This window comes from Mastigoproctus giganteus, chromosome 11 (genome assembly GCF_048544385.1).
Source record: "Mastigoproctus giganteus isolate SK-2022 chromosome 11, ASM4854438v1, whole genome shotgun sequence".
In the NCBI taxonomy this organism is placed as follows: Eukaryota; Metazoa; Arthropoda; class Arachnida; order Uropygi; family Thelyphonidae; genus Mastigoproctus; species Mastigoproctus giganteus.
In genome coordinates, this window is record NC_143585.1 from 87,132,520 (window position 1) to 87,266,651 (window position 134,132).

Genomic DNA, 134,132 nt, shown 5'->3' on the forward strand with positions numbered 1-134,132 from the left:
AGGCACTTCGTTCATAATGTGAGCAGACAAAAAAAAAAAAAAAAAAAATAATAATGCACAAAAATAATTATAATGATAATAATCAAAATGCAATGAAAAATGAACTCGCTACGAATAATAACACAGAAATAATTAAACTGCCGTAACAGTAACCAAAATGCAATGAAAAATGAACTCTCTATGCTATAATAATACACAAATAATTATAATAGTAACTGAATGCAATGAAAAATTAACTTGCTACACCAATAATATTATGATACACCAATAATAATACACAAATAATTAAAATAATAGTAACCAAAATGCAAAGGAAAATGAACCCGCAACGCTCAACCAATTAATCTTTTCAAACTAGTACCAATTTTATTAGCAATGGGCATGCGCGTTAGCACTCTGTGAATTTTGATGGCCACGTTAGTTTATAGGTCCGAAACTTGTGGCGCTGGGAGTAATTTAGCGAGTTGATACTCTGGTATCTATTACTCTGACATGCGTTAGGTGTCATGAAAAGCTGAAGCGTCACGTGTTATGTATTTGATTGGCTGTGTTTTTTCTTGAACAAAAAACTGCTAAAGAATTCATGCACTTAATTCAGAAACAATCGAATACGTTGATAGTTTCATTTGATGTCCTCCTCCCCCACGTACGTGAGCAGCCGATACCGAAAACAATGGAAGATTGTAATGTTGAGCGGGCTCTGCAATTAGTTCAAGAAAAAATCCGTGAATCGTTTTTAAAAAGACCATTAGTATGTATTTCATGTTAAAAATGAAACCTTTTTCCCGAATATTTTGATATTTTAAAGGCCAGCTTTTTTTTTTTTTTTTTTAATGACTACGAGTTCTTGAAGCCTATCTACAAAGCAGGGATGTGCATGATAATTTCATGATGTTTTGGCAGTACCCAGAGTGCTGTAGGCTGGTGAATCTTAGTTGTAACTAGGAAAATTAATTTGCTTAGTTTAATTAAGTTAAATTTTAAACAAACTTCTAGTCTGTTTAGAACTAGACGGCTGCGGGACACAACTCACCTGTTGAAAGATACGAAAGTAGCATTAATTTGAATCTTCATATTGCTGAAATATATCCTCATGTTGCCTTTTTTTTTTTTTTTTTTAAACTGTTTCCATCTATGAGTAATTTGTCGAGTTTTGGCAACCCAGTCACCTTGCTGCTTGGTGTACTGTGCATAGCATTCAGTGATGTTTATTCGTTTGCATCGCCGACCGGGCTAGCCAGGTGGGTAAAGTTCCTGCCTAGCAAAGCAAAGGTCGCGGACTTGGATCAAAGTATTGCAAAAACCTTGGGAGGTGCACTATGGCCACAGAAGCCTATGCGCCAACAACTACCAAAAAAAAAAAAAAAAAAAAATCGTTTGCATCATATTGTGGACTTCAGAATGAGACAACAAAATCACATCAATTGATATGAGAGGAGTGGGTTTATTTTCACATTTTTCAAAAATTGGAGTGCCTTGTGAAAATTTAAAATAGATAATGACATACATATATTGCTGATCGGGAATTAATGCTAACCCCAGGGGCTCACATCTGGTGAGTATGGGCTTGGCACACCCAGGGACCTGAGCTGGATATCATAATTTTTCTCTTGTCTTGGTGACTCCTTTCTACTTCTGACACACTCTCTCTCTCTCTCTCTCTCTCTCTCTCTCTCTCTCTCTCTCTCAGGGTAACTCGGAAATTTTTTTTTGTTGGTGCAGCGTAAGCTTCACGCTTTCTTGCACCATAACTCGGTGGGACCTGCGGCCTTTTTTTTTTTTTTTTTTAACCCCAGGGGCTCACATCTGATGAGTATGGGCTTGGCACACCTAGGGTCCTGAGCTGGATATCATCATTCTTCTCTTTCTTGGTGATTCCCTTCTACTTCTGACTCTCTCTCGGGGTAATTCAGAAATTTTTTTTTTTGGCTGGTGCAGCATAAGCATCAGACTTCCTTGCATATGGATAATAATAATAATAATTGAATGCATTTTTTCTGTGATGAATAAAGTGTGGACTACTGAAATGATGTAGTTAAAGTGGAAATAGTAAAATACTATAATTTTCCACTTTTTCAGACGCCCTGATTTTATATTTACAAAAGTGACTGGGGACCTGGTTATAACACGATTGCGTTATAACTAGTGCTCCTCTTTGCTGATCAGGAGATCTGGTCAGCATATTTGTATTAGTGTTATCCATATGGTGCAAGAACACCCAGGGCTTTTTCTGCACCAGCAAAAAAAAGTTACCTACAAATTAACAACACTAAAAGGTAAGGTAAGCAGCAGCTGTTATCAATCCACTGCAGGATGGAAGCCTCTTCAACAATTCATGCTGAGGGAAATGGACCATAATCTGCCACACTGGTCCAGTGTGGGTTGGCAGATCGACTGTATTTAGCATATTTTCAGTAATACTAGTATGAATCAGACTACAGGGAGTGAGAGTTCCCCTGGGCACATTCCTATTGTACCTATAAGATAATTTAGCACAGCCCAAAAAAACACAGTTTTGCATACGACTAAAGTAAAGATCAATGTATCATTGGAGGGTCAGGAGTTTCATTTTGAAAATTAATGTTGCAAAAAACTTTAAATTTTTGTTACTTAATGTATAATTAAAACTATCATGTGATATTTATTGTTATTAGCCTGAGGCTTAAGCTACACCAGCCAAAAAAAAATTTCTGAATTACCCTGAGAGAGAGGAAAAAAAAAACAAGAGTCAGAAAGGAATCACCAAGAAGAGAAGAATGATGATATCCAGCTCAGGCCCTGGGTGTGCAAGCCCATACTCACCAGATGTGAGCCCCTGGGTTGTTGTTGTTGTTTGGTTTTTAGCAACTAAGGCCATATTGCTTCAAGGATGTGCAGTGGTCATTCTCTAACCTTTTCGCATCCTCCGTATTTGGTGGTCGCAGGCTCAAACCCTGGTTTAATCTAGAAGCGTGTGCTACACACTGCTGCTCCTGCCCACCTGGCTACGGAAGCGCCGTGAACCCCTGGGGTTAAATGAGTTTGTGTCATTGAATTTAATGAATTTTAATCTTCCTTCACTTGCACCCTCAATTTAAAAGAGACACACATGTGGCATCTGTGTGATACCCCTTTTTGTTTTAATTATAAAAAAATAATTTTTAGTTTTTTGTAATGAATTTAAAATGGACCACAGCCAGCCCCAATTTCTTCTGTGAAAGTAGAATGGTTTTACCAGTTGTCACTTATTTAGTGAGGTCTGAGTTTGAGTCCTGTTGATGAATAAAGGAAGAAGTTTCTAAAGGCTTCTTCAATTGGGGGCTGTGATTAACTGATCACAGAAAGGGCCTCCCCATTTTAGTTATTCTGAGGTTTTCAGCATGGCACACCCTAGGGTGTGCCATGCTGAACAAACAGATTGGCCGTGAACATACACTTGTACAGATATGATATGCAATGGTTCAATAGCAGTGGCAAATGATGCAAGAAAGCAAGCTTATAAAGCATCAGTCAAAAAACAAAAAAAAAACCTTTACATCACTCTCCATCCCTTTCAGTAGTTCTAGTTCTTTGTTGAGTTTATTCTGAATATTCACTTCAAAAACAACAAATGGAAGCTTGTTCCAACAATTAACCACGGCCTGAAGGCAAATTTCTGCACATCTATCCTGCGACCATCCTTATTCCAATTTGAATTTATGTCCCTCATGTAGACTGAGCAAGAGGAAGAATGCTCAATCCATTCAAAGCCTTACACAAATCAATAAGATTGCCTCACAGGTGCCTGGGCTCCAGATGTAATTAGCAGAACTGGAGTCTTTCTTGGTAAGAATACTTTTGTTTCCCTCACTCATTTCTTTGCTCTTCTCTGCAACCAATCCAACAATCAACACCCTTACCACTTACAGGGGGGGCTTGAACTGAAAACCCATGTTTAGTCTCCAGAATAAAGCTCTGACAACACCCATCTTTTCCATCATGCAGTACAAGTAACCTTCTTTGAGGTTATGATGGACAGCCTGGTGAGATCCAATATTCTTTACATTTCCAGGATACAGCTCTAAAACAGTTTTTTGCAGGCTGGTTGCTAGATAGTTCACCAGACTGAGTATTTTAGTCTTTTTGAAACTATCTAGGTGGCATCTGAATAAGCTGTGGTATAATCTTGCTGTCTTTACTTTGCCAGCTAGTTACTGGAGGAAGTCTGAGTAATGTGTGTGTGTGTGTGTGTGTGCATGGTAGGCGTTATTGAGGCCAGGCCATGTTATGTTATGGAGCTGAGTATATTTTGCTCTTTTTATGTCATATCCAAAAATTTCATTAATGCATATAACATGTTCCTCCTCTCTACTTTTACTTCATCTACTGAATACATCATGAATAGTCAAACTAATGGAATTAACTTATCTGCAAAAAAATCTAAACCTCCCAAAACCTTTTTCATTCATTTCAAAAATATATGTAGTATCATTTCCAGTCTGAGTGATGTCCATTTCAACATACAATCTGCCAAGTTCCATTTACACTTGTGATAGAATCACAGTTACTGGTTGCTTTAACCACTACTCATCTCAGTTGCCTGAATTGTTCACTTTATTATTCCTTTTGCTTCAAATGTGGTACTTTTGTGTAAGTACACTCTATTATTTTTCAGAGACTTCCTAATTTGGAATCTCTGCTTTATGAAATCTCTTTATCACATTCTATCAAATTCTTCTGTTGCTTCTGTTATTCAACTAATTCCACTAATCGCTCAAAGCTCTTTGACTTTCTTTTTTTGAACTTGACTTTCTCAAGTCCGACTTTTCTAATAGTAATGTAATTTTCCTTGTGATATTATGTTCATAACCACAGCTGACTTCAGTTTTCTAGTTGCCCGTATTGTCAAGATTCCACGGATTTTGAACACTAGAGAATCCTAATTAACCTCTAGTTACTTCAGATTACAAGTTGGTGGTTTCTTCTTCAGTGGAGTGTCTCTCTCTCTCTCTCTCTCTCTCTCTCTCTCTCTCTCTCTCTCTCTCTCTCTCTCCCCCCCCCCTCAGGGTCCTATTATTTGGCATTACAGAAATTCAAGGCGCCTCGGTAGCCAGGTGGGCAGGAGCAGCGGTGGGTAGCACACGCTTCTTGATTAGACCTGGGTTTGAGCCTGTGACCACCAAATATGGAGGATATGGAAAGGTCAGGGAATGACCACCGCATAACCCCGGAGCAATATGGCCTTAGTTGCTAATGCTCCTAAAAACCAAATAACAAACAATCAACAAAAAACAACAGAAATTCAAAATGGGATGGTGAGAGTGATTTCTGTTCTTTTCCATGGCTTGATTACTGTTTTAAATCTTCTGATCTTTAAATTTTTCCAATCACAATGCTTTCTCAAATTGTGTTAGTGAAATCAATCTTTTAAGAATTAAATTCTTTCTGCATTCCATCCTAAATCTCCTCCCTTATCTAAAACCTTGGTTTTCCAGTAAATGTGCTGACTGTTTAAGATAAGGATGCAACATATCGCAGTTGATTCTTCTCTTCTTTATATCTTCCACTTCTGTTTTCTGGAACAGCTATCTTTCATATGTGTTTCTCAAAAATTACAATCTTTAGAAATTCAAGTCTTTTGTCTTCTCAGCCTTTAATTCATACACAGTACTAAATACTATAGCTTCTAATATTGTTCATGTTTAGGGTTTTCATGAGAAATTAAAAAAAAATCTTTCCTAAGTGGAAATGATGTTACTGTGGCATACCTTCTCTGTCAACCAAAGGCGAAATCTCTGAATTAAAATGTCTGCCGAACATGAGGTAACTTATTCAAGTTGGCTCCAGTTCCATGAATTTTTTAAAAATTGTTCTTTGTTTATAAATAAATACAATTCTGTTTACGTTACAGGACAGTCACATAGGGAAGTTTACAGCAAGAGTGATGTAAAGCTGAATTTACTCAATTCCACCCCCCCCTTCCAACCTATGGGCAGATATAGGCTGAGGTTTTTGCAAATTGGGAAATGGTTTGCTATGCTAAGTGGTTGAGTTATTGCTTATCAAAATTGTATACTACTCCATATCACAAATTAAAATCCCGGGGGCTTGCATCTGGTGAGTATGGGCTTGGCACACCCAGGGTCCTGAGCTGGATATCATCATTCTTCTCCTCTTTCTTGGTAATTCCCTTATACTTCTCTCTCTCTCAGGATAACACAGAAATTTTTTTTTTGGCTGGTGCAGCATAAGCCCCGGGCTTCCTTGCACGATATGGCTAATAATAATAATAAAAAGGGAATTTTGCTGAAATATTATTATCTTTATCTTATTTGTATATTTTTCATTTTAATTTTTTTTTAAACTTGGTTTTTATTTCAAATTTAGCCAACTGCCTATGGATGTCTGATTTGTCTGTATGGATGGTGCCGAGGTTGACTAATATTGACTGTAGTAGTACCTAGGCTCCCCAGGTACTACTACATGCAAAGTATCTGTTCATTTCATTGGCAATATCAGATGGGTTATCTGTGACTTCTCAAATCCATTAAGTAATTGTCTGATCTGATTCATTCTTTTCTTCTTTTTATGCTCACTCTTTGCTTTCTTCGCCAGTGATTTCTCATAATCAGTCTTCTCCAATTTAACTTTTCTATGGTACTATTACAGATCTGCTTGTATCTGTTCTAGATATCAGGGCTATCCATTGCTCTGCTTGTCCATGCTGTCTTTTTCTGTTATATCAAATTGGCTAGTGCAGTGCCATCTTTTCTACTAGGCAGTTTAGGCACCGTGCTTGGGGCCAACAAAAAAAGAAAAAAAAAAAAAAAAGTGACCCAAAAATATATAATTCAGATAGAATTCAATGATTTTTACTCCAACATTCCAAGTAAAATTCTACAAAGTAATTTTTAAGATAAATTCTTTCTTCTGCTTTTACTGTAATTATTGAGTTTTAAAGTTATTTAAAATAACTTTAAAACCAAATTTATTGGAACTTTTAGATTTCTTTAAAAACAAAAATTAGGTCTAATCTGTTTGATATAATGTAGTGTGGCCTCAAAGTGAATAATACCTTGAGCCTACAAACACCAGATGGCCCCCAAGTGTCAAGCAATTTTCCTATTGTGATTTATTTTACTAGTGCCTTTCTAGTAAACCACAATAGGAAATCTTGCAAATACTAGCCTTCCATAACCTTTTCTCTACAACCCCCCCCCCCACCCTGCTAGTAATATAACACCCTTTTACTCTTCTGATCTCTTGGTCACTGGTTATCACTGCTTCTGCCTCCATGTGGCAGAGTTGAAAATCTTGGTAGAAGAGCTACTTCTCTCCAGAGCTAATAGGAGCAAAGCATGGAATACAACTACCTTCCAATTGAGCCTCGATACTCATGCTCTAAATTAAATGAAAGGAATGCCCTTCATTCCTTACCTTCCACTCTGTTTCAAACAAACGTATGAGTATGTTGTCCTACTTCTTATACAGAATTGTTTAGAAAACAAGCAGGTTCACGAAAAATGGTGAAAAGACTTAGATCAGGTGATTTATTAATTGAAACTGCGAATCATAAGCATTCTCAGTCTCTGCTGAAATGCTTAGCCTTTGGTGGTATACCTGTACAAGTTACTTCACATGCAGTATTAAATGCCTCCAAATTGGTAATTGCAGAGTGGGACATGAATGTTACAGAGGATGAACTGGTCCAAGAGTTTAAAGATGAAAAAGTCACTCCAGCTAAGTGAATTAAAAGAAGGTGATCTTCTTCCTACAGGGAATATCATCCTTATGCTTGGTATGCCAAATTTACCTTCCAACGTTAAAGCTGGTTATATCAACTGTTGTGCAAGGTTCTTAACAATATCAGATGTTATAAGTGCTGAAAATTGATCACTCTCAAATGGTTTGTTGAGTGGATTCAGTGTGCCATAAATATGGGTCCAAATCCCATACACAAATGAATTGAGAGCGAAAAGTAACCCATCTGAAGTCAGAAAGTAAACAATGCTCACTATACTCAGTGGTGTGCTAGAGCCGGCTCACACAAGCTGATTGTTGAATTTTGTGGTCTGGTTGTTAAACCGACAATGGCTATAAACTGTAGAGTGGCACGCACTTCAATCCACAATGACTAGCAGCATTTGGGTGATAGGCTTCTATATGGTGGCACAGAAAATCCAGCCGGGGCGTGCTTATTTCAGCAGCCTTTGTGCTTCCTTTCCCTCATCCCCTTCCGTAAGCAGCAGCCTGTGTAGGGATTATCTCCACTAGCAATTTTACAGGAATAGTATTTCCAACAAACATCCACTTAATTTTGCCTGGGCTGCTTCTTCTTAAGGTCATCATCATCAGCCATTTTCAATCCACTGCAGGATGAAGGCCTCTCCAGCAACTTTCCAGTTCCTTCTGTTTTGAGCACTGGCCATCCATTTACTACTCGAAAACTCATGAATTTCATCTATCCATCTCCGCCTTTGTCTTCCAGGTTTTCTTCTAGCTCCTCTTGGGTACCATTCTGTTATTTTCTTAGTCCATCTGTCATCATGTCTTCGAGCTATGTATCCTGCCCAAGACCATTTTAGTTCTTTAGTTTTGATAAGAATGTCCTTTACTTGAGTTTGCTGCCTAATCCATGTGTTTCTCTTCTTATCTAACAGTCTGATTCCCAATATGATTCGTTCCATTCTTCGCTGTGTAGTTCTCAGCTTCTCTTCCATTCTTTTGGTGAGTGCCCAAGTTTCACTTCCATAAGTCATGGTGGGGAGTATACATTGATTCATTATTTTACGTTTCAGACAAACTGGGATATTGCTCTTCAGTATGTGACTATATTTCCTGAATGCTATCCATCCAAAATTTATTCTTCTCTTGACTTCCAGCCATTTATCATTATTACAGCTAATAACTTGTCCCAGATAAGTATATGACTCCACCTTTTCAATTACTGCTCCTTCAATCATTATTTCCCTTTCCGTGGCATACTTGTTCATCATTACTTTTGTTTTAGCCATATTCATCTTTAGTCCAAAATCCTTACTAACTGTGCATAACTGATTAAGATTTTCCTCTAATTCTTTGGGATCGTGGCTTATGACCACAATGTCATCTGCAAATTGTAAATGGTTTAGGTACTCTCCGTTCACATTGACTCCTTTCTGCGACCAGTCTAATCTTCTGAAAGCTTCCTCAAGGGCAGCAGTAAACAGCTTCGGAGATATTGTGTCTCCTTGTCGAACTCCTTTCTCGATTTTAAATTTGCTACTGTCTTTGTCTAGTCTAATAAGGATGTAGCACTCTCATATATTTTCTTCAAAATCATAATATATGGAGTATCTATGCCTTGTCTTTCCAGTGCCCGAAACATTGCCTTATGCTGTATGGAGTCAAATGCCTTTTCATAATCCACAAATGCCAGGCATAATGGTGTTTTATATTCATTGGCTTTCTCCATTAGCTGTGATATTACGTGAAGGTGATCCATAGTTGAGAATCCTGTCCTAAAGCCAGCTTGCTCTTTCGGTTGATTCTCATCAAGTATTCTTTCTAATCTGTTAGTAATGACCCTTGTGAACAACTTGTAGATATGGGATAACAAGCTAATTGGTCTATAATTTCCAATTTCTGATTTATCTCCTTTCTTATGCAGCAAAACTATGATTGCATTATTCCACTGCTTAGGCATCACACCTTTTCTAATGCACTTTGTGAAGAGCCTTGCCAGTTTTTGTGTTATGTCTCTTCCTCCCAATTTTAACAACTCTACAGTAACTTCATCTTCCCCCGGGGCTTTCCGATTCTTCATTTTCTTCAATGCATGTTCTACCTCATCAGGAAGAATATCGGGTATGTCGTATGTGTTGCTGCTTTGCAATCCATCTTCCCCACTGCTGGTATCATTCCCTCGCTCCTTGTATAATTCTCTATAGTAAGTAGTCTTCTGCTATTTGAATTATGCCTTCTCTGCTGTTTATAAGTACACCATCGGTATTCTTCAGTTTCAGTATCATTTGTCTTTCTGTATTACTGCTCATGGCTGCTGATTTAAATCCTTTGTTTTCCCTTAATGCTTGTTCTACTTTTCTTGTGTTAAATCTTCTTATGTCCTCTCTGAGTCTCTTTCTAATGGCTTTGCATAACTCAGTATACTCAATTTTCTCCCTGTCAGTATTTTTCTTGCTCTTCATTTGTCGTCTTTGGTTCATCATGACAAGTGTTTCTTGACGAATTTTTTCTTCTTTGGATTTCTGTTTCCCTATAGGTTTCTTGGGCTTTATCACTTTCAGAAAGTTGTAATATTCCTCCTCGATATCTTGATCCTGAGCAGTCTGCAGAAGCTCAAACTTGTTCTTAAGTTCCAGTACATACTGCTTTTTCTCCTCCTCTGTTATTTCAAAGACCTTTGTATTATTTACTCGAGTCAGTTTTTTCCTTTCCTTTCCTACATCTATATCAAGTGTACATCTTACCATTCTGTGATCACTTCCAACATTTACCTTATTCAGGACGGTAACATCATTCACAATATATCTTCTGTTAGTGAGGATGAAGTCGATTTCATTAGTTGTTAATCCATTTGGACTCTTCCATGTCCACTTTCTGTTCACCCTTTTCTTGAAAAAAGTGTTCATTACTGACATTCCTTGAGATTCTGCAAATTCCACAAGTCTTTCACCTCTTTTATTTCTTTCACCAATTCCAAAATTTCCTATAGTTCCTCTTTCTGCGCTGTTTTGCCTTTTTCCAACCTTAGCATTGAAATCCCCCATGATAATAGTGTAGTGGGTTTTCTGCTCATCTACAAGACTCTCAATTTCAGTGTACATTTCTTCAACCTCTTCATCATCATGGCTCGATGTTGGTGCATAAATCATTATAATCTTTAGCTTGTACCTCTTAGAAATCTTGAGTATTAGTCTTGACACCCTTGGTGATGTACTTTTGAATTCCAAAATGTTGTTTTTAAAATCTTTATGGACCAGAAACCCAACTCCACCTTCACTCCTTTCACTGTTTCCATTGGTGTACAGCAGATTTCCATTTGATAAACTTATAAGTGATTCATTTCTTCTTCTTGTTTCAGCCAAACCGATGATATTCCAATTCACATTTTCTAATTCCTTTTCCAGTTCTAATATCCTTTTCCAGGAATTTCTAAGGAATTTCTAATTCCTTTTCCAGTTCTAATTCTTAAGGTAAAAAGGTACAAATACACATTTCTGCATTTTTTCATGATTTCATCAAATGACATTCCTATGCTCGACATCTGTTAAAAAAGATTTCACATTTCAAGAATTGTTGTGAACCTGATATTGCAATCAGTAGTGCTGAAGCTGAAAGAGGTTTCAGTTTAATAAACATAATTTGTACAAGGGTGAGAAATAGTTTAACAATAGATCACATCGGATTTAATGAAGGTAAAATTATTGGGAAAAAAGTTAGTGGATTGGGATGCAACTCCATTTGTCAAATCATGGTTGAATCGCAATCATGGATTTGAATTTTGTGAGAATCAATTGACTACCTGGAAATTACAATAAAAAAAATAAATTTTATTATTGTTTGAAATTTTTGTATTCCAAATTGTTGTAAATCAGTAAAACTTACAATAAATATATACACAAATATTCTTGGTCTTGTTTTTTTTTTTTTTTAGCGAGCTAGTTGTTAAACATTTACTGGCACACCACTGACTGCACCAAAACATAGACATGCATCAGCAATAAAGAATTGCCAGTCAGTAGCTGAACAATCTGGCATTTCAGTTCCACCAATCATTCAATTACAGATTGGGCTCAGAAAATACTCTCATCCTCGCAGCAGTCTCCCGAAGAACAGTAGCACACCAGTTATGGTTCTACCAACTGCATCCCAGACTCCAACAGAAGCTGTAAAAATTACATCAGTTCCAACAGAGAAGATATCTAGGTAGATGTAATGAACATGGATGTAAATAACAGTATAAGCCAGGATGAACCAAACTTAGACCTACATGCTGAAGATCTAGGTCTGGACACTGGACATACTATCATACTGAAAAAGGAAAAAATGAAATTGGACAGACAAAAAAAGACTGACAGAAAAAAAAAACAGACTGAATCAAACCGAACTGTTTAAAACAATAGATTATACAAAACATCATACAGAGGCATTATAGAGGCCTACATAGCAATATTGATGATATCAAAGACCTATCCAGTTATATTAAAGGAGGCAGCAAAGGAAGTAAGCAAACCCTTAGCCATAATTGAGAGCTTCTTTGGACTCGGGGAGGTACCCACAGACTGAAGATGTGCAAATGTAACCCCAATTCACAAAGGAGGATCAAAAGCTGACACAAGTAATTATAGACCTGTGAGTTTAACTTCTGTTACAAGAAAATTAATGGAAGCACTGGTTAAAGAAGCACTGCAGGATCATCTTGACAAGAATTCAGTTATAGCTCAGACACAGCATGGTTTTGTTAAGGGAGGGTCTTGCCTGACCAATTTGATTGGATACTATGATGTAGTCACAAAAGAATTGGATGCAGGGAATAACTTTGATATTATACATTTGGATCTTAGAAAGGCTTTTGATACTGTAGCACATGGAAGACTGCAGGACAAATTGGAGCAGTGTGGCATTGGTGGCAAATTGTTGCCGGAGGTGTGTAAATGTATCACCAATTCACAAAGGGGATTCAAAAGGTGACAAAAGTAACTATAGACCTGTTAGTTTAACTTGTGTTCTGGGGAAAATAATGGAATCACTGGTTAAAGAAGCACTGCAGGATCATCTAGACAAGACTGCAGTAATTGTTAAGACACAGCATGGGTTTGTTAAGGGGAAGTCTTGTCTGACCAGTTTGATTGGATAATATGATGTTGTCACAAAGGAACTGGATTTCAGGAAAGCTTTTGATATTGTTGCACATGAAAGACTGCTGTACACATTGGAGAGGTATGGCATTGAGGGTAAATTGCTACAATGGATAAAGGTGTGGGAGAGTTGAGTGGGAGATGACGGAGAGTGGTAATCAATGGACACTGCGCTTCGTGGACAAATGTTATTAGTTGAGTTCCCCAGGGTTCGGAGCCCATTGTTGTTTTGCGTATATTTATCAATGATATTGATGAAGGTATATCAGGCTTAATGTCCAAGTTTGCAGATGATACAAAGGTTGGCAGGGTTGTTAATGACAGTAAAGACAGTATGCTACTCCAAACTGGATCTAGATAAGTTGGGAAAATGAGCTGAGAAGTGGCAAGTGAAGTTTAACATTGATAAATGCAAAGTACTGTATATGGGTAGCAATAACCAAAGAGAAATGTACCAACTACTTCACTTCCCTGAGTGTAGTACCTGAGTGTGGTACTACACTCAGGGAAGTGAAAAAGAAAAGACCTGGGGGTAATTGTGCAGTCAAATATGAAGTTTGCAGAGCAGTGCAGAGGGGCTTCCAGGGCAGGACATGGAGTCTTGTCAATGATATATAGGAATTTTGCTAGCAGGGACAGGGAGGTGATTATCCTCTTATACAAGACAATGGTCAGGTCACATCTAGAGTACTGTGTACAGGTCTAGAGGCCTCATTTTAGGAAGGATGTAGAGTTGCTAGGACAACTAAAAAAAGGGCAACAAGATTGATGAAGGGAACAATGGGATGCTCTTACCAGGAAAGGCTTAAGTTCTGCAAATTGCAGTGCCTGGAGAGTAGGCCCTGCGAGGGGATCCGATTGAGGTGAATGGGTTGAGCAAGCTGAATGCTGATGGGATTCTTCCTCTTGCTCAGATTAAGAATCTGAGGGGGCACAGTTTAAAATTGAGGGAAGACAGTTGTAGAATAGATGTGCGGAAATTTGCCTTTAGCCAGTGGGTAGTTGATTGGTGGAACAGACTTCCATCTTTTGTTGAAGTTAATAGCCTAAATAAATTTAAGGCTGAGCTGGACATGCTTTTGTAACGAATGGAGCGGTGAAATGGGAGGGTTTTTTTTTTTTTTTGGCTGATGCTGCATAAGCTTGCTTCCTTGCATCGTATGCCTCTACTAATGCTAATGCTAACTTATCTCCACAGGTAACTCCAACAGTATAGAAATAACATAACTGCTGGTCACAGAGGTGTAGCCATTCCTGTGGACTCCAGAAACCCACCAAATACATTCCTCTGCAGACCTCATTAGAAACCTTAGCAATACATGTCTTGGGATTTATATTAACAATAGTTTCGGTCTACCTATCACCAAACGAAGAATGAAATTATAATTACCTAGAAGAACCCATGCAAATTTTTCCCCCTGCCTTTGTTTATTAGGGGATTTTAATGCGCACTCTCTGCCCTAGGGTTCTTTACATACAGATAGGTGGGGAAAACTTAATTAGCTTTAGTAGAGGCATATGATGCAAGAAAGCAAGCTTATACAGCTTCAGCCAAAAAAAAAAAAAAAAAACACCTTCCCATTTCACCCATCCATTCATTCCAAATGTTTGTCTTGTTCTGCCTTGAATTTATTTTAGCTGTGAACTTCCACAACGACAGATGGAAGTTTGTTCCAGCAATCAACCACCTGCTGGCTAAAGGCAAATTTCCGTACATCTAGTCACAACTGTCTTTCCTCAGTTTGAATTTTTGTGCGCTCAGGTGATTAATCTGGGCAACAGGAATAATCCCATCGACATTGAGCTTGCTCAATCCATTCAAGGCCTTATACACCTCAATCAGATCCTCTTGCAGGTGCCTAGTCTCCAGATACTGCAATTTGTGGAGCTTAAGCCTTTCTTCATAACAGCAACTCTTTGTTCCATTCACCAATCTTGTTTCCCTTCTCTGCACTTGTTCTAGCAGCTCTACATCTGTCCTAAAATGAGGCCTCCAGATCTGTATACGGTATTCAAGGTGGGGCCTGACCATTGCCTTATACAAGGGTATAATCACCTCCTTATCCCTGCTAGAAAAATTCCTGTATATCATTGACAAGACACCATGAGCTACTCTTGCATACTGTCTGCACTGCCCAGAAAACTTCATATCTGATTGCACAAATATCCCCAGGTAATTTTCATTGTCTACTACCCTGAGTGTAGTACCACACAGTTGGTATGTTACTTTGGCGTTACTGCTACCCATATGCAGCACTTTGCATTTGTCAATGCTAAGCTTCAGTTGCCACCTCTCAGTCCATCTGCTCAATTTTTCTAGATCCTGTTGCAGTAATGTACTGTACTGTCATTAGTGTCATTAATAACCCTGCCAACCTTCATATTGTTTGCAAACTTGGACATTAAGCCTGATATACCTTCATCAATATCATTAATAAATACAGAAAACAACAATGGGCCCAACATTGAACCTTGGGGGACTCCACAAATAACATTAGTCCACGAAGAGCAGTGTCCACTGATTACCACTCTATCTTCTCCCACTCAGCCATCCCTTTATCCATAGCAGCAATTTTCCCTTAATGCCATACTGCTCCAATTTGTACAGTAGTCTTCCATGTGCAACAGTATCAAAAGCTTTCTTAAAATCCAAGTACAGTCAGACCTCCATATAATGAAATCTATCGTTCCCTTTAAAAAATTCGTTAAACAGAAATTTTGTTATAAAGAAATATTACCTTTTCATCAATGAAATATCCTGTAAATTCAGAACTATAGTAAAAGATGGAAAATAAATCATAAATAAGTGGGAATGAATAAATTTCCTAACATTTTAAAACCATTAATTTATTTATACATACATATTAAGAAATGACTACTTACATGATGAGCACAATTGTTTCTACTGTGCACTATCCATAAAAATGTTCGCCTCTGCTTTTTAACACTCAAATATATTTTCCATTGCATTTTCTTCCCACTGATGGCCTCAACGCAAAGTTTCGAATGGTGCCAACATTTCTTGTTTGGAAGGTTTAATATTGCTATTACCCTCTTTTCCTTTGTTACCCTCATTTTCATCCAATTCATTGTTGATATTGTCACTAGTTCTTTAAATACGCTCCAAAATGTTGGAGTCACTTGGATATTCAGCTACTGTGACATTGTTATCAACTTGTAAAAATTGGTCAAGAACAATTTCTCCTCTGATCAAACCTCTCACTTGGAGTTCTTCCCAAGATTGCTCAATGTCTTGTAGTAGTTCATCCCTCCCATGGCTGTTAACTGGTGTTTTAGCAAAACCTGCTTTTGCAAAAAGTTGTTTCCGTCACATCTTGACTCCAAACTTTTACCAACTTTGATATGCACATCTGCAAATCTATAACAGAATCTATAGGTTGGTTGGTTTCTATTCTCAGTATAAATTTTGTTCAGTATGTGCCTTCGGCGGTGCATTTTCAAATTCTTGATAATGTCTTGGTCCATTGGTTGCAGTTCAGAAGAAGTATTCAGAGGGAAGAAACAAGCTTCACACTTGTAAGTTTTGAAATTACAGAGTGAAGGTGGGTAGGGTAGTTGTCGACAATCGATGCGATTTTTCTGTTCTTTCGTTATCTTTCTATCGAAATTTGAAATCCACTAATCAAATTTTTTTTTTTTTCCCCAAAACTGTTTTTTCCGATGGGTATAGTCTTCTACAATTACGACTCCACTTTCATCAGAAATAACTTTTTCGAGTAAGCCATGCCACTCTTTAAATTTTCCCAGCCAACCAGAACTGGCTTGGAATGTTTTATGCCCCAGAAAAGATGCGTACCCCATAGCTTTTCCTTTTATTAATGGCCCTGGTATTGGCATGTTTTGGGCTTGAGTTCAACTTCACCCGTTAAAAATCAGCTTCATCTACATTTTCATGCAGGCATAATTTCGTATGCTTCCGACTGTGTCCTGTTTCCTCAAACAGTTTGAAAATTGAAACACAGTTTTTCGGAATGGGTAACACGCTACTGACAGGAATACCAAATTTTAAAGTAATTTCTTTTCTTTTTTTTTTAATGCCCCGATCTACACTATTAAGCACTTCCACTTTTTCAAACTACACTCAAGGATTTCTTTAGACACTGTAAGGTTACTTTCACAGCAGCTAAAACAAAACTGATTTAGGGACCACTTGTACCTAAACAGAGACAGGTGTTTACACTTGTGTAAACAGAGACAGGTGAAATTTATTGAAGCGTGGATGACTCATTTCTTCGAAACAACAGATGAATTCCTGGGATAAAGGAAAATCACTCTCTCCTAATTCTCTAATAGGATGTTTACACTAGAAAACTGATTGATCAGACCCAATGTCTGCGTCGGAAATATGCCTTAATCTTTGCCAATAGCTGTGGACGCATAGATAACAGTTGACCAGCACGACACTTCTCTGTACATAGTGTATAGGTTTAACTTCTTTTTTGCCATTGCTAACCCGCTGCTGGTCAAAGGCCTCTCCCAAAACTTTCCATCTTTTCTATCTCTCCCCGTGGTTGGCCAGTTTCTTCCTGCAGGGTTTTACGGACACCATTAAATTATAAAATGTTTTAGCTCTTAATTCGTGGAATTAATCCCTTTAGCTCTCAAAAGCTAAAGGGATTAATTCTTAATCCTTGTAGTTTGTAATTTGTGCTTTCAACAGCATGAGCTGTATTGCCTGAAGGCCAGAGGTGTGAACAATGCATACGCTGGTCTTTCAAAATCAGTTTGTTATATGGAAATTTTCTTTGTTATATGTAAACTATTTTCAGTGTAATGACTAAGGGGAAATCAAAAAAGTTCGCTACATAGAAAAATTCGCTATATGGAAGTTTGTTAAAAAGAGAGGTCTGACTGTATATGATATCAAAATTATTTTTTGCATCCAGTTCCTTTGTGGCTGCATCATAGTATCCAATCAAATTGGTCAGACAAGACTTTCTCTTAACAAACCCCATGCTGTCTGAACTATAACTGCTGTCTTGTCTAGATGGTCCTGCATTACTTCTTTATCCAGAGACTCCATTAATTTCGCTGGAACAGAAGTTAAACTAACCGGTCTGTAATTACTTGTATCACCCTTCGATCTCCCTTTGTGAACTGGGGACACATTTACACATTAATTGAATCCATGCTTGACAAACATAATTATATTGCTGAATACTGGTGCTGATACTTAATATTCACTTCTCCACTGGAACATCTACAGTTATAAACCTGACAGTCTACTCTCCAACGTTGTTTCTGTGCGTCCAGTAGTCAATCTTGTGGGCTTAAACAATTATTTGTGAAATTCAAACAACTATAGAAATTTTGCTTAAACTGAAAATTTTCAAAAGCTAATTGGAATTTATTCTCTTTGAGTATCTCCTTTGATAAAATCATCAAATACCAATCCATTGACGACCCCTACAGAGCAGTTCATGATATAGATTCTAACTGCTGCAACCAGTGACATACCCAGAGTCTATACTAGTCTTTGTAGAGTTGCTAATCAGTGGTGAAATAATGTATGCTGGCTTGCCCCAAAAAGAGAAAAACAGAGCACATAAAATTTGTTTCATTTGTGTCCAACAACAGAAAACTTTATAAATTTCAAAAAACTTAAATGAGGGCCATGATTTATAAGAAAAAAGGCTAAAAAATATTTATCGATTCAGTTTGCCTCTCTGCTAAATACAGACATCAGAATAACCTGAGGGGGAAAAAAAACAGTTGTTTCCACCTCCAATTTTGAAATGTAATGGGCAAGATTTAGCATCTCCAGTAGAAATAGCCAATGTTCTGGCAGAAACACTTCTGCAAATCTTAGGTATATTTGCATATGAATCATTTTTCCGGTAAGATAAAATAAAGGTTCAGCAACCAAAATAAATTTCAACACAAGACTATCCCTTCCATATAATCGGTGTTTTACAATGTTAAGAGCTATAGGATGCTCTAAACCAGCCAACAAATCATGCACCAGGTCCTAATAGGATTTACCTAGGCAACAAGGCCCTAAATCTGATTCTAAAAAAGCAACTTGCTTTTGCTTTTATGAATTGGATATTTCACAGTGACTTAACTCATTCAGCAGTGCTAGCTTTCCCTAAACCAGGGAAAGACCAAACAGATTTGCACAACTATAGATGATATCTCTTACCAGCTGCTTGGACAAGACATTAGAAAATATGATCCACAATAGACTGGTGTAGTAGCTGAAATCACAATCAATCATCATTTGAAAATGAGTATGGTTTCTACAAAAATCGATCCATATTAGACCTTATGGTGAAAGCAAAGTGTAACATAGGGAATGCTTTTATTCAAAAAGAATTGTTATGGTATGCCTGGAGAAAGCATACCATTTCCCCCCAGGGGCTCACATCTGGTGAGTATGGGCTTGGCACACCCAGGGTCCTGAGCTGGATATCATCATTCTTCTCTTTCTTGGTGATTTCCTTCTACATCTCTCTCTCTCTCTCTCTCTCTCTCTCTCTCTCTCTCTGGGTCCTAGGGTAAATTAATTTTTTTTTGGCTGGTGCAGTATAAGCCTCAGGCTTCCTTGCACCATATGGCTAATAATAATAACAAGACATTCTTTGACGAAGAAGAAGGTGGTGTCAAAGATTGAAGAAGCCTTTGACACCACCTGGTGTTACGACATTCTCCAACATCTATATGCCATAGGACTACGAGGTCAACTACCAATGCTCATACAGAGTTTTTAAGAAACTCTATGAGAGAGCATCAACAGAACTTTTTCAAACCCCAGGGGCTCACATCTGGTGAGTATGGGCTTGGCACACCCAGGGTCCTTAGCTGGATATCATCTTGGTGATTCCCTTCTACTTTTCTCTCTCTCTCTCTCTTAGGGTAACTTGGGAATTTTTTTTTGGCTGGTGCAGCATAAGCCTCAGGCTTCCTTGCACCATATAGTTAATAATAATAATAATAATAATAAGTGCATTATCACAGTTCTTTTTCATAATCTGCTGTTGTTCAACGAGAAGATGTATCATAGAGATCAGTACTCAGCACTACACCCTTTGCAAATTAGCTATTAGAATAAACAGTATAGCACAGAATATTCCAGCTAAGGTGGACGTCTACCTTTATGCTGATAAATGCATATCTGTGAATGGAAATATCTTGCCATTCTCAGAATATGCATTCCATTGAATGACAACTGCAGCTTACAATAAACAAAATAATGTTATGGACTTCACATAATAATTACTGTCTATCAGTGTCAAAAACTACAGTGATTTACTTTTGAAAAAATAGTGTCAACTACATCCAGAACCTGAATTACTGCTGGGAGCTCAGCCAGCCAATACCACTAACCAACAATACCCAGTCCTTAGGTCTAATGTTTGACAGTAAACTTATATTTCAGAAACATATACTGCAAACACAAACTCTTTGTATGAAAAAGCTAAACATACTTACAGGCATCTTGTCTATGACGTGGGAGGACTGATCACTATATGCTCCTCTTATATTGAGCCTTGATTAGGTCTCAATTAGATTACAGATCCTCGGATTATAACTCTGCATGAAAGGCATTATCACCATGTCTCAACCCGGTCAAGCATGGTGCTCTCAGGATTGCTCTTGACATTGCAGACATTGCCAGTTCAAAGCCTATATATAGATGCTAACAAGTCTCCATTTCACCTTTGGAGAGAGCTGCTATTCCTTAAATATGCAGTTAGAATCAGTAGTCTCCTTTCCTGTCCCATTTGAATACACCGCTATGATCCTCAATAGGTAAACCTTTTCAGAAATAAACTTCATGAAAATAAACCTGCAGAAATCCATCTACAAGAGTTAATTCAGCAGTGGAATAAACATCTGGTCATTACCTAGCAAGACAAACATTGCAACCTCCTTGGACAGTATATGTACCCTCATGTGATAACTACTGTCCTTGGAGAAATATTCCCTGGACAGTCAAACTTTTTGAAAGCTACATGCAGCTCACACCTTGGCCAATGCAGAAGTTCTGCAAATTTATGCTAATGGGTTAAACACGGACACAGCTGTGGGAGCTGCAGTGGTCCTTCCAACTCAACTTTTTGTCTCACTGCCACGTGAATGCAGTGTGTTCACTCTGGAATTTTATGCCAATTAACGTAGCACTGACCCATTAAGCTGATCTTATCAGTCCAAAGATCATAATCTATATGCGCTTTGTGAATGTAATAACATCCCTTCTAGGTAATCTCCACCCTTTGCATCCATTTATAAAGCAAATAAGATCTCAAATATTTTTAACTCAATAACAATAAACAGAGTGTCATGTTCTTCTGGATTCCTAGCACATTGGAATACCAGAAACTGAGCATGCAAATAAAGCAGGAGGAAACCTCGCTGACAATGATTCCATTCAGATTCCGTTCACAGATTATGTCAGACATATGCTGAATATGCAATGAAACGTGGATTGAAATTTAGCATAACCAGATATATAACAAGTTACAAAACATAAAGCAAGAATACACAGCTATGGAAATCCACCCTCCGTTTAAATTGACATAAATAAGTTGTACTGGACTGAAATTCAGCATAACCAGATATATAACAAAATATAAAGCAGAATACACAGCTTTAGAAATCCAGCTTCCGATCAAATAGACAGGAAGAAGTTGTACTGGCCAGAACATGTGTTGGTCACACTCACCTCGTGCATCTCTTTTTACTGCTAGGAGATGATCCCCTGCATTTCTTGCATTTGGTTCATCATTTGGAATACCACACACGTTCTTATTGAATTAAACATTCTTATTCTTACTATTATTTTTATTGAATTTTATTATTCTTTATTTATTATTCTTATTGAATTTTATTATTCTTTATTTATTATTCTTATTGAATTACATATTCTTATTCTTACTATTATTCTTATTGAATGCAATTATCAGTCTGCCAGACCTGCATTCTTCCAGTCTCTCTAACCTGCAGGAGTCTCTTCTGCTCATGTCATGTTATTAGAGATAACTCCAATCTGAGTTTCTGAACTATCTGAAAATGATTAAATTATATACTGTATACACTTTAAGCTCATTTTAATAACATGATCTTCACTCCACAGGAATGGCACAATTTGGCCATAGTAGCCTTGTGCTAAAAAATACACTTCAACAACACAACACAACAAACAAAGAGTACCTAAGGCCTACAAACATCAAAAGACAGCTCTGTGCCAGCATGATATTCAACTCTGCTATGTTTCTTATGCTATATTTTCTTAGAAGTGCCATGGCATTCTATACTTCTTTAAAGGTGTTTTCTATAGTTTATCTGTATTTTCATTCCCTGTATCCCCATCCAGTTAATAGAGCCCATGTAGCATCTTAGACTGCTATATGGAAGTAGGACCTCTTTTCTGAAATTAAAACCCATACGTTTACCATTAACAGCTAGTCTCTTTTCTCATCATTCAACTTAAAACTACATGATCACTTTCTGCTAAGAGTTCCTTTACATTCCACTGTCATCGATTTTATCTGGATTGCAGGTGATGATCAGGTCTAGAATATCTTTTTTCTTCTAGTACTTTCTCTAATATACTGTTATAAATAATGATTGTCTAGTTGATTTAGAAATTTTAATCCCCTTGGTGAATTTCTCCCCCATTTGTTCCAGTCAGTAAGGGGAATATTAAAATTGCCCATAAGAAGGCATTCACACTTTCTCATTGATTCCATCTACATGGAGAGGTCCTGCTTTACAATATTTTGGTCTATAGCATACTCCCCCCTCTCATATTCCCTTAACTTCCAGCTATGTCACACCACAAAGATTCTATGCTGACATGCAGAAGTTCTCAATCTCAGAATGCTGTAGTTGCATTCAGTCTCCTTTTGATAATGAGAATGCTTCTCCACCTGGCTTTCCTATTTTGCCTTTACTTCCTAAACACATTATAAAACACATTATATCACCAAGTTTCTGTTGGTCCTATTATATAAGACTGCTTCTACATGGATGGGTACATTTAAATAGAATGGGTGCAAGAATATTTGCTGATGCTATCGAGGCAGTGTTAGGTGGGTTGGAAAACTGCTAGCTTGGGGGGATTTTTGAGCAGCAGCTGGAAAAGTGCAGGGGATTTTCAGGACTGCTGGGAGACATCACAGAACAAGTAAATACATGGGCTGTGTTAGGGTAACTAAGAGTAGGAACAGGGCATGTTTACAAACTGATTCAACAGTGCACTGTTGAATCAGTTTGTAAATCAGTTTGGTGTGACATAAGCACTGCAAAAGCAAAAATAAGAGTAGGAGTGTGTTATAGGCCTAATGACTCGAATGAGTACAATGAACAGTTGTACAGAGAAATAGAGTGGGCTAGTAAATCGGAATGTCTTATAATGGGGGATTTTAACTTCCCAGATATTGACTGAAACTTGTGGGTTGGTCAGACTTTTGTGGATTTATTGGATGATTGTTTTCTGCAGCAGCATGTTCGAGAGGCAACCAGAATAATACTCTTGATCTGATTATCAGCAGTGATCATTTGTGTATTAAGAATTTACAGATAAAGAAACCACTAGGTGGAAGTGATCACAGTGTATTGACGTGGGATTTACTTAAAGATTTAATTACCATCAGGGGTAAAGGAAAGGGTTTTTGCTTCCGTAAAGGTGAGTACAGTGGTCTCAGAAAGTTTTTAAATTCTGTACAGTGGGATAAACTGACGATGTTACCAACAGTAAATTCCAAGTGGGAAGCATTCAAGGAATTAATCGTGGAAGCTACTGCAAGTTTCATACCTATTAAGAAATATTGTTCAAGGTTTAGGCCTAAATGGTTATCTGATGAACTAATGAGACTCGTAACAGAGAAGAAAAATGCATGGGATGCATATAAATTATCAAGCGACTCAGAAGCCTATGGCAGATATAAGCTAGTCTGTAATCAGGTCACAAAGGAGGTTAGGCAGGCGAAGGCAGATCACGAGAAATCCTTGGCAACAGATGCTAATAAAAACAGCAAGGATTTCTTTACTTTATAAACTCTTAAAGGAAGGGGATGAATTTGATTGGTCCACTTGACATCGATGGTTCGACTGTTGATGATCCTGCTCAGATAGCAAACAAACTGAATGAGTATTTTGTATCTACATTCACACATGAGGAATTATTAAGGTTTGAAAATGGCAGAAAGTTATCAAATTGTAGCAGGATATTTAATGATTCTGTAATAACTGAAAGCAAAGTGGAGGAGAAATTGTTGAAGTTAAACAAAGGAAAAGCACCTGGGGTGGATGGGATCTATCCAGTTATATTAAAGGAGGCAGCAAAGCAACTAAGCAAACCCTTGGCCATAATTATGAGAGCATCCTTGGACTCGGAGGTTCCCACGGACTGGAGATGTGCAAATGTATCCCCAATTCACAAAGGGGGATCGAAGGGTGACACGAGTAATTACAGAACAGTTAGTTTAACTTCTGTTCCGGGTAAAATAATGGAGTCACTGGTTAAAGATGCATTGCAGGATCTAGACAAGACTGCAGCAATAATTCAGACACAGCATGGGTTAAGGGAAAGTCTTGTCTGACAAATTTGATAGGATATTATGATGTGGTTACAAAGGATGCAAAAAATAATTTTGATATCATATATTTGGATTTCAGGAAAGCTTTTGACACTGTTGCGCATGGAAGACTATTATACAAATTGGAGCAGAATGGTATTAAGGGTAAGTTGCTACAATGGATAAAAGGATGGTTAAGTGGGAGAAGACAGAGGGTGGTAATCAATGGGTGCTGCTCTTCATGGACTAATGTTATTAGTGGAGTCCCACAGGGTTCGGTGTTAGGTCCACTGTTGTTTTGTATATTTATCAATGATTTCGATGAAGGTATATCAGGTTTAATGTCTAAGTTTGCAGATGATACAAAGGTTGGCAGGGTTGTTAATGACAGTAATGGCAGTGCGCTACTGCAACAGGATCTAGATAATTTGGGAAAATGGGCTAAGAAGTGGCAACTGAAGTTTAACCTTGACAAATGCAAAGTACTGCATATGGGTAGAAGTAACCCCAGAGAAACGTACCAACTGTGTGGTACTACACTTAAGGTGGTAGAAAATGAAAAAGACCTGGGAGTAATTGTGCAGTCAGATTTGAAGTTTTCTGAGCAATGCAGACAGGCTGCCAGGGCAGGTCATGGTGTTTTGTCAATTATGTATAGGAATTTTGCTAGCAGGGAGAAGGAGGTGATTGTCCTTCTGTATAAGGCAATGATCAGGTCACGCCTTGAGTACTGCATATAGGTCTGGAGGCCTCATTTTAGGAAGGATGTAGATTTACTTGAGCGTGTACAGAGAAGGGCAACAAGATTGGTGAGGGGAATGAAGGGATCCTCTTACCAAGAGAGGCTTAAGTTCTGCAAATTGCAGTAGTTGGAGACTAGGCACCTGCGCGGTGATCTGATTGAGGTGTATAAGGCCTTGAATGGGTTGAGCACGCTGAATTCTGATGGGATCCTTCCACTTGTTCAGATTACGAACCTAAGGGGGCATAAATTCAAATTAAGAAAAGACAGATGTAGAATAGATGTGCGGAAATTTGCCTTTAGCCAGTGGGTGGTTAATTGCTGGAACAAACTTCCATCTGTCGTTGTGGAAGTTGATAGGTTGAATAAATTTAAGGAGGAACTGAACAGGCATTTGGAGGGAATGGTGTGATTTTTTTTTTTTTTTTTTTGGCTGATGCTGCATAAGCTCATACACTTGCTTTCTTGCATCACATGCCACTACTACTACTACTTGCATGTACACCAGTGCTAGAAGTATAGTTAATAAATATGATAAATTTGAAGTGCTGGTCAAGACATCAAAGGTGGATATTGTTGGTATATCAGAGATGTGGTGTCACACATATAAGCAGTGCAGAATTCGAATTTGGAGAGTATGATGTGTACAGAAAGGATAGACGGGGTACAAAGGGTTATGCTGTTAGAAACACATAAAATCTATGGAAGTGCATCCAGTTGACATCAGTGGACAGTGCAATGCTGAGTCTGTTTGGTGTGACATAAACACTGGGAAAGGGAAAATGAGAGTAGGAATGTGTTATAGGCCTAATGACTCTGATGAGTATAATGAACAATTGTGCAGAGAAATAGAGTGGACCAGTAAATCAGAATGTCTTATAATGGGGGATTTTAACTTCCCAGATACTGACTGGAACCTATGGGTTAGTCACTCACACACTAGCAAGGCTTTTGTGGATTTATTGGATGACTGTTTTCTACAGCAACATGTTCGAGAGGCAACCAGAGGGAGTAATACCCCTGATCTGATTATCAGTAGTGATTATCCATGCATTAAGAATTTGCAGATAAAGTAACTGGGTGACAGTGATCACAGTGTCCTGATGTTGGATTTACTCAAAGATGTAACTACCATCAAGGAGAGAGAAGGGTTTTTGCTTTTGTAAAGGCAACTGCAATGGTCTCAGACGGGTTTTAAATTCTATACAGTGGAATAAACTGATGATGTTAGCAATGGTGAATTCTAAATGGGAAGCCTTTCAGGGACTTAATCTTGGAGGCTACTAGGCTTTTCATACCAACTAAGAAATACTATTTGAGGTTTAGGCATAAATGGATGTCAGATGAATTAATGAGGCTCATGCAGAGAAGAAAAATGCATGGGATGCATATAAATTATCAGGTGACACAGAAGCCTATGGCAGATATAAGCTAGTCTGTAATCAAGTCACAAAGGAGATTAGACATGCAAAGGCAGACTATGAGAAATCTTTGGCGAAGGATACAAAGACTTCTTTATTTATGGAAACTCTAGAAAGAAAGGGATGAATTAGATTGGTCCACTTGAAATAGATAGTTCGACTATTGATGATTCTGCTCAGGTAGCTGTCAAATCAAATGAGTAATTTTAATTTACAATCACACAAGAGGAGTTATTTAAGGAGGGTAATGCCAGATGCTTATCCAACTCTAACAGGGAGCTAAGTGATTTTGTAATAACTGAGAGCAAAGTGGAGGAGAAATTGTTGAAGTTAAACATAAGGAAGGCACTTGGGGTTGATGGAATCTATCCAGTTATATTAAGGGAGGTAGCATATGAAGTGAGCAAACCCTTAACCATAATTATTGAAAGCTTCCTCTGACTCAGAGGAGGTCCCCATGGACTGGAGGTGTGCAAATGTATCCCCAGTTCACAAAGGGGGGGGGGGGGTTCAAAGAGTGACACAAGTAATGTATAGACCAGTTAGTTTAATTTGTATTCCGGGGAAAATAATGGAGTCACTGGTTAAAGAAGCATTGCAGGATCATCTAGACAAGACTGCAGTAATAGTTAAGATGCAGCATGGGTTTGTTAAAGCAAGGTCTTGTCTGACCACTTTGATTGGATACTGTGATGTGGTCACAAAGGAATTGGATGCAAAAAATAATTTTGATATCATATACTTGGATTTCATGAAAGCTTTTGATACTGTTGCACATGGAAGACTGCTGTACAAATTGGAGTGGTATGGCAATAAGGGCAAGTTGCTACAATGGATAAAGGGATGGTTGGATGAGAGACAACAGAGAGTGGTAATCAATGGATACTGCTCTTTGTGGACTAACGTTATTAGTGGAATTCCCCAGGGTTCAGTGCTGGGCCCATTGTTGTTTTGTGTATTCATCAATGATATTGATGAAGGTATATCACGCTTAATGTCCAAGTTTGCAGATATGCAAACTTGGAGATTAACCATAACAGTAATGACAGTATGTTACTGCAAAAATATCTAGATAAGTTGGGCAAATGGGCTGAGAAGTGGTAACTAAAGTTTAACATTGACAAATGCAAAGTATTGCATATGGGTAGCAGTAACCTGAGAGAAACGTACCAACTGTGCGGTACTATACTCAGTGAAGTGGAGAGCGAAAAACACCTGGGGGTAATTGTGCAGTCTGATATGAAGTTCGCTGAGCAGTGCAGATGGGCTGAAGAGCAGGTCATGGAGTCTTGTCAACGATATATAGGAGTTTTGCTAGCAGGGACAAGGAGGTGATTATCCCATTGTACAAGGCAATGGTCAGGCTACACCTTGAGTACTGTGTACAGGTCTGGAGGCGTAATTTTAGGAATGATGTGGAGTTGCTAGAATGAGTGAAAGAAGGGTAACAAGATTGGTGAGGGGAACAAAGGGGTGCCTTACAAAGAAAGGCTTAAATTCTGCAAATCGCAGCATCTCTAGAATAGGCACCTGCGAAATGATCTGATTGAGGTGTATAAGGTTTTGAATGGGTTGAGCAAGCTCAGTGCTGATGGGATTCTTCCTGTTGCTCAGATTATGAACCTGAGGGGGGCATAGATTCAAATAGAGCCAGCGGGTAGTTGATTGGTTGAACTGACTTCCATCCCTTGTTACAGAAGTTGATGGCTTAAATAAAGTTAAGGCTGAGCTAGACAGGCATATGGATTGAATGGATGAGTGAATTGGGTGGTTTTTTTTTTTGCTGATGCTGCATAAGCTTGCTTTCTTGCATCGTATGCCTCAACTAATGCTAATATCAGTGTTAGTTGTCCTAACCAGGAGTTCAGATTGTTAATTTTATTGAAAACATTCTGAAAGTTAATGTATACACAGTTTAGACTAAATGTTCTTTACTACTCTAATACATTCTTTGAAGTTATGAAAGTTTTTTGCCTTAGCATTAACTTCCTCTTCATGTAAAATATTGCTGCTCTCAGCACATCTTCAGAACGTTCTCTGAATTTTTGAGGCCACATGCAAGAACTCTTGAGATGCATGGAAGTGTTACTTTGATTCGAATCATCAGATAAATGCTTATACGTATTAGGGGGCCTCATACTTTTTAATATAAAGTTCCTGTGCCTGAGCAGAAGTTAAGTGCTGTTGTCTGCAACTATTTTATTTCTTTAAGCTAGGTTGAATTAGGATGGTAAAATCAAGAGTCTAAAGATAATTGTCTGATAGTGATTTAAGGCTGATCTCACTTACAAAATTTATAAATTACCACAAAAAGTAACTTCAAAAATTATAAAAATTAAATTTATAATATTATAAAATTTAAATTGACAATATATTAAAGAAATTAAGTAGAAGCAAAAAAAAAAAAAATAGTAAACTGAATTCTTTATCCAATCTCTGTCCACCAATCTGTATAGCAAGGAGAGAAATGTCTGCTCTTGGTGACTATCTCCCAACTGCTCATTAAAAAAAATTTCTTTCTTTCAAAATGGTCCTTTTATGATAATCATGACACGTGTTACTTACTTGTAATTTGATATGATATCTATCATTTTAAATGAAAAGAATAACATTGGAATAATCAGGTTTTAAAAATAATGATATTATCTTAAAAATGTTATTTTATTTGACAACCAGTTATTCTGGAATATATTTTGTTTACTGTATAGCTTACCTATATATATATATATATATATATTATTATTATTATTAGCTATATGGTGCAAGGAAGCCTGAGGCTTATGCTGCACCAGCCAAAAAATAAAAAAATTCCCGAGTTACCCTAAGAGAGAGAGAGAGAGAAGGGAATCACCAAGAAAGAGAAGAATGATGATATCCAGCTCTATATATATATATTAACATAATGGAGTAGTTAAAAAATAATAATGGTACAAAATATATGAAAATTAAGAAAATAAAGAAAGTAAATATAAAGCTATCATTTTGCCATGCTACTGGCATTAATTTTGAATTATATTTAATATCAGTTATACACACACACACACATACACTATTACCAAAGGTATTTTGACATCTGTGTGTTTCAAAGAATCTTTTATTGATAAAATAAAAGATTCTCACTAATGGGTGGTCTGACACAATATTTAGAGCCAATGTGGTGTCAGACCATCTTGGCCCTTATTGCACACTATATAATCATCAGTAGATTCCAAACCAATTATTGATAACAGGAAGATAGTATTTTGGCCTATTCCTCTTTCAACATATTTGTTAATTCAGATAGTGATTGCAGATGTGTTGGCATGGCTTGAAGTCAGTGTTCCAGTTCATCCCAAAGGTGTTCAGTGGGGTTAAGGTCAAGAATCTTGGCAGGTCAACAAAGCTTTGGTCCACTCTTGTCTTCAAACCAAGTCACTACAGGCTGTACAATGTGATATGGAATAATATCATGCTGAAACTTGAAAGGAGCCTATGCTATACTATTGCCACAGTGTAGGTAGACTGGAATTTTCCACTCTACCTACACTGTGCAATCTAATGCATAGTTTTCACTGTTTCAGGAAGTCAGCTAATGGTCTTATCCCACACCACAAGAAACAACCCCTGCCATTGATAGCACTTTCACCAGTCTTCACAATTGAGATGGGATTAATAGGATTCAGTGGGTATCTGCCAGACACCTGTCATTTCAGGAAACCATGTGCAATTAATGCTTCAATTAACATGTCTGTCCCAGGGGCCAGTTATGATGAATTGTACAGGCAAGTTGATGCTATGTGGTTTGTGTGTTTCAGCTTTTCCATGAAATTCAGCAGTATACAGCACCCTACTTCTCATCTTTGTGCTAATATAAGTTCCTAGCTTGCCTGAACTCCTGGTTTACAGTATTCATCTAGGACTGACAAGATCTACATACCGCTCTTCTGAACAGTTTCTCTAGTCTACCAGAACATTTCACTGCTATAGTAGCTCCTTGACATTTCCATTTGGCATGCACATCAGCCACTATTAATCTAGAGTACTGCAGTAGCACAGATTGATTGCTAATATGTCATCCTATAATGACTCTTCTTTGAAATTACTAACTGAAATTGCTCCAACTACTGTATTTCATTGATCTGTTTGCTTCTAGAATTTGACACATAGATGGCAAATATAGTTCATTAACAGATTATTATTATTATTACTACTAGACATATAGCGCAAGGAAGCCTGAGGCTTATGCTGCACCAGCCAAAAAAAATTTTTGAGTTACCCTGAGAGAGAGAGAGAAGGGGAATTGCCAAGAAAGAAAAGAATGATGATATCCAGCTCAGGACCCTGGGTGTGCCAAGCCCATACTCACCAGATGTGAGCCCCCATCCCAGAGATGTTCAGATACTTTTAGTGATATAGTGCATAGGCTGTTGTTATCCAAGTCATGATTTTATAAGAAAGAGTGTTTTAGTTTTCAATTAAATCTGAAGTAAAACATCTTCACTTTTTTTAAAGTGAAACTGTTTTGAGGAATTTCCTTAATGGCACTTATTAGCCCTTTCAGGAGCAAGCTTATAAGCATTGTATGCGTGCTGAGGAGTGAGTCTTTTTAATGAAATTTTGTAAATATGAAAATTTTGTACATGAATTATTTTAAATATTAATTTGTCCTTATTTGGCCTGGTTGTCCAATATTATTTTAAATTAATTCAAAAGTGAAGTTATTTCAAAAATGAAATCAGAATTAAAAAAAAAAAAACTGCAAAAGATGACAAAAGAATTTGAAAAAATTACTAAAAAATTGTATGTACTGGAACTTAAGAACAAGTTTGAGCTTCTGCAGACTGCTCAGGACCAAGATATCGACAAGGAATATTACAACTTTCTGAAAGTGATAAAGCCCAAGAAACCTATAGGAAAAAAGAAATCCAAAGAAGAAAAATTTAGTCAAGAAACACTTATGATGAACCGAAGGTGACAAATGAAGAGCAAGAAAAACACTGAGAGGGAGAAAATTGAATATACTGAGTTATGCAAAGCCATTAGAAAGAGACTCAGAGAGGACATAAGAAGATTTAACACAAGAAAAGTAGAACAAGCATTAAAGGAAAACAAAGAATTTAAATCAGCAGCCATGGCATAATTCAAGGCATAATTCAAATAGCAGAAGACTACTATAGAGAATTATACAAGGAGCAGGGAAATGATGCCAGCAGTGGGGAAGATGGATTGCAAAGTAGCAACACATACGACATACCCGATATTCTTCCTGATGAGGTAGAACATGCATTGAAGAAAATGAAGAATCGGAAAGCCCCGGGGGAAGATGAAGTTACTGTAGAGTTGTTAAAATTGGGAGGAAGAGACATAACACAAAAACTGGCAAGGCTCTTCACAAAGTGCATTAGAAAAGGTGTGATGCCTAAGCAGTGGAATAATGCAATCATAGTTTTGCTGCATAAGAAAGGAGATAAATCAGAAATTGGAAATTATAGACCAATTAGCTTGTTATCCCACATCTACAAGTTGTTCACAAGGGTCATTACTAACAGATTAGAAAGAATACTTGATGAGAATCAACCGAAAGAGCAAGCTGGCTTTAGGACAGGATTCTCAACTATGGATCACCTTCACGTAATATCACAGCTAATGGAGAAAGCAAATGAATATAAAACACCATTATGCCTGGCATTTGTGGATTATGAAAAGGCATTTGACTCCATACAGCATAAGGCAATGTTTTGGGCACTGCAAAGACAAGGCATAGATACCCCATATATTATGATTTTGAAGAAAATATATGAGAGTGCTACATCCTTATTAGACTAGACAAAGACAGTAGCAAATTTAAAATCGAGAAAGGAGTTCGACAAGGAGACACAATATCTCCGAAGCTGTTTACTGCTGCCCTTGAGGAAGCTTTCAGAAGATTAGACTGGTCGCAGAAAGGAGTCAATGTGAACGGAGAGTACCTAAACCATTTACAATTTGCAGATGACATTGTGGTCATAAGCCACGATCCCAAAGAATTAGAGGAAAATCTTAATCAGTTATGCACAGTTAGTAAGGATTTTGTACTAAAGATGAATATGGCTAAAACAAAAGTAATGATGAACAAGTATGCCACAGAAAGGAAAATAATGATTGAGGGAGCAGTAATTGAAAAGGTGGAGTCATATACTTATCTGGGACAAGTTATTAGCTGTAATAATGATAAATGGCTGGAAGTCAAGAGAAGAAAAACTTTGGATGGATAGCATTCAGGAAATACATAGTCACATACTGAAGAGCAATATCCCAGTTTGTCTGAAACGTAAAATAACCATGACTTATGGAAGTGAAACTTGAGCACTCGCCAAAAGAATGGAAGAGAAGCTGAAAACTACACAGCGAAGAATGGAACGAATTATATTGGGAATCAGACTGTTAGATAAGAAGAGAAACACATGGATTAGGCAGCAAACTCAAGTAAAGGGCATTCTTATCAAAACTAAAGAACTAAAATGGTCTTCGGCAGGACACATAGCTCGAAAACATGATGACAGATGGACTTAGAAAATAACAGAATGGTATCCAAGAGGAGCTAGAAGAAAACCTGGAAGACAAAGGCGGAGATGGATAGATGAAATTCATGAGTTTGCGGGTAGTAAATGGATGGCCAGTGCTCAAAACAGAAGGAACTGGAAAGTTGCTGGAGAGGCCTTCATCCTGCAGTGGATTGAAAATGGCTGATGATGACTCTTTATTTTTTGATGTAATATTATCTTCTCTGATATTTTATATATCTCTTTTGTTCACTTCTGGATCTGAATTCCAAAGAATTTCAGCTTTTGTAAGTCAAAATCAGACAACAGTGGTGCAATCTCCTCCTCCAATTTTAAAATCTGTTTTGGTGCTTCACTGCATTACAAACTGTGTTTACAATTATTTAGAAGCACAGATTTCTGCCAGGTGACACAAGATCAAGACCATTATTTTGGGTGACACAAGATCAACAGTGATTTCATCCACTGTTAATCCACTGATTGAAGTGTTTAAGGTTTTGAATGGATTGAGTAAGCTCAATACTAATGAAATCCTTCCTCTTGCTCAGACTATACACACATGAGGGGACATGAATTCAAACAGAGGAAAGGTGGTTGCAGGATAGATGTGCAGAAATTTGTCTTCAGCCAGTGGGTGGTTGATTGTTGGCACAAACTCCCAGCTGGTGTTGTAGAGGTAGAGATGGGTAGTTTGAATAAATTCAAGGAAGAATTAGACGAACTGTTAGAAGGAATGGACAGGTGATATGGGAAGTTTTTTTTTTTTTTCTGATGCTGTATATACAAGCTAGCTTTCTTGCATCATTTCCTATATTAATACTGAAATACTAAATTGCAACAGCTACAGGCATTTATTTTGGCTCCATGCGTACCATTCTTCATGAAGATCTCAGGACGAGCAAAGTGTCAGCCAGTAGGTTTCATAATAACCTTCTTAGTAACAAAAAGACATATTCATGTCAAATCACATGAAGCATTTGCTCACTTGAAATGTTTTAATGACTGGTTGTTTCTTCTGCTTGATAGTAAGGATGAAGCTGTTCAATCCTGAAACCAAGCATTAGTCTGCCCACTGGAAGCACACTGAGTCACTGCTCTCCAAAAGTTCCAAAAAGTTCCATTTGCAAAAATGTTTTTGCAAATGGAAAAAATTGATAGTTGCTATTTTCTGGGATATTGATGGAATAATCCTTAAACACTGTGTATGTGTCAATCGAACACTAGGATTACAAGAACTGAATCATATTTGATTTTATCAGGACAGTGCTCCACCTCTCTATACTGCTAATGTGCAAAATTTTTTACAGAAAACAAAATTGAGGTTATTCCACATTCTCCATACTTATGTAAAAAATGTTTGTACCTAGTGACATTTGGTTGTTTCCATTGATGAAGAATGCTATTTCTGGCAGAACATTTTTTAGCTGACATGCAACTGCTTTGGCTATTGACCAGTGGGCTAAACACACCTCCAACTAAACTTCACTGTGGCCTTCATGACTTGAAAGAAAAGGTATGAAAAATGTGTTCCTTATAGGAGATTGTTGAAAAATAACTTGTTTCATTTCTATACTTTGTCTGTTTTAAGAGAAATAAATTTGGAGACCCTGTGACTTGAATTCATCTTGTACTATGGAACAGGTTAAATTAATTAACCAGATTTAATTTACATATAGTGCATATTAAGTAGTGAGAAGAGGTTTTCTTTAAAGTAATTGATTTTATTTCTGTCTTTATAATAGGAATTAAGAAATCAAGAACCGAGGCTTGTAGCTGTAAGCAAGACAAAACCAAAAGAAGCAGTAATAAATGCTTATAAACATGGACAAAGGCACTTTGGGGAAAATTATGTAATTTAATTTTATCAGTGATTTAATATTTAATTGGAGTAGTTTATATTCTACACATCTTATTGAATTGAAATATATGCATTGTACTGCAAATGTAAATTACAATAGTTTGCTATTACTATATTAGCAAGATTTATTTAAGAAATTGAGTTTTCTCTTATTACTGTATGAAAATTGCATGAGTGGAAAACTGGACTGTATTGTGATTGCATGCTATTTTTTAACACTAATTTTGTAAAAAGAATTTAATAACAAAAATGGAAAGTGAAATTTCCAGTTTGTTTGTTTGTTATCTGGTTTTTAGGAGCATTAGCAACTAAGGTCATATTGCTCCGGGGATATGCAAGATAGTGTATAATCTTGCTACCTCTACTCTGCCAGATAGTGACTGGAGGGAGTCCGAGTAGTGTGTATGTGGGGAGCATTGTCGAGGCCACGTTATGTCAGGGATCTGGGTATATTCTTACCACATGTACGCCATATCCAAAAATTTCATTACTTCATACAGCATGTCCCACCCACTTTTTCTTACTATTGAATACACCATGAGTTGTCAAACTAATAGAGCAAGCTTATCTGTGAAAAGATCTAAACCTCCCAAGGACTTCCTAATTCATTTCACAAATATACGTGGTCTCAATTCTAATCTCAACGATGTCCATTTCCACTTGCAGTCTGCCAAATCCCATGTACTTTTTCCTGACAGAATCTCAGTTATCGGTTGATTCAACTACTGCTCATCTTAGATGCCCCAATTATTCGCTGTATGATTCCTTTCGCCTCAAAGGTGGTACTTGTGCATATGTCCGTTCTGATATTCCCTGTCAGAGACTTGGCAATTTGGAATCTCCTCTCTTTGATCTTCTCTGGCTTAAAATCTCTCTACCTCATTGTGTCAAATTCATCTTTTGTCTCTACCGTTCTTCCAACTCCACTAATCACTTGGAGCTCTTTGACTTTCTCTCTTTGCAACTTGACTTTCTACAGTCCAACTTTCCTAACAGTGAGGTAATTTTCCTTGGTGATTTTAATGTTCACAACTCCAGCTGGCTTCCGTTTTCTAGTCACACCGACCCTGCAGGTCGAGATGCTGAAGCTTTTGCAATTACTAATGACCTAGCACAGATTGTTCATTTACCTACAAGAATACTGGACAATCCTAATCATACAGCCAATACGTTTGATCTTTTTCTCACAAAACCCTTCTAAGTACACGGTCGAAGTGAGAGGTCCTTTAGGCACTTCAGATCACAACTTGGTGATTGTCTCTTCTCCAATGGAACCTTTATCTCATGGCTATTCCCAACCACGTGTTTTTTGGCATTACAAGAATGCAAAATGGGATGACCTGCGAGACTTCTTTTCTTCTTTTCCTTGGTCAGATTACTGTTTCAAAACTTCTGATGTCAACGTTTGCTCACATCATGTCAGTGAAATTATTCTTGCAGGAATGGAATCCTTTATCCCACACTCCACTTTAAAATCTCGTCCTTTATCTAAACCTTGGTTTTCCAATAAATGTGCTAAGGCTCTCCAAGAGAAGAATGTTGCATATCGTAATTGGCTTGTTTCTAATTCTTCAGTTTCATTTTCTGCTTACACCAAAGCTCGCAACAATTGTAAAGCACTTATTAATCAGTCCAAACTAGAGTTTGAACAGGCTAAGAGTTGAAAACTTGCTTCTTGCTCTAATGGTAGCCGAGCATTCTGGTCTCTTGTCAAAGCTATTGGCCGCAACTTTTGCCCATCTCTGCTCCCACCTCTGTCCAAACCAGATGGTTCTGTTGTCACTTCAGCCAAGAATTAAGCTGACCTGCTAGCATCCCATTTTTTCTTCCAGCTCATGTATTAATGATCTTGGTAAAACACCTCCCACCATTCCCAACACACTCCATTCAATGCCTCCTGTGGTCTTCCGTCAAAAGGATGTCAGAAGGATTTTGATGAATCTTGATGCTAAGAAAGCTCCAGGTTCTGATGGTATTTCTCTGCTTGTTCTCAAAACCTGTGCTCCTGAACTTACTCCTATTCTTTGCCGCCTTTTTTCACTTTCTTATTCCAAAGGTGTTTTTCCTTCTGCTTGGAAATTTGCTCATATCCAGCCAGTTCCTAAAAAGGGTGACAAATCCCTCCCATCCAATTATCGTCCCATTGCAATTACTTCTACTCTTTTTAAAGCAATGGAGAAATCAATTAACTGCCAACTCTTAAACTACCTAGAAACCTTCCGTCTGATCAACGATCGCCAGTATGGATTCTGTCAGTGTCGATCCACTGGTGATATTCTGGCTTATGTTACCCATTTATGGACTAATTCAATGGAAAGATTCGGTGAAACACAAGTAGTTGCTCTTGACATCTCAAAGGCTTTTGATCGTGTTTGGCATAAAGGTCTTCTAAACAAGCTTCCATCTTATGGTTTGCCAACTGTTTTTAGTAATTGGTTATCCAGTTTTCTCTGTGATCGCTCACTGAGGGTTATGGTAGATGGCTCTCTGTCTTCTAACTTCTCCACTAATGCCGGTGTACCCCAAGGTTCAGTTCTTTCCTCCACTCTTTTCTCTTGTATATCAATGACCTTCTTCCATTGACTGGAAATCCTATCCATAGTTTTACCGATGATAGCACATTGCATTCAACTTTCCATTTTGAGAAACCTTGTCCTGCTCAGTCATCTTCAACTTCTCGAAAATCTGCTACCAATTCCTTAAATGCCGATCTTCAGGTAATTCTCCAGTGGGGCAAAGACAACTTAGTTGATTTCAACCCTCCTAAAACTCAGTCTTGTCTTATATCTCACAAAAAGGATTCTTCTGTTCCTATGCTTATCTTTAGTGACGCTCCGATTTCTAGGCAAAATGATATATCTCTTTTGGGGATTACCCTGACTTTTAATCTCTCTTGGCACAAGCACATTACAAATATTGCTTCCTCTGCATCTAAAAAACTTGGTTGTCTCTTTCGCTCTCGGCGTTACTTTTCTTCCAAACAGCTGCTCACTCTGTATAAATCGCAAATCCGCCCTGCCATGGAATATTGTTCCCACATCTGGGGTGGTGCCCCCAAAACCTCTCTCAGGCTTCTTGATTCCATTCAGAAGAGGGCAGTTAGGTTAATTAATGATTCATCTCTAACAGAGTCTCTCCACTCGCTTTCTCATAGACGCACTGTTTCTGCTGCATGCCTCTTCTACAGATACTTCCATGGGCACTGTTCTTCTTAATTGGCTTCTATAATTCCCGCTCTCTCTTTCAAAACAGTCCGCCGCCACCAGTCAACATCCATTTACTGTCCAACTTCAAACCCACAGAACAAACTTTTCATCTTCCTCATTTATTCATTCAACTGCTGTTTTCTGGAACAGCCTTCCTTCATACATATTTCCTGAAAATTACAATCTACAGAAGTTCAAGTCCAATGTCAACAAATATCTTCTTTTGTCTTCTCAACCTCCAACCCAAGCATGGTACTAAGTACTATAGGTTCTAATACCTCTCGTGTTTGGGGTTCACTTAAAAAAAATATATATATATATATGCGGTGGTCATTCTCTGACCTTTCCGCATCCTCCGTATTTGGTGGGCACGGGCTCGAACGCTGGTCTAATCAAGAAGCGTGTGCTACGCACTGCTGCTCCTGCCCACCTGGCTACGGAGGCGCCATTGAAATTTCCAGTAAAATTACTAATTAGTAAAGGGAAAACAGGTAGGTCTAAAGTTATTTGTGTTACCTTTTGAAACCCCTTTGCGAATTGGGGATACATTTGCACATTTCCAACCCCCTGATTCTAAGAAAGCGCTTATAATTATGGCTAAGGATTTGCTTACTTCCTTTGCTGCCTCCTTTAATATAACTGAATAGATCTTATCCACCCCAGGTGCCTTCCTTATATTTTAGTTCAACAATTGCTCATCCACTTTTCTCTCAGTTATTACAAAATCACTTAGCTACCTGTTAAAGCTTCTGTCATTCCTCTCCTTGAATAACTGCTTGTGTCTGAATGTAGATGCAAAATACTCATTATTTATCAGCTGCCCGAGCATGATTATCAATAGTCAAACCATCTATGTTAATTGGACAAATCTGATTCATATCTTCCTTTCTAAAGTTTACTTAAGTAAATAACTCTTTATTGTTTTTCTTTGCATCCTTTGCCAAAGATTTCTTGTAATCTGGCTTCGCTTGGCTAATCTTCTTTGTGATTTGATTACAGACTAGCTTATATATGCTATAGGCTTCTATGTCGCCTGATAATTTATGTGCATGCCATGCATTTTTCTTTTCTGCCACGAGCCTCATTAGTTCATCTGACATCCATTTAGGCCTAAACCTTGAACAGTATTTCTTAGTTGGCATGAAAAGCCTAGTAGCTTCCAAGATTAATTCCTTCAATGCTTCCCATTTAGAATTTGCTGTTAGTAACGTCATCAATTGGTACCACTTTATAGAATTTAAAGACTGTCTGGAGACCACTGTAATCGCCTTTACAAAAATAAAAACAATTACCCTTACCCCTGATAGTAGTTACATCTTTAAGTAAATTCCACAACAGTATGCTGTGATCAATGTCACCCAGTGGTTCCTTTATCTGCAAATTCCTAATGCATGAATAGTCTGTGCTGATAATCAGATCAAGAGTATTACTCCCTCTGGTTGCCGCTCGAGCATGCTGTAGAAAACAGTCATCCAATAAACCCACAAGTTCCAGTCAATATCTGGAAAGTTAAAATCAACCATTATAAGACATTCTGATTTTCTGGCCCACTCTATTTCTCTGCACAATTGCTTATTGTACTCATCAGATTTATTAGACCTATAACACACCTATTCTCATTTTCCTGTTCCCAGTGCTTATGTCACACCACAGTGACTGAACATTGCACTATCCACTAATGTCAATTGGATGCACTTCCTTAGATTTTGTTTCTTAACTAACAGCATATACCTTCTAGTCCTGTCTATCCTTTCTATACACATTGTACTCCCAAATTATAATTCTGCACTGCTTATATCTGTGTGACACCACATCTCTGACATCCCCTCGTCCTGTTTCACCTATCCTTTTTGTATAATATATTTCCTGTCTCCCTGACATTAGAGTCACCAACAATAACTAGTTCCTGTGGGACCAGCACATTCTGCCTTGGCAATTGCCGCTGCATTGCCTGATGCAAAGGAGTGAGCTCTGGCATTGAGTTGGGCAGCTGAGAGCTTGATGGGCCCTAATATTAATTTCTTCTAGGACCTCTACCGTACACTTCAAACTCTCATAGATGCCCATCAGAACGCTGAGTTGGTGCCCAATTTCTTGTCATTTTTGGCACCTATCTCACACACACACACACACACACACACACACACACACACACACACACACACACACACACACACACACACACACACACACACACACACACACACACACACACAAAGACATCCTTCTTGGCTTGATCATGTCCTGTTCCTGAAATGACTGCAGATATTTCACATTTTTTGAGACTGATGAGTTGGAGAATCGCCCTCTTCATTTTTCCTCTGAGCCACAGCACTCCTGCTACTCTGTGATCTTTGCTTTGCAGCTCTACTCTGGGTCATGATTTCCATTTAAATAAAGTTTAATTAATAATGAAATTTCATAAGATTAATAAATTTTATTGATTAATTGATAATACTATACTAAGGTAACAGATTCCTAATACAGTGCTAGCGTATTTTGCTATATAGTTTTATGTTATACCTTACGCTATCAGTTTGAGTTATAATAAAGGAGGCAGCTATACCCAGTTATAATAAAGGAGCCAACAAAGCTCCTAATATTAATTTCTTTTAGGACCTCTACCGTACACTTCAAACTCTCATAGATGCCCATCAGAACGCTGAGTTGGTGCCATAATTGTTGGAACCCTTAGCCATAATTATGAGAGCATCCTTGGATTCAGGAGAGGTCCCTTTGGACTGGAGATGTGCAAATATATCCCCAGTTCACAAAGTCGTATCAAAGAGTGAAACGAGTAATTACAGATCTGTTAGTTTAATTTCTGTTCCAGGGAAAATAATGGAGTCACTGGTGAAAGAAGCATTGCAGGATTATCTAGACAAGACTATAGTTATAGTTCAGCCACACCATGGGGTTGTCAAGGAGAAGTCTTGTCTGACCAGATTGATCAGATGCTACGATGTAGTCACAAAGGAACTGAATGCAAAAATTAATATACAGGCATACCTCGAATAACGAATAGGATGCGTTCCACGAAATTACTTCGTTAAGCGAAACTTCGTTTTCAGAGGTAAAAATACTATGGGCAGAATAGGGATAACAACGCAAAGAAAATGAAAAGCTTTTTTTTCGAACAAAGAAAAGTTTTATTAAATAAACAGTCAACTTACATGCAAAGTGAAATCACATTTTAAAATATGAGTCTAAAGTTGATTGCTTATGCTTTTTTTTTTTTTCATTTAACAATTGCCTATACGGAGTTATTGCATTTAACACTGATCGCTTAACAATAAAACTTCTTCCTAAATCAGGATCATTTTCACTAAAAAAATTTAAAATGTTTTCAATGTCATTTAAGCACCTTTTTAAATCTTTGGTTGTTAACACTTTTTCAGCAGGAACTTCTTTAACTTCGTCTTCATTATCTTTGTCTTCGTTGCTAACAAGGTTTTCTAAATCTTCCACTGAAAAACCATCATCTTCTGCATTCAATAAATTTCTAACATCCTCTTCATCGACATTTTCGAAACCTATTGATTGAGCCATCTGGATAACTTCATTTCTAATTTCTTGGATGTTATTTTCTTCTTCTAGTACAACTTCTGGCCATATTTTGCGCCAAACTCCATGTAAGCATTTCTTAGTGACTTCTTTCCAAGAACTATCAATGTTTTCAATTGCGTTTTTAATGGTGTAATTTTTCCAAAAAGTTTTAATTGTCATTTCCTCTTTATCCTCTAGTTCAGTTAAACTGCTTAATGTTCGACTCAGATAATAAGCTTTAAATTATGCTATTACTCCCTGATCCAATGGTTGAATCAGGGAAGTTGTGTTTGCTGGAAGAAACACAACTTTGACAGGAATGCATGTGTCCAACGTGTTAAGATCAGCAGGATGTCCCGGAGCATTGTCTAACAACAAAAGAGCTTTTTCTTCAAAGTTGTTTTTTTGACAATACCGTTTTACTTCAGGACAAAAGTGGTTAACAAACCAATCAGTAAATAACTCCTTGGTAACCCACGCTTTTCTATTTGCTTTCCATATTACAGGTAAATTCATTTTTATGTTACCTTTTAACGCCCTCGGATTTTCTGAATGGTAAACTAATAACAATTTTAATTTATAATCGCCAGAGGCATTTGATCCAAAGAGTAACGTTAAACGGTCTTTGGCTGCTTTGAACCCAGCAGCTGATTTTTCTTCAATAGAAATGAAGCTTTTTGTTGGTAGCCGTTTCCAGAACAAACCGCTTTCGTCAACATTGAACAAATTTGGTGGAAAATTTTCACGTTCAATTATTTCCTTTAGTTTTTCTGGAAACTTCTCCTGTTAATTTTACACTATGAATCCTGGCCCGTTTTTAAATTTCTCGAACCAACCACGAGAAGCCCCAAAGGTTTCCGTAATTTCATCAGTTTGTTTAGATTTCAGGTGATTAAACTGGAATATTTTTTATGTTAAATGGGGCTTGAAATTGCGGACTTCGTTATATCGAAGCTTCGTTATCAGAGGTAACGTTAACCGAGGTATGCCTGTATATATATATCACATACTTGCATTTCAGGAAAGCTTTTGATACTGTTGCACAGTATCAAAAGCTTGCAGCAGTATGGCATTAAGGACAAGTTCCTGCTATGGATAACGGTATGGTTAAGTGGGAGAAGACAGAGAGTGGTAATCAATACACTGTTATTAGTGGAGTACCCCAGATCTGTGTTCTGCCCCTGGTTGTTTTCTGCATTTATCAGTGATATCGAAGAAGGTATATTAGGCTTAATGTCCAAGTTTGCAGACAATACAAAGATTGGTAGGGTTGTTAATGACAATAAGGATGGTACACTAGTGCAATAGGATCTAGAAAAGTTGAGCAGATGGGCTGAGAAGTGGCAACTGAAGTTTAACATTGACAAATGCAAAGTACTGCATATGGGTAGCAGCAACTCCAGAGTAATGTACCAACTGTGTGGTACTACACTCAGGGTAGTGGAGAATGAAAAAGACCTGAGGTAATTGTGCAATCAGGTATGAAGTTTTCTGAGCAGTGCAGACAGTCTGCCAGAGCAGCTCGTGGGGTGTTGTTATTGATATACAAGAATTTTTCTAGCAGTGATAGGGAGGTGATTATCCCCTTCGTATAAGGCAGTGGTCAGCTCACTCCTTGAGTACTGGAGGTCTGGAGGTATCATTTTAGGAAGCATATAGCAAATGGATGGGTGAAATGGGAAGTTTTTTTTTTTTTTTTTTTTTTGCTGATGCTATATATGCTTGCTTTCTTGCATCATGTGCCTCTACTAATGGTAATGGTAATTCTAATTAATTCTGAATCTAATATAGTTTTAGTTGCATAAGGTGGTTTTAATTAGAAGCATAACTCTATCCACCTCTTGTATCTTGCCTGTTCTTCTTAAATATGTTATAAGTACCACATCTAATTGTGGGTGACACTATGTTTTCATTACTCCTGTTATGTCAGCATTAGTTGTTTAACCAATATCTTCTTTCGTCTTCTTAACCTCAAACCCAAGCACGGTACTAAGTACTATAGGTTCTAATACCTCTCGTGTTTGGGGTTCACATAAAAAAAAAAAAAAAAAAAACCCAGGATTATTCCCTTTACTTGGGACCTTAGATGCCAATGCGCCGTAAAACAAAAAACCCTTTACTCGGAATAATCCTGGCTTCCAACCTTTCTTGTAATAAACACATGACAAATATTTATTCCTCAGTATTAAAATACCAGGCTTTTTGTTTTACTCTCAATGTTACATTTCTTTTAAACATCCTCTAACTCTGTGTAGATCATAAATTTGCTCTATCCTTGAATACTGTTCTCACATTTGGAGGTGGATGGGGGGGGGGGTGATGCCCCTGAACTTCTCTTAAATTCCTAGATTCTCTTTAAAATAGAACTGTCAGGTTAGTTAATGACTCTTCTCTTACAAACTCACTTCAGTCCCTATCACACAAGCATCCAGTTATCGACGCCTCCATAGCCGGGTGGGCAGGGCAGCAGTCTGTTTCACACGCTTCTTGATTAGACTGGGGTTCGAGTCCGTGACCACCAAATACGGAGGATGCGAAAAGGTCAGGGAATGACCACTGCATATTCCCGGAGCAATATGGCCTTAGTTGCTAATGCTCCTAAAAACCAAATAACAACAACAGCATTCAGTTTCTCCTGCATACCTTTCCTATCAGCATTGCCATGGGCACTGTTCTTTATTAGCAACTGTAATTCCAATTCTTTTTTTCCAAACCAAATCAAACATATGCAATAGCTAATCAACAGCTATTCACATTTTAGCTACAGATTCATTGCTGTAGCTTTTCTTCTTCTTTTTTTTTTTTCTCCTTCATTTTCTGTTCTTTGGAACAACCTTTTGGATTTCCTAAAAATTATAATCTACAGGAATTCAAGTCCATTGTCAGCTACTTTGTCTGTCTTCTCAACCCATGCACAGTGGTAATGAATTGTAGGTCAAAGGAGGTGAGTTTTTTCTTATGAAATATTTTCACATATATCTGCCCATGCAGATTGGGTGGTTAACATTCCTTACAAAACATGAAAAAGACCATGTGAATTGACATATTTTGACCAGAGTAGTGAGTGCACCACAAAATAGCAAAAGGATAAATCATCTGTTATTTTCATAATATTATAAGAAAAGTGTAGTCAGATTAAATTGGAATTTCGTTTTCTGTTGAAAATCAACTATAAAGCATTTAGGGCTGAAGCCTCAAGCTATGGAAAAGTCTAGACTATGTATAAGTATAGTGCAAAGGCATCAATAATACATAGCCAAATCTGAATTAACAGAATGTTAGCAAAACAGCATCGTTTTAAGTTATATCTCATATTGTGAATACCTTCACAACAAGTTGCCATGATATTGCAGAAGAAGGGCCAGATACCCCTGAAACAGTGCCGTCTGGGTGGTGGTATCCATCTGAGAATTAGTAACATTAGTTTTCTCCTTAGGTGAAGCATTACTTATTTGAAGTAGTGCAATATCATGGCAACTCGTGAAGGTATTCACAATATGAGATATAACTTAAAACGCTGCTGTTTTTCTAACATTCTGTTAATTCAGATTTGGCTAAGTATTATTGATGCCTTTGCACTATACTTATATATAGTCTAGACTTTTCCATAGCTTGAGGCTTCAGCCCTAAACGCTTTATAGTCTAAACACATCATACACCATCAGGCATCTCTCATATTGTGGAGTTATACTTCATAACTGTTTTGCCATCATTGCATCACTTGGGTATCTACCCACCCACTGAAGAAGGGCCAAGTAGCCCTGAAACGGTGCCTGATGGTGTATGATGATGTCCATCACTTGGGTACCTACCCACCCACTGAAGAAGGGCCAAATAGCCCTGAAACGGTGCCGCCAGGGGAGCCTGATGATGTCCGGAGTTTCCAAGAATAGGTAACAACAGCCTTCTCCACTGGGGAAGCGTTGCCTATTCGAGGAGTTTGAGTTTTTGAGTGGTGTGAGTTGAAGGAGTTATTGTCCCTTTCATTCTTCTACACCGTTTCTTTTCCTCTTCCACTCCTACTATAACTTTCCCTCTACTTTTTGCTTTTCTAAGTCTAATAGGGACAAGTGGATATTCGAGTAAATATTCATATACATACATAAATAGCCCTGAAACGGCACCTGCCCACCCACTGATGATAGGCTAATAGCCTTGAAACATGTCTGGGGAGCCTGATATTCACTGAGTTTCCGAGAATGGGTAACAACAGTCTTCTCTACTGGAGAAGCATTACCTATTGGAGGAATTTGAGTTTTTGAGTGGTGTGAGTTGAAGAGTTACTGTCCCTTTCATTCTTCGACATGTTTCTTTTCCTCTTCCACTACTGCTATTACTTTCCCTCTACCTTTTTGCTTTTCTAAGTCTAATAGGGACAAATGGTTTGAATTTTATAATTCATTTGTTTGATTTAATAGATCTGATCCAATGGGTTTTTTTTTCACATTAAATTCACAATAGCCCTGAAACGGCACCAGGGGGATCCTGATGATGTCTGGAGTTAGCATTAGCATTAGCATTAGTAGAGGCATATGATGCAAGAAAGCAAGCTTATTCAGCATCAGCAAAAAAAAAAAAAAAAAACCCCACTCCCATTTCACCCCTCCGTTCGTTCGAAATACCTGTCCAGTTGAGCTTTAAATTTGTTTAGGCTATCAACTTCAACAACAAGTGATGGAAGTCGGTTCCACCAACCAACCACCCGCTGGCCAAAGGCAAATTTCCGCACATCTATCCGACATCCGTCCTTCCTCAATTTGAATTTATGCCCTCTGAGGTGATTATTCTGAGCAAGATGAAGATTACTACTGTCTTTGTCTAGTCTAATAAAGGAGGTAGCATTTTCATATATTTTCTTCAAAATCATAATATATGGGGTATCTATGCCTTGTCTTTCCATTGCCCGAAATATTGCCTTATGCTGTATGGAGTCAAATGCCTTTTCATAATCCACAAATGCCAGGCATAATGGTGTTTTATATTCATTTGCTTTCTCCATTAGCTGTGACATTACGTGAAGGTGTTCCATAGTTGAGAATCCTGTCCTAAAGCCAGCTTGCTCTTTCGGTTGATTCTCATCAAGTATTCTTTCTAATCTGTTAGTAATGGCCCTTGTCAACAACTTGTAGGTGTGGGATAACAAGCTAATTGGTCTATCATTTCCAATTTCTGATTTATCTCCTTTCTTATGCAGAAAAACTATGATTTCATTATTCCACTGCTTAGGCATCACACCTTTTCTAATGCATTTTGTGAAGAGCCTTGCCAGTTTTTGTGTCATGTCTCTTCCTCCCAATTTTAACAACTCTACAGTAACTTAATCTTCCCCCGGGGCTTTCTGATTCTTCATTTTCTTCAACAAATGTTCTACCTCATCAGGAAGGATATCAGATATGTTGTATGTCTTACTAATTTGCGATCCATCTTCCCCACTGCTGGCATCATTCCCTCACTTCTTGTATAACTCTTTATAGTAGTAGTCTTCTGCTATTTGAATTATGCCTTCTCTGCTTTTTATAAGTACACCATCGCTATTCTTCAGTTTCAGTATCATTTGTCTTTCTGTATTACTGCTCATGGCTGCTGATTTAAATCCTTTGTTTTCCCTTAATGCTTGTTCTACTTTTCTTGTGTTAAATTTTCTTATGTCCTCTCTGAGGTCTCTTTCTAATGGCTTTGCATAACTCAGTATACTCAATTTTCTCCTTGTTAGTGTTTTTCTTGTTCTTCATTTGTCATCGTCGGTTCATCATGACAAGTGTTTCTTGACTAATTTTTTCTTCTTTGGATTTTTTTTACCTATAGGTTTCTTGGGCTTTATCACTTTCAGAAAGTTGTAATATTCTTTGTCGATATCTTGGTCCTGAGCAGTCTGCAGAAGCTCAAACTTGTTCTTAAGTTCCAGTACTGCTTTTTCTCCTCTTCTGTTATTTCAAAGACCTTTGTATTATTTACTCGAGTCAGTTTTTTCCTTTCTTTTCTTACATGTATATCAACCCCAGGGGTTCACATCTGGTGAGTATGGGCTTGGCACACCCAGGGTCCTGAGTTGGATATCATCATTTTTCTCTTTCTTAGTGATTCCTTTCTGCTTCTCTCTGTCTTTCTCTCTCTCTCAGGGTAACTCGGGGAATTTTTTTTTTTTTTTTGGCTGGTGCAGCATAAGCCTCAGGCTTCCTTGCACCACATGGCTAATAATAATAATAAGTGTGCATCTTACCATTCTGTGAGTTTCCAAGAATAGGTAACAACAGCCTTCTCCACTGGGGAAGCGTTGCCTATTCGAGGAGTTTTTGAGTGGTGTGAGTTGAAGGAATTACTGTCCCTTTCATTCTTCTACACCGTTTATTTTCCTCTTCCACTCCTACTATTACTTTCCCTCTACCGTTTTGCTTTTCTAAGTCTAATAGGGACAAGTGGATAGTCGAGTTATTATCCCACACATATACAAAATAGCACTTGGATACCTAACCACCAACCGAAGAAGGGCCAAATAGACCTGAAACGGCACCAGGGGGAGCCTGATGATGTCCAGAGTTTCCAAGAATAGGTAACAATAGCCTTCTCCACTGGGGAAGCGTTGCCTATTCGAGGAGTTTTTGAGTGGTGTGAGTTGATGGAGTTACTGTCCCTTTCATTCTTCTACACTTTCCTTTCATTCTTCCACTCCTGCTATTACTTTCCCTCTACCTTTTTTTGCTTTTCTAAGTCTAATAGGGACAAGTGGATAGTCGAGTATACATATACAAAATAGCCTTGAAACAGTGCCATCTGGGTTGTGGTATCCATCTGAGAATAAGTAACATTAGTCTTCTCCTCAGGTGAAGCGTTACTTATTCGAAGTAGTGCAATATCATGGCAACTCATTATGAAGGTATTCACAATATGAGATATAACTTAAAATTATGCCGTTTTGCTAACATTCTGTTAATTCAGATTTGGCTATGTATTATTGATGCCTTTGCACTATACTCATACATAGTTGAAAATCAACTTATTTTTTATAAAGAATTTTAGAATCAATATTTGCAGAAAATGGGTAAAAGAAATAACATGTTTTAAATTAACCTATCAAGAAATAATAAAATATAATTCAAAAATATTTTACAGGTTCAAGAACTTGTTGAAAAAGCATCAGATCCTGAGGTAAAATTCTTCATAAAAAGATTTCTCTGTATCTAAACTTTACATTTGTTAAATGAAGATATGAAATATCTTTTTTGTTTGTTCCACCTGTGATAATTACCTGTAGAGCTACTTAACACGTTCACTGCCTTCGTGCATATAAGCATAAAACGGCACTAAAAGTGATGTGCTGCAATGCATATCTGAGTTCAATTGAACTCAGATATGCATTGCAGCACATCACCCAAGCAATGTACCATAATGCACAGGAGTAATCATTCTTAAGTAGTCATCATAAAGTGCCATAAACATAAATTAACAACTGCTCAATATTGGCACACTATGTCAAATGATATACAGAAACTTTTCTAGCAGGGATACCTAGATCTGACCTGGTATATAAACTCCCAGGGTACTTTTCTGTACCCTAGTGTTGTAATAGTGAAATATTTTTACTTCATAACTGGGTTATGAAGTATAAGTTATTCACCAAGTTTATCTAGATGCTGTTAAAGTGCCATACACTGTTTAATGTCATAACCACCTTGTCCACCTTAGTATCATAAGCAGATGTCGATATCTTAATAAATATTAAAAACAGTAAGGCAGACCCAACATTGAATTCTGCAGAATCTCCCTCACAACCTTAGTCTGTGAAGTGTACAGAAGAAACGTAAACTACGCGGAGATGGGGGGAACCCCTAGTGCCACTTGACCCTAAAAACACTTACACTTACTTACTTACTTCCCCATGCGTGCATGTCGATGATACGTTCACCATTATTCGGAGGGGAAGAGAGGATGAGGTACTTAGTTTTCTTAATGGCTTCTCCCCGTTTATTCAGTTCACCTCGGAGGTGGAGGTAGAGGGTACCCTCCCTTTCCTTGATGTGTTGGTTCATAGGGAAGGCCCTAGGTCGTTTATAACTACTGCATTGCTCAGAGAATTGTGTTAACTTAACCAACCCTTTGTCTATAGCAGAGACTTGTTTATTCCTATTACCACATTGCTTCAATTTAGAGAGGGATAGTACTTTAAGCAATAGGACCCAGTTAAGTGTAGATATTTGTAGTGGGGTGGAGCTATGTCTCTCAAGCACCACCATGGTGTTACAAAATATTATGTACAAACAGGTTCATGGTGCAGCAATGGGTTCCTCCATTAGTGCTATTAGAGCAAATTTAGCTATGGAGGAGCTTGAAGCCAGAATTTTTGATGAATTGGCTCTTCCCATGCGGATCACACTGTCTCTGCGGCGAACTAGAAACATGGCATCACGTTATGTATCAGTGTGAAATAGACGAAGACATCAGATGTCAAATGATCACGAGAATTAAATACATCCCTAACACCCAGGAACACCATCTCCTGGACACACCAGAAGAATTTGCGGCCTTTAGTCGCTTTGCCCAGGACGTCTTCTCCAGAAGAAAACTACAAATAGCCATTCACCAAGGCCAACAGGAGTAATGAAACCAAATATGAACACCAAGGAATACGTGAAACTAAGGATGGGGATATCAACCAATGATTGATGATCATTGGAATATGCCACCCAAAGTTGAGAATGGAACGCCACCCGTTTAAGATAACAGAACCCACCTGATAGGGAAGTAAAAAAAAAAAAAAAAAAAGCTATCACACAATCGGAGAAGGATGCTGAACCAAAGAAAGAGGAACACAAGTATGCAGCTTGCCCCATGAGTGACAATGAAGAGAAACAGACGTGAGACAAAGGCCATATTGGAGACCTGAAGAGGGCACTCTAGCCCTCTTCGCCTATAATTCCTAACTCCCCGGGAGGAGGGGGCGGCCACACGGTCCCCCCTTCTCGCCATCCCCTATTTCCTGTCTGGTGGGGCATGGGCATGCCCCACTGAAACTGGGGCCGCCTTCTCTATTGGCTCCATACTTCTGCCTTTTTCCCCCAGTCTTCTACCTTCTACCTCCCTCCCCTCTATCTTCACGCTAGCGAAGTCCCACACATCAAAATTAATACATCAAAACTGCCATAACGCCCAGCATTCGGCCTAAGAAATTAAAGCGATAATATCCCCAAGTCAACGCAAATAATAAAAATCACTTTATTTTATTTTCTTGATGACCATTGGAATATGCCACCCAAAGTGTTTTTTTTTTTTTTTTTTTGGTCCTAGCCACTGAAATCTCAGGAAACTAAGTGGCAGAGTGGCAGGACCTGCCAGAGTAAACTAAGTCTACGGAGTTCCTGGCCTGCCTCCACGGGGCGTAAGTGGGGCAACGTTGGATCCCAACAGGGGTCCAGCGGCTAAATGGCCAGAAGAACAACGGTACACGACATTACACGATCCAAGATCCATACACTTTTAAATCTCTGGCATTTACAGTGTACTGTAATACACCACAACGTAAACTACGCGGAGATGGGGGGAACCCCTAGTGCCACTTGACCCTAAAAACACTTACACTTACTTACTTACTTCCCCATGCGTGCATGTCGATGATACGTTCACCATTATTCGGAGGGGAAGAGAGGATGAGGTACTTAGTTTTCTTAATGGCTTCTCCCCGTTTATTCAGTTCACCTCGGAGGTGGAGGTAGAGGGTACCTTCCCTTTCCTTGATGTGTTGGTTCATAGGGAAGGCCCTAGGTTAAAGACCAGCGTATATAGAAAACCCATGTGCCGGGGTCAATATACGCATTATAATATGGCACAAACCAACCATCACAAAAATAGTGTGGTTAGGGCATTGTTGGATAGGGCTGGGTCTCACTGCTGCACCCCCGAGGATAGAAATGAAGAAGTTAAACGGTTCACAGCAGATCTTAGGAAATGCGGCTATCCCCAGAGGATCATAAACAAACATATCCAAGGAATGGAACAGGGACGAAGTGAACCATTCACACCAGTTGCCACTGCATACATTCCCTAATGTCCGTGCCTAACAGAGCGCATAGCTCGCATATTACGAGAATGTCAGTTGTTAATCCATTTGGACTCATTCATGTCCACTTTCTGTTCACCCTTTTCTTGAAAAAAGTGTTCATTACTGACAATCCTTGAGATTCTGCAAATTCCACAAGTTTTTCACCTCTTTCATTTCTTTCACCAATTCCAAAATTTCCTATAGTTCCCCTTAATGCGCTGTTTTGTCTTTTTCCAACCTTAGCATTGAAGTCCCCCATAATAATAGTGTAGTGGGTTTTCTGCTCATCTAGAAGACTCTCAATTTCGGTGTACATTTCTTCAACCTCTTCATCGTCATGGCTCGATGTTGGTGTATAAATCATTTTTAATCTTAGCTTGCACCTCTTGGAAATCTTGAGTATTAGTCTTGACACCCTTGGTGACATACTTTTGAATTCCAAAATGTTGTTTTTTATATCTTTATGGACCAGAAACCCAACTCCACTTTTGCTCCTTTCACTGTTTCCATTGGTGTACAGCAAATTTCCACTCGATAAACTTATAAGTGATTCATTTCTTCTTCTTGTTTCAGCCAAACCGATGATATTCCAATTCACATTTTCTAGTTCTTTTTCCAGCTCTAATATCCTGTCTTCACCGATGAATGATCTTACCTTGTAACAGGCCAAGTTCGGTTTCCGTGCATGGCAGCCTGGTTGTACCCAGAGATTCTTAGCACCCTCTGCTTCCACTCTTGTCCTCTTGTTGTCGTAAGAGGGAGGAGTGAAAGCCGCTGGGGACTGAGGGCCATTTGTTTCATTGTGCTGTCATGTGCTGGAGGGTTTGGTCTATTCCTCCTGACACTGACCAGGCGTCTTGAAGAGAACCACTCTACATGTTCGTTGCCACCTTAGTGATGTAACAGAGCTTACAATCAAGAAGGTGTGCATGACTGGATTTTAGGGAGGCAGGCCAACTGGACTTCTCCTAAATATTCTGTTCTACAATTGTCTTTCCTCAATTTGAATTTATACCCCCTTAGGTTCGTAATCTGAGCAAACGGAAGAATCCGATCAGAATTCAGCGTGCTCAACCCATTCAAGGCCTTATACACCTCAATCATATCACCTCGCAGGTGCCGAGCCTCCAGCTGCTGCAATTTGCAGAACTTAAGCCTCTCTTGATAAGAGGATCCCTTCATTCCCCTCACCAATCTTGTTGCCCTTCTCTGTACATGCTCAAGCAAATCTACATCCTTCCTAAAATGTGGCCTCCAGACCTGCATGCAGTACTCAAGGTGTGGTATGACCATTGCCTTATACAGAGGGACAATCACCTTTTCCCTGCAAACAAAATTCCTGTATATCATTGACAACACCCCCATGACCTGCCCTGGCAGCCTGTCTGCATTGCTCAGAAAACTTCATATCTGATTGCACAATTACTCCCAGGTCTTTTTCATTTTTTACCTCCTTAAATGTGTAATGTTGAACATTTCTAATAAGCCAGGATTCTGCCCTGTCTCGATTCTGCCCTGTCAACCTTTGTATCATCTGCAAACTTCGACACTAAGCCCGACATATATTCATCAATATCATTGTTAAATATACAAAACAACAGTGAGCCCAACACCGAAAATTGTGGAAATCCACTAATAACATTAGTCCACGAAGAGCAGTTTCCATTGATTAATACTCTGTCTTCTCCCACTCAACCGCCCTTTTATCCATTGTAGCAACTTATCCATAATACCATTCTGCTCCAATTTGTACAGTAGGCTTCCATGCACAACAGTTTCAAAAGCTTTCCTGAAATCCAAGTAAATGATATCAAAATTACTTTTTGCATCCATTTCCTTTGTAACCATATCATAGTATCTAATTAAATTTGCCAGATAAGACTTACCCTTAACAAACCCATGCTGTTTTGGAATTATTGCTTGTCTAGATGATCCTGCAGTGCATCTTTAACCAGTGACTCCATTATTTTACCTGGAACAGAAGTTAAACTAACTGGTCTGTAATTGCTTGTGACACCCTTCAATCCCCCCTTTGTGAATTGGGGATACACATGCACATCTCCAGTCCGTGGGGACTTCCTCTGAGTCCAAGGATGCTCTCATAATTATGACTAAGGGTTTGCTTAGTTCCTTTGCTGTCTCCTTTAATATAACTGGATAGATCCCATTCACCCCATGTGCCTTTCTTATGTTTAACTTCAACAATTTCTCCTCCACTTTGCTTTCAGTCATTACAAAATCATTAAGCACCCTTTTACAATTTGATAAACTTCTGGCATTTTCTTTCTTAATAACTCCTCATGTGTGAATGTAGATGCAAAATACTCATTCAGTTTGTTTGCTATCTGAGAAGGATCATCAACAGTCTAACCATCGAAATCAAGTGGACCAATATGATTCATCCCCTTCATTTTAGAGTTTATATAAGTAAAGAAATCCTTGCTGTTTTTCTTAGTATCCTTTGCCAAAGATTTCTCGTGATCTGCCTTCACTTGCCTAATCTCCTTTGTAACTTGATTGACTAGCTTATATCTGTGTCACCTGATAATTTATATGCATCCAATGCATTTTTCTTCTCTGCTATGAGTCTCATTAGTTAATTTTACAACCATTTAGGCCTAAACCTTAAACAGTATTTCTTAATCGGTATGAAAAGTCTAGTAGCTTCCATGATTAATTCCTTGAATGCTTCCCACTTAGAATTTGCTGTTGGTAACATCATCAGTTGGTCCCACTGTACAGAATTTAAAAACTGTCTGAGACCACTGTAATCACCTTTATGGAAGCAAAAACCCTTTCCTTTACCCCTGATGGCAATTATATCGTTAAGTAAATCCCACATCAGTACACTGTGATCACTGCCACTGAGTGGCAGTGATCACAGTGCCACTGCCACTGAGTGGTTCCTTTATCTGCAAATTCTTAATACAAGGGTCCTTGTATTAAGAATTTACAGAAAATTCTACTTAAAACAGGGACCAATTTTCATAATGTTTATTATTTAAATAAAACTAAATGCAACTAGGCATATTTTAAGAGTTTAAGATTCTATATCTATATAATATTGGTGTAGATACACCATAGACAACTCTTAAAGAAAAACTATGATAGCAGTGTGAAAAGCATTATTTCATCTGTATCTCATATTATGCTCATACTTCACAATGCGTTGCCCATGTATTGCACTACCGCGAAGAAGTAACATTTCACTAATAGAGAAGACCATTTTTACGTATACTCAGTGGGCGTCACCATCCAGATGGCACCGTTTCAAAGCTAGTTGGCTTTTCATTGGTTGTTGGGCAGGTACCCTGGTATTGCAAGTGAAGTGTTGCTTATTCGAAGTAGTGCAATACATGGGCAACTTGTTGTGAAGGATGAGTAGATATTATTATTAGCCATATGGTGCAAGGAAGACTGAGGGTCGCCTCCGTAGCCAGATGGGCAGGAGTAGCAGTGCATAGAACTCGCTTCTTGATTAGACCGGGGTTCGAGCCCATGACCACCAGATACGGAAAGGTCAGGGAATGACCACCGCATATCCCTCGAGCAATATGGCCTTAGTTGCTAATGCCCCTAAAAACCAAAAACAACTGATATTATATAGTAATGTTTACTTGTACGTAGGAAAAGATGAAGGAACTGAAAAATGAGAAAATTATTTTATTAGACATTTTTCATTGTAATATGCTACAACAATGTAAAGTAAAGTTTATTGAAGTTACACTATTTTTCAGTTGTACGAATAAAGAATGAATCCAGAGCTGTTCATGTTTTGTTTTAGATAAAATTGTGTTGTAACATTTAGTTATGTCTTTAACTCGCACATAACTTTTGTTGCACGATCATGAGGAAGATTGTTCTCACAAAAAAAAAAAAAATTGCTTGGTCATTTTTCTCAAGCAAAAAAGCTTTAATTCTTTAATTTTCAAATCCTTGTAACTGCGGGGCATGGATAATGCATAAATACTCTGATACCAGGAACCCCCTGTACATGAATGATCACTGCTGATAACCAGATCAAGAGTATTACCCTCTCTGGTTGCCTCTCAAACATGCTGCTGCAGAAAACAATCATCCAATAAATCCACAAAATTCTTGCTAGTGTGCGAGTGACCAACCCACAAGTTCCAGTCAATATCTGGGAATTTAAAATCCCCCAAGTTCACGAAGAGTCTTTGGTTTCTTTCTGGTAATTGCAGATTCCACACGATGCCAACAGTTCTCTATAGGATTCAGGTCCAGACTATTTCCTGGCCAGGTAAAACTTGTAACGGACCGTTCTTCCAACCATTTTTTCACCTGTAAACACAAATGTAAACCTGAAAATCACAAATATAAACACATTACTGTCAAACCTGCAATGCAGAAATGAAGCTAAAGTAACTACAGAAGCCTACTTACACTTTTTGCCCAATGACAAGGAGCAGAGTCATCCTGAAAGCAGTAGCGTTGCGTTCTTATGTGCCACCAGTAAGCAAAATAAAATTTGGCCCCCTAAATGTTGGATACTAATAAGCATTAACCAATCAGAAAAAATATCGAAAAAATTTGTGTCCTCTTGAACTGCCACCCGTAAGTGATGCCTATCTCGCCTACCCACTTGCAGCGGCCCTGACTGACAGGTGCAGTTACTTAGCAGGTTGAAATGGTCTCTAATGGTTGGCAGCAATTTGCCTTCCAATATAGCCAAGTATCCATTGGTATTTATGGAACCTTTTATAAGCTGCAGGTGACCTACTCGCCGATACGTGTATGCAACCCCATATCATTTGACTGGTAGGGAATTTCACAGTCTGAATGGTATTCTTCACTGCATCTACGGCGAATCATTTAGCATTAGTAGAGGCATACAATGCAAGAAAGCAAGCTTATGCAGCATCAGATCAGCCAAAAAAAAAAAACCCGCTCCCATTTCATCCCTCCGTTCGTTTCAAATACCTGTCCAGCTCAGCCTTAAATTTTTTTAGGCTATCAACTTCCACAACAAAAAATTGAAGTCTGTTCCACCAATCAACTACCCACTGGCTAAAGGCAAACTTCCACACTTCTATCCTACAATTGTCTTTCCTCAATTTGAATTTATGCCCTCCCAGGTGATTATTCTGAGCAAGAGGAAGAATCCCATCAGCATTGAGCATGCTCAAACCATTCAAGGCTTTATACACCTCAGTCAGATCACCTTGCAGGTGCCTAGTCTCTAGACACTGTAATCTGCAAAACTTAAGCCTTTCTTCGTAAGAGCAACCCTTCATCCCATTCACTAATCTTGTTGCCCTTCTCTGTACTCATTCCAACAGCTCTACATCCTTAAAATGAGGCCTTCAGATCTGTATACTGTACTCAAGGTGTGGCCTAACCATTGCCTTATACAAGGGGATAATCACCTCCTTATCCCTGCTAGAAAAATTCCTGTATATCATTGAAAAGACACCATGAGCTACTCTTGCAGACTATCTACACTGCTCAGAAAACTTTATATCTGCCTGCACAATTACCCCCAGGTCCTTTTCATTCTCTACCACTGTCAGTGTAGTGCCACAAAGTTGATACGTTACTCAGGGAAACGGGGAACATGCTTTGTAAAAAGGATAGGTGGAACAGGACCAGGGCATGTCTGCCAGGGGCAAAGGTTGATGACGTTGTAGAGCAGATATCATCTTTTAAGGGCACAAAAGGTGATATAGTTGTACATGTTGGCAATAATGATATCAAGAGTAGAAGACCGGCAGAATTGCTTAACAAGTACAGGTCACTGTTGAAAAAAAGTCGTGAAATAGGGTTGAATTTGAAAGTGTCTGCAATTCTGCCCAGACACGATAGGAGGGAGTATATGACGAGAGCCTTGTCGATCAGTTCGGCCCTGGAAAGATTTTGCAAGGCTCAAGGGATAGAATTTTTTTCAGCCTGGACTGTACTTGTTAACAGGAGAGACTGCTTCTACAGGGATGGGATACACTTAAATAGAAAGGGTGCAAGAATATTTGCTGATGCTATCAAGGCAGTGTTAGGTGGGTTGGAAAACTGATAGCTTGGGGGGATACAAGGACTAATAGTTTAACAGTAGCCGTAGGCAGAGGTGAAGGTGATTCTTGCACAACTTCTATTAGAATACATAGCGACCTGGAGCGTGGGGTGTTGGGGGTTTCAGGGATGGGTGGCGGTCATCGTGGAACGGGTGGGTATATGGGATGTGTTAGGGTAACAAAGAATAGGAGTAGGAGCATGTATGCTTGCATGTATACTAATGCTAGAAGTATAGTAAATAAATTTGATGAATTTGAAGTGTTGGTCAAGACATCAAAGGCGGATATTGTTGGGATATCAGAGATGTGGTGTCACACTGATATAAGGAATGCCGAACTGGAATTTGGGGAATACAATGTGTACAGAAAGGATAGACAGGATAGGAAGGGAGGAGGTGTTATGCTGTTAATAAAGAAAAACATAAAATCAAAAGAAGTGCATCCAGTTGATATAGATGAACAGTGCACTGTTGAGTCAGTTTGGTGTGACATAAGCACTGCGAAAGCAAAAATAAGAGTAGGAGTGTGTTATAAGCCTAATGACTCGAATGAGTACAGTGAACAGTTGTACAGAGAAATAGAGTGGGCTAGTAAATTGGAATGTCTTATAATGGGGGATTTCAACTTCCCAGATATTGACTGGAACTTGTGGGTTGGGCACTCACACACTAGTCAGACATTTGTGGATTTATTGGATGATTGTTTTCTACAGCAGCATGTTCGAGAGGCAACCAGAGAAAGTAATACTCTTGATCTGGTTATCAGCAGTGATCATTCGTGTATTAAGAATTTGCAGATAAAGGAACCACTAGATGGCAGTGATCACAGTGTACTGATGTGGGATTTACTTAAAGATTTAATTACCATCAGGGGTAAAGGAAAGAGTTTTTGCTTCCGTAAAGACGAGTACAGTGGTCTCCGACAGTTTTTAAATTCTGTACAGTGGGATAAACTGACGATGTTACCAACAGTAAATTCTAAGTGGGAAGCATTCAAGGAATTAATCGTGGATGCTACTAAAAGTTTCATACCTATTAAGAAACATTGTTCAAGGTTTAGGCCTAAATGGTTGTCAAATGAACTAATGAGACTCGTAACAGAGAAGAAAAATGCATGGGATGCATACAGATTAACACGTGACACAGAAGCCTATGATAGCTACAAGTTGATCTGTAACCAAGTTACAAAGGAGGTTAGGCAGGCGAAGGCAGATTACGAGAAATCCTTGGCAAAAGATGCTAAGAAAAACAGCAAGGATTTCTTTACTTATATAAACTCTAAAAGGAAGGGGATGAATCTGATTGGTCCCCTTGACATCGATGGTTCGACTGTTGATGATCCTGCTCAGATAGCAAACAAACTGAATGATTATTTTGCATCTACATTCACACGTGAGGAATTATTAAGGTTTGAAAATGGCAGAAGGTTATCAAATTGTAGCAGGATACTTAATAATTTTGTAATAACTGAGAGCAAAGTGGAAGAGAAATTGTTGAAGTTAAACGTAAGAAAAGCACCTGAGGTGGATGGGATCTATCCAGTTATATTAAAGGAGGCTGCAAAGCAACTAAGCAAACCGTTAGCCATAATTATGAGAATATTCCTTGGACTCAGGGGAGGTTCCCATGGACTGGAGATGTGCAAATGTATCCCCAATTCACAAAGGGGGATCGAAGGGTGACACGGGTAATTACAGACCAGTTAGTTTAACTTCTGTTCCGGGTAAAATAATGGAGTCGTTGGTTAAAGATGCATTGCAGGATCTTCTAGACAAGACTGCAGCAATAATTCAGACACAGCATGGGTTTGTTAAGGGAAAGTCTTGTCTGACAAATTTGATAGGATATTATGATGTTGTTACAAAGGAACTGGATGCAAAAAATAATTTTGATATCATATATTTGGATTTCAGGAAAGCTTTTGACACTGTTACGCATGGAAGACTATTGTACACATTGGAGCAGAATGGTATTAAGGGTAAGTTGCTACAATAGATAAAAGGATGGTTAAGTGGGAGAAGACAGAGGGTGGTAATCAATGGGTGCTGCCCTTCGTGGACTGATGTTATTAATGGAGTCCCACAGGTGTTGGGTACACTGTTGTTCGTTGTTGGGTCCACTGTTCTTTTGTATATTTATCAATGATATTGATGAAGGAATATCAGGCTTAGTGTCGAAGTTTGCAGATGATACAAAGGTTGGCAGGGTTGTTAATGACAGTAATGGCAGTGTGCTACTGCAACAGGATCTAGATAATTTGGGCAGATGAGCTAAGAAGTGGCAACTGAAGTTTAACCTTGACAAATGCAAAGTACTGCATATGGGTAGAAGTAACCCCAGAGAAACGTACCAACTGTGTGGTACTACACTTAAGGTGGTAGAATGAAAAAGACCTGGGAGTAATTGTGCAGGCAGATATGAAGTTTTCTGAGCAATGCAGACAGGCTGCCAGGCCAGGTCATGGGGTTTTGTCAATGATATATAGGAATTTTGCTAGCAGGGAAAAGGAGGTGATTATCCCCCTGTATAAGGCAATGGTCAGGCCACGCCTTGAGTACTGCGTACAGGTCTGGAGGCCTTATTTTAGGAAGGATGTAGATTTACTTGAGCATGTACAGAGAAGGGCAACAAGATTAGTGAGGGGAATGAAGGGATCCTCTTATCAAGAGAGGCTTAAGTTCTGCAAATTGCAGTGGCTGGAGACTAGGCACCTGCACGGTGATCTCATTGAGGTGTATAAGGCCTTGAATGGGTTCAGCATGCTGAATTCTGATGGGATCCTTCCACTTGTTCAGATTACGAACCTAAGGGGACATAAATTCAAATTAAGAAAAGACAGATGTAGATTGGATGTGCGGAAATTTGCCTTTAGCCAGCGGGTGGTTAATTGCTGGAACAAACTTCCGTCTGTCGTTGTGGAAGTTGATAGGTTGAATAAATTTAAGGAGGAACTGGACAGGCATTTGGAGGGAATGGTGTGATTTTTTTTTTTTTTTTTTTGCTGATGCTGCATAAGCTCATACATTTGCTTTCTTGCATCACATGCCACTACTACTACTACTCTGTGGTTACTGCTTCCCATATGTACTACTTTAGGTTTGTCAATGTTAAACTTTATTTTCCACCTCTCAGCCCATCTGCTGAACTTTTCTACATCCTGTTGTAGCAGCGTACTGTCATTAGTGCCCTTTATAATCCTGCCAACCAAACGTATTGTCTGAAAACTTGGACATCAATATCATTTATAAATACAGAAAACAACAATGGACCCAACACTGAACCCTGAAGGACTCCACGAATAACATTAGTCCACAAAGAGCAGAGTCCATTTATTACCACTCTCTGTCTTCTCGCACTCAACCATCCCTTAATCCATAGCAGCAACTTGCCTCCAGTGCCACACTGCTCCAATTTGTGCAGCAGTCTTCCATGTGCAACAGCATCAAAAGCCTTTCTAAGATCCAAATATATGATATCAAAGTTATTCCCTGCATCCAGTTCTTTTGTGACTGCATCATAGTATCCAATCAAATTGGTCAGACAAGGCTTCCCCTTAACAAAACCGTGCTGTGTCCAAGCTATAACTGAAGTCTTGTCAGGATGATCCTGCAGTGCTTCTTTAACCAGTGCTTCCTTTAATTTCCTTGGAACAGTAGTTAAAGTGACAGATCTATAATTACTTGTGTTGCCCTTTGATCCTCCTTTATGAATTCGGGTCACATTTGTACATCTCCAGTCCATGGGTACCTCCCCTAACTCCAAGGAAGCTCTCATAATTATGTCTAAGGGTTTGCTTACTTTCTTTTCTGTCTCCGTTAATATAACTGGATAGATCCCATCCACCCCAGGTGTATTTTTTATGTTTATCTTCAACAATTTCTCCTCCACTTTCCTCTCAGTTATTACAAAATCATCTAGCTCACTGCCAGAGTTTAATTCACCTCTGGCATTCCCCTCCTGAATAATTTCTCATTTGTGAATGTAGATGCAAAATACTCATTTAGTTTGTTAGCCACCTGAGTAGGATCATAAATAGTTGAACTGTGAATATCCAGTGGTCCAATCTGATTCATCCCTTTCCTTCTAGAGTTTACATAGGTAAAGAACTCTTTTGCTGTTTTTTTTTTATATTTTTTGCCAAGGATTTCTCATAATCTGCCTTTGTCTGCTTAATCTCCTTTGTGACTTGGTTACAGACCAGCTTATATCTATCATAGGTTTCCATGTCACCCATTAATTTATATGTATCCCATGCATTTTTCTTCTCTGCCACATGTCTCATTAGTTCATCTGACATCCATTTAGGACTTAACTTTGAACAGTATTTCTTAGTTGGTATGTAAAGCCTAGTAGTTTCCAAGATTAATTCTTTGAATGCCCTCCCATTTTTAATTTCCTGTTGGTAACATCATAAGTTGGTCCCACTGTATAGAATTTAAATACTGTCTCAGATCACTGTAGTTGCCTTTACAAAAGCAAAAACCCTTCCCTTTACCCCTGATGGTAGTTACCTTTCTGAGTAAATCTCACTTCAGCACACTGTGATCACTGCCACTTAGTGGTTCCTTTATCTGCAGATTCTTTATGCATGAAGAATCTCTACTAATAATCAGATCAAGAGTATTACTCCCTCTAGTTGCCTCCCGAACATGCTGATGTAGAAAACAATCATCCAGTAAATCCACAAAAGCCTTGCTAGTGTGTGTGACCAACCTTCAAATTCCATTCAATATCCGGGAAATTAAAATCCACCATTATAAGACTCTCTGATTTACTGGCCCACTCTATTTCCCTGTACAGTTTCTTATTATACTCATCAGAGTCATTAGGCCTATAACACACTCCTACTCTCAATTTTGATCTCCCAGTGCTTATGTCACACCAAACTGACTGGACACTGCATGGTCCAGTGATGTCGACTGGCTGTACTTCCTTGGATTTTATATGTTTCTTAACTAACAGCATAACCCCTCCTCTCTTGCTATCCTTTGTATACACATTGTACTCCTCAAATTCCAGTTCTGCATTCCTTATATCTGTGTTACACCACATCTCTGATATCCCAACAATATCTGCCTTTGATGTTTTGACCAACACCTCAAATTCATCAAATTTATTCGCCAAACTCCTAGCATTGGTATATACGCAAATATACATGCACCTGTTCCTATTCTTAGCTACCCTAACACAACCCATGTGTTTACTTGTACTGCAGTGATTAACATCAATCTCTGAAATACCCTGCATCTTGTTTTCCAGGCTGCTGCTCATTTCAATAGAAGCAGGACAGGAATCACTTTCACCTCTGCCAGCAGCTACTGTTAATCTATTAGTCTGTGTATCCCCCCCCCCAAGTATTTGTCTCCCATCAGAGCCATGCCGGTTGAATTTCCTCTCATCTGAGAAAATAACTGACTTCCACTGCTCGGGGGTCATTTTGACATGCTCCTTACACCAAATTAATCAGGCCTTTTTCATTTTTGTGTGAGTAGCGGCTTCTTCTTAGGATGATGGGCTACAAGTTCATTTTTGAAGAGGCGTCTTCTGACTGTTACTCTACTTGCTACCTCTCCTGTATATTCTTCCCATTCTCTTTTCAGCCAGATGAAGAAGCTTTACGGTTTTTTAGGCATAAGCGCTTCAAAACACGTCCTGTTTTGGCATAGAGGCTCGTTTGCATCTGGTTCCTTTTTTCCTATCACCAGAACCAGTATTCTTGAGTTTGGAAAGAAATCCACTCACTGTTGACTGATTACAAGACACACAATGAGCAATATAACGGGAAAAACATCCTTTCTCACATAAAGCAAACAATAGCACTTTTTCTTTGTGGTGTCAACTGCATGAACTTGCCATCCTGACACAAGCAAGGCATAACTGCAACTCTTGCAGAGCATGCTTATATAGCATAAAGTGGTCCAATCTGATTTGCTGTTTTGTCAATCGTATCTGATGCAATCTGTAAGAAATATTGCCATATACTTATGTTATTCGGATGACAATTATAATTTTAAGGGGTGATGCACCCCTTAAAATTACACCACTTACGATTTGTATGTCGTAGCAGTTGTTTATATTTAGGTGGTGCCTGTGTCCTGTCTGGTTGTATGATGATGAATGCAAGATGACAAATGTCTGTAGGAAAGTTGGATTACATGCTGTAATTACTGTCTACCCCTAAATAATGTTATGCAGCAATACCTCGCATAGCACTGATAATTGTTCCGTGTTATGTGAAACTGTGCTAATCGAGGTATAATTATAATGGATTTAATTGAATGCATACCAGAGAAACAGTCTATAAACAAATATTAATAAATCTCTAAACAATTTGCACTTGATAGCCAATTAAAAGGATTTGAAATAAAAAAATAATACAAAAATTTTATTAATGAAAAGGTAACATCATGAGAGATGAGAAAAAAGCTTTATTGTTTATTTAGGTATTCCAATGGTGAAGTTCTCTCTTCATTTTCTCAGCATACAAGTGTTTAGCATTGAATCCCATCTTGTAAAATTTCCATATCTTGATGCTATGTTCAACATTCGGATCTCCATTCATAATCACCAACTCCCCGAAAAACTTTCTTCTGTTGAAAATTCTTTTGGTGCCACTTCAGAATTGTTTTCCTCTTCTTCATGTGCAGTTTGCTTGTCAATTTCAGGAAGAGTTGCATCATCTAAGTCATTTGCATGTGAGTCAATGCAGTCACATACATTGGCAGTGTCCAAATATTCAAATTCCAAATCTTTTCCGATCTTCACGTCTTCGGCTGAACTTGCAATTCAAAACCAGTGAAATCATTTACCAAATGGGTAAATGCGTGCAAATTTGGCAGCGTGCAAAACACGCTGCCAAACAGAACGCATGTTGTTGGCAGTGATTTCTAGCCTAGATGCAAATATATTTTCGGTCATATTTAAAGGGGTAAAAAATAAATTGTGAAATGAAAAGTTTGAAAAGCTATCATGTCATCTTGTCAGGATGGAATTAAGAATATTGAATATGGTGCACATTGCCGCTGACTGCCTGAGGTGTTCTATGTGAGTTAATAGAGTTGGCACTTCAGCATATATGTAGAGTACGTGTCTAGGCTATTGCATGAGTTTTAATATGTACAGTAAATTTTCAACTTAAACTTAATTGAAAACCGTGTTATGGTTAAACCCATGCTGTTTGAAGCCGTGCTAAGCGAGGTATTGCTGTATATAAAAAAATGTGTGTACTTGTGTATGTATGACAGGTGAGTAAACGATCAGAGCATATGGAGAGTGTGTTTTGCTCTGGCAGGCCCCCCAATTAGACTGAAGTTGAGGCAACCTATTAGGACTTCCCTCAGCCCTGCTATCATCTTTCCTGCCCCTGCATTTCGTGGATCTGCTGATGCTAGCTAGTGTAGGATTTGTAACAAAGATGTACTCTCTATGCCTTCATTGCTATTTCTTCCACATGTAGAGCACTCTGACCTTATGATTTTACTCCTCTTTCAGAACCTACTTCCCTCTACCACCTCTCATCCAAAACTTTTTGTCTGGTGGACTCTATCCCCAAAACTTTCCCTGCTCTTAACAGTCCTCTCCCTGTGTGGAGGATGGGCTCCTACCACAGGGGTGCCCCTCTTTAACTTCCATTTTTTTCAGGTGGAAACCTACCTACCATCCACCTTCTTTACCTTCACCTATAATCCCCTACTCAGACTGTCTTCCCCCACACTCCTTTCTAAAATAAAAACTTCTCTCTCTCTCTCTCTCTCTCTCTCTTTTTTTTTTTTTTTTTTTTTTTTAGGCCCCTTCCTGGCAAGCTTTGGAGATGCCAGGGTTTGCCCCAGTCAGAAAACCTTACATTCTGTGTGACCTGGTTCACCTCTTCACAGTGATGGATGGACAAGGGAGGTCCTCTCTTTCTGGAGACCCCGTATCTTAAGTGGCCAGAGGAACAACACTACTCTACACAGACTACACAATGGCTCACACTATCTCTGGCCTTTACAAAATTTGTATTGCAACACAGAGTATACTACGAGGAGTTGGAAGGAAGACACCAGTGCTGCAAGGCAGTGTATGCACTATCTCCTTTCTGTACACATTGTACTCTCTATGTTCCAACTCTGCATCCCTTATGTCTAAAAAAAGAAAAAAATTCTGTACAGAAATTTTTTTTTTGTTTTGTTTTCCAGATTTCTTATATCATAAGTTATGACAGGCATGTTTACCTATTTGGTTTTTTAGTAAAGGTTTAATTCTTAATTCTAATTTCAGTGCTTGATTTCTTTTAGTAGCATTGACTAATTATTGGGTGGTTTTTCCCTGTGTTATGTAAAGTAGTGTTTGTTGTTAAAAGGAAGGTTACTTTGAATTTATTGAGTGATGTTGACTGGCAGTCAGTTTATTTAACTTGGTGTGGCACTATAACTAACTTCAAATAGGTCATGAAACATAAAGATTTTGAATAGCTAATGATATGTAATTGAACAGAAGTGGGGAGAGAGAGAGAGTGCCATGCAAAGAACTTTAAACTTCACTTATTGCATTTCATAGTAGCAGGTGCAATTTTCCCACTGCAGCATATGGGATTCATTGATTTGGAAGAAAAGTCTGGGAACACCATTCAGACAGTTTGAGAATGCAGTTGTGAAACGTTCTCTCACTATTCTGAAAAAAAGTTTTCCAATTTTTGATTTCTGAAAGTTGTGCGATTGTAGGATTGCATCACCTGCCAACTTGTATGCTGCCTTGAAACCTTCAATCTGATTAATGATTGCCATCGTGGATTCTGTTAGTTCGCTCCACTAGTGATATCCTAGCTTATGTTACTCATCTTTGGACAAATTTGATGGAAAATTTTGGAGAAACTCAAGCAATTACTCTTGACATTTATAAGGCTTTTGAGAGTGGGTCTGGCATAAAGCCTCCTGAGTGAGCTTCCATCTTATGGTTGGTCTTTTAATTTTTGCATTTGAGCAGATAATTTCTTTTCTGATCATTCATTGCACATGATGATGGATGGCTCTCTTGTCTTCTACTTTCCCAACTAATTCTGGCATTCACCATGGTTCTGTGCTTTCGGTTATTCATTTTCTCCTGTATATTAATGACTTTTTTTCCACTGACCAGAAATCCTATCCATAGTTTTGCCAATGATATTACACTGTCTAGTTTGAGAAACCTTGCTCTGCACAAACTGCTTCTTGAATATCTATTGTCAGTTCCTTACTGAACTCTGGGTGATTTTTTTTCGTTATGGAGAAGAAAATCTGGTTAACTTCAATCCTCTAAAACCAAATCTTGTTATATTTCACAAAAAAATAAAAATAAATAAAAATTTAAAAAAATAAATAAATAAAAGTTTTGCTGCTGCAGTCATCTTCAGTAACACACAAATTTCCAGACAATAGCACTTAACCTTTGCTGGAAGTAATCCTGACTTCTGACCTTTCACTTTTACTCATGGTATTAGTTATAAACTGCTGCTGACTTTGCAGACCATAAATTTGTTCCACCATGAGATTTTTTTTTCCTGTACTTGGAAACTTCTCTTAAACTATTAGACCTTATTCAAAAAAAAGACAGCAGTTAAGTTAGTTAATGATCTCTCACGAACTCATTCAGCTGTACCACCTGTCACACAGGCATCCAATTTGTGCTATATGCCTATTCTACAGATATTTCCATTTCTTTCAAATTAACATTCTTCCAGACCACTCTAAACATGCATCAGACAATATCCATTCACAGTTCACATTTACACTCACCACTAAACTAATTTTTCCTCATTTATCTCCTCTACTTTTGTAAATAATATTTCTTGGTAACAATAAGTATTATTTACAAATATTTCCTTTGTATTTCCTGAAAATTATAGTTCAGTTGACAGAAATACATGTCCACTGTCAAAACATTTTTTGTCTTCTCAATTCATATAGTACCACAGGTTTTTACATTTGAGATTATAAAAAAAAAAAAAAGAAGCAGCAGAAAGAATGATGTGTTGCACATTTTAAATTAGGTACATTTTATTTACTAAGTTTCAAATTATATGATGTTTTTAAAAACAGTTATCACCAATCACCGCAGGAACTCACATCTGGTGAATATGGGCTTGGCACAACCAGGGTCCTGAGCTGGATATCATCATTCTTCTCTTTCTTGATGATTTCCCCCTCCCTCTCAGGGTTACTCATGAATTTTCTTTGGCTGGTGCAGCATAAGTCTCAGGCTTCCTTGCACCATATGGCTAATAATAATAATAATAACAGTGCAATTTGAATTTTCAAATTTTAAATAATGTTTCAAAAAATATTTTATATTAATTTGATCTTATGCAAATCTTGCAGGTTTTGGAACATTGTAAAGAACTGCATTGGCATTTTATAGGTCATCTTCAACGAAACAAAGTAAACAAACTAATAAGTAAGTATGACGGCATGTGCTTTAAATCTTTACATTGCCATAGCAAACAATTCATTACTGTATTTGTTTAATTTTTTAAAAATTAGTTATATTTCTTTTTGAAATGACAATTCTGTTTTAAATACCTAATCAATAATTCGGCAGGGTCATCAAATATGTTATTTCTGCGTAATGTCATAGTTGAAATGGTCTATTACTACTGTATTTTCTTCCCATTCCTGTTATAATAATTAGTTATACTTTTTCAGTTATGTATTGGTATTAGTAATGCCATATAGGCCAAGGAAGCCTATGGCTTATGCTGCACCAGCCAAACCAAAAAAGAGTAAAATAGTAATAATAATAAAATTAAAATAAAAGAAAAGGAAATAGACAACCTATACATTTCCCTCCTCTCATAGGTAACTATTCAGGTGACCTTTGAATTTCTCCAAACTGTCAGCCTCAACCACCCATGTAGGTAACTCATTCCAGTAATTTATAACTCGCTGGCTAAAATAAAACTTCCTGCAATCCAGTCTAAACTTCACCCCCAATAATTTGAATTAATGGCCCCTAGTTCTAGAATCATTTATAACCACGGGACTGAGTCAGATGCTTTGTTGAAATCTAAATAAATAATGTCAAAACTATTCCCTAAATCCAGCTCATGAGTGACCCTGTCAAAATAGCTAACCAGATTTGTTAAACAGGATTTCACTTTATTCTGTTGGTTTTCATTTTCAATGCAATGTATATAGTATGACACAGGGATGATATTCTTTTGCAATTTAGAAAACAATAAAGAACTCCCGGCGAAGGTAAAGAAAGCCTGCACGAGAACGACGAGAAACGTCGGATAACTTACGCGGAAAATTAGTTTGCCGATACGGCACTCTAGCGCTGCTCACTCGGTAAACAGACGGTAGGTGTTAACGGTCTGGAGCAAAGTCGAGAACGATATACTGATTGACAGGTAGGCGTGGCAAACGACGTGCTGATTGGTGCGCGAACACAACACACGATAACATCGGTTTAGTATCACTGTAGCAGCACTAATGGTAACTTGTCCTAATCGTACATGCCCTAACATTTACTGTAACGGTGAAAAAAGATCAGGTTACCTCGACTTGAATCCCATGGGAGCTTGAACCCCTCCCGAAGTGGAGGGGGTAACCTAACCTTTTTCTTTAGAATCAGTCATATTTAGAAATACATTCATAAAAAAATAAATTTTTTTATGACCGTATTTTTATTTTCTTGTTCAATAATATGCCCTAATGGTGAAAATAGGTCAGGTTACCTCCACTTGAATCCCATGGGAGCTTGAACCTCTCCCGAAATGGAGGGGGTAACCTAACCTTTTTTCTTTAGAATCATGAGTGGACTAGCACATAAATTGTTTATTAATAAATCATTTCATTGTTTGCCACGCCTACCTGTCAATCAGTATATCGTTCACGACTTTGCTCCAGTCCGATAACACCTACCGTCTGTTTACCGAGTGAGCAGCGCTAGAGTGCCGTATCGGCAAACTAATTTACCGCGTAAGTTATCCGACGTTTGTCGTCGTTCTCGTGCAGGCTTTCTTTACCCAAGCCGAACTCCCTTATCAATTTCAATTACAAAAGACCAATGGGAGACAAGGGCAGCGATATATGTTGAATGTTAAAACTGGTTATTGTAGTAAAACTTCACAGTAAGATTGTAAAAAAAATAAGTGTTAGTGCAAGTTTATGCATTATGATCTGTATACCGATACGATTTAGTGAAATGTTAAAACTTCAAATATTTAATATGTTCTTAACAGGAGCTGATTGACTTTATGAATAAATTTGCTAAATTGCAGCTTAGTTTGGTGGCTAGCAAATTTCTGTCATCAATTCAGAAGCCAAAACCTGCAAGCTCCAAATAGAATTCATAGATAGCAAGTTGCCCAACTGGGTTATCAGATGGTTTGTTAAATATTATATGTTGGAGAGCTATCTTTTTTTTGAAACAAGTCAATTTCTCAAAAAAAAAAAAAAAAAGAAGAAAGAAAGAAAAAACAAGGTTTCCAGTACTTCTCAGTATCATTGAAGGTAAAGAAATGATATTTTGCAGATCAGTTATGTCAATTTTAATATTAAAACCTGCCAGACACTATTATGAAAGAAGAAAGAAAGAAAGCATTGGTGTTCAGTCATTCTTGTCATTTTAATAATTCCTCATAGCAGTGCTGAGGAATTTTCAGCCAAGTGAAGAAAAAACCGAATTCAGATCTTCTCTTTCTGGTAAAGTTTTGGAAATGCTCTTGACAGTTAAGTCCAAACAGCAATGCCATTGTTATAAATAAAACTTTGACTAAAATTTTCTGAAGATGTGCGAAGTCTGCTACAGTATCATTCTTGGAGCAGTCATAACCAGTTGATGTCAAACAGATGACCCAAACGGAAATCCATGACAGAAAATTGTTAGGTAAAGTTTAAACACATAACTCTACTGGTAAACAATCTTGTGGATGTATTTTATTATAAAATGCGTATTTTATCCTGAAAGAGGCCTCTGAGGTCGGGAAAACTCATGTCTAAAAAATATATAAATTCATACACCGATCATTGAATAAAAGTTAAAATTTAATATGACTACAATCTTTACACAAAAATATTTACAATAAACTATTGCGGAATGCTAAAAACTGTAATAAAAGATCATTTACAATAAATAAAAGATCATTTACATGACTTCCTGCAACATCTCCTACTTAAGGAGATGTTGCAGGAAGTCATGTCACTGTTGAAGAAGGGAGCTGACGCTCCCGAAAGCTTCAGGTTTTTAGCGCTTTTAATGGTTTATATTTTAGCAAATTTTATTGTAAATGATCTTTTATTACAGTTTTTAGCATTCCGCAATAGTTTATTGTAAATATTTTTGTGTAAAGATTGTAGTCATATTAAATTTTAAATTTTATTCAATGGTCGGTGTATGAATTTATATATTTTTTAGACAAATGTGTATTTTGTAAGTGAAATTTAATGTCTTACGTAGTGTGGACTTTAAAACACCTCCTGCATTTTCAAAAAATCTCATTTTACTCCTTTATTTTTCAGAAAGAAGTTCTGCTTTTTGTAAATAAAAACCTCTTGTTATCCTCCTGCCTACAAAAACCTAATCTCCAGCTTTTTGAAAATCTGAAGTTGGCAGCTGTGCATTTATTTTCCAACTTTATACCTTGGCATTGAATGGGCAGGAACTCACAGAAAATGTAAAATTTTCAAGGCAGATTGGGAAAAATATAAAGTGTCCGTTTCATTAGATGAACAAATTATTCAAATATTAAATAAAGCTGCTGACCACATAACATCAACTGCTAGCTACTGGTGTTCTACACACAAACATTGTCAACAGACTGGAGGAATTCTTAAAGACACCTTCAGTTGAGACTAGTTAGCAATCTCAGGTGAAAAGAATACCGTTTCACCTTTGAGTTATTCTGCATTCTTCAGCCTGCATGATATGAAAATTGTTTTCATAAGACTAGGGCAATTAGATAGAGATTTTGTAGGTATTACTTAGTATCGGTAAGGGTATCAAATCCACATGTTACAAGTTGCAGCTCCGCTGAACGAGAAGTTTTTTAGCCATATTTAGCCGCTTTATTGACCAATTGTTATATTAAATTATTTTCTATAAGTAGCTTATAGACCTAGTCAGGATCCTTAGTTTATTCTGAAATGAGACAGTGAGATTTGGAAGTTAATTAATACTTAAGTGTCCATAGATTTACCACTCGTAACTTGCCGCCATTGTTATATGATACAACGTTATATCCCCGAACTAGATAGCGTAATCTTAGTATAGTATAGTATATAATATAATATTGTCAATTAATCAGTAAAATCTATTAATCTATTAAATTGTACTTTTTAACTAAATACATATAATGACTTAGATTACAAACGTAATATAATTGATTAATACATAATTTGATACGGAAGTTATATAAACAGAACTCGTAGATAATACTCAATACTGAAAAATATGTATAGCATTATAACTGTGTTGGGATACAAGTTTAGGGTTATAATTTTGTACTGAAATTGAAATTTTATTGAAATTAAATCGAAATCATGACTCAGACCAGAGCAGCAAAGCAAAAGGCTCAAGCTAATGGGAGTGCTATGGCTCAGGGGAGAACTGAGGAGGGCAGTTGCCCTCTGAATCACAGCCTTTTAAAATGCACTGCTTGCTTGATGTTTGTGGAGCAATCGGGTACGGGACATGATATTGCCATGGGGGATGTCGTTGTGTGTGCGCGATGTAAGGAAATCAGGCAACAACTCAGCGTTGTTATGGGCCTATATGAGAGCTTGAAGGACGGTGGATACCCTCGAAGGATCTAAATTGAGGGACCCATCAAGCTCTCAGCTGCCCACATCAATGCCAGAGCTTGCACTTGGTCATCACGCAACACAGTGGCAACCCCCAAGGCAGAACGCGCTGGTCCCACAGTAACTAGTAGTTGTTGGTGATTCTATTGTCAGGGAAACGGGGAACATGCTTTGTAAAAAGAATAGGTGGAACAGGACCAGGGTATGTCTGCCAGGGGCAAAGGTTGATGACGTTGTAGAGTGGATATCATCTTTTAAGGGCACAAAAGGTGATATATAGTTGTACACGTTGGCACTAATGATATTAAGAGTAGGAGACCAGCAGAATTACTTAACAAGTACAGGTTACTGTTGAAAAAAAGCCATGAATTAGGGTTGAATTTGAAAGTGTCTGCAATTCTGCTCAGACCCGATAGGAGGGAGTATATGATGAGAGCCTTGTCAATCAATTCGGCCCTGGAAAGATTGTGCAAGGCTGAAGGGGTAGAATTTTTTTCAGCCTGGTCTGTACTTGTTAACAGGAGAGACTGCTTCTACAGGGATGGGATAGACTTAAATAGAAAGAGTGCAAGAATATTTGCTGATGCTATCGAGGCAGTGTTAAGTGGGTTGGAAAACTGCTAGCTTCAGGGGATACAAGGACTAATAGATTAACAGTAGCCACTGGCAGAGGTGAAAGTGATTTTTACACTGCTTCTATTAGAATGAGCAGTAGCCTGGAAAACAAGATGCAGGACATTTCAGAGACTGCTCGGAGTCATTGCGGTACAAGTAAACATATGGGTAGTGTTAGGGTAGCTAAGAATAGGAACAGGTACATGTATACTTGCATGCACTGTTGAACAAAAGCCGAGAATTAGGGTTGAATTTGAAAGTGTCTGCAATTCTGCCCAGACACAATAGGAGGGAGTATATGATGAGAGCCTTGTCGATCAATTTGGCCCTGGAAAGATTGTGCAAGGCTCAAGGGGTAGAATTTTTTTCAGCCTGGACTGTACTTGTTAACAGGAGAGATTGCTTCTACAGGGATGGGATACATTTAAATAGAAAGGGTGCAAGAATATTTGCTGATGCTATCGAGGCAGTGTTAGGTGGGTCGGAAAACTGCTAGCTTGGGGGGGAGACAAAGACCAATAGATTGACAGTAGCCACTGGCAGAGGTGAAAGAGATTCTTGCACTGCTTCTATTAGAATGAGCAGAAGCCTGAAAAACAAGATGCATGGTATTTCAGAGACTGCTGGGAGCCATTGCGGTACAAGTAAACACATGGGTTGTGTTAGGGTTGCTAAGAATAGAAACAGGTGCAGGTATACTTGCGTGTCCACCAATGCTAGGAGTTTAGTAAATAAATTTCATGAATTTGAGGTATTGCTCAAAACATCAAAGGCAGATATTGTTGGGATATCAGAGACGTGGTGTCACCCAGATATGAGGGATGCAGAACTGCAATTTGGGGAGTACAACGTCTACAGAAAGGATAGACAGGATAGGAAGGGTGGAGGGGTTATGCTATTAGTTAAGAAACACATAAAAACCAAGGAAGTGAAGCCAGTCGACATCGCTGGACAGTGCAGTGTTGAGTCAGTTTGGTGTGACATAAGCATTGGGAGATCAAAATTGAGAGTAGGAGTGTGCTATAGGCCTAATGACTCTGATGAGTATAATAAGGAACTGTACAGGGAAATAGAGTGGGCCAGTAAATCAGAGAGTCTTATAATGGGAGATTTTAATTTCCCAGATATTGACTGGAATTTGGGGGCTGGTTACTCACACACTAGCAGGGCTTTTGTGGATTTATTGGATGATTGTTTTTTACATCAGCATGTTCAGGAGGCAACTAGAGGGAGTAATACTCTTGATTTGATTATCAGCAGTGATTCTTCATGCATTAAGAATCTGCAGATAAATGAACCACTAGGTGGCAGTGATCATAGTGTGCTGAAGTGGGATTTACTCAAAGAGGTAACTACCATTAGGGGTAAAGGGAAGGGTTATTGCTTCCGTAAAGGCGACTACGATGGACTGAGACAGTATTTAAATTCTATACAGTGGGACCAACCGATGATGTTACCAACAGCAAATTCAAAATGGGAAGCATTCAAAGAACTTACCTTGGAAGCTACTAGGCTTTACATACCAACTAGGAAATATTGTTCAAGGTTTAGGCCAAAATGGATGTCAGATGAACTAATGAGGCATATGGCAGAGAAGAAAAATGCATGGGATACTTACAAATTAACACATGACACAGAAGCCTATGATAGATACAAGTTGATATGCAACCAAGTTACAAAGGAGGTTAGGCAGGCGAAGGCAGATTACGAGAAATCTTTGGCAAGGGATGCAAAGAAAAACAGCAAAGAGTTCTTTACTTATGTAAACTCTAGAAGGAAGGGGATGAATCAGATTGGTCCACTTGATATTGATGGGTCAACTGTTGATGATCCTGCTCAGGTAGCTAACAAACTAAATGAATATTTTGCATCGACATTCACACATGAGGAGTTATTCAGCAAGGGGAATGCCAGAGGTGTATTCAACTCTAGCAGTAAGGTACAGAATCTTGAAATAACTGGGAGTAAAGTGGAGGAGAAACTAGCATTAGCATTAGCATTAGCATTAGTAGAGGCATTTGATGCAAGAAAGCAAGCTTATGCAGCATCAGCCAAAAAAAAAAAAAAAAGAAAAAAAAAAAAGTAACATAAATAAATAAAAATAACCACTTCCACTTCACCCCTCTGTTCGTTCGAAATACCTGTCCAGCTGAGCCTTAAACTTATTTAGGCTATCAACTTCCACGACAAGGGATGGAAGTCTGTTCCACCCACCAACCACCCGCTGGCTAAAGGCAAATTTCCGCACATCTATCCTACATCTGTCTTTCCTCAATTTGAATTTATGCCCTCTCAGGTGATTTTTCTGAGCTAGAGGAAGAATCCCATCAGCATTGAGCATGCTCAAACCATTCAAGGCTTTGTACACCTCTATCAGATCACCCCGCTGGTGCCTAGTTTCCAGACACTGTAATTTGCAAAACTTAAGCCTTTCTTCGTAAGAGAACCCATTTGTCCCATTCACCAATCTAGTTGCCCTTCTCTGTACTCGTTCCAGCAGCTCTACATCCTTCCTGAAATGAGGCCTCCAGGCCTGTATACAGTACTCTAGGTGTGGCCTGACCATTGCCTTATACAAGGGAATAATCACCTCCTTATCCCTGCTAGAAAAATTCCTATATATCATTGACAATACACCATGAGCTACTCTTGCAGCTCGTCTGCACTGCTCAGAGAACTTCATATCTGCCTGCACCACCACCCCCAGGTCCCTTTCATTCTCTACCACTGTCAGTGTAGTACCACAGAGTTGATACGTTGCTCTGGGGTTGCTGTTTCCCATATGTAGTACTTTACATTTGTCAATGTTAAACTTCATTTGCCACCTCGAAGCCCATCTGCTCAACCTTTCCAAATCCTGTTGCAGCAGCATAGTGTCAGTAGTGTCCTTGACAACCCTGCCAACCTTCGTATCGTCTGCAAACTTGGACATTAAGCCTGATATACCATCATCAATATCATTTATAAATACAGAAAACAATAAAGGCCCCAATACTGAACCCTGAGGGACTCCACTAATAACATTAGTCCACGATGAGCAGTGTCCATTGATTACCACTCTCTGTCTTCTCCCCCTCAACCACCCCTTTATCCATAGCAGCAACTTGCCTCCAATGCCACACTGCTCCAATTTGTGCAGCAGTCTTCCATGTGCAACAGTATCAAAAGCCTTTCTAAGATCCAAGTATATAATATCAAAGTTATTCCCTGCATCCAGTTCTTTTGTGACTGCATCATAGTATCCAATCAAATTGGTCAGGCAAGACTTCCCCTTAACAAAACCATGCTGTGTCCTAGCTATAACTGAAGTCTTGTCTAGATGATCCTGCAGTGCTTCTTTCACCAGTGCCTCCATTAATTTTCCGGGAACAGAAGTTAAACTCACAGGTCTATAATTACTTGTGTCAGCCTTTGATCCCCCTTTGTGAATTGGGGTCACATTTGCACATCTCCAGTCAATGGGTACCTCCCCTGAGTCCAAGGAAGCTCTCATAATTATGGCTAAGGGTTTGCTTACCTCATTTGCTGCCTCCTTTAATATAACTGGATAGATCCCATCCACCCCAGGTGCCTTTCTTGTGTTTATCTTCAACAATTTCTCCTCCACTTTGCTCTCAGTTATTACAAGATTCTCTAGCTTACTGCTAGAGTTGAATACACCTCTGGCATTCCCCTCGCTGAATAACTCCTCATGTGTGAATGTCGATGCAAAATATTCATTTAGTTTGTTAGCTACCCGAGCAGGGTCATCAACAGTTGACCCATCGATCTCAAGTGGACCAATCTGATTCATCCCCTTCCTTCTAGAGTTTACATAAGTAAAGAACTCTTTGCTGTTTTTCTTCGCATCCCTTGCCAAGGATCTCTCGTAATCTGCCTTCGCCTGCCTAACCTCCTTTGTAACTTGGTTACAGATCAACTTGTATCTATCATAGGCGTCCGTGTCACGTGTTAATTTGTATGTATCCCATGCATTTTTCTTCTCTGCCATGTGCCTCATTAGTTCATCTGACAACCATTTAGGCCTAAACCTTGAACAATATTTCTTAGTTGGTATGTAAAGCCTAGTAGCTTCCACGATAAGTTCTTTGAATGCTTCCCATTTTGAATTTGCTGTTGGCAATATCATCAGTTGATCCCACTGTATAGAATTTAAATACTGTCTCAGTCCATTGTAGTCGCCTTTACGAAAGCAATACCCCTTCCCTTTACCCCTAATGGTAGTTACCTCTTTGAGTAACTCCCACTTCAGCACACTGTGATCACTGCCACCAAGTGGTTCATTTATCTGCAGATTCTTAATGCATGAAGAATCACTACTGATAATCAAATCAAGAGTATTACTCCCTCTAGTTGCCTCCCGAACATGCTGATGTAGAAAACAATCATCCAATAAATCCACAAAAGCCTTGCTACTGTCTGAGTGACCAGCCCCCAAATTCCAGTCAATATCTGGGAAATTAAAATCCCCCATTATAAGACTCTCTGATTTACTGGCCCACTCAATTTCTCCGAACAGTTTTTAATTATACTCATCAGAGTCATTAGGCCTATAGCACACTCCTACTCTCAATTTTGATCTCCCAATGCTTATGTCACACCAAACTGACTCGACACTGCACTGTCCAGCGATGTCGACTGGCTTCACTTCCTTGGATTTTATGTGTTTTTTAACTAATAGCATAACCCCTCCTCCCTTCCTATCCTGTCTATCCTTTCTGTAGACATTGTACTCCCCAAATTCCAGTTCTGCATTTCTTATATCTGTGTGACACCACGTCTCTGAAATCCCCACAATATCTGCCTTTGATGTTTTGAGCAATACCTCAAATTCATCAAATTTATTTACTAAACTCCTAGCATTGGTGTACACACAAGTATACATGCACCTGTTCTTTTTCTTAGCTACCCTAACACAACCCATGTGTTTACTTGTACCCCAATGATTCCCAGCAGTCTCTGAAATATCCTGCATCTTATTTTCCAGGCTGCGGCTCATTCCAATAAAAGCAGTGCAAGAATCACTTTCACCTCTGCCAGTGGCTACTGTTAATCTATTAGTCCTTGTATCCCCCCAATCTAGCAGTTTTCCGACCCAACTGTTGAAGATAAACACAAGAAAGGCACCCGGGGTGGATGGGAGCTATCCAGTTATATTAAAGGAGGCAGCAAAGGAAGTAAGCAAACCCTTAGTCATAATTATGAGAGCTTCCTTGGACTCAGGGGAGGTACCCATAGACTGGAAATGTGCAAATGTGACCCCAATTCACAAAGGAGGATCAAAGGCTGACACAAGTAATTATAGACCTGTGAGCTTAACTTCTGTTCCAGGAAAATTAATGGAGGCACTGGTTAAAGAAGCACTGCAGGATCATTTAGACAAGACTTCAGTTATAGCTCAGACACAGCATGGTTTTGTTAAGGGGAAGTCTTGCTTGACCAACTTGATTGGATACTATGATGCAGTCACAAAAGAACTGGATGCAGGGAATAACTTTGATATTATATACTTGGATCTTAGAAAGGCTTTTGATACTGTTGCACATGGAAGACTGCAACACAAATTGGAGCAGTGTGACATTGGAGGCAAATTGCTGCTATGGATAAAGGGGTGGTTGAGGGGGAGAAGACAGAGAGTGGTAATCAATGGGCACTGCTCATCGTGGACTAATGTTATTAGTGGAGTCCCTCAGGGCTCAGTGTTGGGTCCATTATTGTTTTCTGTATTTATAAATGATATTGATGATGGTATATCAAGCTTAATGTCTAAGTTTGCAGATGATACAAAGTTTGCCAGGGTTGTCAAGGACACTACTGACACTATGCTGCTGCAACAGGATCTGGAAAGGTTGAGCAGATGGGCTGAGAGGTGGCAAATGAAGTTTAACATTGACAAATGTAAAGTACTACACATGGGAAACAGCAACCCCAGAGCAACGTATCAACTCTGTGGTACTACACTGACAGTGGTAGAGAATGAAAGGGACTTGGGGGTGGTTGTGCAGGCAGATATGAAGTTCTCTGAGCAGTGCAGACGGGCTGCAAGAGTAGCTCATGGAGTATTGTCAATGATATACAGGAATTTTTCCAGCAGGGATAAGGAGGTGATTATTCCATTGTATAAGGCAATGGTCAGGCCACACCTAGAGTACTGTATACAGGCCTGGAGACCTCATTTCAAGAAGGATGTAGAGCTGCTGGAACGAGTACAGAGAAGGGCAACAAGATTAGTGAATGGAACAAAGGGGTGCTCTTACGAAGAAAGGCTTAAGTTTTGCAAATTACAGTGTCTGGAGACTAGGCACCAGCGAGGTGATCTGATAGAGGTGTATAAAGCCTTGAATGTTTTAAGCATACTCAATGCTGATGGGATTCTTCCTCTAGCTCAGAAAAATCACCTGAGAGGGCATAAATTCAAATTGAGGAAAGACAGATGTAGGATAGACGTGCGGAAATTTGCCTTTAACCAGCGGGTGGTTGGTTGGTGGAACAGACTCCCATCCCTTGTGGTGGAGGTTGATAGCCTAAATAAGTTTAAGGCTCAGCTGGACAGGTATTTCGAATGAACAGAGGGGTGAAGTGGAAGTGGGTTTTTTTTTTTTTTTTTTTTTTTTTGGCTGATGCTGCATAAGCTTGCTTTCTTGCATCAAATGCCTCTGCTAATGCTAATGTACACCAGTGCTAGGAGTTTGGTAAATAAATTTGATGAATTTGAGGTATTGCTCAAAACATCAAAAGCAGATATTGTTGGGATATCAGAGACGTGGTGTCACACAGATATAAGGAATGCAGAACTGAAATTTTGGGGAGTACAATATGTACAGAAAGGATAGACAGGACAGGAAGGGAGGAGGGGTTATGCTATTAGTTAAGAAACACATAAAATCCAAGGAAGTGAAGCCAGTCAACATCGCTGAACAGTGCAGTGTCGAGTCAGTTTGGTGTTAGAGTAGGAGTGTGCTATAGGTCTAATGACTCTGATGAGTATAATAAGAAACTGTACAGGGAAATGGAGTGGGCCAGTAAATCAGAGAGTCTTATAATGTGGGATTTTTACTTCCCAGATATTGACTGAAATTTGTGGGTTGATCACTCACACAGTAGCAAGTCTTTTGTGAATTTATTGGATGATTGTTTTCTACATCAGCATGCTTGGGAGGCAACTAGAGGGAGTAATACTCTTGATCTGATTATCAGTAGTGATTCTTCATGCATTAAGAATCTGCAGATAAAGGAACCACTAGGTGGCCGTGATTACAGTGTGCTGAAGTGGGATTTACTCAGAGGTAACTACCATCAGGGGTAAAGGGAAGGGTTTTTTCTTTCGTAAAGGCGACTATGATGGTCTGAGACAGTATTTAAATTCTATACAGTGGGACCAACTTATGATGTTACCAACAGCAAATTCAAAATGGGAAGCATTCAAAGAACTTATCTTGGAAGCTACTAAGATTTACATACCAACTAAGAAATATTGTTCAAGGTTTAGGCCTAAATGGATGTCATGAACTAATGAGACATGTGGCAGAGAAGAAAAATGCATGGGATATATATAAATTAATAGGTGACATGGAAGCCATGATAGATATAAGCTGGTCTGTAACCAAGTCACAAAGGAGATTAGGCAAGCAAAGGCAGATTATGAGAAATTCTTGGAAAAGGATGCAAAGAAAAACAGAAAAGAGTTCTTTGCCTATGTAAACTCTAGAAGGAAAGGGATGAATCAGATTTGTCCACTGGATATTGGTGGTTCAACTGTTGATGATCCTGCTCAGGTAGCTAACAAACTAAATAAATATTTTGCATCAACATGCACACATGAGGAGTTATTCAGGGAGGGGAATTCCAAAGGTCTATTCAATTCTGACAGTAAGCTAGATAATCTTGTAATAACTGAGAGGGAAGTGGAGGAGAAATTGTTGAGGATAAACATAAAAAAAGGCACCCTGGGTGGATGGGATCTGTCCAGTTATATTAAAAGAGGCAGCAAAGGAAGTAAGCAAACCTTTAGCCATAAGGTGAGCCCATAGACTGGAGATGTGCAAATGTGACCCCAATTCACAAAGGAGGATCAAAGGCTGACACAAGTAATTATAGACCTGTGAGTTTAACTTCTGTTCCAGGAAAATTAATGGAAGCACTGGTTAAAGAAGCACTGCAGGATCATCTAGACAAGACTTCAGTTATAGCTCAGACACAGCATGGTTTTTTTTAAGGGAAAGTCTTGCCTGACCAATTTGATTGGATACTGTGATGCAGTCACAAAATAACTGGATGCAGGGAATAACTTTGATATTATATATTTTGATCTTAGAAAGGCTTTTGATACTGCTGCACAAATTGGAACAGTGTGGCATTGGAGGCAAATTGCTGCTATGGATAAAGGGATGGTTGAGGGGAGAAGACAGAGAGTGGTAATCAATGGACACTACTCTTCGTGGACTAATGTTATAAGTGGAGTCCCTCAGGGTTCAGTGTTGGGTCTATTGTTGTTTTCTGTATTTATAAATGATATTGATGATGGTATATCAGGCTTAATGTCCAAGTTTGCAGACGATACGAAGGTTGGTCAGGTTGTTAATGACACTAATGACAGTACACTACTGAACAGGATCTGGAAATTTTGAGCAGATGGGCTGAGAGGTGGCAAATGAAGTTTAACATTGACAAATGTAAAGTACTACATATGGGAAACAGTAACCCCAGAGCAATGTATCAACTTTGTGGTACTACACTGACAGTGGTAGAGAATGAAAAGGACCTGGGGGTAATTGTACAGGCAGATATGAAGTTCTCTGAGCAGTGCAGATGGGTTGCAAGAGTAGCTCATGGTGTCTTGTCAATGATATACAGGAATTTTTCTAGCAGGGATAAGGAGGTGATTATTCCCTTGTATAAGGCAATGGTCAGGCCACACCTTGAGTACTGTATACAGGTCTGGAGGCCTCATTTCAAGGAAGATGTAGAGCTGCTGGAACGAGTACAGAGAAGGGCAACAAGATTAGTGAATGGAACAAAGGGTTGCTCTTACGAAGAAAGGCTTAAATTTTGCAAATTACAGTGTCTGGAGACTAGGCACCGGCGAGGTGATCTGATAAAGCTTTGAATGGTTTGGGCATGCTCAATGCCGATGTGATTCCTCCTCTTGCTCAAAAGAATCACCTGAGAGGGCATAAATTCAAATTGAGGAAAGACAGATGTAGGATAGATGTGTGAAAATTTGCCTTTGGCCAGTTGGTTGGTGGAACAGACTTCCATCCCTTGTTGTGGAAGTTGATAGCCTAAATAAATTTAAAGCACAGCTGGACAAATATTTCAAACAAATGGAGGGGTGAAATGGGAGTGGTTTTTTTTTTGTTTTTTTTCGGTTGATTCTGCATAAGCTTGCTTTCTTGCATCATATGCCTGTATTAATGCTAATGCAGTATCACTAAAGATGCTGATGTTTTGCAAAACCCAATAATAATAATATAAACATTGGCTTACTAACTCTTGGTAGAATGAAGCATATAACAATGCGATGTATACAATATGACACAGTTAAATAAAGTTAAATTATCTGTTTTGAAAATTTCTTAAAATCAACAGTTTGATTAATTACGAGAAACATGTCACAAGATTCCTCCTTCCCCCTTTTTTCTTTATAATGTATATAACTTTGACACCTAAATTTGTTTTCTAAGATTGGGTTAAGATGATCATTGTAAATGTAATATCAATATATGTTTATCATCTAGTTTAAATAAGAATTCATTCTTCATCCTGTATAATGTTTATACATTAAGTCCCCGACATACGTAAGAGATACATTCCAGGACTTATTGTGTAAGTCGAGTTTTACATAATTCAGGAATGACTAATAAAATATTGCTAATATACCCGATATGCCAAAATTACAAAAACTACATAATATCTTCAGAAGAATGAATAAAAATAGTTATATATTTTTTATATATTAGTTATATACATAGAAAAATAGTGATATTTTTTATATATTAGTTATATACATAGAAAAATAGTTATATATTTTTAATTAGTTCAATTAAAAACTTTATCTGGGGACAGTGGTGAAGTAGCTGGAGTGGCACATAAGAAAAGAAAACATAAAAGGAAGAAAAAATGCATGTTATTGTACTGCAAAAACTGATATGTATTTCATAGCCTTGGTTATTATATTTGACTTCATTGGTGCTTAACCAATGAAGTCAAATATAGTTACGTAATAAGTTACGTAACTCAGGCTTATGTAACCCTGACTTACATAAGCCAAAGTTACGTAACTCAGGCTTATGTAAGTCAGGACTTACTGTATTAAAGATCCCTTCACCACTTCTCGTATTCTGTCTTTGTTCTTTATTATTGCATTCACTGTTGACACTGACAAATCTAAATTCTATGCAATACTTGTTAATATTTGCCATTTTCATACATTCTTATTGTTTTAATTTTCTGATCCAAATCGATTACTTTCCTTTTCTTGGTAGATTTAATAGTACCGCTGTTACTTATTCTCGTAGTGGGCACCATGATAATGGCCAAAATTAAATTTTCTATAAAGAACTTCACAGGGATAAGGCAGAAACACAGTATTATCACCTCATGTGAGCTCACATGCTCACATTTTACTAAAGCACATTTCTGGAGGTCACTACCATAAAACAATCAAAACAATTTGCAGTTAAATATTATTGCATTTGCAATAATATCGACAGCTGGAATTCTGTGGGTTTTTACGTTATTATGGTGAAATGTGTGTTCCTTCCTGCAATCTTCAGTCATATAAAAAAACATAAATAAAAATCAGAATCTTCTCTTCAATCCTATTTTTTAAGCTTCGTAAACTTGTTACTCCATATCTCACTTGAACAATTTGTGTATGCCGTGTTCGTCATTATCGATTGCTTATTTTTTTACAATCCTAAAAAAAAAAAAATTGAGTGAAAAAAAAATTTACGTAAGTCCAAAGTTACGTAACTCAGGCTTATGTAAGTCAGGGACTTACTGTATTAAATAAGTAATACTGGAAATTAATGATTACATTTCACTGTTTGTTGAATGCAGTTTTTTTTTTTTTTTTTTTTTGCTAGGTGTTCCAAATTTATACATGGTAGAAACAGTGGATTCAGAAAAGTTAGCATATACTATTGAAAATGCCTGGAAAAATTTGAATAAAGAAGAAAAGTTAAATGTGATGGTTCAGATAAATACTAGTGGAGAAACAAGTGAGTTATTTTTATGTCATATTTAATGTTTGAGGGGGGATTTGAAGAGTATGAAAGGGTTGTTGTACAGCATTAAAAATTTATGTACTTAAAAGTATAAAACTTCAAATAGTAACCCCTCATGTTTCGTACAGTTTCAATAACATCTTTTTTTCATTACAGGTACTGAAGTCAATAAATTTATGTGAATGAGGAAAGATGGACAAAATCAGTCACTGTGCAGTCATCCAGTATTTGGAGGGGGGGGGCATACGTTGCACACAGTGATGTCCCAGGTTAAGGACCCTATAACGGATGATTTTAGTAGTGGAGTCGTATACGTGATAAAGTGCCGGATTGTGGGGAGTGTTATGTGGGTGAAACTAGGTGGCAATTTAAGGATCGTCTGGGGGAGCACATGAATGCCATAAAAGCCACAGATTATGGAAAGTCTGCTGTGGCTGAACATTTTTGGGAGAAGCAACACCAGATCTCCCCAGAGGATGCGGTCATCGTTGACCGGACGCATGGATTCTGGAACCACAAGTGGCTCGAGAGCTTGTGAATCTGTTCATCAGACAATAATACTATTAACAGAGACAGGGGGTATGCGTATGCATCCCCTCTTTGAGGCTGCGGTCCTCAGTACGGATGAATGGTTTTGCTTTCCACACTCACGAGCCATTTCCGGTTCTAATATGTATGAAGGGAGCTCCGCCCATGCGCCGGTTGAACCACGTGTGGAAGTGCCGTGAGCCTGCTATTTAAGGATGTGTTGTGTAAGTTTTAACTTACTGTTGAAAATGGAAGCAGATGCTTCCAAAAGCTACAGTCTAGTTTTAGCGCTTTTATTCTATCATATATTTTAAATGTTTTATATATTTATTTTAATCCAATTTAAGTTTTATATTTATTGTAAATAGATTGTTTGTGCTATATTTTATTTTACAGTATTAAAATATATTTTATTTATTTTATCTTACAGTATTAAAATTTTCTTAATTCAATTTAAACGGTTGGTGTACGAGTTTATTATTGTGATATTATGGAATCTGGTAACACATTTGTCTTATGTTTTATGTGCAGATATGAAGATGTGATTTTTCAGTTTCAAGTGGTGAGAAATATGATATAATCAGACATTTGCAAACAATAAATATGCATTACAATGATGTGTAATGCACAGAAAAAAATGCTCAAATAAATGTAGTATTTCAAAGTGAAGATGACACTGAATTCACACCGCTTATTCACACCATTTTTCACAGAACGTAATTTCCTCTGAGCTGTGATTATCTTATATGTGCATTGTTCAGCAGTATGTTTCCTGATATTGAAATAGTGAACAAAATGGGGATGTGAAAGAACAACTACAACAGTGGGTATTGTTGGTGAAATTGGACAGAGAGGAAAATAAAAGATACAGTGATGGCTTTGATAAATGTGCTATTTTTGATTGAAGTAATCAAAGTGATTTCAAGTTATATCCCATCATGCTGTTGTTGTTGTTGTATGTTTTACGGTGCAATGGCAGCTATAGGCCATTATGCGCCACCATCATGCTGACCTTTTTTAACAAAAAAAAAAAAAAATTGTCAAATTGAAAGCAACTTTTTCTCAGTGCTAGGTTTGGAAAGAGATTCTACAGGATATGGTATTGTGCATCTTCCCACCCTTCTGAAAGCATGTGAAATTCCTTTAGAAAACTATCAGGAACTTAGTGTTGATAATTCCCCTATTATGCAGTGGAAGATTATCGACTTCTGTGTCAGATTAGAATATTAAGTTATACAAGATGCTTTTTCACAGAATATAAGAAATCCATTCAAGCATGTGTGCATGAAACTGAGCTGACTTATTGTACAGAAAATTTTGAAAACAAAACTGATGTTGAAACCATGGAACTACATAGTACATGCTGAAACTTTATCCAGAATTGTAATTGAAGGATCAACTTTGCCAAAATTTTTCGATGGTAGGAGGACAGTAAGACATCTTTAAAGAACATTATTATTTGGTCAAATAAAAAAATAAAAAAAAAGTTTCACACATTATGAAATTAGAATATACTTCACTGTACTTCAAAACTTGTTTTTCTTAGTCATTCATTGCAAACCATACAGGAAATGATCTTTATATAGAATAGCACTTCACCACACTTCAGTATTCCTGTACAAAACTGGCTTGACATTAATTTCCTTAATGGTGAATTGTCAGACAAGGGCTAACAAAGTAGCCTGTGAGGGGTGCCCTGATTTGACTCTGATGGATTTTTTATTTTGGAACTGGGCTAAAGAAAAAGTTTACCAGAGAAAACCAAGTTTTGTTGATAAACTGGAGAAAATTATCAGAGATGTGACTGGCAGAGTTCCTGTAAACTTGCTTTTATTTTTACATTCAGTGGAAGTCCAAAATCCCAACACAGTGCTGGTTCTTGTGTTGGGATTTAAATATGTCACTTAATGGTTAAAAATTATCTTACACAAATTGCTTTTATGTTCAGTTATCTTTCACTAATACTTTTTTAAAAATAGATAGACTTTCAAATCACCCCATAGATTACTATTGGAACTGGGTAGAAGTAACCCAGAGAAACGTATGAACTGTGTGGTACTACATTAAGGTGATAGAAAATGAAAAAGACCTGGGAGTAATTGTGCAGTCAGATATGAAGTTCTCTGAGCAATGCAGACATGCTGCCAGGGCAGGTCATAGTTTTTTGTCAATGATATACAGGAATTTTCCTAGCAGGGAAAAGGAGGTGATTGTCCCTCTGTATAAGGCAATGGTCAGGCCATGCCTTGAGTACTGCATACAGGTCTGGAGGCCTCATTTTAGGAAGGATGTAGATTTGCTTGAATGTGTACAGAGAAGGGCAACAAGATTGGTGAGGGGAATGAAGGGATCATCTTACCAAGAGAGGCTTAAGTTCTGCAAATTGCAGCGGCTGGAGACTAGGCACCTGCGAGGTGATCTGATTGAGGTGTATAAGGCCTTGAACGGGTTGAGCACGCTGAATTCTGATGGGATGCTTCCACTTGTTCAGATTACGAACCTAAGGGGACATAAATTTAAATTGAGGAAAGACAATAGATGTGCATTAGACAATGGAAATTTGCCTTTAGCCAGCGGGTGGTTAATTGCTGGAACAAACTTCCATCTGTCGTTGTGGAAGTTGATAGGTTAAATAAATTTAAGGAGGAACCGGACAAATATTTAGAGGGAATTGTTTTGTAAATTTTTTTTTTTGTTTGATGCTGCATAAGCTCATACACTTGCTTTCTTGCATCACATGCCACTATACTACTACTACAAGAACATTATCATGTTTTATGGTATCACATGGATTCAAACTTGTAAATAACTTTGTGCTGTCATCCTGACCACTTGGCTATGGCCATGACAAATTTCTGAACCTAAAAAAGAGAAAGTTTATACAAAGCTTTGTTCATACCTTTCATTTTTCCCCCCTTTTCTTTAATATACAATCTGTTCTCAAAACAGTTCCTGTAAGATGTATTGAAGTTCTCATGTATTTGATGTGTCCAGGATGAGAAGGGAAGGGCTACAGTTCTTCAAGGGCCCTGGCTTAATATTACATTTTTAATAATTAACAAAAAATTCTATAAATTTAAAATAATAAAAATGTTTTTTATTTTATTATTTTTTTATCTTATTGATTTATTATGTGTTAGAATTGGCTTGTTGCTTTTTAACCCTTACTTCTGTGTGCAGACACTATGCAAAGGGTGAAACATCATGCACTTTGCACCAGGATTTGCATTGGCTTTCAGCATTCCTGGGTGTGTCTTCTAAATTAAACTTCTTTAGCATTACATCTGTAGCACTTCAGGTGATGCACACAGATTGACTGACTTTCTTTGAATAAAAAGATATTGTTCCTCTTAAGTAGAATAAAAAAACTTGCATTACCATTCACTTCATTCTCATGTTTTGAAATCTCAACTTGATTCAAAGAAGTCACACACACGCAGACACATACATACCTGCTCATCACACAAATTTGTACTGTGAAGCTTGGTTTCACTATCTTGATGTGGTTTCACTGTCACCACTTGTGAGAATAGCTTATGAACTCTATTTTGGATGCAAGGTCAAAGATCAAGATAAAGTATGTGCTCTAAAGATTTCCTGTAGCTCATGTTCAACAGCAAAAGGCATCGATTTATGACTATCTCGTGGCTTAGAGATAGTCATAAATCGATGCCTTTTGCTGTTCTAGTGATATGGCAGGAACCTTAAGACCACATAAATGATTGTTACTTTTGCATTACCAATATTTCTGGTTTTTCTCGGAAGTCCAAGCATAAAGCAGGGTATCCCAACATACCTTCTGCTCTAAGGCAGGTTCCTCACAATGATACAGTGCCAAAGCCACCAGAAACTTATGGACTTGACTCTGATTCAGGATCAGAAAAGGAGTCTCCAGAATGAGTACAGATCCAGACATTTCAACTCTTGATACTGCAAAGCCGCACCTAATCACTCAGGCAGAATTGAATGATTTGGTCAGACATTTGGACCCCTCCAAAACCAAGGCTCAATTACTGGGATCATGGTTCAGCAGTGGATCTTCTTGAAAGGTGTCAAGGTGTCCTTTTATAGGAAGAGGCAATCTAACATGGATTTAATAAATAGGTCCTAAAATAGACTGTAGGTGTAGGGTACATATATATGAGTATCGTACAGAAGACTCAACTGCAGAATCAAAGAACATTAAAAAAATTATACAATATGGAAGAATCCTAAAATCCGACACTGCTCTACATGCATTCCAATGTGGTGACACACGGGACTTCAAACAATACTAGAATCCTTTCTACAGACAACCAGTACAACAAAAGAAAATTTAAAGAAGCCTGCTTCTTAAAAATGTTCGGAGCCTCATCTATTAACAGAAAACAAGGAATCGAATTCAGTCCTCAATATTTTCACCTGCTCAACAAGAAAATAGAAGAAAAAAGTGGAAAAACGGAAAAGACAAAAAATAAAATAGTCCAGATATCTGGTAGACAGTCCACATACAACCTTCTCCAAAATCCCAGTACCCGCCTGCACAACAACCACAGAGGATCAGAGTACAAGGATAAAGTTCACCCCAAGGCTTCCACTCCAAAAACTTCCAATAGCTTTGGCAAGAGACCAGAATGCTCGGCTACCATTAGGGCAAGAAGAAAGTTTTCTACTCTTAGCCTGTTCAAAATCTAGTTTGGACTGATTAATAACTGCTTTACAATTGGTGCGAGCTTTGGTGTAAGCAGAAAATGAAACTGAAGAATTGGAAACAAGCCAATTATGATATGTAACATTCTTCTCATGAACAGCCTTAGCACATTTATTGTAAAACCAAGGTTTAGATAAAGGACATGATTTTAAAGTGGAGTGTGGAATAAAGGATTCCATTCATACAAGAATAATTTCACTGACACGATATGAACAAACATTGACATCAGAAGTTTTGAAACAGTAATCAGACCAAGGAAAAGAAGAAAAGAAATCTCGCAGGTCATCCCATTTTGCATTCTTATAATGCCAAACAATACGAGGTTGGGAATAGCCATGAGATAAAGGCTCCATTGGAGAAGAGACAATCACCAAGTTGTGATCTGAGGTGCCTAAAGGACCTCTCACTTCGACCGTGTACTTAAAAGGGTTGTTTGTGAGAAAAAGTTCAAGCGTGTTGGCTGTATGGTTAGGATTGTCCAGTATTCTGGTAGGTAAATGAACAATCTGTGTATTGGTAATTGCAAAAGCCTCAGCATCTCGACCAGCTGGGTCGGTGTGACTAGAAAAAGGAAGCCAACTTGAGTTGTGAACATTAAAATCACCAAGGAAAATTACCTCGCTGTTAGGAAAGTTGGACTGGAGAAAGTCAAGTTGCAAAGAGAGGAAGTCAAAGATCTCCAAGTGATTAGTGGAGTTGGGAGAACGGTAGAGACAACATTTGACACAATGAAGTAGAGAGAATTTAAGCCAGAGAAGGTTGAAAAGAGGAGATTCCAAATTACCAAGTCTCTAACAGGGAATATCGGAATGGACATATGCACAAGTACCACCTTTGAGGCGAAAGGAATCATAGAGCGAATAATTTAGGCAACTGAGATGAGCTGTAGTTGAATCAACCGATAACTGAGATTCTGTCAGAAAAAGTACATGGGGTTTGGCAGACTGTAAGTGGAAATGGAGGTCGTTGAGATTAGAATTGAGACCACATATATTTATGAAATGAACTAGGAAGTGTAGATCTTTTCGCAGATATGTTTATTCTATTAGTTTGACAATTCATGGTGTATTCAATAGTAAGAAAAAGTGGGGGGGGGACATACTGTATGAAGTAATGAAATTTTTGCATATGGCATACATATGTTAAGAATATACCCAGATCCTTGACATAATGTGGCCTCGACAATGCCCCCCACATGCATACACATTACTTGGACTCCCTCTGGTTACTATCTGGCAGAGTAGAGGCAGAAAGATTATACACTAGCTGATCCGGAAACCTCCTAAAGAGTTACCAATAGGTTCGGTCCAGTGTACTAACTAGTGGCCAGCCTGCGAACACCATTTTAGAGCTGTACCCTCGAAATGTAAGGAAGATTGGATCTCGCCATGATGTTCATCATAACCTCAAAAGTCATCAGTCATACTGCATGTTGGAAGAGGTGGGGAAGGGTTGACCGTAACTTAGCTCTGGAGACTAAACATGGGTTCCACCACTTCAAGTCTCCAATAAGCAGAGTGGTGGTATTGCACCAGTTGATGAGAGTCATCTACCACCTAGTATTGCCTGGTAACACAGAGGGGCAGTATTCCTCCATGTGGTGTTGGCACCACATCTCGACCCCTGCTTATGTTGATTCACACCTGGGTGGTCACCCACAGTGTGCTTGTGCATGTAGGTTATACCCAGGATTACTAACAGTCCCACCATCGTGAAGGTGCAAGCAGAGGATTTGGCTATCACAGACCGTCCGGACTTCACCAAAATTGGTCCACTTGACTTGAGTGTCACCCAAATATCAGTTCCTTCAGCGTTTTAGACTCCCAGGTAGCAAGTACAGCTTATCTGGCATATCTGAGAGAATGTCTATGACAACCTCAAGGACCAAATTCAAATATGGTTGCCATATTTGGATTCAGCAACATCAAAGCTACAAGAATCACCTGAATTTTAACAGGGGGGAAAAAATGTTTTATTTGCTCAGTAATTATGTAATCAGTAATGTTCAGTAATTATGTTCTTACTGTCATTAGTTTTCATGGGACTTCTGTTTTTATAATGTAGATATTGACAATATTATACTAGTTCTAGAGTACACACTAGACTCATGTAGTACTCCATGATTTTTACATGTGATTTGCAGATTAAAGTATATGTTTAACTACTGAAAATAGCTTTGTTTTTCTCTTTCCAGTTTTGTTATGTATAATTTTTAATTGTTTTCATTATAGACAAAAGTGGCATATCTCCAGCAGATGCTTCCAGTTTAGTAAAGTATATTGTTGAGAAGTGTCCACACTTGAACTTTTCAGGACTGATGACTATAGGTACCTTAAATCATGATCTTAGTTTGGGACCCAATCCAGATTTTCAGAGCCTTGTAGAATGTCGACAACAATTATGTGTGACTTTGGGGTTAGAGATCAAAGATGTAGAACTAAGTATGGGAATGTCAGGTGACTTTGAACATGCAGTAAGTATCACATTTTGTGTTTTTAATATTTTCATTATCTGTATGTAGAGTATTATAGATATGAATTTACACATGCTTTATGTGAAATATAAGAGAACTACAATTTCTTCATAGGCCAATTTAAATATGAGGCACTGTATAGCATTGGAATTCAAAGTTCATATTTAATTAACAGTTTTCCTTTATTTTTTTTGTAAAGTAATTTAAAAAATTGAAATTCGCATGGATTTTTTTTATATTCTCCTTGTGAAATATGAAAAGAATATATTTCTCGCACTGTCTGTCTTTGAAAAATGAGTCCTACAAAAATGGGGCAATTGGAATAATAATGAAATTTAATCTTTGGAAAAAATTTTGATGATGCTCAACACCCTATGGATATGATTTGGAACCAGTTACCATCATTTTACTAGTTTATGAGCAAGATGCTATCTTGTTCACAGTCTTCTGATCTGTAGATTATTCTTACTCTCATTATACCTTTGTTTCTTTGTTCTAGCTAACTTACAAGATTTTGTACTAGTATTAGTATGTATAATTTCTGACTCTGGGACAGAAGTTACACATGGACAGTTAAGACTAAGTGTTCTTGTATAGTTTACTATCAACACACCCTTTGAAGTTCATGCAAGAAATGTGTCAGGGTAGTAAGTTTTTACCTTCATAAGCTTCCTGCTCATTTTTAAATGTCACAACCCATTGAACATTTTGGTGTTATTGACTGTCCTGGTAACAAACAAGAATTCTTGATGTGTGTGCAAGCATTACTTTGACTCTTATCATCAGATAAATGCATATCTATGTTATCCTGTTCTCCCTAACTAGCAGTTTTCCTGAACCCTTAAGGTATGATATGATACTGGCATCCTATGATACTGGCAAAAATCCTTGTGCCATCTTTGTTCAAGTGTATCCCATTTCTACAAAATAGATGCCTTCTACCTACAAGTGCAGACCATACTGATAACAATTTTTAATTGTTAAATTAAAAGGCTTTCGGCACATAGTCCCTCCTACCGTGCCTGGACAGAATTGCAGACATATACACACTCTGACCTAACTTGTGGCATTTTTTCAGCATGGTCTTATATTTTTCCAACATATCATCAGCTTGTGTATGCTTAATATCATTTGTCCTCACATAAATAATAATTCTCTCTTTACTACTTTTAAAATCAGATAATCTGTTAGTGACATCATTAACTGTTGCTCCTGGCAGACACACGCTGGTTCTAATCCACTATTCTTATTACAAAAGGGATAATTATGCTTAAGCAAACCCTTAGCCATAATTACCCCTTTCCCTTACAATGGAATCTCTGATTAGAACTAAATCATTTTGAACCAGAGCAGTTTGCACTTGATTACTCTGTTCTGAGGCCCGGGGGTGTATCATCGGGGGTGTATCACTCATCAATTTACTAAATTCTTGAGTCCCTGATGATTCAAAAATTACAAGAAATCTTTGGCAAAGGATGCAAAGAAAAACAAAAACACAAAGTTCTTTACTTATGTAAACTCTAAAAGGAAAGGGATAAATCAGATTGATCCACTTAATATAGATGTTTCGACTATTGATCGTGCTCAATTAGCTGATAAACTAAATGAGTATTTTGTATATACATCCACACATGAGAAGTTATTCAAGGAGGGGAATGCCAGAAATTTATCAAACTGTAACAGGGAGCTGAGTGATTTTGTAATAACACAGCAAAGTGGAGGAGAAATTATTGAAGTTAAACATAAGGAAGGTACCTGGGGTAGATGGGATCTATCCAGTTATATTAAAGGAGGCAGCAAAGGAAGTAAGCATACCTTTAGCAATAATTATGAGAGCTTCCTTGGACTCGGAGGAGGTCCCCATGGACTGAAGGCATGCAAATGTATCCCCAATTCACAAAAGGGGTTCAAAGAGTGGTATAACTAACAATAGACCTGTTAGTTTAACTTGTGTTCTGGGGAAAATAATGGTGTCACTGGTTAAAGTAGCATCACAGGATCATCTAGACAAGACTGCAGTAATAGTTCAGACACAGCATAGGTTTGTTAAAGGGAGTTCTTGTCTGACCAATTTGATTGGATACTATGATGTGGTCACAGAGGAACTGGATGAAAAAAATAATTTTGATATCATATACTTGAATTTCAGGAAAGCTTTTGATACTGTTGCACATGGAAGACCGCTGTACAAATTGGAGTGGTATGGCATTAAGGGCAAGTTGCTACAATTGATAAAGGGATGGTTGAATGGGAGACGACATAGAGTGAAAATCAATGAACACTGCTCTTCATGGACTAATGTTATTAATGGAGTTCCCCAGGGTTCGGTGATGGGCCCATTGTTGTTTTGTGTGGTCATCAATGATATTGAATAAGGTATATCAGGCTTAATGTCCAAGTTTGCAGATGATACAAAGGTTGGCAGGGTTGTTAATGACAGTAAAGAGAGTATGCTACTGCAACAGGATCTAGATAAGTTGGGCAAATGGGCTGAGAAGTGGCAATTCAAGTTTAACATTGACAAATGCAAAGTACTGCATATACTTGGGTTACTGCAAAGCAGTAACCCAAGAGAAATGTACTAATTGTGTGGTACTACACTCAGAGAAGTGGGGAATGAAAAAGACCTAGGGGTAATTGTGCAGTGAGATATGAAGTTCGCTGAGCAATGCAGACAGGCTGCCAGGGCAAGTCATGGAGCCTTGTCAATGATATATAGGAATTTTGCTAGTAGGAACAAGGAGGTGATTATCTCATTGTAGAAGGCAATGGTCAGGCCACACGTCTGTGTAGAGGTCTGGAGGCCTCATTTTAGGAAGAATGTAGAGTTGCTAGAATGAGCACAAAAAAGGGCAACAAGATTGGTGAGGGGAACAAAGGGGTGCTCTTACCAAGGTAAGAGCACTCCTAATGTTCTGCAAATTGTAGTGCCTGGAGACTAGGCACCTGCAAGGTTAATCTGTTTGAGGTATATAATGGGTTGAGCAGGCTCAGTGCTGATGGGATTCTTTCTCTTGCTCAGATTATGAACCTGACGGGGTGTAGATTCAAATTGAAAGACAGTTATAGAATAGATGTGCGGAGATTTGCCTTTAGCCAGCAGGTAGTTGATTGCTGGAAGAGACTTCCATCTCTTGCTGTGGAAGTTGATAGCTTGAATAAATTTAATGCTGAGCTAGACAGACATTTGGAGTGAATAGATGGGTGAAATGGGAGGGGTTTTTTTCTGATGCTACATAAACTTGATTTCTTGCATGATATGCGTCGACTAATGCTAATCTTCTAGTTGTATTTGTGTCTAGGGCAATGCCCAATTCTTCAGCAATTCAAAAAATCTTCCAACCATGCACCAAGTTTTAATTTTAGACCAGTACACTTCTTGCAACAGGAACAAAGAAAATAATCATCAGTCAAACTGAGTAGTAACTAAATTTACCCTCGAATACATGCCACAGGGAATGCAAGTGATGAAGTCACAACTCACATGGGAATTTCCTGTTCCCATTTCTGCCTGAGTCTACAAAATATCATAGAAAATATAACATGTATCAAAATGAAATTTACACTATAAATAAAGAAATTCAGTAAATTAAGTATTAATCCACACTGCTAATCCTTTAGCCTCTAATCCATGCATAGAGAAAGCCTAGATAGAAGTGACTGCTTTATCCAAAACTGCCAACTCAAGAATCCAACTTATTTGTATCAACTTATTCTTGCCACACAGGACATATAAGGTTTGCCATTGATGGTCTAGACACTTTACACATTACAGAGCATCTGTATAGTCCAGACCATTTTCCTGTTTAATGTTTCTACTGAAAAACCTTTATAAATATCATGGAATATAAACACTCATTATGATATTTTTTACACTTATTATGGATTTTTGATTTGTGAATGATTGTTTCTTTGTAGGTAGAAGTCGGAAGTACTAACATTAGGGTTGGCAGTACAATATTTGGAGCACGAAATTATGCTACCAAAGTTACCGAAGAAAAGAAAGTAAGCAAGGACAGTGCTGCTAAAGTTACAGAAGAACAAAACAGTTGATTGGTACATTTTGAAACAAATTTCAATTATGGTTGTTTAATATTCTGAAGCACTTTTTCAGGTGTCACTGAATTAGTATTTAACAGCAGTTAAAACCTCTTCTGAAGTATTATGTAGAATATAAAATGCTACTTTACAGTAACATCCCATTACAGCAAATATCGTTTATTTGAAAAGTGTGAGCAATGGAAACAACACATTGCAGGAATTAATCTGTTCACATAACACCTTAGTTTAAATAGAAATGATAAGATGGAAGGCCTACCCTGTTAGGTCCCTTGGTGTTTTGAATGCCAGTACCTTGGTGTATCTGATGAGATGGGGCTCTGGCAGATCTGGCAGATGATATCCTTCTTTATTCCATCATATATTTTAATTGCACTCTATCATTTATCTTTTGGCTTTTAAATAAAGCTTACAAATCTAGCAACCCAAAGGCATCTGCTGTAAAGGAGACCAGGTCATCTTAGCAAGCATTGAGTACTTTTTAATAATTTCTTTTTATTTTAATGCAGTGTAATGTAATGTGAGTGGAATTCTGTTTTAATAAAAATATTTCATGGTCCTAGATAACTTCTCTTATTTTTTTTTTGTAATCTATCTCATTTGAACAAAATAGTTTGATAAAAAAAAATTAGTACAATAAATTATTTTCAATGTGAATAAAATGTATTTTACATTGATAGTTTATAACATGAGAAAACCGTTTTACAAAAGTTATGAATAGAACTGTATTATTCATAAAAATTGTCAATACAAAAATGGAAAGCTTTGCTTGGGGGGGAAAAAAAAGTTTTTAAAGGATGTGACAAAATAATTCAGTAGCATACTCTCTAACATATTTACCACATTTCTGAATTGTTATACTCGAATCTCTCAACCCCTACACACTAAAAAATGGGGTGGTGTGCTGGCACCTCTTCAGAAAAAAGAAAAGAAAAAAAAATTAGATGTATGGTGACATTGCTTGTCAAATTTGTGTACTGTAGATTACTTCTTTTTCTTACTAGAGGAAATCCTGAATTCTCAAATTGAAGTTTAATGTAAAGCAGATGTGGAGTCATAACAAGAGACCTTGTGGTTTCGTGGTTTCAAGTCTTTCACTCTAGAAACATTCCAGTAAAAATAGGCATTATTAATCTAATTGCATCACTTAGTTTAATCTGAACCTGTTTGCTTTTTATTGCAAAAACAAAAAATTACAAAAAATTCAAACATTAAAAACAAAAATTAGCATATATGTGAAAAGTAATAAGTTATATCTACCTTAGCATATTCCTGAATGTGTAGTTTTATTTTATACAATTCCGTATTAATATTAATTAGTCACATGGTTCAAGGAAGTCACAGGATTTTTGCTGCACCAGCCTAAAAATAAATAAATAATATATATATAAAATAAATAAATAAATAAATAATAATAATAAACAAATAAATAAAAAGAAAAACAATAAAAATATAAGTACACTTTTCAGTTTACAAAATAGAACAAAAAGTCAAAAGGGGCTAGGTCTGGTGAGTAGGGTGCATGTTCACACAGAGATTAGTTTTTTTATCTAAAAAGTGAACAGAGAGTGAATTGTCTTGATGGAGCATCCAACCATCCTTCCACAATTCAGGTCTCTTTGAACATTTTCATGCAGCCTGGTCAGAACTTGAATGCAATATGTTTGATTGACAGTCTGATTTAGAGGAGCATATGCAACCATAATAATTCCTTTAATATCAAAGAAAACAAGAAGCATGGTTTTCATTTTTGATTTTGACATTCTTGCTTTTTTTTTTTTTAGCTGGCTGGGGGATTGTTTCTGAGTCATATGGGAACAGCCCACTTTCATCGCAAATAATCACTCAGAAAGTCTGGCTCTTCAGTTTCAAAATATCTTCACAAACTTGGAGTCTTCTCATTCTTTGATCTTCGTTCAAAAATTTTGGCACCATCGTGGCACATGCTTTTCTCATAACTAAATTTTCAATTAAAATTTGTCTAACTCTTCTTTGTTGCTATTGAGTTCTGACTCAACCATTATAATGCTTAAATGATGATCACTTCTAATCAATGTCCGTAGCGAGTCCACATTTTAATCAGTTTTCACGGATACCAGACTCCTGGTTGTTCATTGTCTTCCAACTTCTCTCTTCCTTCTGAAAATCTTTTATGCCATTCAAACACACGAACTCTTGACATAGTATCTTCCCCATAAACTTTGTAACAACTCATAACTCTCGGTGTTTTCTTTAGTTTTGTTAAAAATTTGAGGTTGATTCATTGTTCAATGCTTTTATCTGTCAGTTTTCCGGAAAAATGCAAAAGCACAAGGTAACGAAAACCTGTCTCACTGCAAAGTGAATAAGCGTGTTGAAACATGACTTGACAGACAATGAGAGAAAGGTTCGACATTAACTGCTGTGCCTTTGTGTCATAGTTGGCACTTGGTGTGTAGTGGCTGCATGTGCAGTCTTGTTATTTAATAGACACACCTTGTATTCACCCTCCCTTTGCATTCTGCCCAGTTGATAGATGCTGTGTAGAGTCTCTTAAGTTGTCATAGTCTCCTTTTCTGAAATTAAAACTAGTGCCTTTACTTTTAGCAACTGCAATATTTTTCTCCAGCTTCAAACTAATGACTGTATGATCACTACCTTTCAGTGGTTCCCTGATTTGTAAGTAATCAGCAAGTCTAAAATGTTCATACCCGTAATATTTTTTCTAGCCTGTTGTTACAAATAATCATTTAACAATTTTGTTCTCAGTGACAAATTTCCCTCCCACATACTCCAATCAGTAAGGGGCAAATTGAAATCGCCCATAATAAGACACTCATACTTGCTCGCCCATTTCATCTGTTGTAGAGACTCTTGTCATACTCTTCACAATCTGCTGGTCTGTAGATTACTTCCACTCTCACTACACTTTACTTTCAACTAACTTACAGAGATTCTATGCTGGCAGGCATAACTTCTGAATCTGCAAAAATTCATTTCATGCACAGGATTATTTTGATAATAAGCATGACTCCACTCTTCCTTCTCTTTTCCCTGCCTTCCTAAATATATTGTATATTCCATATCAAAACTCATCTCTTTTTCTAGGTGACACTGTATTACCTTTAGGCCTATTGTTAGTTATCCTAGCGAGGATTTCAAATTCAGTCATTTTATTGATGACACTACTACACTGCTCGACAAAATTAACAGAACATGTAGAAAACTTACCGTAACTCGTGCAAATTGCACTGAAGTGAACAAAATTTAGTATGGTGGTGCACCATAGAATAAGGAAGAAATGAGGTCACAGTGAGAAGCTTTAGACAGGTATAAGGGACATTTATAGGGGTTGTATAAAAATTACCAAAAAGGTCACATTACAGAAGTCAATACAAGATGCACAAAAATATGGTCACATGACATCAGTATGGCATATAAACTCTTCCAATGGCTAAACAGGCCTGACAATGGTGAACTATGCTCGATATAAGGTTGCCTATAAAATTTTGCTATAACAAATCCCATTCTTCCACCAGAGCAGACCTTAGCTCACCAAATGTCTGAGGAGTTGGCTGTCAGCGTGCAATGCAACTCCAAAAGGCATCCCACATATGTTCGATCGGATTCATCTGGTGATCGTGTTGGTCATGGCAGTCACTGGATACCTTCAATTTCAAGATGTTCCCCCACCATTTCAGGTCTATGTGCAGTGGTGTTGTCATGCACGAAAAGAAAATCTGGGCCAACCACACCCCTAAAAAGTTGCACATAGGGTTTAAGAATCTATTGTCAATACCTCTGCACAGTTACGATACCCTTATCGAGGGGTATGGCCATTGATCATTATTCCACCCCACACACCGTGAATGTCCTTTTCTCTGATGTTACCGCATTCCTTGTCTCCAGATGAAATAAAGTCTAGATTTTATGCTAAAAAGGACTCATTGGAGAACAGAACTGTACCCCATTTGTCAGAGCTTTAAGTTACATGTACATGGCACCAGTTTCGACAAGCTCTGTGGTGGTTTAGGATTAATGGGATGCAAACTACTGACTTCCTTGCATAGAGTCCACTTGAATTGAGCCTCCTTAACACAGTCTAGTTGGAAAGGTTTTCACCTGTGGCCACAGCAACCTCAAGAGACAGTTGATGACAAGACGTCTTGCTGTTAGAGCCAGTTATCAGTCTGTTCTTGTTGACATAGCCCTCGAGCAACCTTGGCCAGATGTTCTTGTAATTATTCCCACCTCCTGAAACTGCTTCCATAGTGTCGAAACGATACTGTGTGACACATTAAGCCAACGTGCAGCCTGTTACTGCCCAGCTTCAAGTCGTTCAATGGCCTGCCATTTCAAAGAAGTGGCAGGCTATTGAACAACAATGACTTGCCATCCCGAGTACTGGAAATATTATTATTATTATTATTAGCTATATGGTGCAAGGAAGCCTGAAGCTTATGCTGCACCAACCAAAAAAAAAAAAAAAAAAATCCGAAGTTACCCTGAGAGAGAGTGTCAAAAGTAGAATGGAATTGAGGCTATCCCACTGAGAAAGCCAAAAAATGGAATGAAGTGATGTGGTTACAACCTGTGTTTTTTATAGGCATGAATAATTTGCATAATATGCGGCTTTTTAAGATGGTAGATTGATTTCTATGGGATACTCGAAATTTTCATGCCAGGATGGCTATTATATCAAATATTCACTTTGACAACACTGTTCACGATAAAATATTTATGAGAAACATTTTGTTCTGTTAACTTTGTCGAGTAGTGTAATAGTATTCTAATCAAGTTAAGACAAAGTATTCGTCTTTAGTTTACTACCAGACCCACACACACACGGTCCTTGAGGCTGTCACAGACATTCTCTCAGATATGCTAGACAAGCTGTACTTGCTACCTGCGAATCTAAAACGCTGATGGAACTGATATTCAGGTGACATTCAAGTCGAGTGGACCGAATTTCGGTGAAGTCTGGGCGGTCTGTGACAGCCAAATCCTCTGCTTGCACTTTCACGATGGTGGGACCGTTAGTAATCCTGGGTATAACCATGCACACGCACACTGTGGGTAACCACCCATGTATACGTAAGCAGGGGTGAAGATGCCCACACCACATGGAGGAATGCCGCCCCTCTATGTTACTAGGTGGTAGATGACTCATCAACCAGTGCAATACCACCACTTTGCTTATTGGAGACTTGAAGTGGTGGAACCCATGTTTAGTCTCCAGAGCTAAGTTCCAGTCAACCCTTCCCCATCTCTTCCATCATGCAGTATGACTGATGGCTTTTGACTTTATGATGAACATCGTGGTGAGATCCAATCTTCCTTACATTTTGAGGGTACAGCTCTAAAATGTTCGCAGTCCGGCCGCTAGTTAGTACACCGGACCGAACCTATTGGTAACTCTTTAGAAGCCATCCAGATCAGCTAGTGTATAATCTTGCTACCTCTGCTTTGCCAGATAGTGACTGGAGGGAGTCAGAGTAGAGTGTAAGCGGGTGGAGGGGGGGCATTGTTGAGGTACGTCATGTCAAGGATCTGGGTATATTCTTACCATGTGTATGCCATGTCCAAAAATTTCATTACTTCATACAGCATGTCCCCCACTTTTTCTTACTATTGAATACACCTTGAATTGTCAAACTAATAGAGTAAGCTTATCCGCAAAAAGATGTAAACCTCCCAAACACTTCCTAGTTCATTTCACAAATATACGTGGTCTAAATTCTAATCTCAATGATTTCCATTTGCAGTCTGCCAAATGCCATGTACTTTTTCTGACAGAATCAGTTATTGGGGCCTCCGTAGCTGAGTGATCAGGAACGGGTGTGCAGTAGCACACGCTCTTTGAGTAAACCGGGGTTCAAGTCCCTGACTGCTGAATAAGGTTGATCTGCCAACCAGCATGGCAGATTATGGTCCGTTTTCCTCAGCATGAATTGTTGAGGAGGCTTCCATCCTGCAGTGGGTTGATAATGGCTGCACTTTTTTCAACTACTGCTCATCTCAGTTGCCCAAATTATTCGCTGATGATTCCTTTCGCCTCAAAGGTGGTACTTGTGCATATGTCCGTTCCGATATTCCCTCAGAGATTTTGTAATTTGGAATCTCCTCTTTTCGATCTTCTCTGGCTTAAAATCTCTCTACCTCATTGTGTCAAATTCATCTGCTGTCTCTACCGTTCTCCCAACTTCATCAATCACTTGGAGCTCTTTGACTTCACTCTTTGCAACTTGATTTTCTCCAGTCCAACTTTCGTAAAAGCGAGGTAATTTTCCTTGGTGATTTTAATTTTCACAACTCCAGCTGGCTTCCATTTTTTAGTCACACTGACCCAGCTGTTCGAGATGCTGTGGCTTTTGCACTTTCTAATGACCTTGCACAGATACATTTACCTAGAAGAATACCAGACAATCCTAACCATAAATACAGCCAACACGCTTGATCTTTTTCTCACAAACAACCCTTATAAGTACATGGTCGAAGTGAGTGGTCATTTATGTACCTCAGATCACAACTTGGTGATTTCCTCTTATCTTTTGGAGCCTTTATCTCATGGCTATTCCCAACCTTGTATTGTTTGGCATTAGAAGAATGCAAAATTGGATGACCTGCGAGATTTCTTTTCTTCTTTTCCTTGGACGGATTACTCTTTCAAAACTTCTGCTGTCAATGTTTGCTCAGATCGTGACAGTGAAATTATTCTTGTAGGAATGGAATCCTTTATTGCACACTCCACTTTAAAATCACGTCCTTTATCTAAACCTTGGTTTTACAATAAATGTGCTAAGGCTGTTCAGGGGAAGAATGTTGCATATCGTAATTGTCTTGTTTCCAATTCTTCAGTTTCATTTTTTGTCTACACCAAAGCTCACAATAATTGTAAAGCAGTTATTAATCAGTCCAAACTAGATTTTGAACAGGCTAAGAGTAGAAAACTTGCTTTTTGCCCTAATGGTAGCCGAGCATTCTGGTCTCTTGCCAAAGCTATTTGGCCGCAACTTTCGTCCATCTCTGCTCCCACCTCTGTTAAAACCAAATGGTTCTGTTGTCTCTTCGGCCAAGGACAAAGCTGATCAGCTAGCATCCCATTTTTCTTCCAACTCATGTATAAATAAATCTTGGTAAAACACCTTCCACCATTCCCAACATGCTCAATTCAATGCCTCTTGTGGCCTTCCATCAAAAGGATGTCAGAAGGATTTTGACGAATCCCAATGCTAAGAAAGCTCCAGGTCCTGATGGTATTTCTCCACTTGTGCTCAAAACCTGTGCTCCTGAACTTACTCCAATTCTTTGTCGCGTTTCTTCACTTTATTATTCCAAAGGTGTTTTTCCTTCTGCTTTGAAATTTGCTCATATCAAGCAAGTTTATAAAAAAGGGTTACAAATCCCTCCCATCCAATTATCGTCCTATTGCAATTACTTCTACTTTTTCTAAAGTAATGGAGAAATCAATTAACCGCCAACTCTTAAACTACCGGGAAACCTTCTGTCTGATCAATGATCTCCGGTATGGATCTCATCAGTGTAGATCCACTGGTGATATTCTGGCTTATGTTACACATTTATGGACAAATTCAATGGAAAAGTTTGGTGAAACACAAGCAGTTGCTCTTGACATCTCAAAGGCTTTCGATCGTGTTGGGCATAAAGGTCTTCTAAACAAGCTTCCATCTTATGGTTTGCCAACTGTTTTTTGTAATTAGTTATCCAGGGTGATTGCTTTCTGTCTTCTAACTTCTCCACTAATGCTGGTGTCCCCTAAGGTTCAGTTCTTTGCCCCACTCTTTTCCTCTTGTATATTAATGACCGTCTTCCATTGACTGGAAATCCTATCCATAGTTCTGCCGATGATAGCACATTGCACTCCACTTTCTATTTTGAGAAACCTTGCCCGCTCATTCAGCTTCAACTTCTCGAATATCCGCTACCAATTCCTTAAATGCCGATCTTCAGGTAATGGTAATTCTCCAGTGGGGCAAAGAAAAGTTAGTTCATTTCAACCCTTCTAAAACTCAGTCTTGTCTTATATCTTGCAAAAAGGATTCTTCTGCTCCTATTTCTTATCTTTGGTGACACTCCGATTTCTAGGGAAAATGATATATCTCTTTTGGGGACTACCCTGACTTCTAATCTCTCTTGGCACAATCATATTACAAATATTGCTTCCTCTGCATCTAAAAAATTTGGTTTTCTCTTTCGCTCTCGGAATTACTTTTCTTCCAAACGGTTGTTCACTCTGTACAAATCGCAAATCCGCCCTACCGTGGAATATTGTTCCCACATCTGCGGTGGTGCCCCCAAAACCTCTCTCAGGCTTCTTGATTCCATTCAGAAGAGGGCAGTTAGGTTAATTAATGATTCATCTCTAACAGAGTCTCTCCACTCGCTGTCTCATAGACGTATTGTTTCTGCTGCATGCGTTTTCTACAGATACTTCCATGGGCACTGTTCTTCTGAATTGGCTTCTATAATTCCCGCTTTCTTTTTCAAAACAGCCCGAACACGTGCTGCCACCAGCCAACATCCATTTACTGTCCAACTTCAAACTCACAGAACCAACTTTTCATCTCAGTCATTTATTCGTTCCACTGCAGTTTTCTGGAACAATCTTCTTTCATTAAATAAATAAATTTTCTGTTTATACTCCGGCATGACAACCAAGTGAGTAGAGTTTACAATAAATCGTCAATACAAATATTTATCTTATTTAGTAGTCACGGGCTTGAACCCCGGTCCACTCAAGGTATGCACTCTGGCCCCTGACCACTGGGCTACGTCAGGCCTCGATTTCCTGGAAATTACAGTCTATAGAAGTTCAAGTCTAATGTCAACAAATATCTTCTTTCGTCTTCTCAACCTCCAACCCAAGCACGGTACTAATACCTCTCGTGTTTGGGGTTTCCATAACACACACAGACAAAGTTATTTATGCTTATATGAGAGAGGGCGCTGACTCTCTTTAAAAATTACAGCTGTGAGTTACAGGCTCCGAAAAAACGATGTGTTTGCCTTTTTATTTACATAATTGTTATTTTATGTTGTACTTAATACGTCGTCTTATAGTTATAGTTACGCTGGTTATTTTTATTTATATAAAGAGTTTTTGTGGATTACTACTTAATATACGTAAAACCGTTATATCGTTCGAATCTTGAAGTCATTGTTTTTGTTTATAGTGGTAGGGAATTCAAATTTTTAATCGAGGTAGCTAGGTAGCTCTAACGTATAATTATATACAGTAATACGCTTCACTGTTTCTATCAGATAGCGTAATATTGACATTTAATTAATTTAATTTATTGATCTTATTAATTTAAAGTATCATGCCCCAAACTAGAGCAGCAAAGCAACGGGTATAAAGTGGAAGGAGTGCTGTGACTAGGGGGAGAACTGAGGGGGGGGGCGATTCTCCAACGCATCACAGCCTAAAAAAATGTGCAACTTGTGAAATGTTTGCCGAACTCTCTGGAAAGGAACATGATACTGCCATGGGGGATGTCTTTGTGTGTGCGCGCGATGTAAGGAGTGTAAGGAAATCAGGCGACAACTCAGCGTTGTTATGGGCCTATATGAGAGTTTGAAGGACAGGGTGGATGCCCTCGAAAGATCTAAATTGAGGGGCCCATCAGGCTCTCAGCTGCCCACATCAACGCCATAGCTTGCACTTGGTCATCACGCAATACAGTAGCAACCCCCAAGACAGAATGCGCTGGTCCCACAGGAACTAGTAGTTGTTGGTGACTCTATTGTCAGGGAAATGGAGAACCTGCTTTGTAAAAAGGATAGGTGGAACAGAACCAGGGTATGTCTGCCAGGGGCAAAGGTTGATCACGTTGTAGAGCGGATATCATCTTTTATGGGCACAAAAGGTGATATAGTTGTATACGTTGGCACTAATGATATTAAGAGTAGGAGACCGGCAGAATTACTTAACAAGTACAGGTCACTGTTGAACAAAAGCCGTGAAATAGGGTTGAATTTGAAAGTGTCTGCAATTCTGCCCAGACGCGATAGAAGGGAGTATATGATGAGAGCCTTGTCGATCAATTCGGCCTTGGAAAGATTGTGCAATGCTCAAGGGATAGAATTTTTTTCAGCCTGGACTGTACTTCTAAACGGGAGAGACTGCTTCTACAGGGATGGGATACACTTAAATTGAAAGGGTGCAAGAATATTTACTGATGCTATCGAGGCATTGTTAGGTGAGTCGGAAAACTGATAAGCTTGGGGGATACAAGGACTAATAGTTTAACAGTAGCCGTAGACAGAGGCGAAGGTGATTCTTGCACAACTTCTATTAGAATAAGTAGCGACCTGTAGCGAGGGGTGTGGGGGTTTCAAGGACGGATGGCAGTCATCCTGAAATAGGTGGGTATATTGGATGTGTTAGGGTAACTAGGAATAGGAATATGAGCATGTATACCAGTGCTAGAAGTATAGTAAATAAATTTGATGAATTTGAAGTGTTGGTCAAGACATCAAAGGCGGATATTGTTGGGATAACAGAGACGTGGTGTCACACAGATATAAGGAATGCTGAAGTGGAATTCCGGAAGTACAATATGTACAGAAAGGATAGACAGGATAGAAAGGGAGGAGGTGTTATGCTGTTAATTAAGAAAAACATAAAATCAAAAGAAGTGCATCCAGTTGATATAGATGAACAGTGCACTGTTGAGTCAGTTTGGTGTCACATAAGCACTGCGAAAGCAAAAATAAGAGTAGGAGTGTGTTATAGGCCTAATGACTCGAATGAGTGCAATGAACAATTGTACAGAGAAATAGAGTGGGCTAGTAAATCGGAATGTCTTATAATGGGGGATTTTAACTTCCCAGATATTGACTGGAACTTGTGGGTTGGTCAATTACACACTAGTCAGACTTTTGTGGATTTCTTGGATGATTGTTTTCTGCAGCAGCATGTTCGAGAGGCAACCAGAGAAAGTAATACTCTTGACCTGGTTATCAGAAGTGAGTATTCATGTATTAAGAATTTGCAGATAAAGGAACCACTAGATGGCAGTGATCACAGTGTACTGATGTGGGATTTACTTAAAGATTTAATTACCATCAGGGGTAAAGGAAAGGGTTTTTGCTTCCGTAAAGGTGAGTACAGTGGTCTCCGACAGTTTTTAAATTCTGCACAGTGGAATCAACTGACGATGTTACCAACAGCAAATTCTAAGTGGGAAGCATTCAAGGAATTAATAGTGGAAACTACTAAAAGTTTGATACCTATTAAGAAATATTGTTCAAGGTTTAGGCCTAAATGACACTCGTAACAGAGAAGAAAAATGCATGGGATGCATATAAATTATCAAACGACTCAGAAGCCTATGGCAGATATAAGCTAGTCTATAATAAGGAAAGAGGTTAGGCAGGCGAAGGCAGATAACAAGAAATCCTTGGCAAAAGATGCTAAGAAAAACAGCAAGGATTTCTTTACTTATATAAACTCTAAAAGGAAGGGGATGAATCTGATTGGTCCACTTGACATCGATGGTACGACTGTTGATGATCCTGCTCAGATAGCAAACAAACTGAATGAGTATTTTGCATCTACATTCACACGTGCGGAATTATTAAGGTTTGAAAATGGCACAAGGTTATCAAATTGTTGCAGGATACTTAATGATTTTGTAATAACTGAGGGCAAAGTGGAGGAGAAATTGTTGAAGTTAAACATAAGAAAAGCACTTGGGGTGGATGGGATCTATCCAGTTATATTAAAGGAGAAAGCAAAGCAACTAAGCAAACCCTTAGCCATAATTATGAGAGCATCCTTGGATTCAGGGGAGGTTCCCACGGACTGGAGATGTGCAAATGTATCCCCAATTCTCAAAGGGGGATCGAAGGGTCACACGAGTAATTACAGACCAGTTAGTTTAACTTCTGTTCCGGGTAAAATAATGGAGTCACTGGTTAAAGATGCATTGCAGGATCATCTAGACAAGACTGCAGCAATAATTCAGACCCAGCATGGGTTTGTTAAGGGAAAGTCTTGTTTGACAAATTTGATAGGATATTATGATATGGTTACAAAGGAACTGGATGCAAAAAATAAGTTTGATATCATATATTTGGATTTCAGGAAAGCTTTTGACACTGTTACGCATGGAAGACTATTGTACAAATTGGAGCAGAATGGTATTAAGGGTAAGTTGCTACAATGGATAAAAGGATGGTTAAGTGGGAGAAGACAGAGGGTGGTGCTGTTCTTCGTGGACTAATGTGATTAGTTTAGTCCCATAGGGTTCGGTGTTAGGTCCACTGTTGTTTTGTATATTTATCAATGATATTGATGATGGTATATCAGGCTTAATGTCCAAGTTGCAGACGATACGAAGGTTGGTCAGATTGTTAATGACACTAATGACAGTGTGCTACTGCAACAGGATCTAGATAATTTGAGCAGATCGGCTAGGAAGTGGCAACTGAAGTTTAACCTTGACAAATGCAAAATACTGCATATGGGTTGACGTAACCCCAGAGAAACGTACCAACTGTGTGGTACTACACTTAAGGTGATAGAAAATGAAAAAGACCTGGGAGTAATTGTGCAGGCAGATATGAAGTTTTCTGAGCAATGCAGACAGGCTGCCAGCACAGGTCATTGGGTTTTGTCAATGATATATAGGAATTTTGCTAGCAGGGAGAAGGAGGTGATTGTCCCTCTGTATAAGGCAATGGTCAGACCACGCCTTGAGTACTGCGTACAGGTCTGGAGGCCTCATTTTAGGAAGGATGTAGATTTACTTGAGCGTGTACAGAGAAGGGCAACAAGATTGGTGAGGGGAATGAAGGGATCCTCTTACCAAGAGAGGCTTAAGTTCTGCAAATTGCAGTGGCTGGAGACTAGGCACCTGCGCGGTGATCTGATTGAGGTGTATAAAGCCTTGAATGGGTTGGTCACGCTGAATTCTGATGGGATCTTTCCACTTGTTCAGATTACGAACCTAAGGTGTCATCAATTCAAATTAAAAAGGACAGGTGTAGAATAGATGTGCGGAAATTTGCCTTTAGCCAGCGGGTGGTTAATTGCTGGAACAAACTTCCATCTGTCGTTGTGGAAGTTGATAGGTTGAATTAATTTAAGGAGGAACTGGACAGGCATTTGGCGGGAATGGTGTGATTTTTTTTTTTGGCTGATGCTGCATAAGCTCATACACTTGCTTTCTTGCATCACATGCCACTACTACTACTACTACTACTATTTCTCTAGCATGAACTTCCCACTCATTTGAAATACTGCTATCCTCAGAACCTCTTCCTAATATTGGCTGTTTCAGCTACAAACAAGATATTTCTTGTAAATAGCTCATGCTTTCAAATGAATAATGTTTGAAGAAATATTTTAGTATAGAATTTGCAGTTTTATTTATTTATTAATGATTTTAAAGTCTGTATTTAAGTAAAATAAAATGGAAATTACTACTTCTATAATTTAGAAAAGTGCAGAAGGATATATTTGAACAAATAATGGTTCTTTAATAATAATTCCAAATGATATTCACTAGAACAAAGTGATTCACACTCCTCGAAAAGATTGTCGTGATGGGATTTTACGGCACTTTTTTTAAATTTAAAATTTAGGTAAAGCTTCAAAGCTAAGATATACACAAGGATTTTGTTTAATAATTTTATTTATTTTCTTTCTACTTCCTGTAGCTTAAGAAATACGTGTTAATATCATCAGTGAAGTATTAACTTTTTTATTAGTATCAAAACTTAATAAAAATTAGAAATTCTCAAACTTAAAAGAGTATTAAGCATGGCCCATTTACCAGAAATTGTTTTTTTACTAGTATGCAGTAGAAGGGAAATTAAAAAAAATTCCAATGAGAAAATACAACAATAATAAACGGACACTATGTTCCGTAATAAGAAATACAAATAACAAGGTTGCTAAACCTAAAAGGAGGGATTAATCCACATCCAGTGTAATCCAGTATACAGAATTAATTTGCTTACTGGTTACAGTGTTTTGGATCCACTTAGGGTTCTTGTCTAAAGCTTACAAAAAGCATCTGCTAAACAAAAGTCTACTACTAAAGCTGATGAACAGAATTAGAAACATGTTTTTTCATCAACTTTGGTAGAACAAGGTTCAGTCCAGAGGTATCCTCCATTTTAGCATTAGCTGAGGCATATGGTGCAAGAAAGCTTATAGAGCATTAGCCAAAAAAAAAAAAAAAAACCTTCGTCTTTGTCCTAAAAAAAAACTTTGTCTTATAGGGCTGTTATTAGTACACCCAGTTAAGAGCAGTCCTAAGTAGGGCCTAAAGGGGACTATATTCTCCTCTTTATAATTATGATCAGAATAATGTGAATTTTTTTACTACTACAAGTTGATTAATGTCTAATGATTCCCGGAAAACTGTCTTATGTCCCCCCCACTTCTTTAGAACTGCTCTTCTTGGATCAATGTCAAAGGCAAGCAATGCCCATTCTTTGTCTTTTTCACTCGACCATCCCTTTATCCATACCAGTGGCTTGCCCTAATGCCATACTGCTCTAATTTGTACAGCTGTCTTTTATGTACAACAGTATCAAAAGCTTTTCTGAAATATAAGTATGTGATGTAAAAATTATTTTTTGCATCTAGTTTGCTTGTTTTTAGTATACAATCAGATTCTTCTTCTTCTTCTGGCATTATAACCCAGGGTGGGTCTTAGCCTTCTCAATGACGTTCCACCAGTAATCAATCCCAGAAGTCAAACTTCTCCAACTTATTATTCTCATGATCTTTAAGTCCTCTTCTACGTCATCCTTCCATCTTTTCCGCAGCCTTCTTCTGGCCTCCTACCAGTATGTTTCCATTTCATTATCCTTTTAGCATTTCTGCTGTCATCCATTCTCATAACATGTCCCAACCAGGCAATTCTCTGGCTCTTCACAAATCTGATGATGTCCGCACCCTGAATAAGATGGTCAAGTTCATGGTTCATTCTGATCTTTCAGGATCCATCAATGTTTTGTACGGGCCCAAAAACGTTTCGTAAAATTCTACGCTCGAACATTCTCAACAACTGCTCAACTTTTCTCATTAATGTCCAAGCTTCACAACCGTATGTCACAACTGGTCTAATGAAACTTTTGTATATTCTTAATTTTAAATGTCTGTTCAATATTCTGGACTTCATTAGTTTTTCATGTGCATAGAAACATCTGTTTCCATTCAGGAAACAGGACCTAATTTCGTTAGTAATAGAGTTGGACTGGTTTATCTTCGAGCCTAGAGAGGTGAAATTAACATGCTCAAACTAGAAGCTGCTGGTTCTTAAATTTTCCATGTTATCCGCCGTTCTCCAGACTTCTATATATTTTGTCTTCGCTTCATTTATCCTAAGCCCTCTTCTTTGTGCTTCACTATCCAGCCTGGGCACTGTTTCATCCAGTGCTCCTTTAGTCTTACTGATAATGGTGAAATCGTCAGCATATGCACAGACCTACACTGTCTTTGTGCCTATGTGTCCAATCATTTCTAATTTTCTGACAACCACCTCTAAAACCAAGTTAAATAACACAGTAGAGAGTGCATCGCCTTGTCTAACACCAGCATTAATATCAAAGTGAGTCGTCAACTCGTCAATTCTCACCACTTAGGGAGCTGGCTGGCTCTTAGTCCCTGACAGACATACCCTCATCCTATTCCACCTATCCTTTTTGTACAATATATTTCCCATTCCTCAACAATAGAATCATTGAGACCTGCTATGTCCTGTGGTATCAGAGATCTCTGCCCTTGAGAATATTCTTGTGTTGCTTAATTGTGGGGTCTATCATTGAGCTGGCCACCTGAGTGCTTGATGGGTTCCTCTCTTTTATTCCTTAATGGGTATCGACCCTGTTCTTCAAGCCTTTATATAAGCCCACAAAATGCTGAATTTGCACTTTACCTCCTCATGCTCTTGATGGCTAGGGGTTATTTTGCAAAGATGCAACAAGCAGTGCACATTAAAAAAAACTCTGATTTGTAAGAGAACTGCTGTCAGCAGTTCTCTTCCAAGCTAAAGCATTCCAATTTCTTTGAGCCTTCTGCTTCACCCTTGTGTGAAGCATGATTCTAGTCTGAATTTAATTTGAGAATATTGCACAAAACTAAGGGATTTGAATATAATAATGTTACACTATATCTGGATTGTTCAGTAGCAGTAGTTGCTACACTATTTTAAATTAAATATAATTTAATTTAAAATAGCATAGATTATGTGATTTTATGTTACAAGATTGCATTTATATAGTCTGTAGACTTATTATTATTATTATTATTATTAGCCATACGGTGCAAAGAAGCCTGAGGCTTATTTGGCTGGTAATGCACCAGCCAAAAAAAAATTCCCGAGTTACCCTGAGAGAGAGAGAGAGAGAGAGAGAGAGAGAGAGAGAGAGAGAGAGAGAGAGAGAGAGAGAGAGAGAAGTAGAAAGGAATCACCAAGAAAGGGAAGAATGATGGTATCCAGCTGAGGACCCTGGGTGTGCCAAGCCCATGCTCACCAGATGTGAGCCCCTGACTTAATAAAACACTTCTTATATTAATTTGTTTCAGAGGACATTAATTCAAATTGTAGAAGTGGACAGCTTAAATAAATTCAAGGCAGAACTAGACAAACATTTGGAACGAATGGGTGGGTGAAATTGGAAGGGTTTTTATTTTGGCTGATGCCTTATAAGCTTGCTTTCTTCCATCATATACTTCTACTAATGCTAATGCTATTCTAATGGGATTTTTGTTAAATTTTTTTATGAAAACCCGAAACACGAGAAGTATTAGAACCTATAGATACTTAGTACTGCTTGGAGGCTGAGAAGACAAAAGAAGATATTTGTTGACTTGACTTGAACTTCTGTAGACTGTAATTTTCAGGAAATATATGTGGTTGTTCCAGAAAACGGCAGTTGAATGAATAAACGAGGAAGATAAAAAGTTGGTTCTGTGAGTTTGAAGTTGGAAAGTAAATGGATGTTGGCTGGTGGCGGCATGTTCGGACTGTTTTGGAAGAGCAAGCGGGAATTATTGAAGCCAATTCAGAAGAACAGTGCCCGTGGAAGTATCTGTAGAAGAGGCATGCAGCAGAAACAGTACGTCTATGAGACAGCGAGTGGAGAGACTCTGTTAGAGATGAATCATTTATTAACCTAACTGCCCTCTTCTGAATGAAATCAAGAAGCCTGAGAGAGGTTTTGGAAGCACCGCCCCACATGTGGGAACAATGTTCCATAATAGCGCGGAATTGCGATTTGTACAGAGTGAACAGCTGCTTGGAAGAAATGCAATGCCGAGAGCGAAAGAGAAAACCAAATTTTTTAGATGCAGAGGAAGCAATATTTGTAATGTGCTTGTTCCAAGAGAGATTAGAAGTCAGGGTAATCCCTAAAAGAGATATGTCATTTTGTCTAGAAATCGGAGTGTCACCAAAGATAAGCATAGGAGCAGAAGAATCCTTTTTGCGAGATATAAGATAGGACTGAGTTTTAGGAGGGTTGAAATCAACTAAGTTGTCTTTGCCCCACTGGAGAATTACCTGCAGATTGGAATTTAAGGAATTGGTAATGGATATCGAATAGAGGACTGTTAAATTGCATTTATATCATTCTTTCTTATATATTAATGGTCAGTGGCATAATATTAAGGGTCAGGTGCCACTGGTGGTTTCCCACATCTGCGCGGCATGTACTCTGTACTGGAATGCAGAACTATTGCAGAAGCCAGAACAAGTATCATGTCTGGTTTATGTAGTATTGTGTTCTGTTGTGTCTCTGGCTGCTTGGCCACTAGTAGGATGCTATGTTGCTCTCCACCACTGGTAGGTGAGCCAGGCTGCCCATCACATTCTGGCTGGGCTCTATTACAGTGGCCTGAGCTTCCTGACAGACTAAAATTAAAAAAAAAAATCAATTAAATAAATAAATTAAATTAAAAAACAAAATAAATAAATAAGAAATAAAACGAAATCGAAAATAAAAAATAAAATAAAAAAAATTAAAATTTTAAAATAAAAAAAAGGGTGAGGTGGGTTGGTTAAAGGGCACTAGCCAACGGAGCCTAGTACGAGTTTCCTAAGAACTCTTGACACAGTATTCCGCTGATAATGTCCAGTTGCTGATGTCACTGATGAGCATCTTTTCGAGTCTGTCTTTGTTTTGTCAGGAGGGTTCATCTTCTGAAGAGATCCCTTTCAAAGCAGGAGAAAGCACTATTCCTTTGTGGAGTCTAGGAGGTGAGATTATTGATCCTATATCTAATCTTGGTAATGTGGATACAATGGAGGTCCTCATATAGCTGGCCGTCGTAGATAAGGTGTTGCCAGCTCTCAAGCCCCATCCCCTCGCAAGTACATGTTGGGTTCTCCTCTGATATCGGGTGCAGCGAGTTTAGCATTTATACAACCGTGACCAGTAAGGAAAAATATGTATAGTCCTAGCGAGAACCATGCTGGGGGTTGGGGAAAATTCTAATGACATCTGGCAGGAATATTCTGGCAATCTCTCCCTTTGTCGAGTTCGACTACCTGGTTTTCCACTAATGCAGGTGGGCACAGAGGCACTGTTTTTAAGCTGCCTTGCCGTTTGCTGGATTGTAAAGTTGACAAGGGTTTACTAGTTTCCCCTTAAAAAGGTGGTACAGGATACCAGTTCTAACGACCTCAAGGTCGAGGGCAAGGCACCCACCAGGAACTGCAGGGCATCAGTGCTCACTCTGCGGCAGACATGGGAGATGATGAGCAATATGGAGCATTGGATGGCATCCAGTATCCTTTTTTGACGGCATTAGTAGGTTTGGTACAGCAAATTCCAGAGGCATTTGTTATTATCGGCGTGAAAGCTGTTTTGAAGAATAAAGCTGTCTTTCGGATGAGTCACGACACAATACCCTGAAAACCAGGGCTGCATAATTTTGAACCTTTTTTCTGAAGTATTTTAGATGAGGTTGAAATGAGCAGGTTGTGTCGAGGATAACTCCCACGTACTTTAATTCTGTTGAAAATTTGATGGTTGTTCCATTGATTCTGATGAGTAGTGGTCTTTTGATATTCAGCTTGCCTTTGAGAAGAAGAGAATTTCTTTTAGTTGGGGATAAATGGAGATTGTTCTCTGTGGCCCATCCTGGGAGAGTATGGAGGGTCTGGTTTGCCAGGGCCTCAAGGTGGGCTCTGCTGTCAGCCGCCACAGTGATGATAAGATCATTGATATAAGCTTGCACATTTACCTGCCCCTCAAGGTCCTGGTTGAAGAATCCATCCATGATAATGTTCCAAAGCAGCGAGCCCAACACAGCCCTGTGGACAGCCCCAGAGAAATGTTATGGAAACATTCTGGTATGGTGTGTGAATCACTACTTTTCTGTTTGAGAGGTATGTTTTCATAGTTTCATATATGTTCCTTGGTAAGGTAGCTGTGTGCAACCTGTCAAGGACACTCGGTCACCGGAGGGTGCCGAACGCTCCAGCGAATTCGACAAGGATCATCAGAAAATACTTCTTGTCGGTGTTGGCAGCCAAAGCGAGGTATTGCTGTTATCGGTTTATTGCGGCAAGGTTAGAATTCTCGAAATGCTGGAGAATTCTCTGATGTAGAGGTATTTCAAAGAGCTTACTTATGAGGATAAAGCGATTGGCCTGTAAGATTGTTGCAGTTTGTTGGGATTCTTTAGAACTAGGTTTAAATTTGCAACTCTCCAGTCATTGGGAAAAATTCTGGCTAGTAGGCAGGGGTTGAAAAGATTAAGGATAATCTCCGAGCAGAATTCAATGGCCGTTTTTATTATCTCTGGCTCCAAAAGATCTGGCACCTGATATTTTTTGTTTCGAATGAGTGCCGCTGCAGTATGGAGTTCTTCCAAGTTAAAGGGAGGTTCCAGGTTATGGATTTCATAGTAGTCGTTTTTGAGGAAGAGTTGTAACTGCTCCTCCAAGCCTGAGTCCACAGGCGGCTGCAAGATGACGTCTAGAATGTTGCAGACCGTCTGCTCCCATGAAGTAGCCATGGTACCTTATGGGGTCCTGGTGGTAGTAACCACTTCCCCCTGGGAGCTTATTGGTGGCGACTTTATACACCCCCACCCAGGAGCGGATTAAGGTCGGTTGAGGCCCCGGGCACAGAAGAAAATATTGAGCCCCTTAAAAAAAAAAAAAAAGAGAGAGACAGGGAAAATAAAAATACATGATAACCATTTTTTAAAATAAATAAAAAAATATTATGTACTATTAATGTTTTATTTCCAATAAAATCTGAATATAATATATGTATAATATAATTAGTGATAGCATAATCATCACAAAGTTTTGAACTAAGAAATATCGTTCAAGGGTTAGGCCTAAATGGATGTCAGATGAACTAATCACACATATGGCAAGAAAGAAAAATGCATGGGATACATACAAATTAATGGGTGACATGGAAGCCTATGATAGATATAAGCTGATCTGTAACCAAGTCACAAAGGAGATTAGGCAGGCAAAGGAGATTATGAGAAATACTTGGCAAAGGATGCAAAGCAAAGCAGTTCTTTACCTATGTAAACTCTAAAGTAAAGGGATGAATCAGGTTGGTCCACTGGATATTGATGGTTCAACAGTTGAGGATCCTGCTCAGGTGGCTAACAAACTAAACGAGTATTTTGCATCTACATTCACACATGAGGAGTTATTCAGGGAGGGGAATGACAGAGGTGTATTCAACTCTAGCAGTAAGCTATATAATCTTGTAATAACTGAGAGTAAAGTGGAGGAGAAATTGTTGAAGGTAAATACAAGAAAGGCACCTGGGGTGGATGGAATCTATCCAGTTATATTAAAGGAGGTGGCAAAGGAAGTAAGTCAATCCTTTGCCATAATTATGAGAGCTTCCTTGGACTCAAGGGAGGTACCCATAGATTGGAGATGTTCAAATGTGACCCCAATTCACAAAGCAGGATCAAAGGCGGTCACAAGTAATTATAGACCTGTGAGTTTAACTTCTGTTCCAGGAAAATTAATGGAGGCACTGGTTAAAGAAGCACTGCAGGATCATCTAGACAAGAATTCAGTTATAGTTCGGACACAGCATGGTTTTGTTAAGGGGAAGTCTTGCCTGACCAATTTCATTGAATACTATGATGCAGTCACAAAAGCACTGGATGCGGGGAATAAGGTTTTTGATACTGTTGCACATGGAAGACTGCTTCAAAAATTGGAGCAGTGTGGCATTGGAGGCAAATTGCTGCTATGGATAAACGGGTGGTTGAGGGGGAGAAGACAGAGAGTGGTATTGAATGGACACTGCTCATCGTAGACTAATGTTATTAGTGGAGTCCCTCAGGGTTCAGTGTTGGGTCTATTGTTGTTTTCTGTATTTATAAATAATATTGATGATGGTATATCAAGCTTAATGTCCAAGTTTGCAGACGATACAAAGGTTGGCAGGGTTGTCAAGGACACTACTGACACTATGCTGCTGCAACAGGATCTGGAAAGGTTGAGCAGATGGGCTGAGAGGTGGCAAATGAAGTTTAACATTGACAAATGTAAAGTACTACGTATGGGAAACAGCAACCCCCAGAGCAACGTATCAACTCTGTGGTACTACACTGACAGTGGTAGAGAATGAAAAGAACCTGTGGGTAATTGTGCAGGCAGATATGAAGATCTCTGAGCAGTGCACACGTGCTGCAAGAGTGTCAATGATATATTAAAAAAATTTTCTAGCAGGGATAAGGAGGGGATTATTCCCTTGTATAAGGCAATGGTCAGGCCATACCTTGAGTACTGTATACAGGTCTAGAGGCCTCATTTCAAGAAGGATGTAGAGCTGCTGGGATGTAGAGAGAAGGGCAACAAGATTAGTGAATGGAACAAAGGGTTGCTCTTACGAAGAAAGGCTTACGTTTTGCAAATTACAGCGTCTGGTGACTAGGCACCAGCGAGGTGGGTAATCTGATAGAGGTGTATAAAGCCTTGAATGGTTTGAGCATGTTCAATGCTGATGGGATTGCTCAGAACAATCACCTGAGATGGCATAAATGCAAATTGAGGAAAGACAGATATGGGATAGACGTGTGGAAATTTGCCTTTAGCCAGCGGGCAGTTGGTTGGTGAAACAGATTTCCATTCCTTGTTGTGGAAGTTGATAGCCTAAATAAATTTAAGGCTCAGCTGGACAGGTATTTCGAACGAACGGAAGGGTGAAGTGGAAGTTTTTTTTCTTTTTTTGGCTGTTGCTGCATAATCATGCTTTCTTGCATCATATGCCTCTACTAATGCTAATGCTAACGATAATTGTAAAGGCCTCAACATCTCGACCAGTTGGGTGTATGTGACTAGAAAACAGAAGCCAGCTGGAGCTGTGAACATTAAAATTACCAATTTAAATTTAAATTTCTGGTGAGTAATCTGAGCAAAAGGAAGAATCCCATTAGTATTGAGCTTGCTCAATCCATTGAATGCCTTATACACCTCAATTCACCACGCAGGTGCCTAGTCTCCAGAAACTACAATTTGCAGACTTAAGCCTTTCTTGGTAACACCAACTCTTTCTTCCACTCACCAATTTGAAGAAAGGTCGTTCCAGACAATGGAAATTAAATGAAGAAGAGTTCTCTATTCTCATCCTGGCTGATCTACATCTTTCCAAAAACGAGGCCTGTATATAGTACTCAAGATGTATCCTAACCATTGCCTTATACAAGGGGACAATCACCCTCTTATCCCTACTAGCAAAATTCCTATATGTCATTGACAAGACACCACAAACTACTCTTGCAGCATTTTGCACTGCTGAGAAAACTTCGTATCTGAGTGCTTAACCCCAGGTCCTTTTCATTCTCCACTACTCTGAGTGTATTACCACCCAGTTCGTATGTTACTCTGGGGTTTATGCTACTCATATGCAGTACTTTACATTTGTCAATGTTAAACTTCAGTTGCCACCTCTCAGCCCATCTGCTCAACATTTCCAGATCCTGTTGCAGTAGCGTACTATCATTACTCGTTAACAACCTTACCAACCGTATCGTCTACAAACTGCGATATTAAGCCTGATATACCGCCATAAATATCACTGATGAATACACAAGACAACGAGCCCAGCACGGAATCCTGGGGAATCTACTAAATAACATTAGTCCACGAAGAGCAGTGTCCATTGATTACCATTCTCTGTCTTCTCCAACTCAACCATCCTTTTATCCATTGCAGCAACTTGCCCTTAATGCCATACTGCTCTAATTTGTACAGCAGTCTTCCATGTGCAAGAGGATCAAAAACTTTCCAGAAATCCAAGTATATGATATCAAAATTATTTTTTCCATCCAGTTCCATAATGACCACATCATAGTATCCAATCAAATTAGTCAGACAAGGCCTCCCTTTAACAAACCCATGCTGCATCTTAATTATTACTGCAGTCTTGTCTAGATGATCCTGCAATGCTTCTTTAACCAGTGACTCCATTATTTTCCCCGGAATACAAATTAAACTAACAGGTCTGTAATTAATTGTCACCCCTCGATCCTCCTTTGTGAATTGGGGTCACATTTGCACATCTCCAGTTCATGGGTACCTCCTCTGAGTCCAAGGAAGCTCTCATAACTATGGATAAAGGTTTGTTTACTTCATTTGCTGCCTCCTTTAATATAACCGGATTAATCTCATCATCCTCAGGCGCCATCCTTTTATTTAACTTCAATTTCTCCTCCGCTTTGCTCTGTTATTACAAAATCGCTTAGCTCCCTGTTAGAATTTGATAAACCTCTAGCATTTCCCTTCTTGAATAACTGATGTGTGAATGTAGATGCGAAACACTCATTCAGTTTATCAGTACCTGAGCATGATCATCAATAGTTAAACCATCTATGTTAAACGGACCAACTTGATTCATATCTTTTCTTCTAGATTTATCATAAGTAAATAACTGTTTGTTTTTTCTTTGCCAAAAGATTTCCATGATGTCCACCATAAACTCTAAAGTACATAAAACTTGTCTGATTTGAGAGAGAAATCTTAGCAGGGCAGTTAATTATTATTAATCATCCTTCCAGCTTATGCTACCTAATCATAGGCTATCGAAATTAGAAAGGTGGGCTGAAAAGGCCACTTCTCATTTGGCATTGTGAATTCAACTTTCTGTGCATGGAAAGCAATAATAAGGATTACATTTTAAGGAATTTCCTGCTGTATGCTTAACCTAGGTCGCGAATTCTGTTTTTGACCTGGACTTGATTCTAAGTGTTTTGTTTGAAGTTTTATTTACCTTTACTCGAAGAGGAAAAGAAGGCCCAGGCTTATTTTCCTCTTCTTCTCTTGCTGTTTGTGTTTTGGTCCATATCAGTTTTTGTTAAATGAACTTGTGGTTGCAGGTTCTGAATATCGAGTTCAGAATCTGAGACCATTTTCCCTGTATCTTCATTTTTCTTTATTTCTGCTATCCTTACTCTTTTGATGCCATCTTAGTGTTTAAATCTGTGTCTAAATCAGTATATTGTATATACTGTCGACGGTGTACCCAGGCTTACGCCTATCTCCACCTAGATCCGATTGTAAGAGGGAAAAAAAAATCCTTGTCGCCTATAAACGGCCTGAGTGTTTAATAAACAGACCATTCTGCCACCCAGGGAGCAACCACCCCATGGGCAAATTCCTCCCCCCAAGTGATCATCCCTGGCAAAAGAGCTGGGCCCAGCTCCAATATCAGTGTCTGTGCATTAAGAACACCAAAAATCCAGCAGCTACCAGTGAAGTGCAAGACTTATAGGTGCCAGCAAATCCTGCTCTCAGGCAGACCACACCTGAGAGCCCGCAAAAAAAAAAAAAAAAAAAAAAATAAATAAATAAATAAAATAAATAATTAAAAAAAAAATCCTCAGGACTGCTTGCATTCAATTCCTGCACTGACAACTGTCTCAGCGCCACACACACACACACACACTCTCTCTCTCTCAACAAAAATAAATAAATAAAAAAACACAGCAAGTCTCATCCAATGGTTAATACCAACCTTGACATTTGTCTTCTTTAAGCAAAATTTTGCAAGGCATTAAATCTTTCACTGCTATGCAGACACATATTCATTACCACTGGACAGAATTGCTCTTTTTAATTGCAATCTAAATTGTTCGTAAATTAAACAGACACGCAAAATGTGATTCCATGATTCTTTTCATGAGCAGAAACCGTAAGGATCTGTTGCCACCCCCAAAATAAACAATCTAAAATTCAAGGAACCATGTCCCGTCAACAAATACGACTTCACTGCAGGAAAGAACCAAGCATTAACCTTTTTATCTTAGGCAATAATACCCTAGATATAAATAACTTAGTTACTACACCAGTATTTGAAATCCTACCTTTCTTGCCCGAGCTCCTGCATCGGGCCAGAAAGGCAAGAATCCCGGCAAGACTTGCATTGCATTATTAGACACTGTTCTACAAATTATAAATGGCGCTAACATAATATGCCTCTGAATCGATAAGTTTCTGTTTAAATTTAACAATTTTTGAAAAACCACACATTCCAACCATATATCCGGTAGGAGGACTGCCTTATAATATAAAACTAAGGCCTTCTTCTTAAGCCCCCAGTCTGCAATACGAATAATGACAAAGGAAAATTTTTTGATCTTGTCACTAATATGCTCCAGATGGGGCATAAAGGTAAGCCTTTTGTCAATAATTAAGCCCAGATGTTTGGTCTGGGCCACCATGGGAATCCGTGCCCATCAATTGAAACAATATGAGATCTTCCAGTGTCTAATTTGCCTTTAAATAGCATCATCACCGTTTTCTTGTATATCTTTAATTCATTTGAACTGTCCACTCAAATAAACTAGTAATCACACTCACAGAAACCTCCTGTATCTCTGGACTTGTCAGATACACATATTTGTGGATTTATTGGATGATTGTTTTCTACAGGACAGTGCAGTGTCGAGTCAGTTTGGTGTGACATAAGCATTGGGAGATCAAAATTGAGAGTAGGAGTGTGCTATAGGCCTAATGACTCTGATGAGTATAATAAGAAACTGTTCGGAGAAATAGAGTGGGCCAGTAAATCAGAGAGTCTTATAATGGGGGATTTTAATTTCCCAGATATTGACTGGAATTTGGGGGCTGGTCACTCACACAGTAGCAAGGCTTTTGTGGATTTATTGGATGATTGTTTTCTACATCAGCATGTTCGGGAGGCAACTAGAGGGAGTAATACTCTTGATTTGATTATCAGTAGTGATTCTTCATGCATTAAGAATCTGCAGATAAATGAACCACTTGGTGGCAGTGATCACAGTGTGCTGAAGTGGGAGTTACTCAAAGAGGTAACTACCATTAGGGGTAAAGGGAAGGGGTATTGCTTTCGTAAAGGCGACTACAATGGACTGAGACAGTATTTAAATTCTATACAGTGGGATCAACTGATGATATTGCCAACAGCAAATTCAAAATGGGAAGCATTCAAAGCACTTATCGTGGAAGCTACTAGGCTTTACATACCAACTAAGAAATATTGTTCAAGGTTTAGGCCTAAATGGTTGTCAGATGAACTAATGAGGCATATGGCAGAGAAGAAAAATGCATGGGATACATACAAATTAACACGTGACACGGACGCCTATGATAGATACAAGTTGATCTGTAACCAAGTTACAAAGGAGGTTAGGCAGGCGAAGGCAGATTACGAGAGATCCTTGGCAAGGGATGCGAAGAAAAACAGCAAAGAGTTCTTTACTTATGTAAACTCTAGAAGGAAGGGGATGAATCAGATTGGTCCACTTGAGATCGATGGGTCAACTGTTGATGACCCTGCTCGGGTAGCTAACAAACTAAATGAATATTTTGCATCGACATTCACACACGAGGAGTTATTCAGCGAGGGGAATGCCAGAGGTGTATTCAACTCTAGCAGTAAGCTAGAGAATCTTGTAATAACTGAGAGCAAAGTGGAGGAGAAATTGTTGAAGATAAACATAAGAAAGGCACCTGGGGTGGATGGGATCTATCCAGTTATATTAAAGGAGGCAGCAAAGGAGGTAAGCAAACCCTTAGCCATAATTATGAGAGCTTCCTTGGACTCAGGGGAGGTACCCATTGACTGGAGATGTGCAAATGTGACCCCAATTCACAAAGGGGGATCAAAGGCTGACACAAGTAATTATAGACCTGTGAGTTTAACTTCTGTTCCCGGAAAATTAATGGAGGCACTGGTGAAAGAAGCACTGCAGGATCATCTAGACAAGACTTCAGTTATAGCTAGGACACAGCATGGTTTTGTTAAGGGGAAGTCTTGCCTGACCAATTTGATTGGATACTATGATGCAGTCACAAAAGAACTGGATGCAGGGAATAACTTTGATATTATATACTTGGATCTTAGAAAGGCTTTTGATACTGCTGCACATGGAAGACTGCTGCACAAATTGGAGCAGTGTGGCATTGGAGGCAAGTTGCTGCTATGGATAAAGGGGTGGTTGAGGGGGAGAAGACAGAGAGTGGTAATCAATGGACACTGCTCATCGTGGACTAATGTTATTAGTGGAGTCCCTCAGGGTTCAGTATTGGGGCCTTTATTGTTTTCTGTATTTATAAATGATATTGATGATGGTATATCAGGCTTAATGTCCAAGTTTGCAGACGATACGAAGGTTGGCAGGGTTGTCAAGGACACTACTGACACTATGCTGCTGCAACAGGATTTGGAAAGGTTGAGTAGATGGGCTTCGAGGTGGCAAATGAAGTTTAACATTGACAAATGTAAAGTACTACACATGGGAAACAGCAACCCCAGAGCAACGTATCAACTCTGTGGTACTACACTGACAGTGGTAGAGAATGAAAGGGACCTGGGGGTGGTGGTGCAGGCAGATATGAAGTTCTCTGAGCAGTGCAGACGAGCTGCAAGAGTAGCTCATGGTGTATTGTCAATGATATATAGGAATTTTTCTAGCAGGGATAAGGAGGTGATTATTCCCTTGTATAAGGCAATGGTCAGGCCACACCTAGAGTACTGTATACAGGCCTGGAGGCCTCATTTCAGGAAGGATGTAGAGCTGCTGGAACGAGTACAGAGAAGGGCAACTAGATTGGTGAATGGGACAAAGGGGTTCTCTTACGAAGAAAGGCTTAAGTTTTGCAAATTACAGTGTCTGGAAACTAGGCACCAGCGGGGTGATCTGATAGAGGTGTACAAAGCCTTGAATGGTTTGAGCATGCTCAATGCTGATGGGATTCTTCCTCTAGCTCAGAAAAATCACCTGAGAGGGCATAAATTCAAATTGAGGAAAGACAGATGTAGGATAGATGTGCGGAAATTTGCCTTTAGCCAGCGGGTGGTTGGTGGGTGGAACAGACTTCCATCCCTTGTCGTGGAAGTTGATAGCCTAAATAAGTTTAAGGCTCAGCTGGACAGGTATTTCGAACGAACAGAGGGGTGAAGTGGAAGTGGTTATTTTTATTTATTTATGTTACTTTTTTTTTTTTTTTTTTTTGGCTGATGCTGCATAAGCTTGCTTTCTTGCATCAAATGCCTCTACTAATGCTAATGCTAATGCTACAGCAACACGTTCGAGAGGCAATCAGACGGAGCAATACTGTTGTTCTGATTATCAGCGACGATTCTTCATACATTAAGAATCTGCAGATAAAGGAACCACTGGCAGTGATCAGTGTGCTGACGTGGGATTTACTCAAAAATATAAATACCATTAGAGATAAAGGGAAGGGGATTTGCTTTCTTAAAGGTGATTACAGTGGTCTCAAGACAGTTTTTAAATTCTATACAGAGGAACCAAATGACGTTCCCAACAGCAAGTTACAAATGGAAAGTATTCAAAGAATTAATCTTGAGCTATTAATCTTACTTTTAAGAATTAATCTTACTAGTAAGAATTAATCTTACTTTACGTCCGAACTATAAAAATATTATTGTTCAAGGTTTAGGTCTAAAATGGACATCAGACGAACTAATGAGACATGGCAGATAAGAAAAATGCATCGGATGGATATAAATTATGTTAGATATAACCTGGTCTGTGTAATGAAGTCACAAAGGTTAGGCAGACAAAGGCAGGTTACAAGAAATCTTAAAAGCAGCAGAGTTCTTTAGTTATGTAAACTCTAGAAGGGATGAATAAGCTTGGTCCACTTGACATCCATGGTTCAAACAGTTGATGATCCTGATGAGGTAGCTGACAAGTTGAATGAGCATTTTGCATCTATATTCTCACGAGGAGTTATTCAGTGAGGAAACTATCAGAAGTTTATCAAACCCGGGCTGTTACTAAAATGATTTCGTAATAACTGAGAGCAAAGTGGACGAGAAATTGTTGAAGTTAAACTTAAAGGAACCTGGGGTGGTGGGATCTATCCAGTTTTATTAAAGGAGGCAGGAAAGGGAAGTAAGTCAACCCTTAGCCATAATTATGAGCTTCCTTGGACTCAGGGAGGATTCCATGGATTGGAGATATGCAAATATAACCCCAATTCACAAAGGGTGACACAAACAATTACAGACCTGTTAGTTTTTGTTTCGGAGAAATTAATGGAGGCACTGGTTAAACAAGCACTGCAAGATTATCTAGACTTGAGTGTAGTTATAGTTCAGACAACTTGGGTTTGTTAAGGGGAGGCCTTGTCTGACCAATTTGAATGGATTCTATATAGTGACAAAAGAACTGAATGCAAAAAATAATTTTGATATCATTTACTTCAATTTTTGGTAAACGTTTTGATACTGCAACACGAGACTACTGTACAAATTGGAGCAGTATGACATTAAGGGCAAGTTGGTACAATGGAAAAAAGAATGGCTAGTTGGCTGTTCCTGAAGTATTCTTATTAAGGAGACTCCCAGGGTTGTGTTGGGACCATTGTTGTTTTTTGTATTTATTAATATTCATGGAGGTGTATCAGGCTTAATGTACAAGTTTGCAGTCAATACAAAGGTGGGCAGGGTTGTTAATGACACTGATCACAATATGCTTATGCAAGGGGATCTAGAAAAGTTGATGGGTAGAGAGGTGGCAAATAATGTTTAACATTGACATATGTAAAGTACTGCATATGGGTAGCAGTATCTGCAGAGTAACATATGAACTGTGTGCTACTAAGCAGTGCAGACAATCTGTAAGAGTAGCTCATGGTATCTTGTCAATGATATACAGGAATTTCCTAGCAGGGATAAGGAGGTGATTATCCCCTTGTATAGGGCAACCTTGATGTGGTTAGGCTACATCCCTCATTTTAGGAGGGATGTAGAGTTGCTGGAACGAGTACAGAGAAGGGCAATGAGATTGCTGAATGGAACGAAGGTTTGCTCTTACGAATAAAGGCTTGTTCTGCAAATAGCAGTGTCTGGAGACTAGGCACCTGCAAGGTGGCCCAATTGACGTGTATAAGGCCTTGAATGCTTTCAGCAAGCTCAATGCTGATGGGATTCTTCCTCCTGCCCAGAACACAAATTCAAATTGAGGGAAGACAGTTGTAGATGTGCAGAAATTTGACTTTAACCAACAGGTAGTTGATTACCAGAACAAACTTGCATCTGTTGTCATGGAAATTCACAGCTTAAATACATTCAAGGCAAAAATTTGGAGTAAATGGATTGGCAAAAAGTTTTTTTTTTTTTTTTCTTTTTTCAGCTGATGCTGGCTCACTCTAGTCTAGTGTTTATCCACAAGGCATGTTAAAGCAGATAATCCCTCCTTTTAATGCCTGGTCACAATTACAGCACGTTCTGACTTAGCTTGCAGCATTTATTTCATGGTCCTATGGCTTCCATCAAATACCAACAAATCATTGCGTCGTGTTTGTTTAATTTCGTTAGTGCTCACATAAGTGATGCTGTTCCCTCTCCCTCAAAATCTGATTTTCTGTTTGTAACATCAATTGTTGCTCCTAGCAAACTCCCTTTTTCTGGTCCAGCCCTCTTCATTACAAAAAATTTTACAATCTCTTCGACCAGAGCACTATGCACTTTGGTAGTTTGAATTAATTGTAGGATCAGTAAATTTATTAGAGGGAATGGATATTTTGTTTTTTCACCGATGTCATAAGCTTGCATCATTTATCATTAAGAGCTGCTAAGCATTGCACAGAAATTGCATTACTTCATGCACAGTGGTTATTTTAATTGTAAGATGAAACTTGTTATTAACATGTAATAGGCATATCACAGGTGGGCCCATTCAACACACTACTAATGCTCACTGAACGATCAACCTTCTGTGATGAAGTTTTTCTGTTTGGGTGCCACAATTTTCAATTCACCGCTACCTGTGGACACGCTCACACATATAGCCGGGGGAGGGGGGGATCATATATTTGCATAGAGCACCATGTTAGCTCTCAACTACCCAGTTCAAGAGGCTTGAATTTGTTTCTTCCTTCACTGCACATAACCTATTATTGAAGCAAATTGGTTCATCCTATTTTTAAGTGGTAAGGCTGACTACCTGTCATATTGCAAACGAACTGAGCTTCCTTCAATGAACTTGATGTGAACAGGAGAGAATTTTTTAAAATTTGAATTAACACTTGTAGAGGCATATGATGCAAGAAAGAGCACACACAGCATCATATAGACTGAACGATCAACCTTCTGTGATGAAGTTTTTCTGTTTGGGTGCCACAATTTTCAATTCACCGCTACCTGTGGACACGCTCACACATATAGACGGGGGAGGGTATCATATATTTGCATAGAGCACCATGTTAGCTCTCAACTACCCAGTTCAAGAGGCTTGAATTTGTTTGCACATAACCTATTATTGAAGCAAATTGGTTCATCCTATTTTTAAGTGGTAGGGCTGACTACCTGTCATATTGCAAAAGCTGTAAACAGTATTGACGATATTTTGCAAACGAACTGAGCTTTCTTCAATGAACTTTATGTGAACAGGAGAGAATTTTTTAACATTTGAATTAACACTTGTAGAGGCATATGATGCAAGAAAGAACATACACAGCATCAGCCAAAAAAAAAAAAAAACCCAAAAATCCATTTCACACAACTATTCGCTCTAAGTTTGTCGTCTTTCGTTAAATTTATTAAACTAACAACTGCCACAATCACAGATGGAAGCTTTTCCAGCAATCAAACTAAAGGTAAATTTCCACAAATCTATTCTACAACTCTTTCCTCAATTTCAATTTGACCTCTCAGGTTTGTAATCTGTGCAAGAGGAAGAAGAATCACATCAGCATCGAGCTTGCTCAACCCAATCAAGGCCTTATACACTTCAATGAGATCACCTTGCAGGTGCCTAGTCTCCAGGTGCTGCAATTTGCAGAATTTAAGCATTCCTTGGTAAGAGCACCCCTGTTCCCCTCACCAATCAACTCTACATCCTTGCTGAAATTAGACCTCCGGACCTGTATACAGTACCCAAGGTGTTGCCTGACCATTGCCTCATACAAAGGAATAATCACCTCGTTCTCCCTACTAGCAAAATTTCTGTATATTATTATTATTATTATTATTATTATTAGCCATATGGTGCAAGGAAGCCTGAGGCTTATGCTGCACCGGCCAAAAAAAAAATTTCCCTATTACCCTGAGAGAGAGAGAGAGAGAGAGAAAAGTAGAAAGGAATCACCAAGAGAGGGAAGAATGATATCCAGCTGAGGATCCTGGGTGTGCCAAGCCCATACTCAACAGATGTGAGCCCCTGGGGGTAAATATATCATTGACAAGACCCCATGACCTGCTCTGCACTTATCAGAAAACTTCAAAAATGACTGCTCAATTACCCACAGGTCTTTTTCATTCTCTACCACCCTGAGTGTAATACTAGACAGTTGGTACGTTTCTCTGGGGTTACCTCTACCAATATGCAGTACGTTGCATTTGTCATGTTAAACTTCAGTTGTCACTTCTCAGCTCATCTGCCCAACTTTTCTAAATCCTGTTACAGTTGCATACTTTCACTATTATTAACAACCCTGCAATTCTTCAAACAGGCCTCTGAGGTTGGGTATATTCATACTGTGGATTTTAGTGTTTTGCACCAACCTTACGTAAAAATAAAAACACAAAGGAAACTGGACTTTTAATAACTGTGTTTATAATAAATTATAATAACCTGTATTTACAATAAATTTAACTTTACGATAAACTATACATATAAAATATTAAAATCTGCTACATTAAGAACAATAAAATGCAGTTCTGGGACCGTAGGTGGGTCGAGAGTTTGCGGATCTGTTCTACAATCAACATTAATAGAGATAGAGGTACGCGGATTCATCCCCTCTTTGAGGCCACTATCCTCAGAAGGGATGAACGGTTCCGTATGACTCCCGCTCGAGCCACTTCCGGTTCCACAACGCAAGAGAACGGAACGCGTGAGAATGAAACACGTGATGAGTACCATGAACCTGCTGATATTTAAAGATGTACTGCAGAATAAGAAAATACCGCTGAAGAAGAAGGCTGGAGCCTTTGAAAGCTATGGTTTTTTATCGCTTTTAACTTAGTATATTTTAATGCATTTTATTGTTCTTAATGTAGCAGATTTTAATATTTTATATGTATAGTTTATCGTAAAGTTAAATTTATTGTAAATACAGGTTATTATAATTTATTATAAACACAGTTATTAAAAGTCCAGTTTCCTTTGTGTTTTTATTTTTACGTAAGGTTGGTGCAAAACACTAAAATCCACAGTATAACCCTGCAATCTTTGTATCATCTGGAAACTTCAACATTAAGCCTGATACACCTTCATCAATATCATTCATAAATATACAAAAACAACAATGGACTTAACAATGGACTGAGCCCTGGGGAACTCCACTAATAACATCAGTCCACAAAGAGCAGTGTCCTTTAATTACCACTCTTTTCTCCCACTCAACTACCCTTTTATCCATTGCAGCAACTTGTCCTTAATGCCATACTGCTTCAATTTTTAAAGTAGTCAATGTGCAACAGTATTAAAAGTTTTCTAATATCCAAGTATATAATATCAAAATTCTTTTTTGCATCCAGTTCCTTTGTGACATCATAGCATCCAATCAAATTGCTCAGACAAGACTTCCCCTTAATAAACCGAAGTGCTGAATTTTTACTGGTCTTGTCTAGATGATCTTGCAAGGATTCCTTAACCAGTGACCCCATTATTTTCCCCTGGAACAAAAGTTAAATTAAGAGATCTTTAACTGCTCATGTCTCTTTGCAAATTGGGGATACATCTCCAGTCCGTGGGGCCTACCCAAGTCCAAGGACCCCTTCTTAAGGCTAAGGGTTTGCTTACTTCTTTTGATGCCTCCTTTAATATAACTGGATAGATCCCATGCACCCCAGGTGCCTTGCTTATATTTAACTTCAACAATTTCTCCTTCACTTTGCTTAGCTGAGCTCCCTATTAGTTTAATAAGCTTCTGTTCTTCACTACCTTACAGAATTCATGTGTGAATGTAGATGCAAAATACTCACTCAGTTTGTCAGCTCTCTGAGCAGGATCAACAGTCAAACCATCGATATTAAGCGAATCAAACCTTGTTATCGATGTTTACATAACTAAAGTCTTTGCATCCTTTGCCAAAGATTTCTTGTAATCTGCATTCACTTGCCTAACCTCCTTTGTGACTTTATTACAGACTATCTTATTTCTACCATAGGCTTCTTGCGTTGCCTATAATTTATATGCATCCCATGCATTATTCTTCTCTGCCACAAGTCTCATTAGTACATATGACATCCATTTAGGCCTAATTCTTCAAGAGTATTTCTTAACTGGTACGAAAAGCCTAGTAGCTTTCAAGATTAAATCTTTGGATGCTTCCCATATAGAATTTTCTATTGGTCCCACTGTATATAATTCAAAAACATGTCTGAGACCACTGTAGTCACCTTTACAAAAACAAAAACCTTTTGTTTTCGTAAAGTTGTTTTCCCTTTAATCCTGATGGTAGTTACCTGTAATATATAACAAAACTGCATTTGCCTTCAACAGTGTCTCCTCCACCTTCCTCTATTACAATCATTTAGCTCTGTTATAATTTGAGAATCCCCATCAGTACACTGTGATCTAGTAAAAATTTAAAATTAAAATATATAACAAAATTATCCAACCAATGCTGACCTAATTGATTTAAACTTTAGAGCTACTTATTTACAATTGAAAATTTGAATTCCCCTACCACTCACTGTATACTATAACAATGGTCCTATGCACAGATGCCGGCAGCATGGTGGAAGTGCACCACCTTTGGATTTCGAAGTAATGCACAATTTTTAAGCCGACCGGGCTATCCGGGTGGGTAAAGTACCTGCCTGGCAACCCAAAGGTCGCGGGTTCGATTCCCGCCTCGGGCTTGGATCACAGTACTGCAAAAACCTTGGGAGGTGCATTATGGCCACAGAAGCCTATGGCGCCAACAACTACCAAAAAAAAAAAACCATTTAATATTTTCATTAATTTATTTTGAAGAAAATTTGGCAAGCAATAAATTTATTCTCACATGCCTTGAAATTTTTCCAATGCATTCCTAAATTTATTCTCACCAACTTGGAAAATATCCTGATGGTGTCCGTGGTTCAACGTATATCAATTAGTAACATATAACATCACTAGCTAAATTTAAAATAGAAAATAATGAGCATGACTAGGACTGTAAAGCTGCTGATAGAGTACGATATAATATGACAGCTAATTCAATATAACGGCAAGTATTCTAAAACATTTCTTTGAGCTCCATCTTTGTTTCTGTTCTATGGTGGCCCCAAGACTCGTCCAAATCAACCTAGAATTATAGTCAAACATGTACTCTATGAATATTACAGGTGGCCTGATCATTATATTCAGGCCGCCTCACCACCAGGAAGCAGTCACACCTGGGCAGCTGCTTCCTGGTGCTCGTCCCAGAAACATTTTCCAACCTGGGTCTACTAAAGCTCTTATTGTGCGAATTGGCACCAATCCTGCACCCACCTGAGGTAATGCTATATAGGTGGGTGCTAACCTGCACCCAGGCTGCCCAAACCTGAGTGCCAGCAAATAATAATAATAAATAAATATAATAAAATAAAATTATAAATAAAAATAATACTTAAAACAAACAAACAAGCAAAAAAAAAAAAAATTCAATTAAATTTCTCCCCACATAGCCAAAGCAAGCCAGGGAAAAAAAAAAAAAAACCAAAAACAACCGGCCATTCTATTTAGGGAAAAACATTGCAATCCCACATTCTAGTAACTAAAAAAAAAAAAAAAAAAAAAATATATATATATATATATTAAATAAGTAAAATAAAAATAACAATAAAAAAATTAAATAAAAAAGAATAAAATAAAAATCCTTCCCCTTCACAAGGGCAAATTAAGGCAGGGATAAAAAAAAAAAAAAAAAAAGTGTACAGCATTTATGAACTGTAAGCAACAGAAAAGAGTTTTCCTCTTAAAAACTAATCTTGCAAAATTTTGTAAGGCCTAAATGGCTTCTTTATTATCTAAACATATGTACTCTTGTCCTCTGACAAGTGTGGCACAAGCATTAACTCCCTCCTGTAGTCCTCATATATGGGGCAATCAAATAAAATATGATCCGATTCCGGCAGTGTGCATGTGCAGTTAAGGATGAGTTTCTAACCCAAAACAAAACAACTTTTGGTTCAACGACCCATGCCCCATAATTAAATATTTCTTTGAGCTGGAAATTCACTGTTTTCACTTTTATACTTCCCTCCACAATTCTCCCATCAGTGTACCCTGTTCATTTATTGGTTTTAAAAAGTACGCCATTGTACAATGGACGTCTTGGCTATTGCGATTAGCACATGTAAACTTTAATGAAATAATGGGAATTAGTAATCTACTACTCTATTGACATAAGCTAATACTCTTTCACTTTGTCCATTGTTTATTCACGTTTACTGCACCGGCTACTTCACACATTGTGAACTCCAATGCATGAAGTAGACTATAGAGTTTTGGTTACTACATCATAAGTGTTGATACACATATGAAACATAAGAACATATGAAAAAACAATAATAAAAGTGATGCTATAAGTTAGAATATTCATTTCTTATCATCCCTAAGTGAAACTGGAGAGCAAATAAAGGAAGCATTTTTAAAGGCATCACATTCTATGAACTGAAATTGAACTATATTCACATATGCCATCAGTTCAAATGAATAATAACTAACAGAAAACAAGCAAGTAATGCTGAAAGGATTCCTAATAACTTATTGAGGTCAGAGTCCATGGCATACTTGCATTTTACAGGGTATATCAATGTGCATCACATCAGTTTTCTAGTGTATCTTGTCACTTACACAAGTGACAAGATACACTTTTCTCCCTCTTGGTGCTGGAACATTCAAGTTAAAGTAATATAGTTTTTTTTTTATTTTTTTATTAGATTTTCATTTTTTACTACTTAAAGGTTATGTTAGTTTACGCCACCAATTTGGGATGGATTCAAGTGAAAAACGGTGTCTATAATCTTGGCTACTATAGATTAGGGATGGTCAGAGCACAGCTCTCAAGCAGATATATTATGATTTTTATTTATATAAAATTTTGATATCGAAACTTTAATCAGTGTCATATATAAAATTATGACACTGATTAAAGTTTAAATATAACAACTATTTTTTAAGCAAGCATATTTCTTGTTACAAAGTTTTTTCAAAAACAAAAAAGATACAGAAATTTCTCAAAATACTAATTCTGACAGAAGAATCTTCACAGAATGCACTTACATATTAGGTTTGCTTGTCGATGCTTTATGGGTATTGTCCATCTTAGCAGTCAGCTGCTGAAAGTTTGGTTGATGACTTGTTAGGGCAGTATGTATAAGCTCATCAGTCAAAACAGACCGATATCTATTATACTTTTTAATAAATTTAAGTATTGAATACAAAGACTCAGATAGGTCATACTGAAAATGGAGATTAATCTCTGCGCACTCTTTCGTTTTAGGATATTTTTGTTCTGGAACATGCTTCCAAAACTCTATAGTCAAGCAGCCACTTCCTTTTAGTTGTTTCAATCCTTCATTCTCTTGGAGCTCCAACTCTACAGCTACTGTATCCCAGCAATTGGCGGTGAGACAAGACAGTCATTCTTCATAATATCAACAAGAAAAGGATTTTCC

General features: G+C 38.3%; 1 protein-coding gene across 2 annotated transcripts; it reads left to right on the forward strand.

Moving 5' to 3' along the window:
• The first annotated feature begins 642 nt into the window (after positions 1 to 642).
• On the forward strand, positions 643 to 96,522 carry LOC150078226 (pyridoxal phosphate homeostasis protein). Of its 2 annotated transcripts, XM_090384633.1 has the most exons (7): positions 643 to 751; positions 34,788 to 34,895; positions 48,766 to 48,801; positions 68,048 to 68,123; positions 84,175 to 84,309; positions 91,765 to 92,006; positions 95,925 to 96,522. In XM_090384633.1, exons 1-7 carry the CDS (start codon positions 674 to 676, stop codon positions 96,057 to 96,059), a joined length of 810 nt encoding a protein of 269 aa, XP_090240759.1. In that variant the 5' UTR covers positions 643 to 673; the 3' UTR covers positions 96,060 to 96,522. The 2 variants fall into 2 exon arrangements, with proteins under 2 accessions (XP_090240759.1, XP_090240760.1); XM_090384634.1 differs by lacking the exon at positions 48,766 to 48,801.
• The last annotated feature ends 37,610 nt before the right edge of the window (positions 96,523 to 134,132 follow it).

Bases quoted from the DNA above. Each gene is read 5' to 3' on its own strand.
- LOC150078226 (XM_090384633.1), top strand. From the start codon at position 674: ATGGAAGATTGTAATGTTGAGCGGGCTCTGCAATTAGTTCAAGAAAAA. The intron at 752-34,787 runs GTATGTATTTCA...TCTTTATAATAG, and splicing joins CGTTTTTAAAAAGACCATTA to GAATTAAGAAATCAAGAACC. The intron at 84,310-91,764 runs GTGAGTTATTTT...TTTTCATTATAG, and splicing joins AAATACTAGTGGAGAAACAA to ACAAAAGTGGCATATCTCCA.